Source organism: Phyllostomus hastatus, unplaced genomic scaffold (genome assembly GCF_019186645.2).
Source record: "Phyllostomus hastatus isolate PE091 unplaced genomic scaffold, TTU_PhHast_1.1 phas_contig_34, whole genome shotgun sequence".
Classification (NCBI taxonomy): Eukaryota; Metazoa; Chordata; class Mammalia; order Chiroptera; family Phyllostomidae; genus Phyllostomus; species Phyllostomus hastatus.
In genome coordinates, this window is record NW_025333857.1 from 53,705,784 (window position 1) to 53,849,962 (window position 144,179).

Below are 144,179 nucleotides of genomic sequence, written 5' to 3' on the forward strand. Positions count from 1 at the left end.
CTTCCCCTCTTTCTAAAATAACTAAAATCTTTGAAAAAATAATTGGGAGAAAGAATTGTATATTTTAAGATCAATTGCTACAGGGGGTAAATAGTGAAACTGGAAAGACACCTGCGTTCCAGCTGCCTGTCACTACCAAGTCCAATAAGCAACGATGGCAATTGAATCTTTTTGGGCACTTTATTTGGATGGCCAGCGCTCTGAGAAGATGGTGGGTTCATACCCTAAAAGACCATCTGCTCTTCTCTTTCCTGGCCAGACTTTTTATAATGGGGAATAAACAAGGTGCAGTGAAGGCTTTGAGATCCAGGGAGGACTAGGTGAAAGAAGCTGCAACATTTCTGTCCTGGGCAGTTAGCTGTTCCCAGGGGCGGGTGGTTGTCTGTCCCTCCCTGGAACACGAAGGCCTGGATGCCTCTACTTGTCCCCAGCTGGTAATCTCTAGCAGTGCCCCAGGAGCTGGGCTGTTTTCCCAGGAGCCAAGATGGGCCTTATCTCTCTGTAGTTTCTGAAACAAAAGCTTTAACATATATATTACTTGCTTGGCTTAAAATTTTTTACCTTAAACTTAAATTTTCCAACTCTTGAGCCCCTATCAACAGGAGAGAAGGAAAGAAGAATAGAGTAATATGGGTAACAAGACTAATATGAATTTGGTATGTTGTTTTCTGAACGTGGAAAAGGGGCAACTTCAGAAAACACCTGTGCTCAGTCAGTGCTGACCTTGAGCCCCATAACTAAGTCTTTAGAGGCTAACAATTTGAGAAGGTGGCAATAGTTCTGAAGACAACATATCCACGATTGTGGACTGCAGAAAGCAGGAAGTAGGAACCTGCACCATATTGCCTAGGTTTGAATCCCAGCTCTGCCTCTTACTAGCACCATATATTTAAGCAAGTTTCTGACTATGTCTGCATTTTTCTCATCTACACTAATGATACCTATTTTACAGAGTTACCATGAGAGTTGAGTGCATTAATATATGTAAAGCACTTAGAAAAAAATGTCTGGCATATAGCAAATACTTAATAGCGTTGGTTAGTGTCAGCCCAGCAGATTCCTCAAATGTCTTATAGTGAGGAGAGCGCTTTTTCATTTATAGGAGCCCTGAGACCTCATGCACCGATGCTGAGAAAAGAATGTGTCCACTTTGCTGGTTAAGTTAGAAAAGATACACTGTTACCAGAGACTTCACCTTCTGCCCCACCCCTAGCCCCAACTTTCCCCTCCCCCTTCCTCAGTGAGAATGGCGAGGAGGGCAAGGGAATCTCTCACACTTGGAACTGAGAGGGGCTCCTTAGTCATCTTGGGGAACCACCCACTCAACACTGGGTGCCTATGGCAGCTTGCCTCGTCCTTTGCTTTCAGCATTGGATTCAAATACCTCCAGCAACGGGAAACTCACGCCCGTCACATCCTCAAACAGCCCACAGTCTAGTAGAGGGCACAGCCATAAATGAACTATTCTATACACATACAACAGCATAAGACATGATATAATGGGAGCCAACTTGTTGGTGTTATGGGAATGAAGAAGAAAGGATTAATTTACCTTGGGGTGAGTAGGCAAGGTTTTCCTAAGACAATTACATCCATGATGAATCTTAAAAGATGAAGCTTTATTTTGCTAGGCAGAGAATCTGGGGGCATGCATCTGATGCAGAAGGAACAGCCAACAGAGGCAGAGTCTGGAAGGAGCCCAGCTAGTGTGGAGAATCTTGATAGCTGGAACATAGTTTGAGGAGTGGTAGGGGTGGAGTAATGAGAAGAAGGGACAGAAGTTGTGGCCTGGGAAGTAGGTCGAAAATCCTTCAAAGGAGAGCTAAGGTCTTTATAGCTGTCCTGAAAGCAAGAGGAGACTTTGAAGATTCCTCAGAAGAGAAACATCATCAGATTGGCAGTTTAGGAAATCTCTGTGGTGCTTGTGGATGCAAAGGGGCAGGACTACTGCAGGGCCTCTCGGACAGAATGAGGAAGTAAAGCCTCTTCGAGATATAACATTTAGAGCCCCAGTGATAATGCAAATATGATCTTAATTTTTAACATGCAACATCCAAGATAAAATGCAATTGAATTCTTTCCTCAGGATTGCGCATCTGATCAGGAAACTTTTATTCAGGAATTTTTGGTTTACTTATACAAGGGGGAATCCCCAAAAACTCTGAAATTATCTTCTGGAGGGAGGTTCCCTTATAGTACAGGCTTCCCCCACTAGGTGAGTATTCTTGGAACCCATCTGTATCGATGTGCCAGCTGGTGGTGTTGTGAGAGGCTGCATTCAGCCTCAGTAAAATTTTTTTGAAGACTCATTTTGTTTGCCCATTTCATAGTGATTTACAAGCGCACCTGCCCACACTGCACAGAGTGTTCAGTAGTTTTGACCAAAAACAGCACAACCCCTCTGCCCCATCCTTCCCTATTCACCTGATCTCACTCTGAGTGACTTTTTTGTTTTCCCAGATTAAAAAATGTCTTCCAAGGGAAACATTTCACCAATGTGGAAAAGGTGATACAAAAACTGGTAGAAACTTTAAAAGGCATTAAAACTGATGAGTTCAAAAACTGTTCTGAGCAGTGGAAAAAAGTCTCAATAGGTGTATTGCATCAAGTGGAGAGTACTTTGAAGGTGACTGAAGTTTAAACATACAAGAATAAATGCACATTTTTAATAAATAATTTCTGGGTTTTTTATTTATGTTTATTTTATCCAGAGCACCATTTCATAGACATGAAAGTTCAGAAGACATGTTTACCTTTAAGCCCAAAACCAAGAAGGGAAAAAACCAATCTAGGAAAACGTTTTTTTCCTCTGTGTGTGTATGTGTGTGTATGTGTGTGTGCGTGTGAAGCACTACAAAAGCAAAGTGTATATTGTCTGGAAAGAATTGCTCTGTCAATCTCTACAGATGTTTCTGTTCCTGTGAAAAATCAGTGTGCGTTACGCAATCTGCGTGCCTGTCAGTCTCACCCGGTCTGAGCTGAGGATTTGTCTGGTAACATTTCCCAGTAGGATAATAAGTGCTAACATGTCACTTCCTGAAACTGAGAATTTTATTCCACAAAGGTAAGTTTAAAGCATAAGTTTGGAATTAAAAACAAAATAAAAGCTCTATCACAATGCAATATATTTTGGAAGTAAAACACATTAATAGTGTTTCACAGATTTTTCTCCTGAGCTTATTCTGTATGAAAATAAAATTAAGTGTCCATTAAGGACACCTGGGTTAAGATGAAGGCCAGGAAGTACAAAACTATCATATTACATGGATGCTTAATCTCTTTGTCATATTTGTTGCACAATTGAGAATTTGCAATGCTGATCATAAATATTTGCAACCGGAAATCAAAAACACACAGTTACATCTCTTTATCAGGGAATTCATGAAATATATACCTCATGTAGTACTTAAGAATATAGAGCCCATAACTTACTGTAGCTTATTCAATGTTTAAAAAATTGTAATGTGACTTCATTTCCCAAAAGGTTAGTGTGTAGCTCCTCTTACGAACGTTGGGGACAAAGGCGGTGAGGAAGGAAGGCAGACATGGCAGACTGACTAAGGCATCATCTCCACACCCACAGAAGCCACCAAAGAACACTCTCGAGTATCTCTTGGTTGAAAGAGATGTTGAATATTTTGCTTAATATGCACTAAATTAGGTGGCTAATTTTTAAGATCCATGTTTTACTCTGTTCCCTTCACGTAACAGCGACATTCAGTTTTGACCCCGAGCAAAGCCAAGTCTCCTTAGTTAGGAGATCCGGTCACGCTCCTTGGGAAGACTGGCTGCTCGCTGCAGGGGCAGCACAAAACGCCTACGCTCTTCGGGTGGGTCTGGCGTTCTGCACGCATTGTAACAACAGCAACACAGAAACAGGGAACGGCAGCACGCCGCACACGTGCGCACAGACCAAACCTTGTCACCGGCACAGAAAAGGTGGTGACCTAGGGTTGGCCCAGGAGAAGGGGTCCACGTGGTGTTTTTTGCATAGTTGTGCCTTTGTTCTTCATGTGCAGAGTGGAGAAGGAATTTTTCTTCTTTTTCAAGGCAAGCTGCTGGTGTTATTCCATTTAAATCTTGTTCTGCTGTAAGAACTAACGTTTGCAATAACATTAGTCCTTTCTTCACTTTAGACTCAGTAAAAATGGCAGAATCTGTTGCAAAAAAAATGAGTTTGTTCATCTTTTTCTTAACCTGGCTTCTAGGTTTGCATGGAGTTCACCCTGCAACCCCCCCCGCCCACACACACACACACACCATTTTAGGTGTAAAGAATGCAGTGGAACCACTAACCCCAAACTTCACAGTTGAAGTAAAAGACAACAAGCTGACAGTCAGGCACAAATTGTTCAAACTCACTTCAGTATCCACTGATGCCTTGGTAATTATCCTTTTCTTTCAATAGTGGAAATGGGAAGCCTTCCACAGGAAAGCAAAGGGCCACAGATGGCTTCGAGGCCGAGGGTCACCGGTGCAGACCCACAAACTCCACAGTGTGCCAGCACTGGTCCCAGAGAGGTCTCGGGAGTACAGTCAGCAAGCTAATAGGGGGCAGCGTGGGTGTCCATGGCACATAGCTGTGAAGAGTCAGAGCCTGCCACCGGTCAGTTTTGGAAACTGTGCACAGACACCCTCGAGGTGCTCCTGCTTGAAGCTGAATAAGAATGTGTAGAGTTAGCTGCCTCCTGCACAAATTAAAACAGCAGCATTTGACTCTGTTCCAAAAACACAAATGCATGAGGAGCCTGAGGAATGTGAAATTTGCAAAAACTTGATTTGGAAGTGAACAATTTTGTAAAGAAACTGGCTGATACCAAACTACACTGTTTATTCATTTTTTGGATCTTTGGCAGCAAAAATGTGCACTGGACCGTGGTCACTAGATACACAGACGGAGAAGCATCCTGACAGAAGTTAATGCAATCGGTGTTTACTGCTTGAGATCTCCTTCTTCGTTCCTGGAGTAAATGCCCTGGTGAAATAGCAAATGTTCCCAGGACAGTCCCTTTTTCAGGTTATGGTTCTGTTCCCTACAGGCCGAGGGCAGCATAGCCCAGGACACCCCTGTGTGTGGGAATGTCCATGGGAGGCTCCTCCATGCTGGCCAGGTCCACAGGCTGCACATGACCCTGGTATGTACCCGGGGAAGGCCAGGGAGAAATTGCTATTCTGGTGACATGAGACACAAAGGCCTTTCAGATTTAGCGGGTCTCGAAGACATGCTACTTATGTGTGTGCAAGTGAACACCTTAATTATGGGGTCCAAAACGACCATTATTGTATCTCACGTTAATTTGACCACCTTGACCTTTGTTGAAAATTCTATTCTAATAACAACCTTCTTTTTCAGATCATTCAAGATTATCATTTGATTGGGAGAGCATTTCAGCTTCTTTTATTTTTTTCCACCAACTAAAACAAATTAGTTGCAGCAAAATGCTACTTGGGGATTTTTTTTAAGGTAGGGTTGGACTGCCCCCAGGCGGGAAGTGCGTGCAGACCAGGGAGCCCTTGAACACGCCGTGCACCTGCCTGGCAACGCAACAGGCAGGCAGGGCTGGGTGATTTATTACTCTTGCTTTTACCTTATATGTTAGAAAACAAAATGTTATTGACATTAAATTCTTTTGAAATTAAGATGATTTGGCTTAAGGCAATGTCGATGGGGCTTCCGGCATTGTGTTGGCCTGAAACAGCAGTTGTTTCAGACTACCGAAGAGCATGTTGGGAAGACACGACAGAGGGTGTGTGCCCTACATGACTAAGAAATGCTTTATGTAAAGAAATGTTTTATGTAAAGCATCAGTAATTGGCACACTGTGTCACGAGCTGAGAGACAGACAGCCAATGGAAAGAATAGAAAGTCATGTAAATATAAATAATTTAGAATATAATAAAGGTGTCACTTGCAATCTTTGAGGAGATTTGAATAACTAGTAAACATCAATAATAGAACAACAGGCTAATCATTGCACTAAAATAACTTCTAGATTGCTGAAATATTTTAATATACTTTTTAAAAAGCCAAGGAAGTGTTTTGGAAAGAACTTTGTAAGAAAATTGTGTCATGTAATTCAGAAACAGTACAGAGAAGTGACAGGTTTGACTGGGAAAAGGAACACTCAGAATCAAAATGAATAAAAAAGACAGAGAAAAAATATTTTTGTACTAGTTATAATATATGTAAAAGTTTCTTAAAATCCAGTAAGAGAAGGATAAAAAAATAGAGGAATGAGAATATCACAGAAAAGATACAGGGGTAAACAAAATAGGTTAATAATAATAATGAATAATAAATAATTACACAAAAATAAACTATGTTTTATATATTCACAACTGTAAATCTACACTAGCCCACTCTGAGCATTTACATACAGACACTCTGTCTGTATGTAAATGGTCAAAACTACTTTTTGGAGCACCTGTTGTATGGCAGGCCCTATTTAGGTGCTAGGGCAGGAACAGTAAGGGAAACAGAAATAGTCATTGCTCTCGTGTTAGCATATTCAGATTCACCATAATAGACATAAAACAATCAAATACCTAATGTGTCAGTGGGTGGTAAATGCCATGAAAAAACTAATAAAGCATAGTGAAGAAGGCTAATCTCTGATTAGCTGGCATGTGAAGACAGACCCAGGCGCAGTAAGGATGGGCCAGGCTACGGTCCAGGGGCAGGGAGGAGCACCGCAAGCAGAGATGGCAGAGGGGCCAGTGGCCCTGAGTCAGGCGTGTGCCTGGTGGCCCAGGACCAGCAAAGAGATCAGGGAAGCAGGAAGGGAGTGAGGCAAAGGAAGAATGTAAGAGATCAAATCAGAGAGGTAATTGGAGGCCAGAAAACATAGTGTGATGAGAGTTAGAAAGGAAATTCTTAAATTATGGATCCTGCGTCCGAGTTCTATAAGAAAGCAAGGAGCTCTACAGGTTCTGTACAATTTCGCAGCTAGTCTGAGGGGAAGGGAATCCCCGAAGGCAGTGACTACCAACAGATGAATGAAACCCGCTGAATATCTGAGGTCTATTGACAGGTATGAAAGGTGCATAGAGGCAGCTTGGTGCTAAGAAGGTGGAACTTGACATGCAAAATGATTCAGAAATAATTTACATAATATAGATACTTTAAAATGAAGGTTTATTTTTGAAAATATCAATGGATGTTCTCATTGCATAACCAAGCATAAAGAATAAATATTCTCTAGTTCACTTCAGTGTCTCTGTTTTTCTTTCAAAGAATATGCATATAGAGGCTTGCAATGGCTTGCTATCGAGAAAATGCATAATTTAAATTTTTCTCGTGGACTCAGAAATAATCCACATTATTTGACAACTTGACTTCTTCCAGTTTGCCTTACATTTACATTTTAATATGGTGTCAATGGACATAACTATCTTCTTTGAACATTTTATCTTTCCTTTACAGAGCAGTTACTCTGATCGGATGATAAAATGACAATTTAAAATGAAGTCTGTGATGGATATCAGGCCAACTGATTGAAATAAATTTAAAAAGAAATCTACCTCAAGATGAATGTGTAATAGAGTGAAATGATATACTCTTGCTGTTTCAGAAAAAGATGAATTACTATGAGTGCTGCCTAAACAAGACTTGAAACTTCAAAATATCGGCCTCTGGAGGAACATAGAGCTTACCCAAGGGGAGAAAACCCATGTTATATAGGTGTACTATGTAATTTTAACCATATACCACCTTGAGATGATTGTATATTTATTTGTTAATTCATAAAATACTATTGTGTGTATATTCTATGCTAGGAACTGTGCCTAGCACTAAGTTAACTCAGTCTAGTAGGGAAGAATGGTAAGTGAACTACCTGTATTATCAACATGATGAAAGAAGTGAGCCCACAGGGGTGGGGGGGCTTACTTTGAAAGCACAGAAGACTGGAGGACAGGGAAAATGCTTCTTGGAAAAAATACTGCTTGGGAGCTCTGAAAATTAGGATTTGAAGAACGTCTCAGTAGGAACATCCTTGAAAAGAAGTCAAAGGACCTAGCTTCCAGTAGGTACTCTGCCATTAACTAAACTTAGGGCTTGAAAGGTGATGGGAATTGTGCATGATGGGAAGAGGCGGGAAAAGCAAGGGTGCCGTGGAAGTCCAGAATGCTTGACAGAGCTGGGGAAACGACAGAGCACCTCCCCGAGTGCAGCTGTTGCCCTCTGAACAACGATTCCTGCGGAGCCTCTGATCCTGGAGTTTTTGAACCCAAAGAGGTATTGCTGGTGACTTTAGTATCTTTCCTGTGCATCCTCTATTGTCTGTGGACTTTTCTAACTCCTTCCTAACCATGCCTGAAGACAAAGTGTGATCTCATCCACTGATTTTTCAGTGGGTGGCCCCAGAAACTCCTAAGTAGAAATGCCGACCCCACCCGGAGAAGCCGGCAAACTGGCACCCATGTGTGCACTTCCACACAGGGGCACCGTGGGGCTCCGTCCTGGCTCTCCATGCTCCATCCAATGGGCTCTCCACTCCAGCGTGTGATTCATCCTTTCAGATCCAACAATTTAAACTTAGTTTGTGTTGCCAGAAGTAACATGGAGCAATTCTTCTATGTAGTTGTTAAGAAGCGAAATAGCAACTCAAGTTGTGTATCCTGTAATACTTTGATCTTACCTGTGAGCAAAAATATTCATAAAATGTCAGTCATTTGTGCCTTCAAGAGGTAAGCTTGCTGCTTTAATTCATCTTTCCATTTTACCATAGTTTTCACCCTCTAAAATAAGCCTTTTTTCTTACAGCACATCAAATAAGCCCTTTTTCTAATGAAAAATAATGCGATAACTGAATTCAACCTGGAATAAAATTAAAGTTGAAATTCAAAAGCCATAAGTGACCCTGAAAGAACTTTCAAAGCCCCAGAGGAAACTGTGTTTTCAGGAAGATTTAAGAGTCTTTGTCTGTTCTGGCCTCCCAGATGGTAGAGACATGCTCAGTGAATCCTGACCTCATTTGACATCCAAAAATGTCCTTTGGTCATCAACTTTGCCCTACTTTTCCTGAGAAATTAAGTCCTCAGAAACTCTGACTCAGGAACCCAAGGGGTTTGGAGGGTTGCAGTGTGAAGAGTGAATAAAAATGACAGGGAGTAGTATGCGCTCACTTCTAAAACTCTGTAAATCTTCTCTGTGAAAAATTTTAAAGGCAGGCTTTAAATTCTTGATCCAGGATTTAAAAGTTGATGAGAACAAAAAGAAATTCAGATATTCTTCTCAAATAGGAATAAAGTCAAAATATTAAAGATTTTGATTTTCTTTTAATGACTTTTAATTGTAAATCAAGTGATTTTTTTAATTTTTAAATTTTAAGTAATATTCTCCTATATACACACTTTAGAAAATAAAAACAGATATTAATTATTCATTGTCTTGCTATATAGGAACATTATAGTGTATTTTCCACAGTCCACACTTAGGACCATGATTATCAACTACATATAGTTTGGATTCATATAATTTTTACAATGTTTTAACAAACATGTTTCTCATGTTACAAAGTAGATTTTAGACCAAGACAGATTTTGGTCTTACATCAGACAAAAAAATTCCTGACATTAATCGTCATAGAACTGATCTGTTTAGTTCATGTTATGAGTCTGTTTCAAATTATCTAAAATAGACTTTTGTTCTCATTACACATTTGAATGTTCAAGAGGACTTGCATTCTGTTTTCTATCGTGCTATTATATAATTAATCAAACCTAGGGGAAGTACTGATAAGGAGCAGCGTAAGTTCAAGTCAAAAAACTTACTTTCAGGCCTCATGAAGCTATCTGTCTCATGGATGAAGATTCATATTTTTTAAATTTTACAAATAAATAATATCGATTTCTTAGAAAGAAAACTTACAGTTACTGATGAATTTGACCCAACTTTTGTGAAAGTATTAACCTGAGGGCTCTTCTCACTCCTCTGTCCCATTTTAGAAGCTGCAGCCCCTCATGTCCTGTATAATGCAAGAAAATAGACAGCTATTGGGCTTGAGAATCTTAGGAGATTTGTATTGACCTGAATGTTGGAATATTTCCAGATGGATCTGAACTCTCTGAACATCTGGGTACTAATATATCACCTGGAAACTTCCCTATTTATTCCTTGATAAACCAGATGGTATTCAAAGCTAGACAAGTCCTATGGTTAGAGAAAGAGGAAGGCAAAATATTCTGAGACAAATTACATAGCAGGTAACTAATGGTAGTACATAAGAAAACACTGGGTAATAGAAGACTCTAGTAATGCCTAATCTTGGAGGCCAGAAATAATTGTCCCAGGAAATTTAAGTTCAGTCCCTCTGATCTTTCTGTAGAGAACTTGCTATAGTACCTCTAATTTCAGTTAAAATTCTTGCAGAAAATTCCCTATGCAGTTTTTTTATTAGTATTTCCCTTTTCTTTCTTATAGTGACACACACAATAACTTCCCCACATCAATAACCAAGTAGTTCATAAGATGAAGCTAATTTACAAAACAAGAAGAGCGCAAGGAGCCTCCCTTCCTAACTCCAAGTTCAGTTACATCACACTGATATCTTAAAATCAGCCACAATAAATGTATTGTATCCATGGAAATCAACAAATGTTTGAGTCAGAACTTGCTCCTGCAGCCCTAGAGGGCTTGTGTGATCATATCACCACTGTAGAGCTCCGTGTTTGGCTACAGTGTGGGCATAATCTCATAAGCATGCACTTGGTGGCCTTGACCTTGACATAGATGTCCTTAACTGGCTCTCACTGGCAGTATGACCTAGAGCCTAGACACCACAGCATAAGCAGCTTGAAACAAAAAAAATGAAGGCCAGATTTCCCTTTTAGGAACATCCCAAAGTGACCCAAAGTATAAATCACAGTAAACCTTCTCCCTTCCTTAATTCAAAGGAGAAACCAGAAGACAACAATGAAGAATGAAGAAGAGGAGGAGGTGAAAAAGAAGGGAAAGAGAAAATAAGGAGAATGAAAAAAGGGCTTGTCAAAAATCCTGCTTTGCCCACAGTGTCCAAAATGCATGGCCTTTATTCACCCTTTATTCAGAGGCACTTTTACAGTGGATTTTATTTCTCCTTTCTCCTTCTTTATACCAGTGTTAAGTATCCTGCAACATGCCCTACGATTATAATACAGGAGTATTCTGGACCATGCCTTGCTTCTGCACCTCACAATGCAAGATTTCTGTTCCTTTGAGGACCCTAAACTCCATTAATGAGTCATAATAAAACATGTGTCTCCAAGGCTCAGTGGCACAAATAAGGGATTCTCAGATGCAAAAGAACCAGTCACAGGCAAAACAAAATTAGACAAAAGACATTGAACTTGAATCATTACTTTTGGAGAGGTTGTTTAGATCAGGCTCATTACAAAGCTGCCTTTCAGAAAATTAAAATTCTTTTTAAACTGCTAACATCACTCTTATTTTTAAGACCCTATAATGTAGTTGAGATCAGTTTAGTACTAAAATATTCACATCATTTTAAATATACTCCATTGAGACATTGTGAATACCAGATACACAGCTAAATGAGATGACAAAATTTCTCACCCAGCCAGTTCAGATTAGATGGTTTCATAAAATTACATTAATGGCGTAGCATGTGCTCTGCAGTTTCAAGATATATGATGATTTCTGTAAGACTACGTAGACTTTCAAGTACTGTTGGTGTCCCCATGAATCATAACAAAGAGAAGGTGAAGGTGAAACACAGGTACTATAATTTGCTATTTGTATCATATTTCAGGTGCATTTCTGCTTTGACGTTGTATTCAGACAAGCAACAATAAGTAATTCTCAGTTACCCTTGGTAATGTCACAGGAATTTTTCTAATAAAAAGCAGAAGCAGAAAACATGAAAGGTAAGTCACCAGTCAGGCAGGGTTTTGTTCCAGTTTATTCGCTGATATAATCCTATTGCTTAGACGTACGTAGGAGGTTAGGGACTAAATAAATATTTGTCGACTGAATGAATAAATGAATGAATGGAAATTTCGGATTAGTAACTTGACTCTTTTTCTTTGGGGTTTAGTGCAGATTAGGAGAACCCACCAGAACTGTATTTTCCTTTTTGTTTTCCATGGTAACTGTACACTCTGTATTTCTGCCACAGAGAAGTAAAGGAACTCGTTAGTCACAATTCATGATTTATAATTCTACATATTAACTGCATTTTCATAAAAACCTCTTTTTATCTAAACTAAGTTCATCATGTCAGAAAACCTTTCAGCAAAGAAACATAGCCAACAAAAACTATATTGAGGCCATTTATATTTGCAATCTTGCTCATTAAAAATTTTTAAATCTTACTTCCATCGCTTTGTTTTCTGTTCACAAAATAATGGCCAATCAAAACAAATAACAACAAAGCTGGTGTTCAGTTTGGAAGGGAACAGCTCATCCCTGTTTGCTAACCAAGCACCTGAACTCAACTCCCTCTGGGTTTTCAGCAACCTTGAGCAACTGTGGATTCACCTGGGCACAAAGCAACACTCATTTATTAAGGTTGTTTCTGAAAGACAATGAAAAAATACCATATCGATTTCGGGAAATCCATTAGGAAGTGTTCTATGCTTGAAACAAGTTAATGAATACTTTAGAAACATGCATATTTGAGGAGAATCAACTTAATTACCTGTCAGTCAAAGTTTTAATTGTACAGTTAATTAATGATAATTAGTTGATGAAGTACTTATAATTAACTGTGTGCACTTTCTATTATACACTACTACATCTAGAGATAATTTTTAAACTAAGCCTGCTTATAGGTGTCTATAAATGAAAGTGTATAAAATTGATTGCTCATGTGTATTTTCAGACAGATTAAAATATATAAAAATAAGCCTTTTATTTGAAAGTTAAATTGTGAACTTCCTTTTCTAAATCAAGAAATTAAGACTTTTTCTCACTTTTAAATAAGAATACATGATTTAGAAAATGCCTGAATTTCCAACCCTATGGTAGAAAAATTCATTGGTTTAGGTAATAATTTTTCTTAAAATCTCGTACATGAATTACTATACCGCTGTTTTCCTAATTTGGCTATGTGTCAGAAACCCCTGGGAAGCTTTAAAAAACCTATTTCTCAAGTTTTGTGCCTTGATTTACGTTTGGAGGTAGAGCTAAAGAATATGTTTTTCTTTTTTAATTTTTCCAGGTGATTCTGATGTGCAACCAAGTTTTGTAATCAAATATTTAAAAAAATAAAGTACTGGGTTGGCCAAAAATTCCATTACATTTTTTCCATACGATGCCTCTACTAGTGCTTAGTTTCTTTACCTTCATTGGAAACAATTTTGTTAGACTTTATTGTGACAGCTGTCATATCAGCATACATTTAAAAAAAAACTTACAAAATTGGTGAATTTTTATGCAGCCATTTTAATACTGAAGATGGAAGAAAATAAGTGACATTTTTAGCATATTATGTCTTATTATTTCAAGAAAGGTAAAAATGCAACTGAAATGCAAAAAAAGATTTGTGCAGTGTATGGAGAAGGTGCTGTGACTGATCGAACATGTCAAAAGTGGTTTGCAAAGTTTCTTGGTATTATTGACATGTTGGCCAAATAATTCTTTGCTGTGGGGCTGTCTTGTGCACTGGAAGATGTTTAGCAGCACCCCTGGGCTTCTACCCACCAAAAACCAGTACAATATCAAGAGATAGCTGACATACTCAAAATATCCAAATCAATACAGGTATTGGTAAAAATGCAAAATGTGTCTCTTATTTTATGGAAAAAAGCATTTTTGGACTTTTTGGCCAACCCAATATTTCCCACCATCATTCACTATCCTCCACTCTCATGCTTCCATATACCCCAAGAAAAAAATCTACATAAAAATTAAGCCAATTATCAATTTTTAAAAAGATTTTACTTATTTAATTTTAGAGAGGGGAATGGAGGAAGAAAGAGGAGAGAAACATCAATGTGTGATTGCCTCTTGAGTGCCCCCCACTGGAGACCTGGTCTGCAACCCAGGCATGGGCCCTGATTGGGAATTGAACTGGCGACCCTTTGGTTTGCAAGCTGGTACTTAATCCACTGAGCCACACCAGCCAGAGCTAATTATCAAATATAGAGAGTTTGAATTGGTTTGACTTAACATACAGTTCAGAAAGGACATTCAAAATTCACTCTAAAGGGCTCCAGGGGGAATCCAAAGGCAAGCTCTTTCATCATCCACAGCTACTGCATCCACGCATGGTAGCAGTTCAAAACCATGTGGATTCCAATCAGGGCACACATTCTAGAGAAAATGAGCAGCAAAAATTTTAAATGAGCCCAAAACAACAAGGCTGGATACTCTCAATTGTCAGATTTGATATGCAATCGATTGCTTTTCACACACCAGCAACAATTTTGCCCTAAGCTGTAAAAAGATTTAGGGTTTGACCAGTGAATAAGTCCCTTGAACCAAAATAGGATTCTAGCTGTAAAACCTAAAGAGAACCCAGAAGGTCATTTTGGTAGCCTGGGTTCCTCCCAGAAGTTCGAGTATGGGATAAGGGCTTTGAGTTTATGTAATTAATTTGGGAAGTAATCCCAGGAAACAGAAGCCAGGACTTAAGGAGTGAAATACGGATAGGAGAAAAGCCATTCGAGGAGTTGGTTGCTACTCTGGGCATTGGTGCTACATTCTGTGGGGATCTTCTAAGGAGCAATGTAGAATGTTCCTCGAAACTGCTCATTGGAAGGACAGAAGTGAGGGACATTTATGTGCCTGCTCTCATCTCCCATTGGTCAAGGGTTGTCCCATCAGGAGTTTATTCTCTGGCACTCGAGTTTGCTCATGTGTAAGTGCCACAAGTATCCCATGCCACAATGTCAGAGAAGACCTGGAGCACAAAACAAAAATCTGAAGCTATGCAGACAGGCAAAGGTGAGATGCCCTCAGATTACATATGTGTATGCAGCTGGTTGATGAAACAATGGATAGATGAAAAGCTGTGCCAGATAGCACTGGCTGGTGTGGCTCAGTGGATTGAGCACTGGCCTTTGAACAGAAAGGTCACTGGTTCTATTCCCAGTCAGGGCACAGCCCTGAGTAGCTGGCCAGGTCAACCAGTTGATATATCTCTTGTACATCAACACTTCTCTCCTCCTCTTCCTCCCTTCCTATCTCTCTAAAAATAAATAAATAAAATCTTTAAGAAAAAATGTGTACCAGATAGACCAAAGACAAGGCAGAAAAGTCATCCGATGCAGTTATGAATGTACCAGGAGGCTGATGTTCTACAGTGAGTCTGCAATTTAGAGGTATGAGGTATGAGGCCCCAAGGCCTAGTATTCTTAGTTGTGTATTGAAATGTTTTCAGAATTCTTCTAGTTACTGAAAATAGCACAAAGTTATGCTCTCTACATACTGTTACACTGGAATTCTCTGTACAATGTCAGCTCCCTTGTTCCATATACTGTCAATTTCTTATCCCCAACCAAGGCTTTTCCTTTCTGGTCTTATTAAGCATTGTTTTGTATTGCACCTATGACCAATGGGAAGCTAATTAATCCCCAAATCTATCTGTTTACATTTAGCAAATGAACCAGATATGGAAAGTAGAGTAGGGGTAGCAGGCACCTACATGATGATTGTGGATAGAAGTCTCCTCTATGACTAGTATTACCTCACTATCAAACAATAAGAGACAATAAGAGTACTGCTGGTGCTCTTACACTAGGTTTCTTGACTTTCTAGGGCATACAAGTAAAGTAGTAGGGTGCTGATTTTATTCTGGAGATTCATGGTCAACAACACTTGTGGAAAAACCTACCATAAGATATTTTCCTGACTTGTTATTATCTCCTGTATCTCTGGAAGATCAGCCTTGCTCCTCTTCATCCCTGCTGCCAACCATGTCTCAGAGATGAACCTACTTTGCTTGACTTATTTACCATCATCACTACTATGCAGTTTGGAAGTCAAGTTCCCATGCATTCCCAAGAACTGCATTCCCTGAGAATTAACCTTCATTTCTAATTCCGTGGTTGGACATTGTCTCTGATGGAAGACCACTTTTCTGTGCTCATTGACTCTATGTTTGACCTGTGTCTCTATTACCTCTGTGTTAGTCCTCTTGCCTTTAGCTTGGTTGTCTCTTTGTTTCCAACAGGGCATGAGACTAGCATCTGGAAACACATTGCTTGATCCTTTGCTGGGAGATTTGTTGTTACAGGAAATTGTGCCTTTGCGTATTTCTGTGTGTGAAGGGATTCATATTTCATAGAAACAGAATGATTAGATTCACTTTTACTTTTGAGGTATCACATATCACTGTGCAGGAATTCATCAAATTGAGTCTGATCTAAAATAATAAAAAAGCAGAAAGGGGTTATTCATTCCATCACCCTTCTTTTTGCTGTTCTCATGGATCTCTAATTCCATGCTTTAGTCATATTAATTATGGCTCTATTTCTGCAGCAATAAGCAGAAAAAGATATTAAGATGAGCTTTAAAAAGGAGAATATTTTCATTAATATCACTGAACTACGGGAGTATTTGACTTCAGATATGGTTTTACCAAGTGTTCAATCAGAAGCAAATACACATTTCTATCTCTATTTCTTGGTTTTGATTCCACAATGTTAGATTCATTTTCTACAGCCCCCCACTCCCACAGAGTGGTTTTAAGATGACTGCAGTAGTTCCCATCCCTGCACACTCTCATGCAATGGATGAAAAAGAGTATTTCTGAGGATTAAGTAAAAATTTTATTGAGCATCAGTCCCCCAATATCTGTGAATGTGACCTTAATTAGAAATAGAATCATTGCAGATGTTACTAGTTCAGATGAGGTCAGATGGGAGTAGGGTGGGCTCCTAATCCAATGGTGTCCTTACAAAAGAAGATAAATGTGGAGATCAGCACACAGGAAGAACACCATGTGAAAGTGAAGGCAAAGATCAGGTGATGAAGCAGAACCCAAGAAGCACCAAAGATGGCCAGTAATCTACCAGAAGCTGGGAGAGAGGCATGAAACAGATTCCCCTTCACAGCTTCCAGAAGAATCTGAACTAGCCCTGGTGACACCTTGATCTTGGAACTGTAAGACTGTGAGACATTCACTTTCTGTGTTAAAGTCTCCCAGATTGAGCTACTTTGTTACGGCCGTGCCAGGAAACCAATACATGGGCCAGTCACCATGTTCAGGTGAAAGCAGTCACCTGGCCGGCTTGAGTCACAGGCAGGCCCACCACCCCAGATGTGGAATGGGAGCACTGGGACAGAATGAGGAAAGGGGTGATTTTGGGGGCTAAGTTAGTATTGTCCTCTTCCAGTCCTTCAACTACACTTGATATTTTCTCATCTGCACAAGGCCAGGTGTTTCTCAGACCCCTAGAAACAGTAGAAATGTTCATGATTTCCTTCCCAGGTTGAAGGTGTAAATGGAAACAATGATAACATAAGATCCCTGGTAAATACAATGATATCTCAGTAATCAGAGCAGTTGATCAAAATGTTCTATTTCTGTCCATAATGTGTTGAGAGCGATTTTACTCTAGTAATATATCAAAGTAGTAGGATGAATATATATATATATAGTAATTCTACAAAAATCTAAACTTTGGAATGGCATGTAAAAATACAAAAAAAAGTTATTTTCAGTTTGAGGCAAATTCTGTGCAATACTAACATGTGAGAAGCATGAAATTGTGTTTTAAGGAGAGTTGAAGTCATGCTGGTATCAATGTATATGTTGAGATAATAAAGGTTGAGCTATTAGTATATATATTCATGAAATGGGCTATTAACATCCTGTTTGTTTTATACTTAACTCTGTAGGGTCTACTAATTTACAATTAAATTAAAAAATCCACTAGGACTAATGAGCTAATAATTGCAAAGAACTCTGAGCATGGAAAAAAGGCATCAAGGGAAGACAAACTTCTATTTGTGAAAATCGAAACATCTGAGACTTTAATTACATCCCTTGCTAGAACTGACTTGTAATCAGTTATGGGGACTAGCTCATTAATGCTCTACTATGGTATTCCTAAACAACATATTGAAAGTCTTTTAACTTACCAAATTTGAATATACTTGAGAGCAAGAATTTTCAGTAATTCTGTCTTAATACATCAGGTTCTCTTTTTTTTTCATTGAAATTCAAAAGATTCTAATTAGTCCTACAGTATAATACGCCTCCGCATTGTCAGAATACATGCATTCACTTGTTTATTTTTATTAAATGTATTGGGGTGACATTGTACCCCAATAAAATTATACTGGTTTCAAGTATACATTTCTATGATACATGACATCCATATTGCATTGTGCACCCATTACCTAAAGTCAAATCAGCTTCTGTCACCATGTCTTTGACCCCCTTTACTCTTTCCTACTCTCTTACCCTCCTCTCTGGTAATCTTCATACTGTTGGCTGTGTCTATGAGTTCTTTCGTTTCCCTTGTTTATTTGCTGCTTTTGATTTTATATCCCACAAATGAGTGAAATCATGTTAACTTTTTCTGACTGACTTATTTTGCTTAGCGTGATATTCTCAAGGTCCATCCATATTGTTGCAAATGGCAGTATTTCATCTTTTCTTATGGCTGAATAGTACTCAATTGTATACACATACCACATCTTCTTTAGCCAATCTATCAAAAGGCACTTTGGTTGTTTCCATGTTTTGGCCATGGTGAATAATGCTGTAAAAAACACAGGGGTGCATATGTCTTTGTGAATGAATGTTTTAAAAAATTTGGGGGTAGATACCCAGAAAAGGGGTACTGGGTCATATGGTAAATTTATTCTTAATATTCTGAGGAAACTCCATACTGATTGTACCAGTTTATACTCCTACTAGCAGTGCGTGAGGGCTCCTTTTTATCTACAATCTCTCCAACACTTGTTATTACTTGTTTTTGAACATAGCCATTTTAACAGGTGCCAGGTAATATCTCATTGTGGTCTTGATTTACATTTCCCTAATAGCTAGCACAGTTGGGCATGTTCTTCATAGATGTGTTGGCCATTTGTATGTCTTCTTGGGAGAAGTGTCTGTTCAGGTCCTCTGCCCATTTCTTAATTGGATTGTTTGTTTGGTGTTTACTTGTATGAATTCTTTGGATATTAACCCCTTGTAAAAGCTGCTATTTGCAAATATCTTCTCTGTCCAGTTGGTTACCTTTTTATTTTGTTGGTGTTTTCTTTTTCTATGCAGAAGCCTTTTAGTTATTTGATGTAGTTGAATTCATTTATTTTTGGCTTTACTTCCCTTGCCTTTGGGGTCAAATTCATAAAATCCTCTCTAACACCAAGGTCCATAAGTTTAGTATCTATGTTTTCTTTCATGTAATTTATTGTTTCAGATCTTTTTTTGTTTGCCTGTTTCAGGTCTTATATTTAGGTCTTTGATCCATTTTGAGTTAATTTTTATATAGGGGGGGCCAACAGCAGTCTAGTTTCATTCTTCTGCATGTGGCTTTCCAATTTTCCAAGCACCATATATTGAATAGGCTTTCTTTTCTCCATTGCATGTTTTTGGCACCTTTGTCAAAAATTAGTTGCCCATATATGAAGAAGGACTCAAAAAACTCAAAATTTATTTATAAAAATTGTATATTCTTATATGTTTAAACCTCAGTGCCCTTCAAAGCACTCTCCATTTGATGCAATACACCTAGTGAGATGTTTTTTCCATTGCCCAAAAACAGTTTTTGAACTCACTGATTTTGATGCCTTTTGTGTTTCTGCCATGTTTGTTTCACATCTGCCACCTCAACAAAATATTTCCCTTTGAGGATTTTTTTTCATCCTGGAAAACAAAAATAAATTTGTTTGAGGCAAGATTGAGTGAATAGGGAAGGTGGGGCATGGAGATCATGCTGGCTTTTGTCAAAACTGCTGAACAAGACTTCTGGTCAAGATGGAGGCATGAGTAAACATGCTTTGCCTCCCTGCAAAACTACAGCAAAAATTACAACTAGACTAAAAAACAAATATGACTAAAATTTGTCAGAAAATTGAGCTCTGTGGAAGTTTGACAACTAAGGACTTAAAGAAGCCACATCCATCTCAACAGGTAGGAGGGGTAGAGGCACGGGGAGAGGCATAGACATGGGGAAAGGTGGAGAGGTACAGAGGCGTGGAGAGGGGGTGGAACAGGCAGTCCCACATTCACATGTGGTGGATAAAAATCAGGAGGGATACCTTGTGAGCTATCAATCCCAGTTCCAGACCAAATACCCAGCCCAGAATTCTACCACCAGGAAGATAAGTCCCAATAACTTTTGGCTGTAAAAACCAGTGGGTGTTGGGGCAGCAGAAGAAACTGCAGGATTCTCAGGAGACTTCTCCTAAAGGACCTGCAAAAGTCTCAGGACATTCACAGATGCACCCACTCTGGAATTCAGCACCAGGGTCACGGCTGGAAGGGCACCAGTGGCAAACAGGGAGAAAGTGAGATGCCTGGCAACAGGGCATCTGCTGGAAGACAGTTTCCTCCCAGGCAAATCTCCAGAGGCCAGGCAGCAGCATCGTCCCCTCTCTGAGCATCCCTCACACAGAGCCACAAAATGGTGAAATGGGTTGCTCCACCATGATGATTACCTAAGGCTCTGTCACACACAATTTACAGGTGATTTTTCTACATTAGGCCACACTACTAAGTCAGGGAGTCAAAGCAGGTCTACCTAATACACAGAAGCAAACACAAGGAGGCTGCCAATTGAGAAGACAAAGTAATGTGGCCCAAATGATAGAACAGAACAAAACTCCAGAAAAAGAATGAAACAAAATGGAGATAAGCAACCTATCAGATGCAGAGTTCAAAACACTGGTTATCCATATTCTCAAAGAACTCATTGGGTACTGCAATAGCATAAAAAGACCCAGGCAGAAATGAAGGTTGCATTAAGTGAAATAAACAGAAATCTTCAGGGAACCAACAGTGGAGAGGATGAAGCCAAGAATCAAATCAATGATTTGGAACATAAGGAAGAAAAAAGCATTCAAGCAGAACAGTAAGAAGAAAAAGAATTTAAAAAATGAGGATAGTCTGTTACAACTCCAAATGTACCAACATCTGAATCATAAGCGTGCCAGAAAGAGAAAAGGAAGAGAAAGAAATTAAAAACTTATTTGAAAAAATAATGAAAGAAAACTTCCCTAATTTGGTGAAGGAAATAGAAGTACAAGTCCAGGAAGCACAGAGAATCCCAAATAAGCTGGACCTACAGAGGACCACGCCAAGACACATCATAATTAAAATGCTACAGGCTAAAGGTAAAGATAGAATCTTAAAAGCAGCAAAGAAAAACAGAGAGCTACCTACAAAGGAGTTCCCATAAGACTGTCAGGTGATTTCTCAAAAGAAACTTTGCAGGGTAGAAGGGACTGGCAAGAAGTATTCAAAGTGATGAAAAGCAAGGACCTACAACCTGCTTTACTCCATCCAGCAAAGCCATGATTTAGAATCAAAAGGTAGATAAAGCACTTCCCAGACAAGGTAAAGCTAAAGGAGTTCATCATCACTAAGCCATTATCATGAAGTGTTAAAGGGAACTCTATAAGAAAAAGATCAAAACTATGAACATTAAAATGGCAATAAGTTTACAAGTACCAACAACTGAATTTAAAAAAACAAACTAAGCAAACAAGAAGGACAGGAACAGAACCACACATATGGAGATCATTTGGAGGGTTATCAACTGGGAGGCAGAAAAAGGAGAATGGAGGATAATGTACAGGGATTAAGAAGTACAAATTGTTAGGTACAAAATTGACAGAGGGATGCAAAGAACAATATAGGAAATGGAGTAGCAAAAGAACTTATATGCATGACCCATTTAAGGGGAGGGATGGCTGGAGGGAATGGGGATAGCAGGTGGAAGGGAGCATATGTGGGAAATTGGGGCAACTGTAAAAACGTAATCAATAAAATATTTTTTTAATTGAATACTCAGCATGGTGTGGGCGGGTGCACTTGTAAACCTCCTATCATAAAAAGGGCAAACGTGTTGAAAGAGTCTTAAAAAAAATTCACTGAGGCCAAACTCTGCCTCTCACAACAATGCCAGTGAGCACACTGACACAGATGGGTTCATAGAACACTCACCTAGCAGGGGAAGCCTGTATTACAAGGGGCCTGACTTCCAGAAGATAACTCTGGGTTTTGGGGCAGGGGGGGGCCTCAAACTGTGGGTTTTCCTATGGGCTCTTAGTTGTGTTCCACTGGCTCCTCAGTTTTTAAATTAGGGTAGTGGTTGTATGCATGTGTGAGGGATGTTATTTCTAGAATGGGGGAAAGAAACATGAAAGAGTTTCTTCAGGTCTCTTGTGGAGATAGTTATGGAAGTAGGCTCAATGAAATGAAAGCTCAGATATTGGTTTTCAGGGCTAGAACCTTGAGATCGCCCAAAGAATCATTGAAAGAAAAATCATCTTTCACTCCAGCACATACATTTTGATCCATTTTTATAAAAGTTTGAATGCAATGTTTGTTCATAGCTAATATTTTTGTTGCAATATTAATTGGTTAACTAAGTTAATTAATAATCTTTGAATGGTGGGAATTTAAATAAATTTATTTTCATATCTATTCACCTACATATTCTAACATAATAATCATGATCCTTATATAGATTTTTAAAATACAGTACAACACCCTGAAAAATCATTCTTAGTGAGTTATCTGGAAATTAGTTCATTGGGAAGCTATTAAAATTTCATAAATTTCATATCATGCATTTGAATCTATGTGTAGAGTCAAGATCTGTGATCAGCTGTGATGAACAGTGAAAATTAAGATGCTTATTTTTCTCATACTCCAGGGAGTTTTCAGGTAGGAAGTTCAGGGTTGGTATCTTGGTCCCACACTCATAATACTCAGGTTGCTGCTGTCTTTCTGTCATCCTATCATGTATTCAAGGTCATATGGACCTAAGGAGAGGCAAGTCCCAGAATCATGCCCTCTTTCCAGTGAGGGGGAAAAAAAGACAGAATCTGTCAGCTAAGTTTGTACATTAACGGAGTTTTATTTTTTTCTTTCCTTCTTTTTCAAAATCCCAACCCAATGACTTCTGGTTGTATCTCAATGTTTGGAACTAAGTCACATGGCCATGCCAATCAGTAAGCAAGCCTGGGGGATGCATGCAGTCTTTTGCTGGGAGCAGAGCTTCCTCCAACAGAACGGAGTGTGAAATTCATCATTTTATGTATCACTAAAAAAAGGAGGAAAAAATCTCCTGCCAATGAGCTATGGAATGATTTTCTTTCCACTTAGAATATTTATTTGATAATCATTGAAGGGATACTTTCAGATTTTATTTTACATTTAGAATTTTATCATATATCATGCTGTTCTGTGCCCAGGACATTGCACATATGTGAATTTTTATTTCAATGCTAAATTGTAACAATCTTCTTGAAAACATTGTAAAAAGAAATTAAATTCAGCATGAGGACAACTACACATAATTTAGTTGATGTGACAACAGTGAATGACACTGACCAACTTGACACAAGATCAGGCAATGACAATTATGTCACGATGCCTCTTGGCCAATGGCGATGGCAAGGCACCAACAATGCCAAGAGCATGGAACATACAAGAACAAGCTTATCCTGGAGCAAGTCAGAATGGTACCCATGAATCAATGGCACTGCTTTTGCATAGTCAGTGGTGTCTGCAACATTGCTTAAATTTGTATAGCAGTACTTTATATTTAACCCAAATTCTTTTTTTTTCTTTTTTTCCTTTTTATTGAATGTATTGGGATGACACTGGTTAACAAAATTATATGGATTTCAGGTGCACAATCCTACAATTCAGCATCTGTACACTGTGTTGTGTGTTCACCACCCCAAAAGAAATCTCCTTCCATCACCATTTATTTCCCCTGTACCCGCCACTACCTCTCCCCACCCTGGCAACCACCACACTGTTGTCCATGTCCATGAGTTTTTTTCTCTTTTTTGTTCAACACCTCCAGGCCTCCCAGACCTGACAGCTGTTGGCTAGCTTTATGGTCTGCCTCTATTTCACTTGTTAGTTTGTTTTGTTAATTAGATTCCATGTGTGAGTGACATCGTATGATACCAGTCTTTCTCTGACTGGCTTATTTCACTAGTATAATACTCTCCAGGACCATCCATGCAGTTGCAAAGGGTAAAATGTCCTTCTATTTTACAACTGAATTGTATTGCATTGTGTAAATGTACCTCAGCTTTTATATACACTCATCTATTGAAGGATATTTGGGCTGCTTCCAAACCTTAGCTATTGTAAATAATGCAGTAATGAACATAGGGGTGCATATATATTCTTTCAAATTAGTGTTTCAGGTTTCTTCAGATAGATTCCCAGAAGTGGTATCACTGAATCATAAGGCAGTTCCATGTTTAATATTTTCAGGTAACTTCACACTGCTCTCCACAGTGGCTGCACCAGTCTGCATTCCCACCAGCAGTGCATAAGGTTCCCTTTTCTCCATGTCCTCGCCAACGCTTGTTTGTTGATTTATTGATGATAGCCATTCTGACTAGTGTGAGGTGATATCTCATTGTAGTTTTAAAATTTACATTTCTCAGATGACAAGTGATGTTGAACATTTTTTATACGTCATATTCTTTTTAAGAGGGAGGTGATAATATTCTGCTCTAACTATGTAAGAGTTAAATATAACTACTTTCAAAAGGCAAAAAATCCAGAAACTCAATAAAGCATTTTAGGTTTCATAAGCAGCACTGAGGGAGAAAAGCATGGTGGGTCCTAGGGAACGAAAAGAAGGCTAAACCAGAGGGCAGAGTAGAAGGAGACAGTTGTTCAATGCAACCTCGAAAGAGAGAAAGGCACTGGGAGTACAGTGCATCCAGGCATTGAGATTGCATCCATGGACATTCCAGGGGCACATAATTTAGCTGAGTGTGGGGTGCAAGGAAGCTGATATGATGATAACTAGCTTGATCTTCATCTGTGATCCTGAATTCTCCTTATCAATGTAATTAAGGTCACATAATCTATCATCTACCAGAGTATCCACCATACAGTAGTGCTCAAAATTATTTATTACATTGAATTAGAAAATTTTAAATTTTTATTGGGATAAGGAGTTGAGAAATACTCCCAGAATATTCATAAACATTCTTTCTCAGCTGAGTAGATTAAGTAGAAGTTCTCCCTCAGAGATTTTTATTTCTTCAGTTGGGGGCAATACTCCAGTTCTTCTTTGGTTCTGGAGCCTCGGTGGGAACCAGTAGGTGGAAATCAGACATGTCTGTCAAAACTAAAGAAGCTGACTTAGATTTTACGTGCTGAAAGGATATTGTACTTGTCCGTCTTCTTAGTAGACAAGCATGTGATATAATCAGTAAAACTGGATTTTGAATTTATACTAGATGTCATTCCATCACATCTGTTATGCACCTGTTCCCTGCAGCTCCCTGAACTGGAGACCGTGGGAGGTAACAAAAGTTGGTGAAGTGTAAAGAGAGGCTCGGATTCAACGACTCAGTCTGTGCCCCACTCTCCCTCCACAGTGTCAGTATCTCTGCAGTTTTGATTTGGCATTGGTGATTTTTTTACATCTGCCTGGGTAATTCTGGTGTGCAGCTATGTTTAGAATCCTCTAGACTGAATCATTTCTAGAGTTCCTTTCAGCCCTCAAATTTCATACTTGAACACATTCATCACGTATCCAACAAACCGACTGGTTTTTACTAGCAGCTGGCAGTTCTGCTAGTTCTCATCTCTCCTTAAATACAATACAGAAGACCATGAGAGTCTCCTAAACCTCAGGCAGACTCAGGTTAACAAAGTTCTAGAGCTCACTAAACACCCCAGGCATGGGGAGCCCGAGAAACTCCCAGAAGAGAGGAGAGCAAGAGTGCCCCAGTCTCGTAATGTTAACATTTCCATCTCATACCTTCCTCTGTAACAGCAGGCCTTCGCCACGATCACAAGGGCCTCTCTACCACGGGATGAAGGATGGGATGGTCTGGGGACAACGAACCTACGTCAATGGAGGAACAAGACTGCTGAACCAAAGACCGGGTATCAGGGACAGCTGTCACATTAAAGAAGACAGACTAACCATTTGGAGGTTACCACATATAAGGAAAAGAGTAATATACCAAATAATGTGTTATATTAATAGACCAAATAACATATTAACTATATAGCAGTATTTCGATTTTAAGCCTCCAAGGCCGGCAAGAAAATCTTCTGCTTGAAGAGGTGTAATGGTGGATCTGATGACTCAGAGTCACATTAGGGAACTCAAGAAATAAATATGTCTGCCTTTAAATGTAAGCAAAGTCAGCCATCTCTCTGCCAGTTTTCTGTTTATTTGGCCCACACAACTTCATTTTTAAAAAATCAAGTATGGCATTGTTTCCGAAGTGGGAGCCTTCCACTCTGGAGGCTGTGAGACTGCTTCATGAGCAACAGATATTCACATACGGCTGTGACTATTGTGAAAGTAACGAGAGAGGATTACGCACCTATCAGAAATTTCACATTAAAATATGCCACATAGATTCTTGAAGCTGAAGGAGCCTTAATAGATCTTGTAGTTCCTAAAGAATGAGTAGGCAATTGCTAGGAGGAAAATTAAAACAAGGAATTCTGGCAGATTTAAATTTTCAGATCCACGAGCAAACATGACACATTACGAAACAGCAAGTTGTAAAACACGATGGGGGAGTCCTTTTAGCTGAGAGAGCGATAAAAATAAGCTCCTGAAGGATGTGATGAATTGGATTTTTGCTTTTCCCTTCAGAATCCCTCCCTGCAGGAGGATTTTATTTCATACACCATTGATCTTTTCTTTGTCGGTATCACTTCCTTTAACCAATGAAATGAGATAAAAGTCATGGTCTACTCTATACGAGTATATTTTCTCTTTGTTGCATGCCCAAATTGAGTTTGCACTTCTAGTCTGCTTCCCAGAATAAAAATTATTTGGAGTGGAGCTGCAATCAACCTGCTAATGACACGTAACATGAGCAAGAAATAAATGTTATGTAGATCACTGAGATTTGGGGGTGGTGTGTTTCTATTGTGGAATACCACTTAAATTGACGGAAGCAAACTACTCTATGTGTCAGTCTAGGAGACAGATTTAATACCGAAGTTTGTGAGGACTCACTGAAGCTCTTTAAAGTGAGGAGAAAACTAGATAGATGACTGACTCTGTTAACCGTGGGATGGAATAAAAGATAATGAAGCTGTAGATTGGGAAAAGGCACTTCTATTGTTAGCAAGGCATAAATTAGTGTGCTTGCCCAATACCTGGTGTCGGTCCTCCTATGGCGTGTTTCTAAGCATTCTCATCTACAAATACAGTAAACTACTCAGAGAACAAGTCAGGATATATGTAGGTAAATAATTATTCTCCTGCTTTACCATGCTTCCAACAAACCCACTGCAATTATTAGTAAAGGATAATTTATTCTTTGTTAATTATTGATTTGCTAATATCAAATAATCAGGGTAGATTTTAAATAAGGAAAAAATATTCCTCAAATATTTTTTAAATTCTAATAGCACTGCAAGCTCTGTGTCCTTAAAGGTTCAGGTTAGCCTATCTGCTCCAATGATTGACAGCTATGGCTGTGAGTGGCTAACATAGGCAGCAATCATCTTATGCACCACATTATGATGTTTGTTTGCCCAGGTTCCTGTTGAAAAACCCAGCACAATCATTGTGGTGTAACAATTTCTCAAAAAGAATACATGAATATTTCAACTGTCAGTCATCTATCAAAGAGATTCACTGAAAAAAAACAATCGAGAAACAAACAATTTTTCACAGGAATGTATGTATGGGATACATGTGGATTTGGAAATAATAGAAGATACCTATGAAGAATTGTCTAGATGTTCCCCAAATTTTGGATGTTTAGCAGTTAAGCTGACCAAATATTTGAACCTCGGTTGGGAGTTTTATTTTTCTGAAAATGGAGACACTTTTATTTGGGAGAAAAAATATTTCAAAATTAAGAGGGAAGGCAACTCTAATTCAGTGATTTCCAACCTTTTCATCTCAAGGCGCACAGAAACTAATTACTAAAAATCTGTAGCACACCAAAAAATACATTTTTTGCCACTCTGACAAAAAATAGGTATGATTTTGATTCATTCACACCAGATGGTTATTATTATCTTGGCTGCTGTCATTTTTTAATCTGATTTTTGCTAATCTGAGGGAAAAGAGGTCAGTGCCCCTGACTAAATAGTCAGGCAGCGCATGGTTTGAATTCCTGGGGCATACTAGCTGCTCTAACTAAAGAGAAGCGTGAAAAGAAAAGTTGTTTACAGTCAGATTGATTGTCTGATTTCCTTAACTCCACCAGATGAGTTTGTGATGTCTCCCTTTCCCTTGTTTAACTGCTCTAAAGGGCTTAAAAAAGTTTTTAGCTCAAATCAGAGCCATCCAAGAGGAAATTTTTCAAAATGCAAAATGGATTTTTAGAAATCAAGAAACTTCTACTCTTTGGTGAATACATTCAGAAAAGCAAGAGTCTGAACAAATTTCTGGTGACTACGAAGGCATATTTAAGTTCTTCAGAAACAGCTTATTATGCATCTTTCCAAGCATGTCTTCTAAATAATTTTAAAATGTAAAATAACTTCTGTTTCTTCTCTTCTACTGGCAGACTAGTTTACCAGCTGAGAGACACCATGTTTGACTTATGTCGGGGAAGGATGACCAAACGTCACTTCCCTTGCGGATAGGGGCAATCCACTGTGGGAACTGCTAGGAGCTGCTGAAATTGTTCAGTTAGCAGAAATGATGTTTCTTCTTTATTCCGTTTTTCAAACTTTAGGGCACAGGATTCAAAATAATTCCCAAAGAGGTTTAAAATAGCTCCAGGAAAAATGTCAGGAGGTGGTTGCCACTCAAACTCATTAAGGAACTAACGGAGCCACAAGAGGCTTGTATAAAAACCAATATGTTTAGCAAGACAATAAGGTAGAGAAGCAGACAACATCTCTGAAATCAGTGCAGGAGAAACGATAGCATTCCTAAAGAGAGGAGTAGAGATAATTTGGCAAGTTGGTCAGACACAGAGCTTTGACGGGCCTCGAATGCTCACTGGACAGATACCTTCAGTGAACAAATTCAAGTCATTATTTTAAAAGGCAGAGGCTTTCAGAGATTCAAATACTTTCAGGACCTCTGTACCCAAAGGAACTGTTTGTGTGGTTGAACTCAGCACACAGACTTCGAAGTACATCTAAATCTCTGATAGGGCTCTCTGAGGGAGGGAATATGGGCGGAATGGCAGAGATGCTCCAGGACGACGGTCGTGCATCAAAGCAAACATCTTGGGTGTTTTTTCCCCCTTCACTAAACATTTTTTTATGTTTTGAAAATTACCCTTGTTGATTAAATTATATTCAGTTCATTCACTTCCACTATGCATGAGACTCCATTATGTGAGCTCAAAATAATTTATTAACACCCCATTAATAAATAATTAAGATGAGTCCTATTTTTAATTGCTGTAAACAAGACTGTAAAGAGCCCAAGTATATATCTTAATAGGGAACTTATGAGTCACAGAATATGCATATCTTCAACTTCATTTACCAAAAGGATAGTTTCAACTAATATTCTCACAAATAATGTATGAGAACTCCATTTCTCCATGTTCTACTTACATTTGGTATTGCTTTCTTCTTTTTAAACAGTGTTTTATTCTATAATTCTTAATGATTTATAAGATAAATTTACATATATATGTGTATTTATGTGTGCATGTCCATTTAATCCTTCACTGGTTAAATGCATTGAAAATACTTTCTCCCACTAGTGTAGGTTGCTATATATAGGTTTGTAAAAACAATATGTTTAAATGTAGTTATGTTTGTCCTTTTTGAATCATTTAAGAAATTCCTACTCTTGTATCATGAAGACATTATTCTGTTTTTTTCTAAAAGTTTTATGTAATTTTGCACATTTTATCCATCTAGAAAATGTTTTTATTTTATGGAGAAATATTTAAAAAATACATGGATAAGCAAATCAAATACAGCAATATATCAAAAAGATCATACGCCATGATCAGGTGGGATTTATTCTGGGAATGCAAGGTTGGTACAACATTCACAAATCAATAAATGTGATTCACCACATAAACAAAAAGAAGGATAAGACCACATGATCATATCCATAGATGCAGAAAAAGCATTTGATAAAATCCAGCCCCCCTTTACAATCAAAACTCTCAGTGAAGTGGGCATAAAGGGATCATACCTAAACATAATAAAGGCCATATATGACAAACCCACTGCCAGCATCACACTCAGTGGGCAAAAACTACAAGTGTTCCCTTTAAGATTGGGTACAAGACAGGGATGTCCACTTTCACCCCTCTTGTTCAACATAATATTGCCAGTCCTAGCCACAGCGATCAGATAAGAGGAGGAAATAAAAGACATCCAAATAGAAAAGGAAGAAATAAAACTATCTTTATTTACAGATGACATCATATGATACAGAGAACCCCAAAGATTCCACCAAGAAACTACTAAAACTGATAAGTGAATTCAGCAAAGTAGCAGGATACAAAATTAATACCAGAAGTCTGTTGCATTTTTATATACCAACAATGAACTAACAAAAAGAGAAATTAAGAAAACAATCCCATTTGCAATTGTTTTAAAAAGAATACCTAAAAATAGGCCTAACCAAAGATATAAAAGACCTGTACTTGGAAAAATATAAGACACTGAAGAAATAAATTGAAGAAGAAACAAATAAGTGGAAGCACATAACATATTCATGGATAGAAAGAATGAAGATTATTAAAATGTCCATGCTACCCAAAACAATCTATAGACTCAACACATTCCTAACAGATTCCAATGTTGTATCTCACAGAACTAGAACAAAAATTTCCAAAGTTTTCATGGAACCACAAAAGGCCCACATGCCAACAGCAATCTTGAGAAAGAACAAAATTGGAGGATCATGCTACCTAGTATCAAATTATACTCTAGGTAATCAGAACAGCATGGTACTGGCATAAAAACAGACACACAGATCAACAGAACAGAAGAGAGAGCCCAGAAATACACCCACACCTTTATAGTCAGTTAATATTCAACAGAGGAAACAAGCACATACAATGGGCTAAAGATAGTCTATTCAGTAAATGGTGTTAGGACAATTGGACAGATACATGCAGAAAAAAGAAATTAGAGCACCTTCTTATACTACACACAAGAAGAAATTCAAATGGATCAAAGACTTAAATGTTAGCCTTGAAACCATAAAAATCCTAGAAGAAAACACAGGCAGTAAAATCTCAGACATTGCTTAAGCAACATTTTATCTGCTATATCACCTTAGGCAAAGGAAACAAAAGAAAAAATAAACAAGTGGGACTACATCTAATTAAAACATTTTTGCGGAGCAAAGAAAGCCATCGACAAAATAAAAAGACAACCCACAGAAAGGGAAAACATATTCACCATACATTTGAAACACAGTTAGTAGCCAAAATTTATAAAGAGTGTATCAAACTAAACAGCAACTCCACCCCCACCAAAAAAAAATCTTATTTAAAAATTCAGGGCAGAATAGATACTTCTCCAAAGAGGACATACCAATGCGCATATGAAAAGATGCTCAATGTCACTAATCATCAGAAAAATACAAATTAAAACCACAATGAGATATCACCTCACACCAGTCAGAATGGCCATCATCAATAAGTCAACAAACAACAAGTGCTGGCGAGGATGTGGAGAAAAGGGAATCTTTTTGCACTGTTGGTGGGAATGCAGATTGGTGCAGCCACTGTGGAAAGCAGAATGGAGATAACTCAAAAAATTAAACATGGATCTGCCTTTGACCCACCAATCCCACTTTGGGAAATATTTCTGAAGAAACCCAAAATACTAATTTGAAAGAACATGAGCACCCCTATGTTCATGGCAGTGTCATTTACAGTCACCAAGATATGGAAACATCCCAAGTGTCCATCAATAGATGAGTGGATAAAACAACTATGGGACATTGATGCAATGGAATACTACTCATTTGTATAAAGAATAAAATTTTACCTTTTGCAAAAGCATGGATGGACCTAGAGAACATTATGCTAAGTGAAATAAACCAGTCAGAGAAATACCATATGATTTCACCCATATGTCAAAAGTAATGATGAAATGAACAAACAAGCAAAATAGAGACAGACTCACAGAGAGGGAGCAGGAAGACAGCTATGGGGCTAGGGTTATGGTTTAGGGGATGATGGGATTGAACAAAAAGGAAAAAGGACTCACAGAGGTGGGCAATGGTGTGGTAACTATTGGGGGCCAGTTTAGGGAGATGAATGGTAATGGAAAACAATAGAATAAAACAATACTGTGAAAAAAAAAAAGAAGTGAAGCCACTGTTTTTGTCTGAGGAGATACTCCAGGTCAGAGACCCAGGTGGTGACCTCTTGAACATGGACAACAGTGTGGTGATTTCAGGTGTGGGTATGAGGAGGTTAAATATTAATGGAAAAAAATGTTGGGAACCGCCCTGACTGGTATCAGAGGCTGAAACCCCCACCTAGGCTAAGGCTAAGGGAACGCCCTTGGAACCGTAAGCCAGCAAGGAGACAAAAGCTTATCTCCCTGGCAGGAATGCTGCTTCTGCTGCTGAACCCCAAAAAGCTTGGTCGGTTAGCCAAAGACGGGTAAGATTCCCCACGGGGGAACGACCCTAAGACAGGCACGATCACTTTGGGAGGCCCCCCCCAAAAGAAGGACTTGGGGGCTGCAGCAAAAGGGGGGTGATGGACCCTCGCTCCTCAGCTCTGACATAGCCTGAGTTCTCAGCGTCTGGGAGAAAATCTCCTTATCTCTCAGTTGCCTTAGTTCCCTTGCTCCACCTAAGCCTGAAACAATGACAGGGTGGTGCAGCTCGGTACTGAGAAGTGAGGATTCCCGGGGTGATCAGGCCTAAGAAAGAACATGTAAATTACTGTGAAACCTTCTTTGTTTAGAATGCTCTCAGTTGAATGAGAAGGGTCTTAGGAGGAAGTTAGTTAGTTCCTCAGTCTTACAGCTCTTTGACCCCAACTCAATAGACCGGCAGAGTTCTTTGTTCTCTATGGTTCCTTACTTCCCCTAATGAGTACTGTACTTTACCTGAATTATTATGCAAAATGAGCCCAATAAAAGCAGGTATGGACTGTAAATCAGCGCTCCCCACTAGGGGGGGTGGCCATTTCATCCCTACTTCCCCACAGAAACTAGTCTGTCTCTGTGCATGTGGTGATTTTTCTCGCGTGTTTATCGTCGAGCCATCCACAGCGTTCCGTGGTCACTGCTGGCCGGAGACCCACGCGCAACAAAAAAATACAATAAAAATTTAAAAATACATGGATAGTCACTGGACTATATTTTCCATCAGTTTATACTAGCTTTGGTTCCCATTCTCAGCAGGCGCCATTTTACCCCATATATAACACAAGCTGAATATATCCTTTTTTTCCTCACATATGCCAAGGCATTAACAAGAAAAAGAATTTAAGAAGCAAAGGTAAGCTATATCTTGAAAAAATATATTTAATGAAAATAATTTCCCAGTGTGTACTGTGAGTCCCTCCTACGAGAAGGGAAGGTGCTCACACTTCGACTGAAGCCTCATGATGGTGCCTGGAAGTGGGCACCGAGAGGGATTTACACATGACCACAGCAATCTGGAGGACGTAGTGGACTCTCTCTGACTCCCACTTGAAAAATTTAAAATACAAGAGGCTGCCTGAGCATCAGACATTTAAAATATAAGGGTCTAGCTCATAGCTTCAGAAAGCAAGGATTCAGTTAGGAGGTAGGTATATTCTGCTGACATTAGATCAGAGTAGCAGGTTTCAGCAAACCAGACACCATGTTAGAAACAACCCAAAACAACAAAGTGGAGGGGAGATAAGACTTCTTCTGGAAAGAAACTAAACACAAGAGGTCCCCAGATATTGGTATGCTCAGCAAAGACCACGAATCACATTTCAAAAAAGAAAAAGTAGTCCTTATTCTTTTACCATATAGAGAATTTGAAACAGCTTAGAATACTACTAGTCAAGAAAGACTATTCTGTTCTCTTGGGTTTTCCTTGTTTATCCTCCTCTCCACATGAACCTTGGACAGGTCACACACTGTGGTTACCGGTGTGGGAGAGAAGGGATAACGGATAAGTTACGGAGATGTAGAAGGAATTAAACATAGCCGTTTCCCACTGAAGATAGCCTTCCCAGGTTAGGCCCAGGTAGAAAGGTGAGAACAAATAAAAAGCTTTAAATAGTACAATGAACACCCAAATACCCACCACTTGAGGGAGAAGGAGAATGAGAAATAGCTTGGTAGGGTTGTGTGGGCTGGTCTTGGAAGCAGAGGTGTGAGGGCTGTGCCCCTTTCATTGTTCATGTTCCATTCATGTGGCATGATCTGGGGGCCAGGAAGGCAGAGACATGTGACCCCTGGCCAGCCACTTCCACTTAGCTACAATTCTAGACTGTGAAGTGGGAGCAGAATGTGCGGTGTTCAGCCAGCTGTCTCACCACACTGGTTTTGTTTTCTTAGCAATCAGATCTCACGCATCTAAAATTATTTGTGTTTGCGTGATATAAGTTAGAAATCTAGAGATTTAAAGTCTTGATTGTTTCCCTGAGTCAGATATGTCATTATTGACCTGTGACTCCAAATGGAAGACTAAAGTGACTGATGTTTCTTTGCTAAATGAGAGATTAAAAACAAACAAACAAAAAAAAAAAAACTATGGTATCAACCCAGGATTTAATCTAGGGACAAAGGCAGAATTGACCTCATAAAGAGAGTTTAAACAGGCAATAAGGGAAAGAGAAAAAAATGTTTTTCCTATATCTCTGATAAGTCCCCTTTATCTGTGCCTTGACATTTTAGAAACACATGTAATCTTTGATTTTATATTTAGTATGGGCCTGATTTACCTGTGATTCTACATTCAGAATATTTAAAAGGAACAAATCAGCATGTACCATCTCCACTAATTAAAATACTTTTTAATGCATAGTAATAAAATTCAAGGATAAAAGGCAGATCTAATCAAGTAAAAGTCACAGGCAGAGGGCAGTGATTTCCAAACTTTTTCATCTCATGACTCACATGAGCTAATTACTAAAATTCTGTGGCACACCAAAAATATATTTTTTGCTGATCTACCAAATAGGTATAATTTTGATTCACTCACACCAGACAGTTATTGTTTTGTTGGCTATTGTCATTTTTTATTTGACAATCTAAAGGAAAAGAGGTCAATGACCCTGACTAAATAGGTATCACATGTTTTAAAATTTTGCAGCACACCAGTTGAAAATCGCTGGCACAGGGTGAAGTGCCGTGTTTCTAATTTCAGTGTTTGGTGGTTAGATGTTCAGCTCTTCGTGTTGCTTAAGGTAAGTGATATGGGGATACAGCATCTCCAGCCACAGCTGTTTACTCGGTCCAGTAGAGCATCTCTATCATGTTTAAGACACATCATTTCTCAAAACAGTCTGTGCCTTGAAATCTGTTTGTGTTATAAAACTAGCCAAAAAAATTTTATAACATCCTATGGTGAGAAAATGTTTATTGCAAGTATCAATTTCAATGGGCAAAGGATCTGAATAGATACTTCTCCAGGGACTATATACCAATGGCCCATAGACATATGAAAAGATGCTCAATAGCCATCAGAGAGATACAAATTAAAGCCACATTGAGATATCACTTCACCTGCTAAAATGGCCATCATTAATACATCAACAAGCAACAAGTACTGGTGAGGGTGTGGAAAAAAGGGAACCCTAGTTCACTGTTGGTGGGAATGCAGACTGGCGCAGCCACTGTGGAAAACAGTATGGAATTTCCTTTAAAAATTAAAAATGGAACTTCCTTTTGACCCAGCAATTCTACTGCTGGGAATATATTCTAAGAATCCCAAGTCACCAATTCAAAAGAACCTATACACCCCAATGTTCATAGCAGCGTTATTTTCAATAGCCAAGTGCTAGAAATGGCCTGAGTGCCCATCAGTAAATGAGTGTACCAAAAAACTGTGGTACACTTACACAATGGAATACTATGCAGCAGAAAGAAAGAAGGAACTCCTACCTTTTGCAACAGCATTGAGGGAACTGGCGGATATTATGCTAAGTGAAATAAGCCAGTCGGTAAAAGACAAATACCATATACTCTGACCTATGAGAGGAATGTAATGAACAATAAACTAGTGTACAAAATAGAACCATGGTCATGGAACCAGGGAACAGACTGAAAGTGACCAGACTGGAGGGGACAGGAGAATAATGGTGAAAAGAAGGGAAAGGAACTAGACAAAGAACATGTACGAATGACCCACAGACATGGATAGCTGTGGGAACTGATCGTGGAAGTAGGGGTGGGATGCGTGGAGGAGGGCAAAGGGGGCAAAACTGGGACAACTATAAGAGAATAACAATTAAAAATGATTTAAAAAGATCTAGCTAACATGATACAAAGAATATTTTCTATGCAATATTTAATACATATGTTTATATTTTATTGTAACATTTGTAAAATTCCAACTCTGCTAAAGACAGAGGCAAACTTATATCTAAAGTATACAAGAAAGAATTAAGTTAGGTACTATGGCTGTGATGGTGAATTTTACTTGTCAAGTTGACTGAGCCAAAGAGTGCCCATATATTTAATCAGACATTACTCTGGGTGCTTTAGTGTTTGTGTTTTGGAAGAAAGTCACATTTAAACTGGAAAATTGCCCTGACTGGTGTAGCTCAGTGGATTGAGCATGGGCCTGTGAACCAAAGGATCATGGTTTGATTCCCAGCCAAGACACATGCCTGGGTTGCAGGCCAGTTCCCAGCAGGGGATGCACGAGAGGCAACCATACATTGATATTTCTCTCCCTCTCTCCTTCCCTTCCCCTCTAAAAATAAATAAAAAAAAAATTTTAAAAAATAAAATAAACTGGAAAATTAAATAAAGCACATAACTCTTTCTAATGTGGATAGAGCTCATCCAATCAGTTGAAGCCCTGACCAGAACAAAAAGTCTGGCCTTCCTCTGAATAAGGGGATTCTTGCCTCACCTTCTTCAAGCTGGGATATCAGCTTTTTTCCTGCCTTCAAACTCAAATTGAAAAATGGCTATTTTGGAGCCTGAGTCTGTCAGTCTTTAGACAGGAACTATGCCACTGGCTCTCTAGTTCTCTGGCCTTTGGACTTGAATGGGAATTAGTCACATCCTGGGACTTCAGCTTATACACTCAGCCGGCAGACCTTGGGGTTTGCCCACCTCCATAATCATATGAGCCAATGCCTTATAATAAACTTCTTTATATGTAGTATAAATAAATGTCAAAGAAATTTTTACCAAATTTACAAAGAAAGTTGTGATGCCTCATCTTACAATAGGATATACCCTCTTTTGACACATTCTCTGTGTATCCATTTTAACCTCAGTGAGATAATAGCTTATATTACTACCATAGTCTCCCCTTATCTACAGGGAATAGGTTCCAAGACCCTCCATGGAGGCCTGAAACCTCAGTAGAACTGAACCCTATATATATTTTTTCTACATAAATATAGTTTATGGCTTCTCTTTGGCATATCTGAATTGCCAGCACACTATCCTGTGTTTGGGGGAGATTACATAAAATAAAGGTATCTTGAACAAGCACTGCAATATTGTGACAGTCGATCTGATGGCAAAGAAGGCTACTAAGTGACTAATGGACAGGGAACATATAAGAATAGATGGGCCGGACAAAGGGACAATTCAAGTCTTGGGAGGGATGGAACAACAGAGCTGGACAGTGCAAGACTTCATCATGCTACTCAGAAGGGCATGTGATTTAAAAATTATGAATTGATTGTTTCTGGGGTTTTCCATGTAATACTTTCAAACCTCAGTTGATCACAGAGAACTGAAACCATGGAAACAGAAATAGCTGGTATGGGGGTGGTGGACTACTGTACTTTTCCTTCTGTCACGATTAACTAGTGTGAAGATCTAATTCTCAAAGAATAAAATGGGGGAAACAATCCTATTAAGAATGACCAGTCCAGTAAACATATGAAGGCATAAGCAAGAAGTTAAATTATATGAAAATGGTCATAAGTATGCTGCTTAACAACAGACTCTTAGATTATTTTCATTTCTATCACATGTCATTTTAAACACATGTAGTGGGCTCATCTCCTGCCTGGCTTTGCTAATTTCTTCTTTTCCAGACATAGGCCCTGATATACAAGTTTTGCCTCTGACTGGTAGTCTTGTTTTCTGTTTGATCTTATCCCTCTTTATCCCCTTGATCAAGTGGTAAACAGGTGATCTGAGCATCCGTAATTTTTTTTACCCAAGAATCTGAGACTTGGAATGATGTAAAACAGAGACCATGTGGTAAGCAGCCTCTGCCACAGCTCTCAAACATCCCTCCTCCTGGTGTTCACGTGATCGTGCGATCTCCCGCCCTTCAGTGTGGGCTGGATCTAGTGACTACCTCTAGTCACTAGACAAAATGGGGCAAGCATCATCAAGTGATGAGATGTCACTTCTGTGATTGGGTTTCAAGAAATCTATGACTTCTGTCTTGCAGGTACTATTGCCTTTTCGCTTGTATATGTTGATGAAGCAAGCTATCATGCTAGAGAGGAGGTCCGTGTGGTGAGAAACCAAGGATCACCTCTGGCCAGCAGTTTGCAGCAACAAAATACTTCAGTCTGACAAGGCACAAGGCACTGAGTGCTGCTAACAGTCATAGGAGCAAGCTTTGGAGCAGATTTTTCTTTAGTCTAACATTGAGGTGACTACAGATTCCTGAAGCAGGAGACCTAAGTCAAGCCTAGATTTCTGACCCAAGAATAATGAGAATAAATGTTCTTGTTTTAACCTCTAACTTTGGGGGTATTTGTTATGTAGCAACAGATAGCTACCACACCAGGTTCCTTCGGAGATGAGTCACAGAGGGGGCAGCATTTTAGAGTATGATCTCGTGCTGCTGGGGGCCCCACAGCATCTCTGGTTCTCTTCCTTCTTACATCTTAACTTTTCAACTTTCTGTTCATTCTTTAAGCTATCCCTATGTCCAATACAGGGATTGAACCAGACAGATTTAATTTCTATCGATTATCATCTAAATAGCCTTTATCTATCATTGTTTTATCTTCATATTACACTTTTATTTTTACCATTATTTGTGTTACTATAACTTTTAAATGACTCAATAAAATTGATTATTTTCCACTTTATTACTCCATAAGCACCTAATTTGCTCTTAGCAAGAAACTAAATAAACTTGTGCCAACATAGCTATAAATAATTACAAATATAAACCTACAGATGTAATTCATAGAATCCTGTGACATCTAGACCTTTATCTTATATTTTGTTAATACCACATGTTCAAAAAAATAGAATCCTTCCTTATCTGTGGTTGTTGATGCTATTCAATGTGGTCTAGAAAGAAGTCACAATTAAAGTGACACATGATGGCATCAGTATATGGAAAACAGTGTCCACAGTATCTATCAGTTGGAGGGAGGATCTTCCATTATTTTTATATCAAATCCATAAAAACACAGCTATAGAACTATGCAACGTCCCAAAGATTATAAGTTAATGATTACAAATATCCAAACAAAACGAAATAAGAAAAGTTGGCAGCCCAGATTTTGTGGTTCCTAGTGTTGAGTTTAATCCATGTTCCTCTTCAAAGTTCTATCCTGATTTTTATCAAGTGGCATTAAAATATTGCTTAGAATCATTTTTCACTTGGAGAATTTAATAAACATAACAAGTTATCAACATTCAAGTCATTTTTGACTCTGCTAACAATTTGCCTCTCCTCAAAAACTTGACTACTTCCCTTGATAAAAGGGTCCTACAACTATGGAGTATGTCTATTGACTCAAAAAATAAATTAAACTGAATCTATTGCTTTTCCTTTATTCCATTCCTAGGAAGAGGTAGTTCTGTTGAGAGGGCATTAAGTTCTCTTTGACTAGAATACAGTATCAGAGGGTGCAGCTTTGGGGTTAAGCAGGGAAAGCATTTAACCTCTGGACTGAGTCATGGCAGGTTCTATTCCAGCTCTTAAGGCATATGAAGGTTACATTAAATCATGGTGCACAAGAAAATAGGTGTCTCCTGCATCTGCCTCCTCAGCCCCATTAAGATAAATATTAGAAAGAAGAGAGCAAAGTCTGTCAAAAAGGAGAAAACATAAGACTGCCCAGTCTCAGCCCAAGGGGTCCACAGAGTTCTGCACTCTGTGGTCTACTTCACTGCAACTTAGGCTCCATGCTGGGGCTTGAGAAAACAGCCACAGGAAATAACAAAGTATTCCCTCACACAGGAAGGAATACTTCGGTTATCGGTTACTTGTTATTATACTTGTTATCGGTTCATATAGTGCTCTCTTCATAATTTGGTAATAGGCAGCTACAAAAACTTGAGTGTCTACTAACTCTCCGTAGCATCTTAACAGATGAATACCACATTTGACGTATTTTGCATTTGACGTATTTTGGCAGAACAGGTGAGAATATCCATTAAACTAAGGACAAAGTGTGGAGATGTAAAGTACCAAAATAAAAACAAAGTTTTATTGGGTTTTTACATGACTCTAAACTCTTGGAGTTAGGCCATGGTCAATGCTGGCCTGGATCCAAAGTGGATCTTCTGAATAAGAGCTGTATAGGGAAAACTCCCTTTTTGTATCGCAATATTTGATCATCCTTCACGGCGCCATATTGGCATCACTGCACCCCCCTACCCCACTAATGTGATAGCGCGTGCTTTGAACATTTCCAGGGGATAAAGGTAAACTTGGAACTTCAAGTTTAACCATTAGTTTGTTAGAAATATTTGTCTGAAGATTTTCTCTTGTACTTTTAGCTTCTGAGCTCTCAACATTTTATAATGTTTAATTTTATATTTTTGTGTCCTGCTTGGGCCACTACTACATGTGCAGCATCAATACAGTGAAGAGAGAGAGAGAGAGGGATCATACATAGTAAACTAGGAAAAAGATAAAGGCACTATTTCTACTCCTCCCTCCCAAAATTATCGTGAGTTATCACTTTTAATAGACAAGGAAATAAAAGATGATAAAAAGAGTTCTGGACCCATGCTTTATTTTAGAGGGGTTGTAATTTCAAGACACTGATACTTGAGTTTTGAGTCAGAAAATTTCCTCTGATGCTAAATAAATCCATCTTTCACACAGAAGGAAAAACCTTCTTATATCAATCTTTATTATATTATTCAGGGCAGGCTATCTGCTGAAACAAATAATTTCAACACCTCTACGACTTAGTAAAATAGAATTTTATGTTTGGCTCACACAAAGTCTAACAGGATGGAGGGGAAGGGTGGCTGTTGTGCTCCACATTTTCTCAGAAGCCCAGACTCCTCCCACTGTGCAATCCCCTGTTCCTAAGGCCTTGGAACACTCAGCTGAATCCTGCCTTTGACTGGCAGATAAGCAAAGACAGACAAGCATACATGGAGGGTCGTACTGAAAATTTTTATGAGCCAGGCCCGGATGTGGTACACACCACTTTCACTCATATCCCAAGGGTCAGACTTCAGTAGCTGAAGAGGAAGGAGGCTAGGACACATGATCTAATTATGAGCCCGGGAAGGGGAAAATAGGTTTTCATGATCACATAGTCTCTGCCACTCTTCTGCTTATTGTGGCTCAGGTGTTCACATTCATTTCCAAGATCGTGAAAAATTCACTTCAAAATTGTTCCCCCCATACAGAGGATTTTGACTTTCAGACTGATGGATATTTATACCAGGATCTTTGTGTCTTTTTTCCCCCTCCATCTCAGCCAAGTTCTGAGGGACCCGTGTATGACTAAATCTCTGTAATACCGTGGATTGGGATGCGGGGTGGAGATTGGACCCAGATCCCAGAGTACACATTCCAGCACATCTGGAGTTCATCAATAAAGTTAAAGAGAAATGGAAATCGCTGGTATAGAAAAGCTGTACCATCTCCTTGCATGGAAGAAAAATTAAATGCATTTATCAAAAATTCAATTGCTGAAGGAAACCACACAGTGCCTCTATTATCAGAATTGCTAATAGGTAAACAAATGACTTCAATCAGCAGGTAAGAAAATGAGCAACAGAAACTATCCTTTGCATTTTATAAGAAAACTACCAGTAAGGCAATCCACTTATAAAAGGGTTTGAACTAGCAGATAAAACATGAGTGGCAGTAAATAGTAAGAGAAAGTAAGGAAGATGTTCAAACTCAGCATACACGAGTTTATACAAAGTCAAGGAGAAATGGATCAAATTATGAAGCACACTGAAGTGTTAAAATCTCAACTAGCCTTTTAAAAAGGGCATTGAGAAACACCAGTAAAAAGAAATGGATTTCTAGAATAGGTTTAGTCGGATTTCATTCTATACATAATAAAGTAAAAATGTAAGCAGTATTTCTGCTGCAATTGGAATAGAGAAGGTAAGAAAATTCAAGGAAAAACAATTTCTAGGAGATGGGCAAATACAAATGCTTCTACTGGGCCCAAGAGGTACCCAGCTTTGGAAAGTGGAAGGAGTTCCATCTCCAGTTAGGCCTCCAGGTCATAAGTCCATTTTTCAGCAGACAAATGTCAACTCGGGAAGAAATCTTTCCTGGGAGGGAGGATCCAAGGGCTAAGGAGTTCGGGAGTTGGGAGCTGACGCTGCAGCTACCACTAGTAACATAAATGTCAGTAAATGCCTAAGCCACATATGATAGTTCTTTTGGGGATGGAAAACTTCAGAGAGAAAGCAAGAATTTGGGAGAGAACAATATGCAAGTCCACAAACTATGCTACTCCCTGTTGTAAGTCTGAAATTCTCAGCTCATGAAAGAGTGGAAATTTCAGCCCTAATCATAGGCCACACCCACTTAAACAAGCAACTCTGGTCTAAAGGAAAAATATGAATTACGGTCAATTGACTAATCTGACATAAAAGAGAAAAGGAAGCATTAATAGAAAGTAATCTTTATATACTACCTTATATACATTAAGAAGATAAGGAATATTCACGAACCCCTCCAAAGGAATCTGTGCAGGGCAGTGTTATGTGTTCTTATTTTCCTCTCTTTGTTTTATCGCTGCCCTCCATATAAGAAGCAGAGTGTCACAATTATCTGAGTGAGAGATTTCTCACTTATGAGAGTTAAATTTGCAGGCACTGGACTCAGAAAATTGACAGATGTCCTGGAAAATAGAAATAAACCAAGAAAGCTTTCTCACTTAAACTCTTATTTTTCCTTCTTAGTTCTTCTATCAGTTGTTACAAGGTCTTTGAAGTTATATATTATTTTAATAGAATAAGAATCTGTCTTATGACATTTGCTCATGGGAATATGCTTAGATTTTAGGGGCTGCCAATATCACATGGGTCCTGAGCATCTGTGGATGTAGTGTGGGGCCGGTGCTGTGATGCTCTTACGTGCCTTGGGGTCTCTCTGGAACTTTACAAGAATGTGGGAGGGTTTTCTAGTTGGAAGAAGTCCTTGTGGCGTGCTGCAAGGCCCAACTCCATCCAGTGGAGGGACACAGGCCTTAATGGGGATACTACTGATGAAGAAGAAACCCCTGGTTCTCTACCAAGACACCTCAGTGAGCTCTCCTTGGACTGAGACTATATAACAGAAGAAGAAAATACAAGAGGGAAAGTGTTTTTAGACATGATCTAGGATAGTAATTTATCTGTAAAAAGGAAGACAAGCTTTCATGTCAGCTATTAAATCTCCCTGTGGTAAAAAGAGTTTATACAACACAAAGGGTTAATATTTTTTCCATTAAAATACTTTATTGTTATTCTTTTTTTTAATTTATTTTAATCATTGTTCAAGTACAGTTGTCTTTTACTCCCATCCCAGCCCACCCACCCATCCCTCCCCACCTCCCTCCCATTACCACCCGCCCCCTAGTTTTTGTCCATGTGTCCTTTATATTTGTTCCTGTAAACCCTTCCCATTCTCCCCTGAAATTCCCTCGCCTCTCCCCTCTGGTCACTGTCGGTCTGTTCTCTATTTCAGTGTCTTTGACTATATTTTGCTTGTTTGTTTGTTTTGTTGTTTAGCTTCCTGTTAAAGGTGAGATCATATGGTATTTGTCTTTCACTGCCTGGCTTATTTTGCTTAGCATAACAAAGGGTTAATACTGTTAAAATGAACAGGCTTAGTGGCAAATTTAGGGCATTTTAAATTGGTGGCCTTCTGTGTTTTGGGCTCTGCTGTTAGCTGACAGATCTTGTATGAATTTATCTAGTGAATAGGAAGGAAAAGGGAAATAGAAACTTGGATAATTTATCTTAATATATAGTATACCCTTGGGGTCACTCAATTACTTCCTGCACTGACCCATTTTGGGGACAGTATGTAAAGGGATTTTCATGATGGCCTAAGGGGATGATCTGCCAGTACAACTGGTCCCTACAAGATTACAAACTCTGAGGAAATCAAAATTAGGAAATTTTAATTACGCTGACACACTTTAGTTATAAAATGTGGGTTAAATAATATTTATGGACATATGCACTTAAAGAATGGAAATATTCTGTTGAAAATTTCTTGCTCAGCAAGACAAGAAATTGAAGGAACGAGAATATATATTTCTTACAACCACAGGCATATAAATGAAGATGCTAGCCAGACGGAAAATGACTTTTTGAAAGATGAATTGTGCATGCTTTGTTTCTTGTCAATGTTGATTAAGAGCCCTTTTCCATATTTATCAATAATTATTATAACAAAATAAGACTTTCTAAGAAGGAAGAATGTCTGACAACATATCTTCTAAATGCAAGAATATAAACACTTCATTTTGTCAAGCATGTCTGTGATAGGAACTTCTATATTTTTTCACTTAAATTACATATCTGTATTAAAATTTGATTTTCCTCTCTCACTTGTAAATGATCTTGTTAATCTTGCTTTCATTAATTCATTACTATTTATTCTGTGGTAAAATCTCTTTTTGCACTGAGACAGTGTTGTTCTTCTACAGCATTTGCTTTTAAGTCAGGTCTTTCTGACTGATTTGATCCCAGCACGATATAACTTGTAATTTACACAGTTGTGCTCTGAGAGCTGAAAGAACTCTCACCTGCTTTGTCCTTATCACTGCATTCCCATTGCCTCGCATAAATTAGGTGTGCGGACTTTGAAAGCACATGACTACATATGACTTGTTAAAAATCAGAAATGTGGCCCTATGAAGCTGTAGGAGGTGTTTTCTGATAACCCACCAATCTGTTTCCTTTCCTAAGTGGGTCAGGGATGTTTCCAACTGGCCAATGAACTGACGCTCATCAGGTTAATACAAAAAAGAATCAAAACTAGGAGAAAGTTGACCTCTGAAGGCTTCTCAGGCTGCCCTCTGTACCCCAGTGTCACTGGTTCCCTAAGAATGAGATAGGATCAAGGATACACATTGGACCACAGTGTTAGGGTCACAGGCTTCTGTATCTGTGCCGTGTCCCCCTTCCTTCTTCCAAGCTGAAAAAGTAAGAATGCCATTTCCCTACCCTGAGGAAGCCTGGGTTGGTGGCACAGGCATTGGCTGTCAGGGGAATATAGACACTCTCCTCTTTAGTCATCATGGTAAATAATTTCTAGATGGCTTATGTTTACCTCTATCATGTATCTAATCTTGGGTGTGTTTTTTTTTTTACCATAGTGAAAGGGTCCTTTGCCTTACCATTTACTATGTTGGAGGTCATTGAAGCTTACAATAAGAATCATCCAAAAAGATCCATCCCAACTCAACAAACATTAGAGTATGTGGCAAAAACCTGACAGCAACAGTAGGCAAAGCCACCTAAAATATCACTTGTATCAAGGAAAGTTCCCTGAATCACTCATTCAGAATTAGCCAGGTCTTACCTGGAAGCATACTGCCAACTTTGCATCTCTATATCATTTATTTTATTCAATACACTCTTATATCCTACTTACTACATACAAGACACTGTTCTGAGAGCTTTACAAATATAAACACATTCAATTCTAAAATTTTTAATGCTGTTATTCCTCCCAATTTGAAGATGGCAGAATTGAAATTCAGAGACAACAGGCAATTTTTCATGGTCACAAAGCTAATAATGGACAGATCATGTGACTCCCCCACCTGTGCTCCTAACCACTAAGCTCTGCTCCCTCATACTTGTCTTACTGTTCTAGTTGCAGTATCTACCCTCGTGCATTTTTTCTTGAATTTCCTGATTTTTTTTCCAAAGAAAATCAAGTGGTATATCCCTTCCCACTTCTCAGAAATTCTGGGTTTAACTACAACACAGAAAATTATTCTGTTAGTCATGTTGATTTTTCTGTTAATGGCTAATAATTGAAGTGATAACAATCAAAGTATATTGAAATTTATGATATCCTTGGTCTAAGATTTTAATATATAAGAATATGTTATTATATTCTTATATATTACAAGAGATACACCATACAAAAGGTCCTGGATCCAATTCCACCATGGGGGAAGTTCCCCCCATTCCAACAAGACATTCTCAGGCACCAGCTGAGTATCCCACAATCCACCTCAGTTCCAACAATATCCCTATTTGTGTGAATGCTTCCCCACCCCCTGACACGCAAGGGTCAGGGACTGGCCTCATTCAGTTCTCTATGCCCAACACCTAGTTATTATCTGATACATAAAAAGTGCTAATAAATGTTTGATGAAAGAACAAATAGAAACAAAGAAACCATAATTATGAGCCAATAAACCTTTACCAAAGCCAATTCAGTGGCAGAAAATTGTCAGATTATGTAAAGCTATGTGGGGAGTAGTAACTCCAAGCTTAGGTTTAATCTCCTGATGTTTAACATTGACTACTCTCTTGAAGGTAAGATTTTGGCAGCTGTCATATCAGACTTTCGATTTATCCAAGCCTCATTTATTAGGTGTGATAAAACTCAGGATTTAAGACCCTGGCTAAATAACCAAGTGTGCCTTCCATTTCAATCTCTGTTAACTACAAATATTTAAGTTGGTATTTAATGTTTATTTTGAGCATTCAGTGCTATTCCTGGGCTTTTGCAACTCAATTAGAAATACATTCCATTTCCTTCTAGTGTTCCCAAAGGAGAGGCATGGACTCTCATCAGAGGAGAGGTATTGCAGGTCAAAGAGTCTGTAACCAGAATTAACACAAATATAAATTCATTCCTACATGACTCGTATCTCCCAGTAAACATTTATCATCCACTGCCTCTGACCTCCCCCCACTACATGCCACAATGAGGCCAAATTATTGCATTAGCCTTTTAAAATAATTTCCTCTCTTGTATTATTCTCCACTTCTTGATATCATATGCTATCCAAGTTAGCTTTGTAATAATAAAGAACTTAATTATAAATTCTGGACTCTACCTAGAAAGCTTTGCTTTGTATTTAGCTGTATTGTAGATTAACTGTTGAACTTCATTGTGCCTTGAAATCATCTGGAGAGCTTATTAAAGCAGAGATTTTGGCCCTGACTGGTGTGGCTCAGTTGGTTGGGTGTTGCACAAAGCCAAGGGCCGCTGGTTCAATTCCCAGTCCAGGCAAATGCCTGGGTTGCAGGTTCAGTCCCCAGTCAGGGTGCATGCAAGAGGCAACTGTCTAAAGTTTCTCTCTCTTTTCCCCTCCCTTCCCCTCTCTCTAAAAAATAAATAAATAAAATCTTTTTTAAGAAAACAGATTATGATTCAACAGGTCTGTGATGGGGTCTGAGACTGCATTCTTTTTTTTTAATTTTATTTATTTATTTTGAGAGAGGGAGAGAGACACACACACACACACACACACACACACACACACACACACACATCAATGTGCGGTTGCTGGGGGCTGTGGCCTGCAACCCAGGCAAATGCCCTGACTGGGAATCGAACCTATGACACTTTGGTTCACAGCCCACGCTCAATCCACTGAGCTATGCCAGCCAGGGCTGTGACTGCATTTTAATGTGCTCCTAATGTTGATGAGGTCCTAGGGACTGCATGGTTAGTAGTAAGTTTCTGGGTAATATCAATTCATCATAATTATTTGCACTTGCTCCTCTGCATGTCTTAATTTTTTTAACCTTATGACATCTATTCATTTATCCCCTGGACTCATGCTTAAGAATATTTCTCAGGTGTAGACCTTGGGCCATCTAGTCAGCTGCAGTTTGTATTGTTTGTTTCAGCTCCATAGTGAGCCTGGAATTCCCACATCTATCAGCCTTACAAAGACCACCTGTAAGTACAATCACTAAACACAGCAGGTAGACCTTCAGTCACAGTGAATGCAGAAACAAATCAATTAGTTTGAGTAACAGATTTTCTATGTGTTTCCTTTGAAGCAAGTCAAACTTTTAGAAACATTCTCCGAGTCCTTGAAAAAAAATCCCTTATGTTTTCAAATTTACTAATTTTACTATTCAAATTATTTATGTATCTCTCACTTCAATTGTATTTCTAACAATGTATGTCTTGCATTCAAACATTTATATATTCAAGTTTTTATGTCTACCACTTTAATTGTTTGAAGTCATATTTTTATTTTAACACTGTTCACTTAATATTTTTTATATTTTGTTATTTAAATTTTTAACAAAATGAGCCACTTGACGGTATGTTCTTTTTACGGGTATTGGAATTATTATATTCTGATAATTGTAGGAAGGAGTAATCAGAGTCAGTTATCTTTGGAACAAGCAGTTCCTAAGATGAGAGATCAGGAAGATAAAAGGAAATGATGAATTATCAAGGCAAAACTTGGGTGAGAGGCATAACTCCTATTGGATATCTCTTTGTCTTGATCTAGTGAATCTAAGCTTCTAATATAAATATGCTTTGATATTTTTGTACAGTCTAACAATTTACATGGTATTTGCTGTGTTCCCATTTATTGTTACTAAAGTTTCATCTTTAATAAGTCCTTATTTTAAAAAAACTTAAGATTGGTTTTAGATATACAATGGGGAATTAATAGTGAGGAAATGGGAAAGTAATTGAGGCATGAAGCGTTGTTGAAGGGAATACAGACCTGGTAGACTTCAAGGTCTGAGACTTTAGCTATGACCACAGATTCCAACAGCAGGTGCAAGAACCAAGAACCTGACAAGCAGAGTAACTTGCCCTGTGCCTTGGCAAGTGACGGACACATACAAGGAGGCTTGTGAAGGCTCATAGGACATCCATCATTCTTTATCCCTAACATCTCAGATTGTATACACGCTACCCCAAAATTTAAGTCTCCCCATCCCCATACCATATACATGTAGAAAACAGCAGAGGGAAAAAGGAAGAATTGATCCAACTTATGGCCATGGATAAGTATCTCAAAGAGGCTGACTCAACTTGAAAGAGGCTGTTTCAAACTGGAAGAAATGAAACTACAGTGGACAATTTATTTTCTTTCATGACCATGCAAGAGTAGAAGCTCAAGAGCTGGATGAGAGCAGTTACAGAAATACAATTTTCTTTGTTTTCACATCTGAGACAGAGAGTGTATATACCAACCTGGTGCATCTACTTTCATCCCAGTTAACATTAAACACATTGCCTTTATTTTAGTGCATCAGTCACCAAAAAGTTCAATATTGCAAAACACTACTGCTTTTCAGTCCTCAACTTAAGTCTGAGCAGCAGCATTTAACATGTTTGATAACATTTTTCCACTTAGAGAAACACTCCCTTCTCTCGGCTTTGATGACAGCACCTTCTTCTGGTTGATCCTCCTGTTTCCACTGCCGAATAACCCTGGAGCTAAAATCTGAATCTACTTCTGAATCTACTCGTACCCTTCACCCCCTTATGAGGTCAAGGGTCCTCAACACTGGGTGTACATCTAAATCACCTGGGGAATTCATCAACTACTGATATCTGGGTCCAAATGCCAGAGATTCTGATTTAGTTCACAGGTGGCAAACACAAGGCCCAAGGGCAGAATCTGACCCTCTAGCTTGTTTTATCTGGCCCGGCACCTTGTTTCTATCTGGCAGCAGCTCCTTGCCCCTAGTTAAGGAGTAGTTACATTTATACAGTCTTAAAATGACATTTGGCCCTTTGAAGGCAACCATGAGGCTGATGTGGCCCCTGGTGAAAATGAGTTTCAAAAACTTAGTTGGTTTTGGATAGGCTGGTCAAATAGATTAAAATTTTTGTCAGGTGATTCCAATGTGAAAGCAATAATGAGAAGCACTGTCCTGGATTGTTTCTCCCATGGGTAAATATCCATGTTTATATTTCTGCTACAGAATTCTTTCCTGAAACAGAATTCATCCATTCAACCACCAGAATTCTGGCAACAGTGTGGCAGAATAGTCTATATTGGACCAAATCTCCTACCAATAACAATGATAAACTCTGGACAAACATACCCCTGTCTCTTTCTGCTTCTGCACTGAGTAAATGCAGACAGAAACTGGAGCTAATGCTGGCCTTTCAAGAATAGAAGCACATGGGGTGAGACTGACATTTAACTGGCTTTTCTCCTAGCATTCCCCAGTTTGCTCTGTGACAGGAGATAGAGTTAAGAAGTCTGAGGTTAGAGTTCAGGGCTGCTAGAAATTGGTGAAAATAGGTAAATGCATGAGAAGATGAAACCACGGAAGGGGCAGCCTCCAACTCTGCATGTGAATATGTATAGAATGATGCTCTAATGAAGTTCATACAAAGAACGGAACAGAAAAGAAAAAAGATAAAAGAGTTGGAGGGCTAAAATAATGAACAGGAATTTCAGTATCTGCCTGGTAGCTGTCCCCAAACTGGGAGACACAGTTTGGAGTACAAGTCCTACCTAATAAGAGAACTTAAATCTGGGGTTTGTCACTGATACGGCCAGAAAGGCCACATCTTACATCAGGCAGAACCACTCCCGGGACTAAAGTCTTGCCCTGGAGCTGAGAGAAAAACTGAAATAAATACAGCCACTCTAACAAAACCAGAAACAAAGCCTCCACAGCATCAAGTTATGTGCATTAGCAATTTAAATGCATGTGATAGCTAAATTAACATTTTTTAGAGGAAAGTTACAGAATCCAAAGCCTCTACAAAATATCATTCAACGTACAGTCAAAACTACTGGTGTGTGATGAGGTAGGAAATTGTGGCCTCTACTCAGAATAACCACCAGTCAGAATAAAATCAGACAGATATTAGAATGAGCAAACAAGGAGTTTAAAACAACTGTAATTAATACATTAAATATTTACTAGGAAAAAATGGATCTGATAAGTAAAGGTATAAGAAATTTCAAAAAATATATGAAAACTAAAAATGAGCCAAATGAATATCCTGGAACTGAAACATATCATATCTGAAAATAAGAAGGGCTTTCAGAAGAAAGGAATCAGTGACAACAGAAACTTCCAAACTTAAATACAGATTTCAAAAATAAAAATAAATTTAATGAGCAGGGCCTCAACAGCTTGTGGAATAATATCAAGAAGTCTAACATATCTCAGTAATGGGAGTCCCAGAAATAAGAAAAAAAGAGATAATGAAACAAAATAAATATTGAAGCAAAACAAATATTGAATATTTCCCTAACTTGATGAAAAACAACAATCAATAGATCCAAGAAAGTCAGCCAATATCCAAGTAGAATAGATTCAACAGCCAACTAATCTTTTCAATTTGAGTTACTCATAGGTCTTTAGGCCAACAAGTTCGAAAATGATCTTCTGATATTTCTTTGACACTTCCCACCTTCAAACCCGCCTGATCTTTCCCCAGGACATCTCATTTTAGTAAATGTACCACACTTCTGTATTGCTTTCCTGTGACGCCTAGAACAAGTTACCACAAACTTGGTGGCTTAAAACAACACAAATTAATTTTCTCACAGTTTTAGAAGCCAGAAGTCCACAAGGGATCTCACTAGGCCACAGTCAGGTGGCAGGGGTCTGCACTTCCTCCAGAGGCTCTCAGAGACCATCGGTTGCCCTGCCTTTTCACCTTCTGGGGCCTGCCTTTACTCTTTAGATGGCGACCCCCTGCCTCTCAGCTTCAGAGCCAGTGCCTAGCATCCTCGCCCCTGACGCTGCCCAACCCCCCATAGGTCATGTTTCCTTCTCTTCCGTGTCCAATCGCCCTCCAAAAAGGGCACAGGTGATTCCATTTAGGAATTACTCAGACAATACAGGGTAATCCTCCCTGCCTCAAGATCCTTGATCATATCTGCAAAGCCTCTTTTTGCCAAATAAGGTAACATTTGCTGCTTCCAAGGATGACCACCTGTGTGTCCGGGTGGCCCTTGTTCAGCCAAGCACATCCTCTTGTATTGCTCCCCCCCTCTCCAACTTTTATTTTTCATAAACAATTCTTTTTAATTCTACCCGGACATACATCTTGACTCCATCCACTTTATCTCCACTGCCAACCTTCTAATTCAAGATACCACTAATTATCATCCAAAGAATATCTGCTCTGGCTGAAACACACTTCCCCCAGATCTCCACATTATTATCTTCTTTTTAGTCTGCAGCTCAAATAGCTTCATTTTTAAAAAAATATTTTGTTGAGAACCGCCCTGACTGGTATCAGAGGCTGAAACCCCCGCCTAGCTAAGGCTAAGGGAACGCCCTTGGAACTGTAAGCCAGCAAGGAGACAAAAGCTTATCTTCCTGGCAGGAATGCTGCTTCTGCTGCTTTATTCATAACTGAACCCCAAAAAAGCTTGGTCGGGTTAGCCAAAGACGGGTAAGATTCCCCACGGGGGAACGACCTAAGACAGGCACGATCACTTTGGGAGGCCCCCCAAAAGAAGGACTTTGGGGGGCTGCAGCAAAAGGGGGTGATGGACCCTCACTCCTCGGCTTTGACATAGCCTGAGTTCTCAGCGTCTGGGAGAAAATCTCCTTATCTCTCGGTTGCCTTAGTTCCCTTGCTCCACCTAAGCCTGAAACAATGACAGGGTGGTACAGCTCGGTACTGAGAAGTGCGGATTTCCCGGGGTGATCAGGCCTAAGAAAGAACATGTAAATTACTGTGAAACCTCCTTTGTTTAGAATGCTCTCAGTTGAATGAGAAGGGTCTTAGGAGGAAGTTAGTTTGTTCCTCAGTCTTACAGCTCTTTGACCCCCAACTCAATAGACCGGCAGAGTTCTTTGTTTTCTATAGTTCCTTACTTCCCCTAATGAATACTGTACTTTACCTGAATTATTATGCAAAATGAGCCCAATAAAAGCAGGTATGGACGGTAAATCGGCGCGCTCCCCACTAGGGGGGGTGGCCATTTCGTCCCTACTTCCCCACAGAAACTAGTCTGTCTCTGTGCATGTGTTGTTTTTTCTCGCGTGTGTTTCGGCGAGCCATCCACAGCGTTCCGTGGTCACTGCTGGCCGGTGACCCACGCGCAACAATATTTTTTAATTTAATCATCCCCAGAGGATACATTTTACTGATTTCAGAGAGAGAGAGGAAGGTGGGGGTTGAGGGGCAGAGAAAGAGAGAGAGAACATCAATTGGTTGCCTCCCATATGTGTGTGCCTGGGGATCAAACCTGCAACCTAGGTATGTGCCCTGAGTGGGGATTGAACCCACAACACTTTGGAGAACAGGACAACACTCCAACCATCTGAGCCATCAGGCCAGGGTATCAAATAACTTCACTTTTTAAGAAGCCTTTAAAAAAATATCTTAAGAACTCCATTTTACCCTTTCATCTCCTTCAAAGCACTTGCCACCCTTTAAAATCAACATATTCATTTGTTTCTTCTATCAATTAGGTTCAATCAGGAAAATAGAAATCCTTTTCTGATTTCTAACAGAAGGACCTGGTTACAGTAGTATTAGAAAGCTGCAAGAGTGAAAATGAGGAAGGGCTGTAAAGAAACAAGGCAAAGGAGGAAACGTTGCCAGGAGATCAATGCTGCAGAAAGCAGAGACCTCCCCTAGGGTGAGAGAACACAGAGGAAGTGTCCTCACCAGAATTCAAGCGCACACTCATCTCAGGGGATGTCGTCCATCAAGGTCTGCAGCCGTTCATGGAAATAGCCTAGGAACAGAGAGAGAGGAAGAAAAAGAGTATCATGCTTCCTCATTTTGTTTCTCTATAGAACAGACATGCAAGTTTGCTACCTGCCAATGAATCGTGGGTGGGCCATATCTCATGAATGAATAGGGAACAATGTAAACATGGTCTGCCCACAATAGCAAGTGAACATTGTTCAAAAGCTCTTGATCCGCAACAATCAGCAGATTTGGAAAACTTTCTGAAAGCATCAGATATTCTCTGTTTTTCACTCTCTGAATCTATCCATAACAATGGATTCCTCTGTTCTTAACACCATTTCAGATTGACATTTCCTGAGAACTCGTGCAAACAAATGCGGAGGTTTAAGCAGCATGAATACACTGGGGTGAATTTATCTTGTTTCCCAATAAACAAAAATTATGGATGGCAAAACCACTCTGTAATGCTGCAGGGAGGGATCGGAATGAATCCTTCCCACCACCAGAGGCTGTGCTCATTATAGCAGGAGCCCTATGCCTGGTCTCCATCGGGATCTTGACCTTTATGAGAAGATGTTAAATAATTAGCATTACCATAGCAATGGGAGCTGAAAAGAGGCTGCCTTGGCAGATCCGCCTCCTGCACAAAGCAAGCAGCGAGCACAAGCCGTGTAAGGACTTGTAGGATCAGCATTTTTGAAATACCTAATATATGCCAAGAATTCTAAAAATATATGTATTTATTTGACTGAAAGAACGTAAGATTAAAGAGCAGAACACCTCTAAGATACCAACTCCACCTTTTAAAAATCATGTGATTCTGGTAAATGTATTTAACCTCTCAGTTTTGGTTTTCCTAGGTGTAAAATAAAAGAAGAATAATCTCATATAAAAGTTGTGAGGATGACTTAAGTAAACATGTGGAAAGTTGTTTGTAAAGTTGCTATATAAATATTTCTGTTGAAAAATATAAACTGCTAGTTAAATATTTCTTTTTATAATGATTATTATAAGCACATTAGGTGTTTGGCCAAACAAAATGGCAGTTGTTAGAAATTAAGAGGGAATTTTGAAGGTGTCTGCAAAACCATGGCAATGACTGAACCCTCTCCTGCTACTCACAGCTCATCCCTGAAAATTCTACAGGGAGCTAGACATGGGCAAAAAGCCAATGGGAAGCAAATATGACTTTTTATTACTTGTGTGAGTACCTAATTAGTGCAAATGCAAAATGTTGGCAAAGCTGAGTTGGAGGTCTGCAGTTCTTCACTTCCATTTGGTTAGTTGCAAACTTGGAATATTACTACCCACTGTCCAGCCACAGGATACGGGGGCCTGACACACAGACCAGGATGCTTAGGTTATATTGTGGAATAAATGAGAAGTGACAGACATCTTCCCAAAAGTACTACAGAAGGGAAGAAGTGAAAGAAAACTAATGCCGATTCCTGATATTTATGACAGATTATTCCTGCCCATTTGCAAATAGTAAATGTATGGACCAGAATTTGATGAGTAAGATCAGCAATTTCTTCTTTATGGGAATATAAGGGAGCTAGGACACAAGCAGAGGGAAAGAAAGTGAAATCCCCCCTGCCTGCGACAGCCAGCATCCCTAGATGGCCCTTCCTGAGAGCCAGCCTGACTGTTACACCTACTGGGTCTTTTGGATAATTCACAGGGAATGATTCCACACTGATACACCTCAAAGAGAAACTAGGTTAGCCATGTGACACGTCATTTTAGTGCCTCTGAGCTACAAATCTCTTCTTCATTGCCTGATCTGTGAAATGGACTCTTCAATTATTTGAAGAGCCTGATCTGGGCTTTTCAATTATTTCTATTTTGCCACGTGAGACAATGCCAAGCTTTGTCAACAGAGAGTTCTGGAGAGACAATCAATGGAGGAAAGGGATCTTTTTCCCTGATGCTAGCAAGCTCCACTCCACAGTGTGCTGAGTGAGTGCAGCTTCCTCAGCACCTGGTTTCTGCAGTGCACATGTCTTCAGTCCTTGCTCCTGCAGCTCACATGGCACCTCCAGCACCCAGTTCCTGCATCACTGTGGTTGTTTCTCTGACTATAGGATTCTACAGCCCAGCTGTCTTCTCTGACACCTCACTCCTGCAGTGCACAGTGGCCAAGAGCACCTGGTGTGACCAACAGCTTTCTCTGGCACTCTGGAACACCTCTGGCAAGATACTTCCCAGTGAATAGCTTTCCCAGCAATTATAGAGGAAAAGTTTCCAGCAACTTGTGCTGGGGCAGCACCATAGCAATTTCTCTGCTATCAGTGACCATGACTTCTTCAACAAGGTCTGGGTCTCAGCCACTGCAGTGAGGGATGTCAGGGGTGAGACGCCCTGCTCTGTCATACCCTTAGAGGTCGTGAATCTGCCTTTTATCTGCCACTTCTATATCCTTACAGCTCTCTTTAATTCTTACTGGCTAATCCCTTGTTCCTCCAATCCCCTGTTATTGTTAATATTCTTTCTATTAAATTTATTAAAATCACTGTGTGGTGTCGGTCTCCTGATTGGACCCTGACTGATACAGCTTGGTTGGGTGGGCTAGGAACTACTCCAGAGAGCAGGGAATGAGTGTTTACTAAGCATCTTCTCTACACAAGGCCCGTGCTGAGTGCTTCATCCCCATTAACTCAATTTATCTTCACAACCACTCTTTCTTGCAGGATGCTGATATTGGCATCGTTTTACAACCGAGGACACTGAGGTTTAGAAAAATAGGTGACTTGTCAAGGTCCCTCAGGTATTAAGTCACAGGGTTTTGGAACTAACCTCTTATTTATCTGGGAGAAAGGCTATGAAGCACACGCAGCAAAAAAATTTCCAAAATTCACTTGAAATACTCTTTTAGTTTACTTCCTTAGCACTAGATAATATCCTAGATACTTATTTATGGAACAATGGCCTTTCTCATTCTCATTGAAGTGGAAATTACATTCTTTAGTGCCAAGAGGAAGTTGGTCTCTATTAGAGTTGAAGCTCTGTTTCCCACTAACCTTTACCATCCCCTCTTGGCATGTCTCGAAGGACCCATTAGGGACAGCGTGAGTTGGGCTATCAATAGCTAACCTTCAGAGCTACCACAGCTCTGTTTCCCTTCTCGACCGATCTTCTTTTAACTCCAATTGATTTTTCAACATTTTCAGTTTCTGCGTGAGTCCCTGTTTCCTTGCACTCCTGTCTTCCTTTATAACATCACAAACTACTTTATATGCTTTGGCCCAGTGGGGTGATTTCTCAGAAAAAATAGCTTGTTTTCTTTCTCTAGTTCTCAAATCATCAGAGGAACCTAGTAGCAGGAAAGGGAATTGTGCAAAGTATTTTGAGAGTCATAAATTACTCATTGGAAGGAAAATGATGGATCTGTTTTTCTATTCTCCACATGTATTATGTGTTTTCTCAAGACCCAGCTCAAATATTTTATCCTATAAAGTTTCCCCTAAACATTCCCAACATAGTTGGGTGGTCACTAATTTATAATTTCTTCATGTATCCTTTCTCACCAACCAGTATAGGACCTTTATGGAACATACCACCACTAAATGCTTGCCAAATGAATATTAAAGCTTGGTCTCCATTTATCTGGATGAAAATTAAATTCATAATGTCATAAATGTAATGGACTTGAAGGAGACGTTAGATATCATTCTTCCCATTGCACAGACAAGCAAGTGAGGGGAAGAAGGGAAGTGTCCTGTCCAAAGACCTGCACTTCTGAGACTTCAGACTTACTGTCTTCTTTCCATGGTGCAACCTGTCTTTTTTTGATAACCAACAGCTGGAAATGGTTCATTGATCCTATCCTAAAGTGAGAATAAGTAGCTTACTTTTCTTATTTTTACCTATTATACTTTTCCTTGGATACCGATATTTATCAAGGTAATAAAAATAACCTAAAAGTCAATTAGTTACAGGGCTCATACATGGGGATATATACACACCATTTATATTATTTAAATTACTTACAGCCTTATTTCACATCTGATTTTTTGATATATAGCTACTGAAACAGGTTTCTTAAACTCTTTTATTCTAATAGCAATTTTGTCAATTTTCTTAAACATCTAATGTATTTTATACACTATTTTTCTTCTTTTGTTATTGTAATAAAATGTTTCCTTTAAACAGTAAAGAGTATTAAAATACATTTTTCCTCTTCATTGATGGATTTCCCATATAAATCCTACAATTTTTAAAGTACTTTGAGTGAATACTTATTTCCCTACTTGAAGTCTGCTTTTCTACATCTCCTACTTTGAGCGAATACTTATTATTTCCCCACTTGAAGTCTGTTTTTCTACATCTCCTAATTCTATAAGTTCTTGGCTTGTTCAAAAATCCCCCATCCCATGAACCTTGAGGACATTATGCTAAGGAAGAAAAACCAGACACAAAAAGACAAATACTGTTTGATTTCACCTACATGAGGCACCTGGAACAGCCAGCTCCATAGAGACAGAACGCAGAGCGGTGGTTGGGAGACACCAGAGATGGGGGAGGGGGAGTGGAGAGTTGTTTAATGGGTATAAAGTTTCAGTTTTGCAAAATGAAGAGTTCTGGAGATTGGATGCACAATATTATATTTAACTATATTTAACATGACTGAACAATACACTTAAAAGTGGTTAAGTTGGTAAATTTTGGGTTATATGTATTTTACCACAATTTTTGAAATAAGCAACTTCCCCATTTCAGTGTCTCTTCTCATGACTCCTCCATCCTGACTGCTCTCTTTCTCGTCTCTGGACCCCAAGCAATCATACCTCATTGCCCACTCCATTACAGATGGTCAGACCTCAGTTCCTTTCACAAAGGATGGTAGCATCTAAAGACAAGTGAAAACGATCTTTTTTTCTTATATCCACCATAATCATAAGTCGGCATGGGAGTCTGAATAAATAATTGCTGACAGAGATTAAACAAAACCAAACGAGATGTTAAAATTCTTAGCGTCACAATAGAATTTGTATTCCACTTTACATTTTTTTTATCACTGAGGCATAATTCACATATAACACTATATTAGTTTCAGGGTTTAGGAGAAGACATTTTCATTAATGCCATCTGGCCAGCTGTTGGTGGAAAATGGCTTCAGCCAAACTAATTGTGTCTCCTGTCCAGTGCAGTATATGTATAATCATATACCTACATAGTTTATATATGTAAGTATGCAAACAGTCCATTTCGAGATGCTGAATTGGATGATTCCTATTACTCCTTGGGAAGCTGCAATAAACTTCAGGTCTATGCAGGTGTCTGCCCTCAGTGGTCCCAGGGAGTAATGGCTTCTCCTCCTCATCCACTTTACAAATCACATGTGAGTGGTTTTCACAGCACACTTTACATTTGAACTATATGGGGAAGAGCGTTCTAGGCAATGAATATGCTGCTTGTCCTCTACTGTCATTAAAAAAGAACACATCTGAAGGGGCTAGTGGTGATGCATACTTGATAAAGGACAATTTAATCCAGTCGCACAGAACAAACACATTAAACAGCCTAAAATTTATCCTTTGCTTTGCAGCATCTCCCCCTTGTACCACTATACTTAACCCAGAGGGTTTGTTGTTTGTTTGTTTGTTTTGCAAACACACAGGTACCTTATTATCCGGAGCTTCAGAAATACCAGTTCTGTCCCCAGTCACTGATGCAGCCACTTGGAATGTTTTCTCGACAGTTCTTTCCATTGCCCACCCTTACCTCGAGCATTAAAGAAGCCCGAAATCTTTCAAGACCCAGGGCACTGACACAGGCAGCGGCACGTGTCCAGGAGTCTCCCGAAGCTGTAACTGTGGCAGACACACTGGAACATCGCCACAGCACTGCAGGCCTTCTGGCCCTTTTGATCCACTGTAGTGGTACTGAGTCCCTCAGCATCTAATGGTGGAAACACAATTGACAGTTCCCAAATTACTTTTGCAAGCCCACTGGACACTGACACACTCTCTCAGTGAGGCAAACAGGCCCACTACGTGCCCAAAGGCAACCAGAATCATCCCAAAAGAAGGCTAAAACTACACATTCCCCACCCAGTGCTTTAGACAAACCAGTCTCATCCCTCACAATGACGCAGGGAGATAGAGCCCCTTCCGAGATGCGAGATGCACGGTGGCCTTGGTCATCCTACACTGCAGATTTGCAGTCTCCTCCACGGTTTAGTTCTTGAGAAACCCTCTACTCTGGGCTATTTCTGACACATTTGAACCATCCCATTCTGCTACTACTTTGTTCAGAAACACTCGCCTGTGTGACCTGTTGGTTGTTGAAACTTACCAGCCTCTCTCCAATAAAGTCCATGCACTGTCTCCCACCACTAGATTTATCAGCCATTCCTGTTCAGGTGAAAATATACCCAGACCTGTCTAGGGAATGGCTCATGATTGGTCTAGGAGAGTCACAGAAACCTCGTACATTTCCCTAGCAGCTGGACTAGAGAAGGTACAAGTTCTGCCCAAAGACATGTGAGGATAGTGAGCTAGGAGATATCCCAAAAGGTTATCCTCCCTGAAAAAAGACCCCCTTGCCTTTTCTTCCTTCCAGCTCTGGATTCTGTTACATGAGAACACAATGGCTGGACAGTCTAGGGGAGCTTGTTAAATGAAGGAATGAATGGTCCTTTGGAGATACCACATGATTCCCATTGATTTGGTTGGTTTAATAATAATTTCCAACAACATTTGGTTGTAGGTAGTCAAGAGAAGATTCAGTTTCAAAATAATCCTTTTGCTTTCTCTCTGAAGAAACCAGTTAGAACTAGATTGAGATGGAATTTAAGGTCAATAAGTGCAGAAAGCATGAGGGAGAGTTGTCACTTGAACCCAAGTTTTCTATCATAAAACAGCCAAGTATGTCCTTAAATAAATCACAGAAATCTGCGGCTTTTGTTTCTTCATCACCAATATTTACTTAATTAAAAGAATGAATACTCAGAGTATCCACATTTTAGTTCTCTCTTGCTCTCTCATTTTTAATATCGCTCTTAGAAAGATCTGAAAATTGGGGGAGGGGGAGAGAAGGCCGTTGTTAGGGCATAGAGAGATGCTGAAATAAAACGGCATTTCTGGACCCATCAGAGCTAAAAGTATTTGAAGAATAAAAAGATACAAATTCAAAGATCAAGAGGTTTTTAAAACATTGAAACTAATCTGTTTCATTTCTCAATTTTTTAGTCATTTAGCATTAGTAGTTTATGAAGTCATAGAAAACAAAGAAATCTTAAAAGACCTAGGTACTATCTCTAAGGGCTTTAGACCAAACTACTTAGCAATAACATCAATTCCCAGATGTTGGGTATAGCTTCTTTCCAGTACCCTGCTATGGCTACGTGAATAAATTCAAACAAAACAGCCCCATGAAAGTACTGATCTAGAATTTGTTCCTATTTCAAAGGAAAATTTCACAGTATCACTTTCCTAAGTTACTGAGCTGCAGAGCATTTCATGTTGCCCGGTTGTTAACCTGTCTCCAGTTCTGTCATTTTCTGTCCAAACACGTGAATTTTGCAGGTGCTTTTTGTAGCTCTGTTCCATGGGAGAGGAACTGGGCAGTTCTCAGTCACAGTTAGGCGGTTTGTTTGTGTATAGACAGCAATACCTGGAAAGAGAAGGAAGAGCAGAGCCTTAACTTCTGACATCTTTATCTGTATCTGTAGCTATACTCATGTCTTCATTCTGGAATTCCAAAGCTATGGGGTTAGGGGGAAGAAGAAAAGGGAGGAGAATAACAAAATGCTATATAAAAGCACTGCAATTATCTTAACATTTCCATATGCAGAGCTTTATGGACTCCGATGGCTTAAAATAAATTCTTTATTGATTCTGCTATAATAATATACAGCCTCAAGATGATAAAATTGGTGGATAACTTGCTATAGTCATAGATATATGCAACAAGAAACAAGTGCAGAAATGTATTTGCATTAGGAATATCAATCTCAGAGTTCTTAAAGCAGATATGCTTTTTTCTTGACAAGTATCTGCAGAGATAACATTCATTCCAGGTACTAATACCAAGACCACTAGGGAAAGATTCTTGGGACCAGAAGATGGAGAGTAAAATGTAGAGCTACTGCCATCTAGTGGTTAGTAATGGAAACATCAGGCACCTTTTCTCAGGTCTAACAGTAGTAATTGTTTTTACAAAGTAAATATTTTGCGATCTTATTTCACTGCTCCGTGTATGTATGGTTGGATTAAAACATTTTAAAAGAACTAATGTATGCTTATTTTATATAAGAACAAACTAAACTTCTAGTCATATCGAAATTTTCATTTTTTCATCAAACATTTATTGACTATAGAGCCACGCTTTATGCAAGGGATATAGAAATGCACCATCCTCAGAGCCCTGCTCCAAGTTGTGGTTTAAACATTATTCTGGGTCTCACGTGTGAAATCCAAGGGAATTTTTGGATCTCTCTCTCCCTTTACATGTGTGTGTGTATGTACATATATATAGGCACATACATAATATACACACATGTAATACAGTACTAGGTAATGTGCACACTACAAACAATTTACCAAAACAGACATTGCACAAAGAATATACTAAAAATAAATTAGACATTTTAACTGTTTTAGTTATGTTTATAAAATAAAACAAAAAAAATCTGTATTCAGGCTCTTGCTAAATTATTAATAACTTTTTTTAGCATTGTGTTGTGATGGAATACGCTTCATCCCTTAAATAAAATGTTGGCCTAATGCTTTATGTTTCAGAAATGAAAGGTCTAGTCATGTTCACTTTATTTTGATTATTGGTTTTGACAACTGTCTTGGCTGCAGATATTTCTCAGAAGATCTGTGGATCTAGCAGAGGAGTTATATCATCACCAGCACTTCCTGCATTAGATTAATTTCTTAGTCCCATTTCACAAAATCTCTTGTTCACTGGTATAGTTAAAATTTAATAAAGTCTCCCTTCCCCAGATAGTTTTAAAGTAAGTCAGAAGAAATCTTACTTTAATATTTTAACCAAATGATTTTGAAATCACTGAAACTTTATTGGAAAGATCTTAAAATAGGTTAGAGAATTCTGTTGCAATTTTTTTTAGTGTAAGATATGAGAAGTTTATGTCTGAGACATATCATTTTTGACTCCATTTTGGTAAACATTTCCCAACATCTATTTTTCAACATTCTATCTGCATAGCAGGATTAAAAATACAATGAAACAAAGCAGAAAGAGCCACTCTCTCGCTCATTGTTAGAATGTCTAACAATGCGTCTATCAGCGTCTGTCTTTCCTGAGGATCCTTTAGGTGGCGTTCCACTGCCAGGGACTCGCCATCCCAGGGAAGGTCAGCCAATCTGGAGCCCCTGTCATTTAATGGAAAGAAAACTGTTCCTCTTTCAGGTTCTTTGCCAAAAGACAACAAGGGAACTGTGTTGTACAAAACAAAAAATAAAAGGAACACATAAAAGAGATTTATATTGTCACAACTTGTCATTACCAGTTTCAGTAGCATGAAGATTCTACTCTTTGGGATACCGAACTCCCGGAAGGACACGGCAAGCACACCCGAGCCACCCTGTGCGGCAAATGCGCTCGAACAAACGTGTGCGCTGCCGCTGTCAGCCCCACTGAGTTGTGGGATTTATACTCTCCCCTCCGGAAATAACTCACCCCTTAACTGACTCATGAACCAAGTGGGGAGGCCTCTGCCAATCCTACATGCCTGTTGTTGAAGCTTTGTAGCCTGCGAGATAAAAATGAATGGAGGTGAAAGTTGTAAGGTTTTCTTGCCACATATCACTTTGGAGACCCTTGGGGTGGGGGAGGCTGTGAAACCTTTTCAGGTTTTGATACTCCATCCTCAGCCCTGAGGGACAAGGAACTGTCAGGGGCCTTAATGTTGGTGGCAGTGGCAAAGGAGAAGCTGTTTTCTCTGGGGAAGTAGCTGCATTTGGGCCAGTCCCAAGGATGGCTGGTTGGTCGTTTGTGCTCCTTGGGAGCACATTCAAATCTTCCTGAGCTACTGGAAGCTGTTGTTGGTTGACGACTGGTGCAGGAGAGCACAGCCCCTCTCCAGGGCAGCGCCACTTACAGAGCAGGCAGTCCTTCAGGGTCCACCCCAGGCCTCTCTGGGGTGCCGCTTAGACTCCCCGCAGCTGGAGCTTCCTCATCTGGGCCTGCTTGGTGTTAGACAGCTGGACTGGAAGAGGGGTCTGTGCTGGTTCAGGCTTCTGGGCCTGCTGAGCTGAGGTTCTACGGCAGAATTTGAAAGAGGCCAGCACCTCAGGAGCATGAGAGAGTCTGACAGCTCAGGGTGTCCAGAAGAAAAAGAATCTGAGAGCGCTGAGGGCTGACCCTGCCATCCCAGAGCACCGGCAGGACTTGGGGAGAGGGTTTGGAGCAAAAGCTGCTCACCGGGGCTCTTGTCTGAATGTGGAAGGGAAATTCAGCCCTCGAACTCTGATGAGGATCCAGGCTAGGTTTTATTTCGTCTGCTTCTATGGTGGTGGATCAAAGCCAGCCAGATTATCTGCCTTAAGCAGGTTTAGTGGATAGGGGACTGTAGTTTCATTCCGTGTCTGTTCCTAGTAGTGCTTTCCCTGGAACGAATGCAAGCAGAAACATTTCACTCAGGTTTTTTTTTAAAGAGGCTTATAGAATCAAATATCGGACAACTTTGTTTATGGTAAAATAGTTGGTTATTGATTCAAATTATTAATGTACCCTCACAAAAGCATGACGTTTGTTCGATGTGAAAAGGACTAAAATGTCATGTTTTGATTTCTGATAACTTTGACTGTGTAAAAAAGAGAAGTTGGAGAATCCTGGTACAGGATGGAGAATGCCTCTCATGTATGTTGCCACTTCTCCCTTCTGTGCCCGTGGCAGGCATTGCTTTAAGTTGCGCTCCCTAAGCTCTTTCCAGCATGGCCAAGAAGAACCTTATTCTACAATATATAAGTATATATGTTGTTACCTTGTTGACTTTTAAAAATATTTCACTATGAAAAATTTCTAACATACAGAAACAGAATAATATTATAAGCCCCCACGAACCCATCAGTCAATGTTAAAAATTATCCACATATTTCAAGTTGTTTCAACAATCCAGCTCCACCCCACACACATGCATGTATATGCTCTATTGTTGTGAAATAAAATTAAATCTGACTTCAAGTTTCCAGCTAGTAGCTGTCTAGAAAAGCAATTTTTTTGAGAATCCTCCTTCTGTCCCTGCCTCCGTACAAAGGTGGTGATGGAGCTTCTGCAAAACCTGTTCACAAAGCTTCTCCCGCCTCTGGGACATCCGGGAAGACCTGATGAACCTATCATCTGTCCCACACCAAACTTCAAAGTCCTGTGGCTCTGGAGTCAGGCACCTGAATGTTTGTCTATGATCCAGCACTAGTATCTAAGGTCCAGCCTAGTGAGCTTTTATGAAATAGTCATTCCCTCTTGAGGTTTCTTCCTGCTTTCATGAATATTTCAGTGGATCATATGCTACATCTCCAATACACCACAAATTAGAAGGTTGCCATCCCCTTTAAAACTGATGGGATGGCCTGACTCTCTTGCTGCTTTTATCTACTTCTCACCCCGCTGGGGATTGGCTTCTCTCACTTCTGCCTCATGATACCCACAGTGAACTTAAGCTTCCAGAAAGGCCTTAAAAAGGATTTTTTTTTAGTCAGTAACTTTGTTGTGCTTAGAAATTACAGCCAAGGGAGGGGAATGACAAGTACTGGTTGCCTTTTTGGAATGAGGGAAGGAAAATACAAAGTATAAAACATAAATACAGCTCATTCTTTTTTTTAATAGCTGGAAAAGCAAAACACAATTTAATATTTCAAAACATTATCTGTCATACCAGCTTTCCATGATTAAAAACAATGCTTCTGTAAACGTACTTGTACTTGACCGCTGTGTCTGATGTATGTCTTATTTCTAGCCAGCCAATAATCAGCTCTTGCAGTCACATTGGTGACTTTTTGAAGATATCCATCATTCTGGAGGAACCAGCCAAGGAAAAGCTAGACCGATCGTGGGCAGCCTCTGAGGCTCTGAGGTAGAGTAGGAAGATTTACAATCAGAAGAGAGTCCAGCCAGCCGCTAACTGTGTGAGTTGGCAAGCCACTTTTTAACTCTGAGCCTCAGGTTCCTTATAATATAACAATAATTACAGTGGTGATAATAAGAATCAATTCCGTAGTGTCATTGTAAGTATCAAATGAATGGATGTGTAAAAGTCACCTTTAAAAGAAAATCAGAATTCTAATGAATTTGGTGAACTTTAATGTTGTACTTCTTTAAATAGTCCCTAAAGTGTACTAAATAAACCTTTGGAAACCTCAGAGATGGTGGGATTTCTAATTCTAAATAGAGTCTTCTTATATTTCAGGGTATATTTAAAATGCACTGGGTTTTGGTGAGCACACACACATGGTCAGTATGCATAAGGAAGAGTGTTTGAACTGGTTGGGTTCCTGAGAGAGATAAGCTTTAAGATTCAAGCATTTATTCCTAGGACATTGTAATGGACTGAATGCTTGTTTTCCCCAAAATTCATGTATTGAACTCTACTGGTTAGAGTTCAGTGTGATAGTATTTGGAGGCAGGACCTTAGGGAGGTCATCAGATCATGTGGATGGAGCCCACATGAGTGAGATTAGTGCCCTTACAAGGAGAGGTCAGAGAGCTCACTCACTCTCTTCCTGCCATGTGAAATATGATGAGAAGTCAGCCGTCTGCAACCTGAAAGAGATTTCTCACCAGAACCCAACTAGTCTCGTACCTTGATCTCAAGCTTTCAGCCCCCAAAACTGTGAGAAATAAATTTCTGTTGTTTATAAGCCACCCAGGGTGTGGCACTACTGTAACAGCCCAAGCCGACTAAGCACACACTCTGTCATTGCCAAGTAATGACATGAGCTTATGAAGAAAGACCTTCCGTCATAATATTTACTGCATCAAAGCACTGCATAGAAATAATATCTTCCTTATAATGCTACCTCCTGAAATTACTCTCTGTTAGACTCCAAGCTTCTAACAGTCAAAGGAAGGTCTTCAAGGGTGCTGATGACAAAGTTGAAATCAGAGAGACCTGGATTCAAATTTGACCTCTGACTCTTCCTAATTTGGGGCAAGTTATTTAAATTCTCTGAGCCTTGATTTATAAAATGGAGATTATAAATAATAGTCCCTAAGTGAAGGTTGCTATGAAAATTAAATGATAAAATATATGTAAAGCCTTACACATACTTAATACTCAGTAAAAAAAGAAAGCCATTATCATTATTAGCACCTTAAACTACACATGCAGATTTACTCGCTTAGCTCTCCAATTAGACTGAAAATCTGAAGGCAGAGGCCATGGCCTAGACCTTCTGAAGACCACTGAGACTCTTCCTTCCTGTGACAAAAAGAATATTCTACCCTACCTAGATCCTGAACAATGTGAGAAATAAACAATAAAATCAAAGGCCAACCTGACTGGTCTGGTTCAGTAGATTGAATGCCAGCTTGTGAATCAAAGAGTCACTGGTTCTATTCCCAGTCAGGACACATTCCTGGGGTGTGGGCTGGGTCCCAGTAGGGGGCGCTCGAGAGGCAACCACACATTGATGTTTCCCTATCTTTCTCCCTCCCTTCCCCTCTCTCTAAAAATAAATAAATAAAATCTTTTGTTTTAAAAAGCATTCAGCAATTATTATAAAAAATTAGAGGTCAACATATTACCTATAATATCAATGAAACCAAGTTGAAAAATGCAGTTGGTGGAAGAGCCAACTGAACACAGCTACCAAGACAACTCCAGAATGGGAAAAATGTATCTACCAAACTCCAGGCAGCACTGGACTAGGGCAGCAGCAAAGCCCGACCACATCACATGAGAGTGAAAGGACAATTCCACTGCCTGCAGGCAGGCTCACTTCCCAAGCCCAGCAGAGAAGTGGCTTACAGAATTTGGAGGTGAGATGGGAGGCACAAAAAAGCTGGGTGTCAGTCCTGTGGAAGACAGTGGGGTGTGCATGTTTTAAATAATAAAAAATCTAGAGCACTAACTAAAATGGGAGTAAATTTTCCATAGCAAGTGTTGGGATGTCTGTCAGATGCAGGACCTGAGCAGAAAATACTACATGTCTAGCTAGAAGAACTACTGGTAAGAGGGCCCAGCAAGTCTCCAAGAAACCAAAAAAAGGGCTCAATTAGAAGGAGAGTAAGCATTTGGACATCTGCCAATGTCAGAGGGTATCAGTGCCAGATTGTGGCCATGACCTACGGGCAAACCTTTCCCGTCCTTGCCTGTCTTTGTCCCCCTAGTCTCAGGATTCAAAGGAAGCAGGGTGAGTAAAAGAGGAGGTGAAGGAGAGCAGGGACAGAAAGCGGTCCGGAAACCAGCATCAGCTGTCTTTCCCATTGCAGAGTGTCGAGCCTGCAGAAGGGCCAAGCTGGGGAGTGGAAGAGGCATTCACGTGGATGAGACATTGAAGCTTTAGCATTAGCCTGGATCTCCTAACACAGGGAAATAAAACTGTGTGCCATTAACTAAACAATATGGGATATGCCTGACATTTTATCCAAGAATAAGAAGAAATGTTTCTAGACAGAAGGTTGAAAGGGTCAGTTAACTATAGAGACTGGTTTTTCCCATAAGCCACTTCCATGTACTTATTTTACATGGGAATTTAGAAAGCTGCCGTGAGAGGGTGTCTCTCGTTTTTGAGATTGTGATAGTTAAGAACTATGAGGGCAGAATGACCAAAAGCCATTTTTTCCTGGAAATAAAGCCAAATTTGGGAAAGCGGAACCAAGAGATTGAAAAGAGAGAGGAAAAAAAGAGATTCATTTATTGTTGCTAACATTGTATGAATTCTTAATTCAGCCAGGCTTCATGTGGAATCTCCTCAAGGATTTCCTGTTTATGTGAAACAATGTACTTCTTTCTCTATTTAAGAAACGTCCAAGATTGTTTCCCTTTAATTAATGTCAGAATAATTCTGACTAATAAAACATAATTATTTAGAAAAGTAATTAAAATCACAAGTACTACATATACTAAACAGATAAAATCACTGATATTTAAGTAAGTTCTTCAATCTTGTGCTATTCATACATAATAATGGATAACTTGTTCTGAACATGTATGATGTGTCAATAACTGACCATTTAATTACCACTATGGCTGATGGAATTGTTACTATTTAGTGTGACCCTCAGTTTATCAATACAGAAACTGAGAGGTTAAGTAAGTTGTTGGTGGTCACACAGCTAGAAAGTAGTGGAGCTGGGATTCAAACCCAGCTAGTGTGGCCCCAGAGTTCACTCTTCTCAATTCAGGGTCAAAAGAAAAGAGGGTAACTGTGCATATGATCAAATCATGCATGTCCCTCAATATGCTATGCAAAGAAAAGGCTTTATGCACATAAGAATGCAGATTGTTATAAAAGTATGCAAATGAGTGAAGTGAGACATTTGATGAAACATTTCTAATAATGCCAGATCAAGAGTATAAATGATTTACTTAAATTGTGTTTCTCACTGAAACAGGCAGAATCTTGAACAGTCTGAATCCAGGACACCATGCTAAAATGTCACGAATTTTCAAGTTAAGGATAAAGTATTAAAGTTTCCAAAGAAAATTAAACCATGTTGCAGATTGCCTGATGACTTTCACAATTTCACAATACCTGCTGGAGAATGAAATTGTTGGTATATAGTATTAGACATGATTAATCCAAACCTGAAGGAATGCTTTACAGAGATGAGTGGAACAGAGAGTAGACAGACACCCATTTATCATTATCTCCCCTGATGAGACATTTGACTTTGCGGCTTTTGAGATGATATTACATGTAGTCACTGAAAAATCTGTCTATAAATTTTAGGTCCATTTTGAATCTGATTCTCCAAAAACAATCAAACAGGTGTAGTGAAGACTATTGCCCACTCCTGATGACTAAAATTTAAATGAGAACATTCTACTTTGATTGAAAAAAGAATTAAAAAATACAGCAACTGAATATGACCCCAACTGGCAACTATAGCCATTTACTATTATACCAGATATAGAAACGTCAGTGAAAGATTTCAAATAATTTAATCTCTGTCAGTGACCTAAAATAATCATTGGAATGGTCAATGTATAAGTATATTGTTTCATTTGTATTATTGTTACCAGTTGACAGTCTGTCTGGAGTGCTGGGGAGTCTCCCCTGTCAGCCAAGATGGTGGCAGCGGGAGGTTCTTAGGCTTAGTGTGAGAAAAGCTAGCAAGACGTTGGATAGGAGAAAGCCTCTTTCCTCTTCCAGTACCAGACTGGGGGTGGGATCCGGGGAAGGCAGGCACATGTGCCACAGCAGTAAAGTGGCACAGGGGGAGGCTCTAGACCAGAGAGGCCTGTCAGGCTAGCCTGGGGAAGGAAGGGATTGGTTTGGAGGTGGGCCCACATAAAGCATGTGAAAATTTGGGAAGTTGATTGGTCCTATTGAGAAAGCACCTGATTTGTCTCACATCCAAGGTAATATCATCCCAGGGGAACAGAGTCTGGCTTTCTCTTGATTGTGGTTCACTTGCTTGTGACCTGCACTCACAAGGCACACTCACCTGCTAAGGCCATGTGACCCATGGCCTCCAGGAGGGAGTGTCTCACTCTCTCTGGCCCACTGGGTGATGCACTTGCCTGTGCATTCACATGCTCTTTTGGCCAGAAGCCTGTGACTATGTGGTCCCAGCAGCTGCATGGTCCATGGCCATGTGGGCTCCATACACAGGCTCCAGGAAGGACCTGAATTGGACAGCAACTGGGAGCAAGCCAAGTTACCTGGACCACTTAACAGCTGCCTGTGGACTCCAAAGGACTGTACTTTAAAGTGGGGCAGGAGCTCTGGACATTGGCTTTTGTGTCAGCCTTGCTGAGGAGACGGGCTTTGAGGCGGGGGGTCCACCATCCTCCCCGATTGTGCTGCACCTGAAAAAACCACTTTTCTTTAGAACCTGCACCAGTTTGGCTTTTGTGGCAACAGGCAGCTGCACCTGTTTTTTGTTCTTTTGATTTGGTTACATTATTGTTTTAAATTTTGATAATCTTTTAAAAATGCACTTTAAACGGGTGGCCAAAAGGTTGAGAAATGTTGTTGCATATAATTGCAGAAATTCCTGTGATTTTGAACAGCACACATGGTGGCATCTCCTGGCATTTTAGTGGAAGTTATGGTCAAAGTCAGGAGAGACTACTTTCTCCCTCCCAAGGGGCCCCATTGTATAAAAGATTCTCTTTATAATCAGTGAGTGAAGATGTTCAGAACTTGGAGACAGACATCAGTCTGAGTGGTTTCTCAACAAAGTCCCTATTTTCTACTCAACATGAAGTAGCAATCAGCTATCACCTACTCTGATTTCTCTGCATTCAGATAATGATTTTCTACTTTAAGTTTCAAAAGTCTGAGCAGAACTGGAGGACGTGCTTCCTGATCAATCACACAGCTCCCGGCTGTCCTGTGAGGAGGTGGATAAACAAGGTTCCTGGGCAGTCAAGTTACAAAAACACAAACTTGTCATTCCTTTCTTTCACGGGGTGACCCTCCTTCATTTATACTCAGTAACTGCAATGACATCATTCAGGATGCAGAGGTGGCTAATTCTTTCACTAATGAAGCTATTACAAAATAGCAATCATGCAAAAATGTTCATGACATAATGAAAGGAAACTTAAACATGCTCTCATTTTATTTCTTACATCTTTAATAAATGATCCCCAAGGAAGGAGACAAACTAAGCCTCGCTGTGCAAGGCACTCAACTAATAGGTTAACCAGGTTCGTTTGCTCTCAGATGGAGGGTGCACCGCCACGCAGCAAACAACCAAAAAACATTTTGACCCGCACAGGCAGGTTTCAACCAGAGTCCCTGTGCAGCAAGGCACCTAAATCCCAGTGCCTGCTTTACGGCACAGAAGTTTCATTATTTATATCAAACTTAGTGTGTCTCAAGCAGAACACTTGATACATACACATTCTGGAGAGTTGGTAGTGATATGTTTCTTCCATTCCTTATACAGTGATTTCAATTTTCTCTTTCTTCCCTTTGACAGTATTGGCAGAGGTTTGCCAATAATATTGAAGTCCAAAGAACCAGCTCTTTGCTTTGTTAATATGTCTATTTTTTTTCTTCTTCAGGTTTATTGATTTCTGCTCTTATCTTTATTACTTCCTCCTATTGCTTGCTCTGGGTTTATTTTGCTCTTCTTCTAGATTATTAAAGTGGGTTACATTTTTGGAAACATTTCCTCTTTTCTAATGTGTGCATTTAATGCTATAAATTTCTCTCTCACTATTGCTCTAGCTAGGTTCCACAATTTTTTATCCTAAAATATACATATTATCAAATTTACCACATTAACTGCTTTTAGGAGCACAGTTCCATATCATTATTCACATTGTTCTGCAGCCATTGCCACCATCCATCACCAGAACTTTTCCATTTTCCTCAAACTGAAGTTCTGTTTCCATTAAACAGATAAATCCTCATTCCTCTCTCCCCTCCGCCCATGAAAACCATCATTCTACTTTCTGTGTTCATGAATTTCACGATTCCTGGTGCCTCATATAAGTGGAATCACACAATATTCGTCCTTTTGTGACTGGCTTATGTGACCTCATATAATGTCAAGGTCCCTGTTGTCGCAAGTGTCAGACCTTCTTTTTTAAGGCTAAATCACATTCCATCATATGTATGTACTGCATTTTGTTCAGCCATTCACCTGATGGACGCGTGGACTGCTTCCGCATTTTGGCTATTGTGAATAATGCTGCTATGAACATGGATATAAAAATATCTGTTGGAATCTCTGCTTTTACTTCTTTTGCCAGAATTTCTGGCTTATATGGTAATTCTATATTTAATTTCTTGAGGAATAGCTTTCCACATCAGCTTCACCATTTTACATTCCCACCACCAAGGCACAAGAGTTCTAATTCCTTCACATCCTTGCCAGACTTATTTTTAATGTGTCTGATAATAGCCATCGATCGTAGTGGGTGTGGGCAGTATCTGACTGTGGTTTTGCTCTGCATTTCCCTAATGGTTAGTGATGTTGAGCACTTTTTCCTGTGCTTGTTGGCTATTTGTATGTCTTCTTTGACAAATGTCTATTTGAGTATTGATGGCCCATTCTTAAACTGAGTTGTTTAGCTTTTGTTTGGTGTTTGTTATACAAATTTTACTCTAGTGTATTTTCACTTTAATTTTGTTTAATGTAACTTTTTATCTATCTTGAGTTTCTCTCTTTCACTCATGGATTATTTCAAAAGATATTGTTCAGTTTCCAACTGTTTGGAGATCCTCCTGTTATCTGTCTATAATGGATTTCTAGTTTGCTTCTGTGTAGTCAGTGAGCACACTCTGTGGTTTTAATTATTTTAAGTAATCAATACAATTTTAATTAACTAATTTTAATTATTTTAATTAAATTCTTACTTCTAGATTCCCTGGATAATCAGATGTTTACTCACTTAGGAAATACTTGTCTCATTCAAATTTTGGGGTAAACTTTGTAAGAAATTTGGGGTTTTCTTTTCCATATTTTGCTTTCTGATGAATAGAAATACTGGCTGCGACATGACCATACTGTTGTCTGTGATAATGATGGGGTATACTTAATTCAAATTAAAATCAGTAATAGAAATCTTATAACTTATGGGAGATGGTCACAGAGGCTTTGTCTCTATATTTGAGTCATATCATTACCTCATTTTTGGGTCATTAGAATGTTAGCTTCTGCTCAAGTAAAAGCATTGTTTGATTGAATCATCTAGTTTATTAATCCACAACTCATTTTATTCCAAGCTTTCATCAGAGTTCTATAATTTAAATGTTAATATATTTCCTTCATAGTGACACTATCAGCTTGATAATATAATGAAATAAAATATTTTATACACAATAAAAATAAAAAAGCAAGAAATGTGTAGGAAGTCTATGTAAGAAATGTCAGAATTCCCATTAAAGTTATAAAGTATTTCAGGGAGTCCTTCATGTGAATAAATTTCATAAAGGTAGCAATTCTTCCCTAAGTAATTTTTGGTTTCATCACAATATCAACATCCAAAATTGCATATAGTTACATTTGAGAATAGCTAAAATAATTCTGAGAGGAAAAGCATACTTGAATAGGCAAATCAACATTTTTGAAGGCATAATAAGAGAGACTGGCACTACCAAATATTTTAAAACATTATAAATATACAACGCTAAAAAATGGGCCGACAGAAAAAAATCAACAGTCAGAATAATGGAAGAGAAGTCAACTTAAAAATGGTATATAAAATAAATTAAAAACAAAAATAATACTAATAAAATAATGGAAATAATAATCAAGGTTATAAATACCAGGCAGTGTGAAGAATTAAATATAAAAGTTAAATGCACATTAAATTCACAAAAATTGAATTTACTTTGACATAAATTAAATTTTCTTAATTTTAGTATATTAATCTGACATAAAATATCTGTGGCTTTTTCCCCAATAAACAAAGTATAAGAATCCTATAATCTTCTGCATTATTTTATAGCAATATTATTTCTGCCTCTCTCTGCATATACATGACTGCATGTAAGTGAAAAGACACATCAAGAAATATAGTACACTGTTAGTCTTCTCCTTCTTTAGCCTGCCATATCATTCCCTGAGGGTTTGTTTCTTTGAATGGATGAAAAAGGAGAGGTATTGATGGGGGATAAGGGTGACATGTGGCCCTGGTTCTAACTGTAAAAATAAATATATACCCACGGGGTGAATCTGCAGTTGCTCAGGTTGTTTTATCCAAAGTCTTCAATTTAGAGAGAATAAAAAAACTATATTGGTAGTGATTTCCTATCATCCTTAATCACCACTTCCTCCCACTGGGATTCAATACATTGGTCATAATTTATTTCTCAGTCCTGTTTTATCTTCTTCTGGTGGTCCATGGAAATTCCTCTGGGTCTCTTATTAATGATGGACACATAACCTTAGTTCTCAGAACGACTTTTAGGTGTTATCAACTGTCTCCATGAGCATTTTAATGGAAAAGACACGGATATCCTTAAAATACAAACTACAGTTCCAATTCTGTTTAAAACTCTTATTAGCATGTTTAAATAAAAGGAAAATTCTCACATGACCTAGCCTCCCTCATTCATTATTCCTATCCTCAGGCAGACCAACACCAGCCCCCTAATTTGCATCGCTGTATTGTTCAGTTTTGAACTTATCCTCATGCCAGTCACTATGCAATGGTCCCCTGCGATTCAATTCACAGGATGGAATAGTGACCGTGCAACCATTTCTGACTTTGCTCACACTCTTTGAATTGTCCAACAGTCTTTCAGAACTATGTACCCTTGACACACTTTAATGTCAAGCTAAATTTTAATGAGAAATTCATCATTTTTGTTCAACTCTTCATTTGCCCTGCACGTTAACTTTATGTTAAGAATCTGTTCACAGTATCTCCATTTAAAAACCTCATATTTCTTCTCTGTTTCATTATTTTTGGCCTTGATCAAAATCTAAGGTTAAAATATAGTCAAATAGTTGAGATATCCCATTCTAGAAAAGCAAAGAACACATACGCAAAAAACCCTTCATTTAAGGCTTGGCTAGTCTAATATCACACTGCTAGCAATAATCTTTTCCTTCTAAGTGGTTCATTTTTACTTTTTAAACTAAATTCAACGAACCAGACAGTTTGACGTTTGCGATATAGTAGCAAAAAAGTGCAGTACAGCCACATACATGAGTTGAAATTTTGCCTTTGTCACTTCATTTAAACCTCTGTTATCTCCAAACTTCATTTTCTTCATCTAATATGGAATTGTGTGAGAATAAACTTAACTGTGTGTGCCAAGTACCTAAGCTGGTACTGCCTCTTTTTCCTTTTCACTGACTTAGTTTGTACATATGATGTACTTTGGGAAGGTAACTATTAATGTGCCTGCTCTGTCTGTGTCTACATTAGAAATTATATATAATTGCTAATCGAATTGTTATAAATAAGATGAGACTAGATACAAGGCTTGCAGGAACTCTATCCCCATGAACAGATGGAAAGAAAAATAAAACAAGAACCAGAAAGAACCTAGAGGCTGGGACATTCAAAAGGTCATAGTGGTTAATTTATTTAAAGTCCAATTATGCTATGTACCATATTTCGCCATGTACAATGCACACCCATGTTTTGTGAACATTTTACATGGGATCATTGTGGCCATTATTATACCCATGGTATGTAAGCATTATGCCCATGTATAATGTGCATCCTTATTTTTTCCTCAAAAATTTGGGGGAAGTACACATTATACATGGCAAAATACAGTAGATGCAGAGATGTTCAGGATTAAGGACAATGTTGGCATTTAAAGTATCCAGACCAGCAGATGGAATGGATAATCATTAATGTTTATTGTACGCTCTCTAAGTATGCGCCAAGCACAAAGGCCATTTAAATAGAAATCACTAATTAAATCACAGCAAGCCACAGATACAGGCTTCTTGCTAAAGTCCCTTCAAAGCAGGAAGCTAACTAGAGAGTTGATGCAAGAGAGACCTTTCAGTACCCGAGGGCGAGTGCTAGCAAGAATACAGCAGGGTATGATGTGTGTTGGGTCACAGACCAGATCTGTCTCCACACGTAAGAGGAGGCAGGAGGATAGCCAAGATAAAGGAAATGTAGGTTCACCCAGAATGTAGACACTGAATCCACGACACCAGGCTTAACTCCAATCCTCCTCCATAAGAGGACTACCATTTAAAGTCCTCATCAATGAATGAACTGTTATACATGCATTGTTGCTCTGCTCAATACTGAGAACTGAATAGCAGTAAGTAAGCAAATGGCCTCAGTCTTTTCCCAGAGAGTGGATAAGGAACATAGCGTCCCATAAATGTAGGCAATTAAAAAAATGACTAATGGGGGTCAGATTTCTGACCCACACATATCATAAAATTTAGTCCATTCCATTTTGACCAGAGGCTGGACAATCAACTGCAGTATATTCCTGATTTGCCCCATATTTCATATTTGTGGGGCAAACAACATAACCATGTTAGTGGGTTGTAATACTATGGCTATGGCTATAATCTTTTAAATCACCTATGGCCCCGTCACAGTGCCCCAAACGGTTAACTGCTTATGACCTGCCATAGAATCACTTAGGAATGTTTCATTAGCATATAAATTCTGAAGGTCCTCTTTCAAGTCATTTGAATACAAATCTTTTAGGGTGGGCCTGGGAATGTGAATTTTTAAATATTTCAGGTGATTCATTTACAAATTAAGTTTGAAAATCACTGTTTGATCACCTCTGTGAATCAAATTCTTTTTATTTTCACTGTCCTTTTACAGACCTGTTCCCCAAATACATATCATTTTTATAGCACTTTAACCAGAGTGTACATATATATTCATACTCTGCTTAAATGATTCATAAGAATATTTTTGTTGCTACAGTCTTTATAACAGTCCTTTAAAATGGTTATATATTATTTTATTGTCATAATTATGTTACTCAATTAATCATTTATAATTATTTTAGTCCAGATAAAATCTCCTTTTAGATTATTTAAGTATGATAAAGTTCCAGGAAAGAGGCTTACTGGGCCAAAGATTTGGCCCCAATTTTTTTAACAACCAGAATCAAATATAGACCTAATACCCATAAAAGCCAACAGTTTTAATTTCACAATCATAAAATGAAGCATAAAATCTAAAGCACTTTAGCTTGAAAGACATTTGGCTAAAAATACAGAGGGTTGGAGCAGGCGGAACGTGTGTGACATTCCTAACTTGAAACCTGTATCACAAAAGACTAGGTTTTTGTATATGTCTGTATATGGGGAGAACAGAGCTGCTTTCTGGATGTCGATGAAGCATAAATGAAACTTCAGGGGTAGCACAACTTCCAGAAGTCATTTGTAATAGTATCCCTTATTCCATGAAGAAATTGTGTCCCACATTTTTAGAACTTTTTAAAATAATCTGGTTGCTGCAAGAGTCTAACCAGTATTTTTGCTTCTGGTTTTGCCCACACTGGACCACTCCATACACTGTAGCGTGATTGTTGCTCCTAGTCATGTGATCATATTTGGCCATCATCCCATTGTCCCTCAGATAAAATTCACACATTTTAATGTATCACTTCTTGGCTAGGCCACTCCTGTTTCAACCTTCCAATACTTGTTTGCAGTTTATTATATGGTTGGCTTTGTGCCTGGATCCTTCCTCCTGTATACTTACTCTTTAGATTTATTAAACATCTGTAATTTAACCTTGATAAATATGAAATAGCAATCTTTGTTAAAAAATTATATTGTTAATTTTTCCCTTGTGTCATTGGTATTTTTAAGCTAGTTACATTTTAGTGTTAAGGTTTCTTAACACTATATTCATAGTCAAATATTTCAGTTTTCTCCATTGATTTGTTCCTTTAACATATTTTTAATTTTCATTTTTTTGTTCCTTTAATATTTTTAAGATTAGAGAAACATTCTTCAAATAAAAATAAATATTTACCTACATTGTATTCTTTTATATTGGTTCTCAGTGTTTTTTCCCCCCAGTAAATAATATATTCTTTCTGGAACTTTTTTGACTGTATGATACGGGAAACTAATCTAAATTGTATCTCCAAAAGTTTAATGAAATGAGTCAACACATTTCTTATATAGGCTCTTTCTTTTTCATATTTTAAACTGCCACTTCTATGTCCTCCCAGTTGCTATGGCAAAATTCAAATTTCATTCCAGATTACTTCTTTTCACCCTGCATCTTTCCAAAAGCCCTCACCCAAGCCATATCCAAACCCTCCTGTTTGTACATGACTTTATCTCCTCCAATGCCAACTGCCCTAAGTCACCATTATTTGTCATCCGACAGTTACCAAATTCTCACATCTGGTTTCCTATCACCTTCTTGCAGTTTTCTAGTGAGCTCTCCACAGCTCTGTCAAGGTGATCTTTTAAAAATGTTAGTCAAGTCATGCTACCTCTCCTCCCCACTTAAAACTCTTTAGTAGCTTCAAGTATATCTTGGAATCAGTATCCAGATTCAGTATCAGGGTACATAAGGACCGTGTGCATCATGACCTAACTGTCCAAACTCGCTTTTAAATATATTTTCTACTTTTCCCTCTGTATTTCCTGTTTACTCATTTCCTTTCCATTCCAAAAACATGTGAAGTCTTTTCTAAACTCTTGACTTTAGCATTTGTTCTTCCTTCTGTCTGAAATGCTTATCCATGAGTTCTTTGCATGACTGGCTCATGAGCTAACTGAACTCCAAAAGACTCTCTGTAATTGTCCCATTTAAGGTGGCCACCCCTCCCTGTTCCATTGCCTAGTTTATTCCCTTTATATTATTAATCACAGCCTGTTATCTTGTTTGTATAATGATTCATTTATTTATTACCTACATCCAAAGTCCAGGTATTTGCCTTATTTTGTCTTGTATCGCAACTAGTTCTATTTTGCTGAGTTTATTTTTATGTGGTTTCTTGGTTTTTATCTAATTATGTTTTGATATCTACTGGGTTGATCCTATAACTTATTTCTTATATAATCTGTTAATCATGTTAACCAATTTTCTAGTATGTAACTAAGAATGAATTACTGGAATAAACTGTTTCATCGGGATATATCAACTTTCTTTCATTTATAGATATGCTTTATTAACACTTTGTAAATTTTTTCTATGTCTGTAACTAAGATTGAACTGTGGTATTCTTTGTCATTCAAAGAATGAATGCCCTTTTCTTTGCCCTTTTCAGTTTTTTAAAAGATTTTATATATTTATTTTTAGAAAGAGGGGAAGGTGGGGACAAAGCAAAGGAGAGAAACATTGATGTGAGACAGAAACATTGATTGGTTGACTCTTGCATGCTCCCTGACCAGGGACTGAATCCACAACTTGGGCATATGCTGTGACTGGGAATTGAACCAGCGACCTTTTGCTTTGTGGAACAAAGCCCAATCAACTGAGCCACACCAGTCAGGGTTGTCTATTCAATTTTTGATAAACAAATTATTATAGCTTTATAAAATGAGGGGGGTTGAAAGAGTTATTTCCTTCATAATAATAAGCAGTAAGTGGGATAAAAGACATTTTTGTATATTTGGTAGAAATCATGAATTGAAATTTGGGCCTCAAGGGTTCTATTTGTGTGTGCAGAAAGATTATATACATATTTTAAGTCAAAATATTATCCTGACTTTTTAAAATATGTATATAATTCTAGTTATGATGAAAGAGCCTAAAAGAGATCAATACTCCTATTGAGAATGGCTAAATCACTTAGATAAAAAGAAAAACATCTGAATACTGAATACACTGGTGGGCTACTGAGGCAGTTCAGAATTAATGGCTCAAGCTTATGGAGAGAAGTTTGTTATGTTGAACTCAACATACAAAATGTATATTTCTTCTCAAAAAGAATTTGCCCATTCTTGGCCAGGTGGTGGTGGGGAGAAAGTGTGAAGCTAATTGTTAAATAGAATCCAACAAAAGTTTCTAAAATCAAACGAAACCAGAGAGTAAAAAAGTCTGAATATAGAACTTCCAAAGAAGCCAAGATTTAAGAGGCAAACATCTCCAAAAGAAGTAAAATACAGAGAACTAGAACATGAAGTTAGCACTTTGTAAGATAATTTCCAAATTCCTTACTTATGCCTAAAGGCCTGAGGCTAAGAATCAAAAGAAGAAAGAATCTGAAACCCAAACCAGAGTTTTCTACCCACTTAAAACACCAAGGATAAAAAATTGATGTTTAGGAATCTTCAAAAGGGAGGCCACCTGGTATAGACCCTGGAAGTCTACACCCTGAGAGCAGGAAGGGTAAAGCAGAAGTAGAACAAGCTTTACACAGTCCTACATCTGACATCAAGTCAACTCAGTCCCGTATTGGACTGTGGTGACCCACTAACTCTGTCCATTAGTGAATAAGGTGCATCCTGTTGGGAGGAAAATTACATAGTCTGTAAATTTTCATACATATGTATGGCATTTAATAAAAATTAGGCATAATAAGAACTAAGAAACATGACAAAAATATTAAACACAGACATATGTAACCCAGATATTGGAATTACAAAAACAGAATTATATAGAATATTAACAAAATTTGCACTATGAACAATTTTCAAGATATTTTAAAGAATTGAAAACATACTGAGTACAGTTTCTGACAAACGTGCCATTCAAAAGTGAATAAAAGTTGATAATAAAGAATCCCAAATATTTGAAAGTTAAACAGTAAATGTCTATGGGTCAAAATGACATATAAACATGAGAAAAATAGCAGTTAGTAATATGATAGATATAAATTGAAGTAATCAACAGCTATATTAAATGTAATGTGTCAGGTCTCATTAAAATATAAAGTTTGTCATACTGGATATAAAGTAAAATCTACCATACAGTGCTTATAAGAGATATACATAGAAAATTTAGGAATTAAAGGAAGAAATAGGTATAGCATGCAAATGCTAACCAAAAGAAAGTTGATGTAGCGATAGTAATAACATAAAATCGCAAGTCAAATGAAATTTCATAAGAAAACAAGAGTCAAAAAAAAATCATAATGTAAGTAGAAAATACTTTGGACTAAATAATAAATAAAGGAAATGAGTAGAAAACAATTAACCAAGTTTAGAACAACATGTTAGAGAAAAGAAAGGCTGAAATCCAAGATCTAAGTATTTATAATAAGTTCAAATATAAGCAATATCTTAGGAAGGAAGGAAGGAGGGAAGGAAAGAAGGAAGGGAAGGAGGAAAAGAGGGGTAAAATAAATTAAATAGAAAGCAAACCTACAATAGATAAAAGCAACAAAGCCAAAAGTTGATTTTCTGAAAAGGTTAATAATATTGATAACTCCTAAGTAGCTGATGAAGAAAACAATGCATGCACATGTGAGTATGAATTTTCAATATTAGAATGATAATAGAAACATCACTTAAGTTATTAAAGAAATCAATAATAAACCATAAGGCTAAATGCCAGTAAATTCAGAAAAATTAAATGAAATGGTCAAATTCTTCAGAATCTATCACTTACCAAAACTGGCCTAAGAAGAAATAAAAAGATCTGATTAGTATTATACCTATGAAAGAAATTAAATTTGTAATTAAAATCCTCCCACAAAGAACTCTACAGGTCCTTTTGGTTTCAGCAGTAAGATTTTTCCAAAAATATACAGAAGAACTAACTCCAACCTTATGTCAACTTTAATTTTTTTTATGAGGCCAGTATCAACTAAATACCAAAATTGATAAAAATATCACAAAAAGAAAGATTACGGTCATTGTTTTCAAAAAAACATATATAAAAAACTGTAAGTAAAATATTAGCAAATTGAATGTAGTAATTTTTAAAAGATTATATTTACAGGGGAAAAGAGAGAGAGAAACATCACTGTGAGGGAGAAACATCCATCTGTTGCCTTGTACATGCCCAGACCAGGGACCACACCTGGACAAACTTGCAACCCAGGCACGTGCTCAGACCAGGAATCAAACTGGTGACCTTTCAGTTTGTAGGACAATGCCCAACTAACTGAGCCACATGAGTCAGGCCAATAATAAATTTGTTTAAAGTTAATGTATTGAAGCCATTTGGCTTTCTTTAAAAAAATGCAAGGTTGGTTTACCATTAGAAAATCCATCAATGCAACTCACCACATTATTGAAATAAATTAGAAAATATTTATAATTTTCTCAATACAGGAAGGAAAAGCACTTGATAAAATTAAACCCTCATGTATGATAAAAAAATTTTAGCAGACTAAGAATAGGAAGAAACATTTTTAATTTGATAAAGGGCACTTAAAAGATGACACTTAAAAGCTTTCCCAGGGATTTGGGAATGAGGTAAGTGTGCCGGGTATCACGATTTTTATTCAGCATTCTGTGGGTTTGCCAGCTCGTGCCAGAAGGCAAGAAACATAAATGAAAGTTGTTATGAAAGAAAGAGGACAAAAAACAGTCCTTGTTTCCGCATGACATGATTCTGCCACCTGGTTTCCAGTCAGATTTTGAGAAGAGAGATCATGATGGAGGTAAAAATATAAACTTATGAAGCCACCTTCTGTGAGGTAGCATTAATTTGTCATGTATTGTTGAAAAATGTATATACTTTATTTTTAATGTTATTTTTATTGTTGACATTATTACAGATGTCCTGTTTTCCCCCTTCCCCTCAGGCCGTCAACACACTGTTGTCTGTATCTATGAGTTATGCATATGTAAATTATTTGGCTAATCCCTTCACCTTCCTTCATCCAGTGCCCCCCTCCCCCCAACAGCTGTCAGTCTGTTCCATGTGTCCATGCCTCTGTTTCCATTTTGTTCATCTGTTTATTTTGTTCATTAGTTGTACACATAGGTGAGATCATATGGTATTTGACTTTCTCTGATTGACTTATTTTATTCCAGATCCATCCATGCTATCACAAAAGATAAGATTTCCTTCTTTTTTATGGCCTTGTAGTATTTCATTGATTAAATGTACCACAGCTTTTTTATCCACTCATCTACTGATGGACACTTGGGCTGTTTCCAGACACTGCTCCAAAGAGGATATATAGATGGCCAATACACATATGAAAAAAAATACTCAACATCACTAATTATCAGACAGATGCAAATTATAACCACAATGAGGTATCACTTCACACCTGTCAGAATGGCTGCCATCAGTAAATCAACAAACAAGAAGTGCTGGTGAGGATGTGGAGGAAGGGGAACCCTAGTGCACCGTTGGTGGAAATGCAGACTGGTGCAGCCACTGTGAGAAGCAGTGTGGGATTTACTCAGAAAACTAAAATGGAATTCCCTCGACCCAGTGATCCCACTTCTGAGAATACAGCCTAAAAATCATGGAACACCAATTTGAAAGAATATATGCACCCCTATGTTCTTAGCAGCATTATTGCCAATAGCCAAAATCTGGAAAAATGTATATACTTTAAAGTAAAATACTTTTTCATACTCTGAGAGTAAGTAAACTCAAACCAAGATTTTATTGGTAAGTTCTATCATGTCTTAAAAATAAACTTTGAATTAAAATTTAGCTTATATATATTATGATCATTTATTTTTTTTAATTTTATTGACTGTTTTGGGGTGACATTGGCTAATAAAATTATACAGGTTTAAAGTATACCGTTCTGTATAAGGTGTATATCACCTGTATATTATACTGTGTGTTCACCACCCAAAGTCAAGTCTCCTTCTGTAACCATTGATCCATTTTTCACCCTTTTACCCTGTTCTACTTCCCCTACCTATCTTGATAATTTCTTCTTTGAATGGTTACATTAAAACATTTTAAAATTTAGAGACTATTATTTATTTCCATTACACTTTGCTGAGGTAGCAAACTGGGAGTTACTCTCACTCTCTTCCTCTCCATCCACTCCACATTCTTTCGGTGGCATAGTTGTGATTTTTCTCATCTACCTGACATAAAAATCTTGCTAAAATATTAGATCATAAAATCAGAGCATTACCTCCTTGTTGCTTAAAACTTTTCAAAGTATCCATATTCCCTATCTCACAGTATATAAAGCCTAAGTAAACCTCACTTACCTTCCCAGGCTCTTTTCTCTCCCTTCTCCCCACAATCTCCCTACATTCCAGTGTCTCTGAATTGAAAGTTATACAACATACTTTTCTGTGCTGTAATTTTATACCTATAAACTTACTGTTTCCTGTGATTAGGGCCCCTCTCTAGCACTCTGCCTATACTTAAGAAAGAGTTATCATTCATAACACAGTAGACACATCATTTACTTTCTTATCCCCAGGTGTATTTACTATGTCTCTCTTTCATTTTCCTATATCACTCTGAACATTGCATTAACATCTCCATTTACATTTAAAAAATTTTTATTGTTGTTCAGTTACAGTTGTCCCCATTTTCCTCCATTGATTTTCCCTGTCCTGCCCACCCCCTCACCGACATTTGATCCCCCCCATTGTCCTTGTCCATGGGTCCTTTGTACGTGTTCCTTGACTTGACCCTTCTCCTTCTTTCTCCATTACCTCCTTTCTTCCTCCCCCCTGGTCACTGGCAGTTTGTTCTTTATTTCCATGTCTCTGGTTCTATTTTGCTCACTTATTTGTTTTGTCGATTAGGTTCTACTTATTGGTGAGATCATATGGTATTTGTCTTTCACCGCCTGGCTTATTTCACTCAGCATAATGTTCTCTCTCCAGTTCCATCCATGTTGTCACTATCAGTTTACTTTTCTTTCTCCTGCAACAAACTGTGCATTATCTTAAGGGAAGAGGAATAGTTACTATCATCATCATTATTATCAGTATTATTACTATCACCTAAGCCAGTGCTTGATATTTAGCAGGCAATGCAAAAACAATGACTAAGAAACCAAAAGTTGCCTTTCCTATGTCTAAAATAATATTGCCAGTGTCTTTATTAGCACAGTCTAATTGAAAGATGTTGGAGGTTGAAGCTAGAGTTTGGTGTTCAAATCAAGTTGCTAACTGCTTTTGTCCTCAAGATTCTGACTGATGAATTACACGCAGGAAGATATGAGCTAATTTGGGTAAAGTAACTGTTTTATAGTCACAAGTTCGTGACTCCCTAGTAAAATCAGATTGAATAATGTAGTGAGAACCAAAAGCCATTTCCTAAGCTGGCTTCCACTTTTGGATGTTCCAGTCTCTTCCTAAATGCTCCTTAATTTTGAGCATCTCCCCAAGAGCTCAGGCATCTCTCAAGAAATTCTCTGATATCCAGAAGAAAGGGTTATTATCTATGGATTTAACTCTCTTCATCACACATTTCTCCTAGTCACTTTCTTTCAAGAAGTGTATTTCTATTTCTGCTCATATATAAGTAGAAAATATTCTAGTGGCAAAACACTTAAATCTGTGAAAAATATGTCAGCACTTTTTACAGATATGTTATGATGGACTTAAGTTACTGTGTGTATGTGTGTCTAAGACAATCTTCTTTAATTGTTTTGTACTCAGAGAACTATTTAGCCAAGAAAGGTCAGTTCTAGTCCTGAACTCATCCTTAAAGTGCTAAGCTTAATTATTTTATAATTGTGTGGGAAACCCAAGCAGAGTTTATCGTTTGCTCTTGAAGAAACAGCAGGATGATGCTAAGTCTCTGCTGGGTGCCCTGCAGATCACAAATTTTCTTCAAATTGCTTGGCAAATTGCGGTGGGGGAAAGACAACTATACTGTGAACTGCAATTTAAAATGTTTATAGTTTTCCCTTGTTTTATGCATATAAGTATGCATTGTCTTATTTTTATTGTCATAGGCATTTTAATAAAAGAACACCATTAAAGCAATGCAGCAAATGATCTTGGGGTTTTAGAGGAATTTGTCTGTGGGCAAAATCCCAGGGAGCCATAGGAAATTGGCTTTCTCATTTAATTTAGATTTAAAAACATGGCTTATGGGGAAACTCACTAAGACAAAACATCTCATTAACTGGGCATCCAATGAGACTGAATTATGGCTTCCTAATATGGATATAAATACAGATGAATTCAATTGTCAGTTTGAAGATTCATGGCGCTATTATTTCTACTGTTATGTTTAACTGAAGTCGGACAGGTTCCAAAAGTTGTATCCCAAAGAGAACAGGTATGCTCAGCTATGAAAGCCTTATTTTTAATTCCATTTAGAAACATAGTTTATACGCCTTTCCAATGACTCAGGAATCTGGCTGTGTTCTGTGAGGGGCACACATCATGTTCCTTTTCACCTGTTTTAATTTACACCATTCACCACCTTGTTATCAGCCTTTTAGGTATGACTATGCTGCACCTTCCACTTCTTGACCACGTAATATTTATTTTTTTAATTTCATTTTTCAAATGTAGTTTATATTCAACATTATTTTTGTATTTGTCTCAGGTATACAGCATAGTGGTTAGATAGTCATATACTTAACAAAATTTCCCCCGAATGTTTCAGGTATGTTTCAGGAATGTCCCCACCAGGGACCATACATAGTTGTTACATTATTATTGACTACATTCCCTGTGTTGTACTTCACATCTCTGTGACTACTTGTAAGTACTTCTTTGTACTTTTTAGTCCCTTCACCGTTTTCACCCAGTCACCCAACACTCTTCCTCTGGCAAGAGAACCATCAGTCTGTTCTCTGTATCTAAAAGTCTCCTTCTCTTTTGTTTGTTTGTTTGTTTGTTAATCTTGCTCTTTAGATTCTATATATAAGTAAAATCATATGGTATTTGTCTTTCTCTGTCTTATTTCACTAAACATAATATCCTCTAGGTCCATCCATGCTGGCTCATGCAATGTTTATTAAGTGCATAATAAATACTAATGCTCCAAAACCTTCATTTTCTCATTTAATAATTACCAACAACCAATAGATACTATTATCCCCATTTTTAAAATGAGAAAACTGAGACTCAAAAGCTTGAGACTGAGGGTCATAAGTAGGAAGAGAGACATATATCTATGTTCCTCCAGAAATCTTCCAATCTTACCATATACTCAGCTCCTTGACATGTTTCCTTAATTTGGATACTATAACTCTCTGACAAAAAAACTGTTCTTTGAATACATTCTCCTGACACTTAAATCAGTTCATTATCATTACATTTTAATTTTTGATCACCTATCTCTTCCTTTAATACCTTTAACTATAAGACAAAATTAAATCCATCATAACAATCTGCTCAGATCCACTCTATTTCCTGCTTTTCTGAAGTATGTGACATTTTGGGTAACTTTAATTAGGAAAATGTTTTATTTTTCCAAAATATTTGTCTTGTAATATATATTTATAATATATATTACACACATAATATATATTATATCTAATATGTGTCATATATAATACATATATAATAAATATCCTGAACCAGGTGTGGATAATATGTGGAGTAGATTACATTTAATGTGAAAAGAATTTTGTATTTTGTATTACATTACCCAAATATCTCCTCTGCTGCTACTTTAGTCTAGGTATTTATAATATACCTAGATTACTGCAATACTGTTCTGATTGATCTCTACTGCTTCCAGTGTTTCTCACTACCAAGCCAGACCACTTGAGACTAGCAGAGTAATTTTCATGAAATGCAACCCTGATAGCATAACTAGTTCATATAATTTTGATGCTTCCAAACTGGTTATTGGACAAATTACAAAATCAGCATCTTGCCTTTTAATAATCTATTTGTTCAGGCTCCAACTATTTTTTTAAACTTCATTTTTATACCACTTTTCTTGATATACTCTTATGCTCTAACTACACAGATATAGTTGATTTCTCCATAAATGCAAAATAAATACTAAACAGATTAATGTCACTCACATTTTAGAAATATCCTTAATACTTTCCCATTGATAAATTTCTCACATCTTGATCATACATCTTATGTAGCTAAATCACCAAACTCTCAGTGGAATCTATTCTTCCTATCTAGAAAAGACCTTTCCCACCTCTACATTTCCATAATATTGTCTGTACTGCTTTTACAAAATTTGTGACCTTCTGACTTGTGTTGTTGACATCTTATTTTCAAATTAGAAAGAGAAAAAATGCATGTCTCATTTTTTTACTTCCAAAATTCTATCAAAGTTCCATGTTCTTTAACATCTATCTTCCTAAAAAATGTATATGCAAACTGTAGTCACAATAAGGTTTTGCCCTGTTAGATAGAAAACAATACTGAAGCTCCCAAATTGTGAAATCTTTGAGGAAAGGAACTATAATAATTCACATGCACATACTCCCTGTGACATATACTATATGTTTTCATAACACTCTGACTCTTCCTTATACTATACTACTTATTACATTGCACTATAATTATTTTAATGTCTTTCCCTCTAGTTATCTATCCTATGAACTCGACAAAAGTAGAAACCATATATAATTTAGCTCTATGTCTCCATATTTAAAAATAGCCAGCTCCTATTTTCTGCTTAAATAAGCACTTGGATTAGAAATTTGTTAAAGAAATTATTAAAGGCATTTTTGTCAAATGCAACTAGATATTCAGAGGTCATCAAAAATAATATTAAAATTACTAATTAAAATCTCAGAGACATAGACTTAAGTCATATGCTTAGCTTTAAATAACCTCAAATAAAAACCTGAAAATAACCAAAATAATATCACTGACCATTTTAACCTCTCCAAATACTTATTCTACAAAATAGAGATGATCATTTTTGTGAAAAATCATTCTTTTATAGAATGAAGATATGTTTCAGTAGTGTAACCCCAATTATGACCAAAACATTCCAATAGCTGACAGAATAGAAGCCTCTTGAAATACTGCAATACAATTTTGGAAACTATTTCCAAGACCCCTGAATTTAAGGTTATGAAGTCTAGATCAGAGTCTGCCTCTTGCAACAGCAAACTCTTTAACCTTAGAAAACCACTTTTCTTTTCTGAGACTAGTTTCTAGTCTATAAAATGAGGCAATTTACTTACATCATCTTTTTAATTTACACATTTCTATTATCTTAAGCATGGATATCATAATCCTCAATGAAGGACTGTGTATTAATTTACAACTGGAAAGCTACTATAAGGTCATTCTTGGAGCCAACTGACTTATTCATGAAATGCTCCTTAAGATTAATCATTTAATCTGTTTCCTTCTATTGACTGACTAATTTTTTCTACTCTCAGTTTTATTGGATTTTGTTTGCTTATTTGTTTGGAAGGGATATAAATGCAAGTAAATAGCACAATGTAAAATACTTTTTGCTTTTTGAGGTCTTAGTATGGTTTTCATCTGAAATCATGAAAAGTACATAGAAAGAAGGGAAGTTTTGTTTTGTTTTTTTTTTTGCCAACACAAGCTAATGAATTTCCTGTTTAGTGAGAGCAGCCATGGAAGTTTACTGTAAGAATGTTTCTGCCTTTGAGTCCAGTGGCTAATGAACTTCACTGTGACATTGACCCTGAAATGTTGTTTGTTTGAGTGAAGTGAGAGTTATAGATACCATACAAAACATAGGCATTTTGTCAATGCTCTATATTAGTAGCATTTTTACAGGGCTGAGATTTGTCTCTGTTTACACAGTCGGCCCTTCATATCCATGGTTTCCATATCCATGGATTTAACCAACCTCAGATCAAAAATACTCAAAAACGTTTACTTTGTTGTTAACATATATCATGTAGTTAGGCCAATGATGTTTGCCTCTGTGCTAAACGTGCACAGTACTGACTTTTTCCTTGTCATTACTTCCTAAATAATACTGTATACTTATATAGCATCTACATTATATTAAGTATTATAAGTAATCTAGAGATGATTACAGTAGAATATGTGCTAGAGGATATGTACTGGTTATATGCAAATACTACATAAGGGACTTAACCAACTGCGTACTTTGGTCTCTGCAGGTCTTCTGATGAATACTCCCACAGATACCCAGGAATGACTGTATTATGGAATTCTACCCCTCACTGAGGGGCAGGTTCCTAACAGATGTAGTGCCAATCAGTAGCTCTCTACCAAGAATTTGGAACCAACGTGTTAAACGAGAGTCAATAAAGCTGTCAGTACCTGCCCTGAAAGAGAGTTCATGGATACTAACTGTTGGAGGCTCCTAGAGCTTCCCTGATTTCTGCCAAGTCCATGTGGACTATTGTGAAAATAAATAAAGTTAGCCTCATTTGCAATGGAGTTGGGAAGCCCTGAAGGGGGAGATTTCATGCACGTACATATCACTAGTTGCAGCCTTCATCACCAGCAGGAGGAAGGAAGATAAGAATTATTATGAAAAGTGAGGATATTTTTCACATAGAAATTTTACCTCCTGCTTTTGAGAAAAGGAAGAAAGATTTCTTCCTGTCCTGACAACGATGCATTAACCACCACTTGCAGCCAATGAGAAATCACCACTACTTCAAACTTTTGTTCTTTTCCAATGAACTTTTGTTCAAAACAACCCTCCCCAATTTCTTCCCAAAACCTAATAAAAGCTAACCTCCCTTTGTTGCTTCAGAATTGCCTGTGATTCACCAGAACTTTTTTGTCCTGATTGCAATTCTTTGCTATTCCCCAAAAAGTGCTAGTAAGATAATCAGCTACTTTTTTTGAGGTTGACACTACTTAACCTTTTTTTAGATCTACTAACACCCCAACATTTTATTTTTAAATTCTGCTTCTTTGAGTAAGCAAATCCTTATAGTCAAAAATACTTTAATTACTTTAATGGATAAAACTAAACAGACTAAAGCAATGGTTGTAAAAGTAGTTTGATTTCTCATCAGCTGAAAACAAACCTTAATATTTTATATCAATCGGATTTTAGACATGGTTTAATTTAATATTGCTGTCTGTTAAGAAAGAACCACTTATGATAATTTTATCTCATGTATTTGATTTACCCACTCAGCTAACCATAACTACTAAATGTGCCCACTTGGTTCAAGGAAACATGTAGATTCCTTCACTGAGATCCATAGATAGCATCAACAAAGTGTTTCCTGTTCCAGGTGATAGATAATACAAGATAGTACACACAGTTTGTTTTTCCCACCTCCAACAATTACATTGGAATAACTGTAAAAGTAGGTTTTAACACATATGCAAATTCAGGCAAAATAAATTTTCATGAATAAAATAAATTTTTAAGAATTTCTAGAGGATAGAAGTTGCCCAATCTCCATCCTCTATTCATATGCATGGAGAAGACTATTCTTTATATTTTATTTGTTTATTTTTAGAGAGAGGAGAAAGGAAGGAAAAAGAGAAGGCAACATCAATCCATTGACTCTTGCTCACCCCCAACCAGGGATGGCTGCAACCGAGGCATGTGCCCTCATTGGGAATCAAACCATTAACCTTTTGGTTTGCAGGCTGACACTCAGTCCACTGAGTCACACCAGCCAAGGCACATAGAAAAGATTCTTGCTTTGAATATACCTTGGGAGAGGCTGTGATGGAGATATACCTGCTATTCCAGGATAACATTGGAGATTCTTAAAATATGGAGTTGGTTGTGGGGCAACAGGTCAGTCAATCATGACAGTCTAAAAGTTCATCTAGCGGAAAGATGATAAAAAAAGGGGACATCCATTGCGGAAGGTACCTGACTTCTCATCAACATCAGATACAAGAAGATGAAACAGTTGGGAGCAATGTCTTCAAAATTAGAAAATTCAGTTAATTTGGCCTTTAATTCTCTACCTGGTCAAACTGGCAAATTAATGTGAAGACTAACTGAAGATACTATTTCAGAAACATAAAGGTTTAGAAATTTATCTTCTCTGTCCCAAAAATTTATTCAGGTTGCATTCCAGCAGAAAAAAAAAATTGGAATCCAACAAACAATGAAACTAACCCAGGAGGGCAATGAACAACAAGCTGTGCAGGAGACACAGAAAATAAATGGTTTAAATTAGAATAGGAAGTCAGAATCTTTAATAAGTAAGTGGATACACAAAATATATAATTAATATATAGGTAAGAACTTGGAAAATTCTAATATATGATATTGCTAATATGCATCTCATCTATCAACAAGGACAAAAAAGATACATAGAAATTACAGAAAAGACAGAAAGCTATACAAAAATGAAAATTAAAATGTGGCATAATTGTGAATAATTAATAAAGTATGTGAAAATAGAATGTATTCACTTTAATGCTTGATTCTTCTTGATCTGAAAAGTTATTTGTTATTTATCATTACATTTCTTTTCTATGAGTAATACTGTTTGGTTCTACAATGATTAATATTTTTATGGTCATAACAAGTGTTATATGTATATATGTTTTAATTTTTAGTAAATCCATAGGCTAAAAGGAAAATGTTTTTATACTTCAGAACTCATTGAATATGTTACAAATCATGGCAATTTATAAGTTCACCTTATAGAAAATTGACAAAGCAGTGATCAAAAGTTTAAAAAAAGTAAAAATAAAAATATACTACTTATCTTATAATTGCCTCACCTTGTAAAGTCAATCAACTTAAGCTTACATGTATAATTTCAAGTTCGATTACTGACAGCACAAGCACACAGATGCATCATTTATTTTATAAATGAGATAAGAACTGGGAAAGGACATAAGAGGTGGTGCAAGTGCACTAAATTGTTCTCAACAATGGAGACTTCCTAGGCATTGTCTTAAGTATTTAAAAGTGTCTACTTCCAGGAAAGAAGACCAAGAATGGAGGATGTTGCATTTCTGTCTGCTTCTTTGTTCTTTTGGGGTGCTTGTTATTTTTTCTCAAGCATATGAAGTAATTTTATTATCCAAATATTTTGAATTAAAATAACAAAAGGCCTAAAGATGAAGAATGAGTCTCAATATTCTGACATGTAATATAATTAGTTTAGTAAAGATAAGAATATGAGAAAAACAAAAGAGAAGTGGACTTACAGATACAGAGAACAAACTGGTGGTTGCCAGAGGGGGTGTTGATAAGGAAATGGTGAAAAGGGTAAAGAAGAATAAGAGGTACAAACTTCCAGTTATAAAATAAATAAGTCACAGGGATGTAATGTTCAGCACAAGGAATACAGTCAATAATATTGTAATAACTTTGCATAGTGATAAGTGGTTACTGGACTTATAGCGGTCATATCACAAGGTATACAGGTGTTGAGTCATAGTTATACACGTGAAGCTAATATAATATCGCATGCCAATTATGCTTTAGTAAAATATGCATAAGAAATCCTGTAGTTTGGTGTCTTTTCTATTTCCTGAGGTAATTTGGGCAAGGAAGGGAAATGTTTTGTTTCTGAATAGGCAATTGGCATCCTATAGGCAGTTGTTGAGCAAAGACTGTGCATTACAGGAGTAAAGGTTGAGCAGAAATTCTAAGCCCTAGTCCCCACACTGTGCTCAGTCATCGACTGGGAACTTCCCAGAAGAATATGGCCTTGGCTTGAATGCTGAATGTGGCTGTGGTTCTAAGTTCTGTACTGAAGGCTCATACTCTTTACAGCCGACAACACATTCTTTCTTCAAGGGAGACCTGAGCAGAGTACTCCATCATTGCCAAATTACTAAATAGAAGAGGAAAGAAGCCCCCTATTCATCTCTAGGGCAAAATGAATTACCAGAGAGAGAGAGAGAGATATGATATTAGGCAAATCTGATTTCAAATACTTCTAGTATACAGTTGTTCCATTACACCATGTATGTTTTCTAATATCTGTTATTTTCCTGATCTATAATGCAAAAATAATAATAATTTTCTTATGGTTACTTGTTAAATAAATCATCAAGGCTGTAGTGAAGATTAAATACTATTTGAGAAGTGCCTAATAGACTCTTTAACACATGATGAATGTCCAATGGACACATTAAAGTAGCAAATTGCCTTGACTTTTGGTTTGCATGAGTTAAGAGACTCGAGTTGCTAGTTTTGATAGAACATATTAAAGAATTACTTTTTTTCTGGACATTTTATGCACAATAACGGGACTGTGATACAAATTAACTCTTCTACTTGAAATGACTAGATTTCTCCTCTTTGCCGCTCTGCAAGGTCTGCTGTCCATTCTGATGTGTTAAATGACTAGCACAGTAGGTCAGGCCAGGAAGTCCTGGCATCTTGGCAAGTGTATCCCTTGGCCACAAGTCAATATCTTGGCGTTATTAGGATTTCTGGTGCCAGGACAACCATTGATAATTTTCTCTGGAAGAATTTCCTTAGTTAAGCAATTTGATTAGAATCCTATTCAACCAGCTCTATTCCCTTAAAATCTGCCATTTCCGCAGCCATTCACACAAGCATGGCAGACTTCTCTCGCACTGATTTATCAACATAAAACCATTTCGGTTCATTATTATAATTTTCATTTCAACTACAATCGATCTTTGATTTAGAGCCATTAAACTTACTACGGCAATTATTTTTTATTCTTAGCACCTATTATTCTATAGTAGTTAAAGTTTAATACTACTAATATTTAAAGCTATGGTAATGAGAATAGTGATAATACATTTATAATAGTTCATTCCATATCACCTTTGCTTGACACATATTAGTTGATTATAGCTTTAAGTGCTCAGATAATTTTGCTGTGTAAATATCTGTTGCTCATAAATTTTAAAATTATTTCTTTGGAAGTTTCCCTAGGTTGGGATTACTGGGTCAGAAAATACTAACATTTTCAAGATGGCTGTTTATTGCCAAGCCAGTTTCCAAATATATTATTTTAATCATCAGTGCTGACAGCAATGAATATGTGTATTAATTTCATGAAGTGCTGCCAATATTGTGTTTTCCTGAAGCCTAGAGAGGTAAGCAGCAGTACGAACACTGACATCCATGTTTCCTGATTTTGCTATGTAATGTTTTCAGTGGGGAAGAGCATACAAGCAAAAAGTGTTAATGTAGTAGCTAAACTTTACCATGTGGTCTAACTTCCAATGATGTTTTCTAATTATATATACATACAACGCCTTAGCACAGATTAAAATTTTAGTATTGGTTTTCTCTTAATTTTCTGGATAAAGCGGTTTTCAGGCACATCTTTACACAGATTCAGTTTTGGTCAGTGGTGGTTAATTGCATAGGCTCAGGAGATAGAATCAACCCATTCTCATTCACTGGGAGTGTATCAATACACAGTTTACATGATCTTTCTGGGCCTCAGTTTCCTTTCTGTAAAATGGATGTGACAATAGTATCTACTTAAGAGTATTATAAAATTTAAATTAGTTAATATAAAGAATGTACTTATATAGTGCCAAATATATATCAACTATTAATAAATGCTAGCTATATTGTTAAAGTTTAATGCCTAATTAAACAGGCACATATTTAAGACATTTCTTTAGAAATGGTTGATTATGCCATTTGTGTTGCATTTTTAATAGATGCTTTACACTACTGCATCACGAACAGCAAATAGATCATGTACCAATGTGATCTATTGTTTCACATACCAAAGTGGATCAATTGGTAATAGCTGCCTGGAACATCATGCTGAGGAGGATTTTGTGTCTGTGCCTGAGACTAGAAAGAAAGAGGGTAATTGTTGATTAGCAGTGTCCTTCATAAATGCATAAGAAATAATGGGAAGTGTGCATGTCAGATGTTTGATATATTTGGTACAGTCCAAGTAAAAATAATCAAATAAATATTTATATCTAAATTTTTGTATTGGTTTATGTAGACACAATGAAAATCATTTTATTGGATTTATATATATACATCAGCTAATAATTATTTAGCATCTGTCAATTATTACAGGAAAATATCTGAGGCAACTATTGACTTTGTGCTGAAGGGCCTTATCTAGATAGCCTTGATTATATAGGTATTTCTTATGGAAGTATATGTTTTCAACTATTTATATTCCACTACAGAGAAGCCAAAGAAAAATTACTCTGGTTTTAAAAGATTAAACCTCATTGAAATAATACATATATGGCTTTTAATATACCTTTGCTTTGTATCTAGTAGACTATGTTATTATAGGAAGAATAATCAGTTCCCTAAAGTGCTGTCATCTGTCTCCCCGATTCGTCAAAGAAGAGTTCATATAGAAGAATCCAGTTTTACTTAATCTTGTGTTCCCGATTCTTAGACTAGAGTCAATGGTCAATAAATGTTTGTTAAGTAAATGAACATCTCCTATATTTCAGGCACTGTGGTAGTAGGATTCAAGTTGAATGAGAAGATGCTGGGTAATGGCAGAGATTTTCCTTGCCAGGACACAGCAATGCTCTCAGTGGCTATCATAGCTAATGGGAATTTTTCATGCTCCACAAACAGAACACAGTAGCATAATGGCTAGATATTGCCTTTGCCCATTTGCAAAAAACAGCCCTAGCAGCTGTGACCTGGGCAAGAATTTTAATTTTGGTACACATTGGTAAAATTCTTGAAATGTACTTGCTAAGATTTCCAAATTACTTTCAATTTTCTAAACCCAATAGATGATCTCTCTTTTCTTTTCATTTTTCTTTTCATTTCTTACTTTATGAAAACACTCTGAGGTCTACGACAGTAATCATCACTTCCTGCTGCTAGAGACAGTTTCCTTCCTGGGTTTCCATCATGACACACTGTCATAATGCTTTCTCTCTCCCCTCATGCTTCTTTATAGTCTACTCTACTTATCTTTCAACACGCTGCTGCTCCCTAGGGGTCTATTACTGGCTCTCTACTCTTTTCCATATACACACTCTTATTATGAAATCATCTACTCACATAAACTCAACAATCACCTCTGTCATCTACATGTTGGTGATTCCTTAAGTGACATTTTATGCTCTAACTCATGAACTTCAGTTTTAAATGTCACACTCCCTGCAGACATCTTTTCCTAGGCTACCTCCAGGCTCCTCAATGTCAACCTTCATAAAACAATAACTATTACTTCCCCAAGCAGAAGTGTCCTTATCTATTTTATTTCTCATAGAAATGACTAATTGTACATCTTTGTAAGCAAAAAATCTAAAAACTTATGGGAAATCCTATGACAAAGCTCTGCCCTTCCTCAGTCTTTACATCTAATTATTTGTTCTTTTTCACCTTTTTCAACAAAGTGCCCACCCTATCCTTTCTATTCCTATGAGCATTGGTCTGGATGAAGCCCTTGTTGTTACCTGCATTATTGTAGTAGTGTTATTATTTATTTCCCTACTTATAAGGCAAAAATTAGGCAATAACTACCATTCCTGAAAAAAGAAAAACTTTAGATTCCCATTTCACACAGAGAAAAATCCACTGCCCTTTGTTTACATGGGGTTTTCTAACCTAATTTTCTTTAATATACCAAAATACGTCAATGAGTTTTTGAGTGTAAGTGGACTAAATGCTTCACTTAAAAAAAACAGATTGTCAGGCTGAATAAAAACATAAAACCTAGACACAAAAGACACATCTAAAATGTAAAAGTACAAAATGATTGTAAGTACAAAAAATGGAAAAGAAATACCAGCACCAAAAAAAGAGGACAAAGCAAGTGAAATGAAACAAATACCCAAGAAGTAAAATCTACACTGTGGCTGGTATTTTGTTAAGAACACAATAAATATTAGTTTTATGAATAAACTTGTCCAATAGTACAAAATGAGGAGGACAGGATTACAACCCAGGCAGTCTGAATTCCACATGCTCTTAACCAGTATACAGAGCCACACAGGCACAGATCAAACACTGTAAACAAGAAAGGGAATAAAAAGGAAAATACTGTCAGACTTGAATACAGCAAAATGTAAAATGTCTGTATACGAAAAGGTACACTAAAAAAGTTAAAAGAAAAGTTATATTTGTAAAGATATTACACTTGAATCTGCTCCAGTTTCTCTATGTAACTACCAGTTTATAGGTATTATAAACTCTGAAGAATATATTGACAGCAGTGATGCAGTCAGAAAACTACAAATCTGCTGGGGTTTGAAACCCATCTCTTACAAATCTGCTGGGTTTTGAAATCCATCTCTTCTTTTACTTCAAGGCCATAACACCCATGGGCTGCTCTCCACTAATTACAAAGCAAGCCATCTTCCTAAGAGACAAAAACTCGTCTGCAAACATTGGTGCTGGGTACCCTTGGAAGCTTTAATGCAATTTCCTTAGACTGAATATAATTCTAGATGCTTCCACCCAATTGATATTATGGTCTGAAAGTTCTCCCAGCTTTTCCTGATTTCTTCCTACTTTCTTTCACACATTTACTCCCCCTAATAAAATTCTGTCTCAGCATCTGCTTCTTGGAGGATCCGGACTAATACATTTTACTTAGGAGACCCAGTATGGCTTGGCCTCTTCCTACTTCTCCATCTGTATCTCGTACTACACATCCTCTGATACACTCTTCCCTAACACTAGCCCTCTGTTATTTCATCTTGAAGTGATTCCCTCCCTTCTGTTCTTATTTAATATCTATCCATGTTTCAGCTGTCATCTTAAGACTATCATTAACAGGGAAGCTTTCCTCCTATTACTCAATATATGTTATAAAAGCATCTTGTATCTATTATAACACTGTTGGACTCGAACTTTTATACATATGTTGTAATTATTTTGTTAGTTATTCTCTACCCCACCAAAGTGCAAGCTAAGTGAATAAGTAATTGCATAAATAAACAGCCACAGTAGAAACTATTTCCTCACTGTTGTATTTGTAGCATATTATTAAGTGTCTGGTATGTAAGTGCTCAATAAATCTGTGTTGAATGAAATAATGAAAATCAGCAGCATAGAAATTCCCCCTTTTTATTGTTGGCAAATCACACTGCAGTCTAAAAAATCTTTGTCCTCGAGTGGCGTTCTCTACCCCATTCCTCCTGTCACCTCTCCTTTTCTACTAAACTCACATTCATCCTTTTAATCTCAGTACAAACATTTGTTCCTGAGACAAGCCTTTACTGAAGACCACCATCGCTAGATGGAAGGCCCTACATTATAACATCTTAGAGTTCTAAGAGGTTTTTTCTCATTTAGGTTTTCACGTTAGAGTTTTTACACTAAGTTACATAGTTATTTAATTGCATACTAATACATTTATTAATTAATCTCTCTCTTCCCTCTAGTTGACTCTAAGTCGAAGTCAAAGTCTAAGGCCAGGAATACAACAAATACTGTAATGAATGAATGAGAGGATTGTCCTTTCAGGTACGAATACAGCTTTAGGAGAGAACATTTGGACAACTAAAAGATCAAGTGGGAAACTGCTAGACAGGCAGATTATCTGAACCAGTCCTAGGGCAAAAACAGGGGTGACAGAGATGGCAGTCAGGTTACTATTATATTCACAAAGATGAAAATAGTACAAAGTACATTCAAAGAAATAAGTTGTGGGCCAACTAATGTAAAATATGAGTCCCAAAATGATAAAGCAAATATTAGCCAAGCCCAGAAAAATAAATTTTTCAATATTAGATCCATAATATACTAATAACCAGCCAGAAACAAGTCCTATTCCAGCACATTATGAAGAAGACTGTCCTTGAAGCATCACAGTTTTGATTTCAACTTGTTTGTGCCTTTCTCTATTACAATATTTTGAAGAGTAATTTAAAAAACATTTCTCCCAAAATTATAAACAATATACATTGAATGACATAATAATAATGATGACAATCAGCATCATGTATGGAACACTATCATTTGTTTGATTCAATAAGAATGTAACTGGGGTACTCACTCAGCCGTCTCCCAAAAGCAAGTTCCTCCCTCACCTTTACCAAGGAGAGAGAGCCTACATCACTTCCTGAGTTCATGGGGAATCGCTGGACATTGTATATATGTTTGTGGGGTATCCACATAGCTTAAGACAGATGGGGGTGTGACAAAATCTCAGGGCATAGTCAAGATTAATCATTGCTGGGACACCTCTAGGCTAGATTCTAGTTACCGGTGAACATAAGTTCACATCAAAATTTACACAGCCAACATCTCAGACCCTGGGTATAGGTGTGGTGAAGGCTGGGTAATCAGCTGTGGATGACTCAGTTTCCATGCAGCTGTTGGGCACTCGAACAATGCCTCACACAGGGGCCCTTGGCTCCTTCGCTACTTCAGTTTCATGCTAAGGGCATGGGACCCTTTTCCGCAAGATTCTGTATGGTCCACCTGACAACATATATACATTCATTTCTATCTCAGATCTTGCCACATTCCTAACACATTCACTTTCCCTCTTTCTGAGATTCCTTCAATCTACTTTGTCTCTTATATTATCCTTCCCAATCTTTTGCCCAGGGAAATATATTTTAGGTTTGGGAAAGTAGTTATCAAAAGCACTTGAAATAATCTTTTTAATAAACATAAGCACTCAGAATTTTCCCCTAGAAGTAAATGACTCTGGGTGCTGATGGTATTTTTAGATAAATTTTTTGATTTTTATATTCAAAGGCTAGAGAGTTTCAGAGGGTGGCAAATGATCATAGGATTTTTATTCCCTATTGTCTTGGAAACTTTTAAGACAACTTTTCATTTGTTTTCATTTTTGTTTAGTTAAACCTATTAGTTCCAAACTACCCTATTTCTCATTGTCACACCACATCTTTGTGACATTTTAAATGCATATGATCAACAGCACAACCTTGGACTGGCTCTTTGCCAAGTTAATGGCACCTTTTCCTTGAAAAGAAATGAAAATATTTCTTATTCATTCTCTGTCCCTTTCACAGACCCCTTGAATTGTTCCAACCCCCCTTTTCTGACCATTATTTCTCTAGGCAAGTGATCCAATATGCTAAACCATTGCTTTTACAGTGTGAAAATTGGAAAATGACTCTTTAATAACACACAATTTTTTTATTTTGACCTTTGCCATGCTAACCTCTAATTCTATCTCCTTTGGAATTATTATTTTACCCTAGACTTCCCTAGGCCTACATTGGTTATGCAGATCTTTTTGTTAATGATTGATACATACCTGGTACAGATTAAGAAAGTAAATTGTACATCCTAAAGCCTCATTAGTTCTATGTGGCCCCAGAGTACACCCTTATTTGCTTTCCATAATCAATATTCCCAAATGCAATCAGTGAATATTTTAAACAAATTTTGGAAATGTGGTAGAATATTGGTTTAAATACTTAGGAGCAAGACTTCTAACAATTTGGAATAAATCAATTCACATAAAACATTACAAGTTATCTTTTAGGAGAGTCTGGATAGGAGACCTGGTTACTATGAGGGACCCTCAAACAAAGTTGTATCTGAGAAGGATAGCCAGCATTCGAAAGCACAGCTAGTGTGTATCTGTCATCAGTCACTTCTGAGGAGTGTGCACGGAGATCCTCACCACAGGCAAGGCAAGAGTTCAGCAGCTTGGAGAAGAAAGAAGGCAGGCGAGAACAAGTGCTCAAACAGCAAGCAAAAGAGAAGGACTTCAATTATAAACTGCACTGTCTTGTCTAGAGCTGTCTACTTTTGGGTGCTGGCTGCCTGGCATCTAGGTGATGTGTAAAAAGCATAGGCTTGGTTTGAAAACAAAAGGATTGTAAATATTGTCCCTTAAAGCCATATATAAACTATAGCTATAATAACTGAATTTTGCTGGCTGGTTTCAATTACTGTAGTTAAAGGAAATTGAGTTGAAATACACATGTCTATACACATGCATAGTCACACTTACATAATTCAGAATTACCTGTATGACATAATACTGCATTAGCAGCATGGTTACAACCATTTTTAAAAACATTTCCTTCCTTGCTGTCCTCCATATGGCATTTCTTTCTGCCCACTGCCTTCCCAATTACTTGGCTATTGTATGAGATTACTCCTTCCCAATCAGTGAGTGATTCACTCTTCCACCTCTTCCCAGGGATGGTTGAGAATGAAATATATTATGATATTGACCACTAATAGCAAGAGGTAAAGGAGGATGAGTAGATTAGTAATATTTCAGAGTCTGGGCAAAAACACAGGCAACTTAAGGCTCATTTACCTCCAAATTTCAAGTTCCCAGGGGCTCTGCTCCAGTTCAGGGCCACAGCCCCCATTTCCAGGGGTATAGGTAGGATGGGACCTATGTGATATTCTCTGGTGGAAGGTGGAGCTCAGCCCTCTACAGGCACTCATCAGGGCACTAAGTATTTCACAAACCAGAGTGCAGCTTCCTTCGTTTCAAATTTAGAATCTTGGCAATGGCATGGCAGCTGGTATACCTGGATCATAAATTTAGCACACATCAATGCCAACTGTGTGTTCCATGGATCAACTTTCCACCTTTTACTCAGAAAAGCAGCAGATGTTTGGTTATTAAATGTTCAGTTACAAGGGAAGGGGGTAACATTAGACATATTTATGGAAGCATACACTCACATAAAAGCACAGACTGATGTGAGCATTGTAATTAAATAAATCATTCCAAGCAATTATTTAACTCTTTACCATTTAACTTTTACTTCTTGCACATGTTGGAAAAATATAATTAAAAATAAATTTTCTTCCTAACCCAGAAAACTTCTCCATACAGGCAGAAGACAAAGGAAAAAATGTTACCGTTGAATAAGCATTAAACCAGAATGTGAAGTACATCACAGGCAATTTGCTAAGGGAGTGTAAAAACACAAATAAATCTCACCCTTTTATATAGCCGAGCAGATACAATCCATTACATACATATTCTCAAGATAAACAATAACTTGTCCTCAAGTAAGGGCACTTGGCAGCTCCATTTGTCATATAGTTCATCCTAAATTCACTTGGTAATTGGGGTGACCATCTGTGTTAGTAATTGGCTTTATCCAGAGGAATATAAATTTCTAATAGAGCAAGACAGTCACTGAAGGTAGGATCTTACCCTAGCACAGAAATGGGAAGATAAGAGACACTATCTTCCTTGATAATTACATTTCAAAGAGATGGTCCCCAGGTCCTTAAAAAGGACCTCCTTCAGAGGCTTATTTAGTTTTTAAAATACATATGTATGTCTCAGAAAGAGAGAGAAAGAACTCAATTACAAATTTTCTCAAAAAATATATCAAAACATCGCGTTGTTGTGCAACTAAAATATATCCATTTTTTAAAACCCTCACCCGAGGGCTAGCTCACTGGTTTTACAGAAAGGGGAAGAGAGGGAGAGGGAGAGAAACGCTGATGTGGGGCAGACACATCAGTGGGCTGTGTGTCCTGACTGGCGACTGAACCCACAACCTAGGCATATGCCCTGACCGTGAATCGAACCCACGACCTTTCGGTTGATGGGATGACACTCCCGCCACGTGAGCCACACTGGCCAGGGCAATTTTTATTCAAAAAATTCAAACAACTCATACCTAAGGGGAAAAAAAGGGGAGAACTTTGTTTGAAGGGGTATTGGGAGAGAAACATGCACATTTCTAATCTGAATGAGACTAAATCTATTTTCAAGGGGGAAAAAAGTTAACAAATAAAGGAAGAAGTCTCTTCCCTTATTTCCAACAAGGAGAATCAAGGACTCACTTTTCTTCTGTCCCCTGTCTCACGTTTGCTCCCCCTGAGGACCGAAGTGCCTGGCCGCCTGCTTGGCCGTCCTTGCCATGGGCTTGCATTCTGGGTATGTCTCTTTCCTGCTGCGGGTTTGAGGTTGGTGCTCTCTCCCCGTCTGGGCTCTACTTCTGGGACCTAATGCCCCATATCCGAGGCCTCATTTTTAATTTGTATCTGCTGTTACACACAAAACCTGCTACATAATAAGTGCTCAATAAATATGTATTATAAAAATCCTATTGTCAAAAAAAACAAGATGAGTAATTTCCAAACTGATGGAGAGAATATAAGCAAAAGAACCATAATCAAAGAACAAAGCACATAAAAGTAATAGTACACCAAGAAAGCATACACAGACAATAGACAAAAAGATGACAGAGTACAAGGTGTTATAGTTATAAGAGCAATGAACTGGGCAGTGCCGCACTGCAGCAGTTAGGAACTCCTGTCAAAGGAGCCAGGGACAAAATTTTTACAGAGACAAGGTGAAAGCAACGCAAGGGAATTATTTGATTGGCTAGTTTCAGTGGTTGCCTCATTTGTTTGGAAAAGCCTAACTGGCTGTTTGTGATTGGTTTGCCTTAGGTCTTGATTTCTTAACCCGTAGGTATTTACAGGCTTAGGTTCCGGTTGCCTGCATCAGCTGCTAAGGTATTAGAACTACCTCAGTCTGATGACCTCCTTGTTTAATTCATTTAACCCTCCTCAGCTGGATCACTGTCATCCGTGGTTGCACAAGACCCCAGAATTGTAACTGATTTATTCTATCTTTAAGTGTATTTTTATTGCATTTATTCCTATTACTATTTATCCCCCCTTACTCCCTCCCCTTCACAATCACCACACTGTGGTCCATGCCCATGAGTGTTGATTTATTCTCTTTATCCCTTTTCTCTTTTTTAAAATCTGTCCATGTTGCATTATGTACATGCCATCTATTGCCTCTCACTGGTAGCGAGAAACCTGTGGTCCATTCCCACCATATTACTCATTTTCTTAGATCCCTTTCACTTTTTTCTGTCACAATAATTTTGTCATGGATATTTTGAACAGGTCTCCTTAGAGATTAATGTATGTATTTATCTGTGATATTTACTCAGGACTCTCACTGGGTCATGGGGTCCGTATACACTGAATTTCACCCAAACACTACCAGCCTTCTTCACAGAATGGCTGCACGATCCATGTTTTCACTAGCAGTGCCTGAAGCTTCCTGCGCCCTCGCTTCCGCAACAGTTGGGATCGGCCAACGTTCCAGGGTTTGCTTGCTTGAGAGGGACAAGCGACATACGATTTTATATGATAACCCTGCATTTGCTAAAAACCTCAACTTCTAATCTGTCCTTTACCTTGTAACTATTTTTGCTCATGAAGTTGCCCTTCAGATGATAGGCTTTTGATGTAAAAGTTTTGGGTTGATATCTAAATGCCTTTCAATACCTTTTGAATTTTATGGAGTCGAATTGTCCAAATCAATCAATCTATTCTTCCACATTGTTGTCTTCAGTGTCATAGACTTAGAAAGACCTCCTCCATCTACTAAATTAGAGAAAAAGAGTGCTAAATATGATGCTAATAAATTTACAAACAGTAAAATTTTCACCTCTTAATAATTAAGAATCTGCAACACAAACAGCTTTCCGTCACTCACCTTATATTCCTTACATCACTGCCAGGGTTTTGGAGTAACAAAAATGCAGGGAAACCACAAGGAACCGGGCAAGGTTCAGAAATGCAGCAATGTCTGTTGCACACATTCTTTTATGACAAAGTAACCGACCTTTTACACTTTCAGAATGCTGCTTTGAAAGAACTACATCTTCAGCCATGTCAGAATGCCATCCCTCACATTTTCTGTAGGTGAAAGTCACAACCCAAAATAATAAATTCAATAGTTATAAGCCACTATGAGTTGAAGCAATCCTATTCATCCCTTCTCTACCTCTTATAACCATAAATATGAACCCAAATGGTTGTTCATTATTTGTTATGTGATGGAAAGCCATACCAAAAATTAGTTGTACTAATACATACTTTTCACCTATAACATTGCATTTTTTCTGTGTAGCAAGGAATCTCGCATATATCTATAAACTGTTATTCTTTATTCATTTCAGTCTGTCGGTTTCCTTCTGAACTAGTATATACAGTAATTTTCTTTCTCCTATTATCGAAGAGCTTTTTGCAGACAAAAAGTTGTACTCTGAGTACTCTTTTGAGTACTGTATTGGCATTTTATGGAGGAAAATCACAAAGTAGAGATGCATAAAAGCGATCTGAAGGCTGCCAAAGTTTGCTTATGATTCCAAGAATTTAATGACCCACTGAAGAAAGCATATAACACAAAATAAAAATTATTGTTTAGCCTTGATGAAATTCTTGTCACTTTAGTCAAATGGAACACTCTAAGTAGCCATGGGAGATACAGCTTATAATAGCATAGACTAATGACTATTTATAGTTATTCTTGTAGTAAAGATTGAAATTTAGATGGAAATAAACCAATTAAAATCCCATTTCTATCATTTTTTAAGCTTCTTAAATATTTAAAACTTTAGCATTGACATTTTGGAGTATTTTCCTTCTATGAATTCTTTGGGGCAGAAAATGAAATTATACTAGAAATTATGAAGCTTTAAGCTCAGTTTTAAAAAATAAACATTTTCTCAAAAACATATATAATGAACTCTTGAATATTTCATAATTTTTTTCTTTAGTCACCTCCTGATTCGACCTTCCTGCAACATAATGTATCACTTCTCATACTAATTACTTAAGCTGCTCTAAAGAAAGACTAAAATAAAAAGGTTTTGGCCTTTCTTTTTATAGTACTTTCTTATATTCCACATTATTTTCCTTGTAGTAATTTTAACTTTTGATCATTGTTAACTAGTATGGATGCCTCTGGTCAGTGCTGGCATCTTGGAACACAATAATATACTGGTTAATACATAGCCTCACTTAATATCCAATAGTCACAGGCACAAATTAAAAAGCCTAAGTCATATTTAGCAAATAGAACAAAAATGAAATGCACTTTGAAAGACAGTAATGTCTCATCCCATCTCATGATCCCTAATCTGAAGGGAGGTTACAACTCTCCCTCCATTCCTAAACCACAACGGAATGCCCCCTGACTCCACGATTTTCTCCTTGAATGAAAACATGTATTACTGAGATGTCTTCCAACCAGAAGAATGATTAAGAGTGAGAAAAGACTAACCCAGATAGATTTAAAATTCCCCCACCGATAATCACAAATGACTCCTTCCCTTTCACTGGTTTAGGCTTTCCCAGGATGAGGTTAAAGCTTTCAAAGCCATAAAGCTGAAATACTATTTATTTTTTTTGTAGTCTGTATCAAAATGCATATAGCAACTGTAAACCATAGACAAGGAACTTTCCCCAGCAGAAGTAATGAAATTGCTTAATTAAATTTCAGCGTAATAGTTGCACTGGGAATGAAATCCATTAGTGAATAGCCTGAGCTTTCAAACACTGCGATTACAAATAAACTCAAAGTTCATTGTTGAGTCACAGATCTGTTCGCTAGCTCTAACTTTGTGTTGTAATTGATCATTGAAATCTATTTTATTTTTGTAGCAAAAGCACTGTTTTTCATGAATGGTTAGGCACAGAATTAACTATGGCTTTTTAAGAATCAATAATGTGCTTGCCTATTTTCAATCAGGTGAGTACTTAATCAGTGAGGAAAATTGTTAATTCACCCAGGGGTAAGTAAGGTGGAAACAAATTGCAGCACTAATTGGAAGAGCCATCACTTAACTTACCTGGAAGAATGCAGTTTTTACATTTTGGAGACATTTTTGTGAGACAGCCTAGACTTTTTCTCCTTAATCACCCCACAAACTCAATAAATCACTAAATCCTATATATTTCACATTCTAAAATCTCTCAGAATCTTGCCTTTTTCGCCACCACCACAGCTACAGCCTTCAGGCCATTATTATCTATTCCCTGAACCATTGTAACCATCTTTCTTTTAACTGCTTTTCTGGCTGCCAGTTTCTCCCTGTTCAAATGAATGTCTACACTTTGTCCAATTCTAATTTGACTACGTGACTTCTCTGATTAGAATTCTCCTTTTCAGTGCTGTAGTCTGGATCAAGTCCAAACCTCTGTATGTGCTATAGAGGGCTCTACATTATCTAACCTTTGTCTGTCTTCCAACTTCATCTCCCTCCCAGATGACACACCCACCTTTAACTAGAGGTTTAGGCCAATCACAAGGCTAAGTCACCCTGAGTATCTCTTTCATGGCAATTTTTCTTTCATGATGTTCTTCCATCTGTCCAGAATGTCTTCCTAGATTGAAAATTTTCCTTTTACCAATCTTTGAGTCATCTCAGACAGAGGTAACTTCTTATAGGAAACCTGTCCAGATGTCTGGAGCTAATGAGAACATCTCTTATTATTGCCAGGAACTTTAGATATATTAATTCATTTAGCAATTACAACAAGCCTAGGAGGCAGGATCTTTTGTTACTTCATTTTTCAGATGAGAAAACTGTGGTTACGTTTTCTCAGGGTTCACAGGGAGTAAGAATTGTGCGTAATGTCACACAGGCAGTAAGAGATAACACCACAATATGACCTCTGGCTGTCTGAGTTCAGAACACCCACATGCTTTATTGCTGCTGCATACACCTTTCTGATTTTCACCACAACATACAGGAGAGTCTTGGAGCACTACAGTTTTTGAATCTATTCCCTACTTTGCTCTAATTCTCCAGCACAGGGACAATGTCTCTTATCCTCCCTGTATTCTCAACACCTAGTCTGGTCCTGAATTAGTAGCTTGAATAAATGAAAAATAAAAAAGGCTCGTGAATTACCCAATGTTTCCTTTTCCTTTATTTTTATTCATTAATTATCTCACAAGTATGGCCACGTAAAATACAAGCTAAATAATGAAGTAAATTTAGTCCAATTCAGTCCAAGTAACTGGTTGATGTTCTTTTCACATCAACTAGTTATTTTCTTTAGTGTGAAGAAAATTGAAAACAAATGGTTTAAGTGAAGCATCTGTATGCCTTTTTGGAAGTCTCCTCTTTTGTTATCACAGATGTCTATGTAAATTTTGTCTCTGCATGCATTGTCTTCCCAATTAGATCAGAAATTTCTGAAGAGGAGAGTGTGTCTGTATTCCTCTGTGCCTCTCGCACTGCTTAGTGATTTGCTCTACACATAGAATGTTCAGGAAACACTTGTTGAATAAATGAACAAATTATTTAATTAATTGCAGTTTTTTAATATAATAACATGATTCAGTTAGGCTATTTATAGTATTTGAATAAGGAAATGTGTATTAGTATAAGGAAGTTATTCTGATCTCCCTTTCTTGGAGATCTCTTCTTTTAAATTGAATTTTGGGGGGCGACATTGGTTAATAAAATTATGTAGATTTCAGGTATACAATTCTATAGTACATCATCTGTATATTGTATTGTGTGTCCACCACCCCAAGTCAAGTCTCCTTTCCTCACCATTTATCCCCCTCTACCCACTTCTACCTCCCCCAATCCTTTTCCCTCTTATAATCATCAAACTGTGTCTATAAGGGTCTTTTTTTCTTTGCTTAATCCCTTCAATTTTTTCACCAGCCTTCAACACCTTTCCCCTCTGACTGCTATCAGTCTGCTCTCTGTATCTATGAGTTTGTTTCTATTTTGTTTGTTAATTTATATTGTCCATTAGATTCCACATATAAGTGAAATCATATGGTACTTGTCTTTCTCTGACTGGTTTATTTCACTTAGCATAATACTCTCCAGGTCCATCCATACTGTTGCATAAGGTAAGATTTCCTTTTTCACACTTGAGTAGTATTTTATTGTGTAAATATACCACAGCTTTTTTATCCACTCATTTATTAATGGCCACTGGGCTGCTTCCAAATCTCAGCTATTGTAAATAATGTTGCATTGAACACGGGTGCATATATTCTTTTGCATTAGTGTTTTGGGATTTTTTTCTGATATATTCCCAGGAGTGGAATTACTGGGTCATAAGGCAGTTCCATTTTCAATTTTTTGAGGTAACTCTATACTACTTTCCACTGTGATTATGCCAATCTGCATCACCACCAACAGTGCACAAGTTCCCTTTTCTCCACTACCTCACAAATACTTGTTTGTTGATTTATTGATGACAGCCATTCTGACAAGTGCAAGCTGGTATTTCATTGTGGTTTTAATTTGCATTTCTCTGATGATAGTGGCATTGAGCATCTTTTCATATGTCTATATTCCATTTGTATGTCCTCTTTGAAAAAGTGTTTATTCATCTCCTTTGCCTACTTTTTAATTGGATTGTTTGTTTTTCTGGTATTGAGTTTTATAAGTTCCATATAAATTTTGGACATTAAGCCCTTATCAACTGAATTGGTGAATATGTTCTACCATTCAGAAAGTTGTCTTTTTTTTGCTTGATTGTTTCCATAGATGTGCAAAACCTTTTTAGTTTGATGTAATCCCATTTGTTTATTTTTTTTCCTTTTGTTTCCCTTGCCCAAGGTGATAAGTCAGAAAAAAATATTACTACAAGAAATGTCCAGATTGTACTGCCTATGTTGTCTTCTAGGATTTTTATGGTTTCAAGTTTAATGTTCTTTCCTATGTTTTTTAACTTTATTTTTATTGTTGACGCTATTATTGATGTCCCCATTTCCCTTTCCTCATTGCCCACCTCCACCTAGGCCCTGCTCCCCTTTTGTCTGGCCATCACCACACTGTTGTCTGTGTCTATGGCTTATGCACATATGTTCATTGGCCAATCCCTTCACCCTCTTCCATGCAGTTCCCCCACCACCCTCTCTTGAGACTAACCTTTTAAGTCTTTAATCCATTTTGAATTTATTTTCTTGTATGGTATAAGGAAATGGTCTGTTTCATTTTTTTTGCACATATATGTCCAATTTTCCCCATATCATTTATTGAACAGACTAACTCTATCCAATTGTATGTTCTTGCCTTTTTAATCAAATATTAATTGACTATATAGTTGCAGGTTTATTTCTGGGGTCTCTGTTCTGTTCAATCTATCTATATATCTGAATTTATGCCGGTACCATGCTGTTTCAATTACTATAGGCTTGTAGTGTGGTTTGATATCAGGTAGTGTGATTCCTCCAACTATATTTATCTTTCTCAAATTACTGTACCTATTTGGGGTCTTTTGTGGTTCCATGTACATTTTTGGAACATTTGTTCTAGTTCTGAGAGGTATACCATTGGCATCTTAATAGAAATTGCATTGAATATATAGATTACTTTGGGTAGCATGAATATTTTAATGATGTTAATTCTTCCTATCTATGAACACGGTATATGTTTCAACTTATTTGCATCTTCTTCAATTTCTTTCTTCAGTGTCTTATAATTTTCTAAGTACAAGTCTTTTACATCCTTGGTTAAATTTATTCTAGGTATTTTATTTTTTTCTGAAGTAATTATGAATAAAATTGTTTTCTTAGTTTCCCTTCCTTATAGTTTATTATTGGTGTATAAAAATGCAACTGATTTCTAGATACTTATTTCAAATCCTGCTACTTTATTGAATTCATTCATCAGTTCTAGTAGTTTTTGCTGAAATCTTTAAGGTTCTTTATATACAATGTCATCTGCCAATAGTGACAGTTTTACTTCTTCCTTTCCAATTTGAATGCCTTTTATTTCTTCTTGTCTGATATTTCTTCTTGCTGTGGCTAGAACTTCTAGTACTATGTTGAATAAGAGTGTTGAAAGTGGATTTCCCTGTCTTGTTCCTGATCTTCAGGCAAACACTTGTAGTTTTGCCCATTGAGTATGATATCACCTGTGGGTCTATCATATGTGGTCTTTACTATGTTGAGATATGTTCCATCTATGCCCACTTTGCTGAGAGTATTTATTATAAGTATGTGCTGGATTTCATCAAATGCTTTTTCTGCATTTATTGATACGATTATGTGTGGGGGACTCCGGCCAGCAGAGTTTGCCTGTTGTGACTGAAGACAAGAATAAATGCATAAGAGACAGCAATCCTGTGGAGGAAAAGGGAACGGCATGGCTACTCTCTCAAGAGGAGAGCTCCCCGACCCTTGCCTAGACAAGCTTTTATTGTTTTTCTTGGTTCTTACATCAAAGAAGGTTTTATTATCTATTACATAGAATATTATTGTCTACATTTTAGGTATATTCAAGGAAATAAAAATAACATGCAGAGGGGAATGGCAGCTAGCTGATTAGCTCTCTCCTTGGGAAAATTCACACAGGCTTTGGAAATTACCTTGAAGACAGAAAATACACATTTGTTGTTTTAGACCAGGGTGATGGAGTTTTAGTAAGAGCAAGCCATAACAGTCTGTATGCATTTTCTAGGCCTGATTCCCACGGGAAAACTCAGTTTGAAGGTCTGGCTCCTGCCCACCACTTCACTTCTGTAGGTTTTCCTACCGAGCTGAGTCACTTTTGCCAGACTGAAACAAACCAGTCCCCTACAATTATGTGGATTTTATTTTTAATTTTGTTTATGTGGTGTATCACATTAATTAATTGCAAATATTGTACCATACTTGCAGCCCAGGAATAAATACCACTTGATCATGGTGTATGACATTTTTAATGTATTGTTGGATGCAGTGTACTAATATTTTTGAGAATTTTAGCATCTATATTCATCATGGATGTTAGCCTATAATTTTCTTTCTTTATAGTGTCTTCATCTGGTTTTAAAATTAGGATAATGTTGACCTTGTAAAATGAGCTTGGGAGTCCTCCCTCTTTGTAAAGTTTTGGAATAGTTTGAAAAGGGTAGGTGTTAGTTCTTTGGATGTTCAGTAAAATTCACCTGTGAAACCATCTGGTCCAGGACTTTTGTTTTTTGGAAGTATTTTTGATTGCTGATTCAATTTCATTAGTTGCAATCTGTCTTACAGATTCTCTGATTCTTCCTGATTTAGTTTTGAAGATTATACTTTTCTAGAAATTTATTCATTTCTTCTAGATTGTCCAATTTGTTGACTTAAAGTTATTCATAATATTGTCCTACAATCCTTAGTATCAATCCTTTGGGGTCAGTTGTTAATTCTCCTCTTTCATTTCTGATTTCATTCATTTGGGTCCTCTCACTTCTTTCCTGATGAGTCTGGTTAAAGGTTTGTCAATCTTGTCCATCCTTTCAAGGAACCAGCTCTTGGTTTCATTGGTGTTTTGCATTATTTTCTTAGGTTCCATTTTATTTATTTTTTCTTGGGTCATTATTAAGTCCTTTCTTCTATTCAGTTTGGGCTTTGTTTGTTGTTCTTCTTCAAGTTCCTTTAAGTCTAAAGTTAGACTATTTGAGATTTTTCTTGTTTCTTGAGGTAGGCCTATAATGCTTTGAGTTTCCCTCTTAGGACTGCTTTCCCTGTGTCCCATACATTTTGGACTCTTCTCATTTTCATTTGTCTCAAGAAATCTCATGATTCCTTCCCTGATCACATTGTTAACCCATTCATTGTTTAGGAACATGTTACTTAGCCTCCATGTCTTTGTTTGTTTTTCAGTTTTTTTCCTGTGATTGATTTCCAATTTCATATCATTATGGTCAGAGGAGATGTTTTATATGATTTCAATCTTCTTAAATTTATTGAGACTTGCTTTGTGTCCTATCATGTGGTCTATTTCAGAAAATGTTCCATGTGCACTTGAAAATAATTTATAGTCTGCTGTTTTGAGGGGAAATGTTCTGAGGATATCAATTAAGTCTGATCTAGTGTATCACTGAAGGCCACTGTTTCTTTGTTGATTTTCTGTCTGGAAGATCTATACATTGATGTCAACAGGGTGTTAAAATTCCTTACCATGACTCTGTTACTGCCAATCTCTCCCTTTACATCTATCAAGATTTACATTACATATTTAGGTGCTTCTATGTTGGGTGTATAAATGTTTATAAGGGTTATATCTTCTTGATGGATTGTACCCTTTATTATTATGTAGTATCCTTCTTTGTCTCTTACTATAGCCTTTGTTTTAAAGTCCATTTGTCAGATATAACTGTTACAATCCCAGGTTTTTTTCCCTTTCCATTTGTAGAAAAAAGAAAAGAAAAACAGAATACAATGTTAAAGAAAGGTGTTAACATATCTGAAGGGGATAGGAATTCACCTTAGGTTTTTAAGAAATAGAATGTAAATTTTAAAGGCTTTATAAGCGTCTTAAAATTCACTCAATTAGGAGATATAAACGAGGCCATCATTCCTCCCTCACATTCCCTTACATTACGTATAAATACATTCGTTTAACATGAATGTATTAAAAAGTCAGAATTTTTATCTTTAATTTTTTCTCTTTAATAAAGAATAAAAATTCACATTTAAATTACAAAAAGTAATTGCAATAAAAATACAGGAAGAATTTCATTTAGCTGTGCTGTCACATCACTAAGATTGAAGCAATAGACCTATAAGGTACTTTCTCTGAGATTTCCAGCATTTAGTTTTACAAGTCAGCCATGACATACTGAATTTTAATATTTTTTACAAGTCAGCCATGACATACTGAAAGCATTTGCCCAGAATTTTGTGAAATGCTTGAGTCTGAAACTAGCAAAGAAACAAGAGAATTAAATAAGAGGAAAATCATATGTTTGTCTGATTCATTCTTGGCAGATTCCTTCCTGTTTGATTTTTCATATCCTCAGCAATAACTCATTTCTTGACAATAACTAAGAATAGACCAAGCTTAGTTATTAAGATCAGAATTTATAAATGAGCTAGAGTATTTTTCCTTTGTTGTTCCAGTTTCCCTAAATCACATGTCAGTATGTATACATTAGCAATAAGAATGTCAGCCTTGATATTTAACACTCAGTAGCTCTTTGCATGTCAACATCCAAGAAGCTGGAAATGTCTCCCACATAATTATAAACACCATACATTTACCCAAGGCTCTTTTACTCATCAAGCAATGGGAGGCCCTTAAAGAGTCTGACTAAAATCCAGTGCCAATGGATGAGTTCTGAAAGATCAAATCAGAAAGGACCATCACCAGGTATATCAAGTCCTTATCAAACCACACCAAGTTCAAAAGCCAGGAGGACAAGCAGAAACAGAGCAGCAACTGAGAGTGAGACTGAGCAGCAGACAGAGGGGTACGGGAAAGTGCAGTCACTGCTGAGAAAGTCTAATGGCAGCCACTGCTAACATTATTATAGACAGATAGATATACAGTAGTTTCAACAGGGATTTGGACTGGCTTTTAGCATACACTGTCTTTTAGACATGAGCATGTGTATCTCCACATGATATAAAAATCATTCTACATGTTTTGCATAGATGAGAAGGACCTTGAGGCCTTCAACCTTGATGCTAAAATGTCTTCATTGGCTTTAAAAAAAACTTGGGTTTCTTCTAACACATATACACATTTACTCACATATCCTCTATTCCTAAATTACTGTTCTGTGCAATTCTTTCAAAAGGCACTTATAGCTTTGCACAAGAGCTTTAGTTTATCATACAGTTCTAAGAAAATAAGCTGGGGAAAACTGAGGATATTTTTTAAATATTAGATAGTTCTTACAGCAAGAGACTTTCTAAATGTATTATTAGGTTCCTAAGCTACTCTTACATTTACTTACTTACTTACTTGCTTATTAATAGTTCAATCTTTTACTGGAAGAGTTCACTAACAAACCTTCACAGTTTCCAAGGCTCTATTCTGAACTTTTTTTTTAAAGTTCTTTTATTTTTTTATAAGTTTAGGACATTGTATTATTATTTTTTATTGTTTATTTATTTTATTTATTTTATTTATTTTTAAAGAGAGGGGAAGGGAAGGAGAAAGAGAGAAAGAGAAATATCATGTGTGGTTGCCTCTGACATGGCCCCCACTGGGGACCTGGCCCAAAACCCAGGCATGTGCCCTGACTGGGAATTGAACAGATGACCTTTTGGTTCACAGCCCACATTCAATCCACTGAACTACACCAGCCAGGGCTATTCTGAACTTTTTAATGTATTTATTTTATTGTTGTTCAGTTACAGTTGTCCCACCTTTTTCCCCATTGCTCTCCTTTGTCCCCTCCTTCCCCGCTCCCACAGTCAATCCCCACAGTGTCCATGACCATGAGTCCTTTGTACAGGTTCCTTGGCTTGCCCCTTTCTTTTCTTCTCCCATTATCCCCCTCCCCTCTGGTTACTGTCAGTTTTTTATTTCCATGTCTCTGATTCTATTTTGCTCATTTGCTTGCTTTGTAAATTAGGTTCCACTTATAGTTGAGATCATATGGTATTTGTCTTTCACTGCCTGGTTTATTTCACTTAGCATAATGCTCTCCAGTTCCATCCATGCTGTCACGAAGGGTAGGAGTTCCTTCTTTCTTTCTACTGAATAGTATTCCATTGTGTAAATGTACCACAGTTTTTTGATCCATTTATTGACTGATGGGCACTTAGGCTGTTTCTGGCACTTAGCTATTGTAAAAAGTGCTGCTATGAACATTGGGGTGCATAGGTTCTTTTGGATTGGTGATTCAGGATTCTTAGGGTATAATCCCAGCAGTGGGAAAGCTAGATTGAAGGACAGTTCTATCTTTAGATTTTTGAGGAAATTCCAAGCTGTCTTCCACAGTCTGCATTCCCACCAACAGTGTGCTAGGGTTCTCTTTTCTCCACACTCTCACCAGCATTTGTTGCTTGTTGATTTATTAATGATAACAATTCTGACTGGTGTAAAGTGGTATTTCATTGTGGTTTTAATTTGCAACTCTATAATGGCTAGTGACGTCGAGCATTTTTTTTTTTCATGTGTCTATGGGTTCTCTGTATGTCCTCCTTGGAGAAGTGTCTGTTCTGGTCCTTTGAATTTTTAAAATTTTGTTATTTAAATTCAATGCTCTTTTCATAATTGTTTCTATTATCAACATATTAGTATCCACATTGTGATGACATGTTATGCAATATTTTTCCTTATTTTTAATCTATCTACTACTTCTGTAGTTTCAGACTCTTCTAGTAGAAATGGAAAGAACATTGAACTTGGAGTAAAAGCATCTGTGTATAGATATTAACCCTTTTATTTTATATTATGTGACCTTGAGAAATAAGTTTAATACTTCAGTGCCTTACATTCAGTTTTGTCATCTCCACAATAAGAATATGAACACACACATCTCACAGAGTTGTTGTGAAATTAAATAAGATAATAAAAGATTCAGGCATATATTGGGTGCACAATAAACACTTGTTACTACTTGGTTGTGTGCTCTCATTTCCCTTAACATTGTTTCCAAAATGTTCAGAACCATTATCAAGTTACATACTCAGATAAGGTTGAGCTGAGCTATAAATTCACAAAGGTGTTCATATTTCCTCAAGGAACATGAGGAAATATAAACTCATCTTCAAAATTCTAACTATTCATGGATATAATAACTTCTTAGGATAATGGTGAAAGACAAAATTCCTCCAAAGGAGATGGTATCCTTACAAGGGACAGGAAAAGGCAAGTCGCTACCCTGAAAATCATCCAGCTGCCATCTGTTCACCAGCCCTTCCTCTTCTTTCCCATCACAACCCCCCTCACCTCTTTCCTTCTACCCCCACTCCACCACTCATATTTTTTCTATGACTGCACCTCCTAGATTCCCACACAGAGCCCCAGGGATTTTAAAATCCAAGGTCTCAGCAAATACTACAGCAAGTGCAGGCAGTCCATGGAACACCAGCATTATCATCACTCCGAGGCTTGTTAGATATGCCGAAGCTCAGAGCCCACCCTAGATATAAGGCATCGGATCTGTAGTTTAACAAGATTCCCAAGTGATTCTTTTTACATTAAACTTTGGGAAGCACTGGTATAGTCAATAGTGCTCAACTCTGGCTGCACATTAAAACTATTTAAAGAACTATTACAAAATTATGTGTCCAATCTCTGCCCTCACAAAAGATTCTGATCTAATTGGTATGACATGGAGCTGAGCATTACTATTTTTTGAAAGCTTCCAGGTGATTTTGATGTGCTGCCATGTTTGAGAGTCTTTCTCCCACCCCATCACACTTTAACACAATAGTACTTTAAAATCTTCAGCTCCCTAATCAGTAAACATTCATACACTCAAAGCATCTCTGTGCTATTTCTTGCAACAGCATGTGAACATACAATTATCTCAAAATTTAAAATTCAAGTTTAAAAAATTTAAATGCACATGGGCACACACATTTTGTTTTGTATGTTTATATAATAAAAACATGGCCTTAAAACACAGTCCACATATCTTCTGTTGACATTTATTTTAAAAATAAATAAAAGTTGCATTATAGGACACAAAGGATTCCAAATGAAAAGTGAAAACAACTCTTCTCCAACCAATCTTCCCAAAGGTAATAACTACCACTATTTATTTTTATTTTCTAGGAAAAAAATCTTAATACCACCCAGATAGATTCATTTTTATTTTCACAGACCAGAATCACACTATATACTGTGTTCTCCATATTGCCCTTTTCATTTAATATATTTTAGAAATTCTTCCTTTTTAGCACACCTTATTCTTTTCAATAACATGTTTTTCAGTTCTCTGGTTGAAGCCCTGGCTATATCCAAATCTTTCTGGATATCCTTTTGTTTCTTTGTGACTATTGATTATTTTTCTATACCACAACATTAAATGAATATCCTCATACATAGAGCTTGGGAACAATTTGGTGAGGTTACCTGTGAGGTATATTTCAGTGGTGTCATTCCTAGAATAAAATGTGTGGGCAGTCTTCATTTGTATGTGTGTCACCAGACTGACACTGATGAGGTACACACCTACTCTCGCAGTTTGTCCTCACCAGGTCAAGATATTATCAAACCTTGTCATTTCTGCCAACATGATATATATAAAAAATAAGATCCTATAGTTGTTTTAATGCATTGTATTTCTTCATGTATGAAAAAAGTCCAACATCTTTTTTTATGTTTATTGGTTGTCTTCTCTTCTTGTTAACTATATCCCTTTCTGAATTTTGTATTCAACTTAGATTAATTAAGTTCAGAAATCATATGTTTAGGAGCAATGCTTGTTCTCCTTGGCTGCTGTATTAGAAATGAACACTAGAGGAAAGAATAGGGCAGAAAAAGAGGCCATTGGCAGGTACCACCTCAACGTAATAGAAGCATGTAGAAGATTCCATGATTCACTAAGGTAGTTCTTTCGGCTCTCTGATAATTGGTTGATTATGAGCAATGTGTGAAGCACAAGCTAGAGAAAGTCTGCTAGGGGAGGGAAGGGGCTTATGAGGCTGGCCAAATCCAAGTCTATTGTCTTTAAACCAACGATTTACCATCAGTTCCTAAATCACACTAGATAGGAGACAGCCTTCTAGCCATCATGGTCATCCTCCCTGAGAAAATGGCAAGCATGCCTAAGAGAAAGCTCAGAGATGGGTGGAAAAAGCCTAATTAGAGGTTGAGATTTCCAAGACAAAGCCAAAGAAATATGACTAGTGCCAAAACTCAGACAGATCTAAGTTGAGGATTTCATTCCCCTTTCAGCAATACTGGCAAGTGCTGCCTTTATCTCTAACAGCTGCCCAAGGAGAAGAGCACTGGTGACTCTATTAAAAAAATATTTCTATGCCTCACCCCCCCACCCCCACCATCCAGAATGGATTATTGGATATTAGTAAGGACTGCTTCGTTCACATAATGTTCATGACTTAACTGAAGAAAAAGTAAGGAAAGTACCAGTTCAAACGTAAACACAATCTTTTCTTAAAAGTATATATGTACAGAGAAGTAATTATAAAGGTAGAAAAAAATCCAGGCACAAAGAGGTTGACTTAATAACAAAGCCACAGTCATTGAAGAAACAGAATGATTCCAAGTAGAACATGTTGTCCATTCTAAATGTATTTGCTAGCTCAGTTCCTATTGGCTGGATATCTAAATCCCATGGGGGAACAATATATAAAAGCTGAAAGACCTAGTTTATTAAAACCCCTATAGATAATTAGGACACGTGTTGCATTCCTTTTTAGACCTAAAATGTTATTTTTAGAAAGGAGAGAAAGCTTTTCTTTTCTCTCCCTCACTCCTTTTGGGGACAAGGGTTGCTCCAAAGTATCTAAAGCTCTTTATCACCCTGACCTTGTCACAGTAACAGAGGCACCCAGGAAAGACTTGAGGTGCAGCAGGCAGGAGGCAGTGACTATAGTGTCCTTCCAGAAGAGGTGGCACACGGTGGAAATTCAGAGCCAGAAGAAAATCAACAAAAAACGAGGTGGTACTCAGCATTAGTATGGTGCCAGGGGGATGCAGTTCACCTGTGAGCATAGGGGGGTAAGATGGCAATTAGTATGGCTTCATGGGCAGAGGCAGGACCACTAGAGTCCAGGCAAGCGAGGAAACAAGGAAAGGGACAGATTCCATGTGACAGCAGGCCAGACTTGGTGATAAACACACCTGATGTATATAAATCTAGGAGGCTACAGAAATGACAGTGGAACAAAGGGAAGGTGGGATTCTGCACTACCAGGTGGAACTTGAACTAGTGAAATAAAACCTATTACTTATTGCCATATTACCATGGTATACTAAGGAAATACATGTATATGTGCTTATTTGCAACCAGAATGTGTAACGCTTCAAAAAAAATATAACTCATGATACAATACATGTAGCCATTTAAAATAATGTTCTTAGGGACTACCGGTCAAGATTTCAACATAGGCAGACATGGCTCACCCCTTCACACAACCACATCAAGGTTACAACTAAACATAGAACAACCATCACTCAGGAATGTCAGAAGTCCAGTTGAATGGAAGTCTGACAACTACAGAATTGAAGAAACCACATCCATCCAGACTGGTAGGAGGGTGTGGATGTCAAACAGGCTGGCCCCACATCCATGTGGATAAAAATTTGGGAGGGATGTCTTGGGAGCAAGGAGTTTCAGACCCATGCCAGGCCCTCCAATCCAGGATTCCAGTGCCAGGAAGGTAAGTCCCCACAACTTCTGGCTGTGAAAACCAGCAGGAATTGAGTCAGTAGAGGAGGCTGCTGGAGCCCTAAGCAGTTCCTCTTGGGGGACCCACACACAGACTCATCTACTTAAACTTGCTCCCTCTGAGCTCTAGCACTGGGGTGGCTGCTTGAAGGGCATCAGTGGTATACAGGGAGAGACTGAAGTGTCTGGCATCCAGACAAGCAAAGGCCATTGTCCCTTTGCTGAACCCTTCCTGCACAGAGCCAGAAGGATGGTGCCCTATAAACCTAACACTATGTGACTAACACTATGTGGCTAACACTATGTGCCTCACCTCAGAGGTCCCCAGGGACTCTACCCCACCCAATTTACAGACCCACCCAAGCTGATTTTCCATAAGAATGGTTGGTCCTGGCTCCTAAATCCTACCAAACAAGCAACAGCTGGCTTCAGTGAGCCCTAGCAGCAGCCAGATTAGAGTCACAGTTTAGCTTCACCTGGGAATCTCCAAGCCCAGCACAGGTAGCAGCCATCTCATATCACTTTATCGCTCAGGCAGGATGTCCCAGGTGAAAACCAACTGGGGGCTGACCTGGGCCTGTACCACCCAGGTAATCCCAGGGTTAGCACACCCAGTGGACAGCTAGAGACCACATTGGAGCACCAACACCCTGCCCCTACACAGCCACTCCTCCACGGATGGCGGAGATTGATGGTCAGTGGTCACAGACAATCCTCGCAGCTAACTGGCCTGGGTAAATCCTACCCATTGATCTGCCATTAGCAACTAAAGCTCAGCTACAAGAGGAGCGTGTACTCAGTCCACACAAAGGGTGCACCTTGAGTACCCAGCTCTGGTGATGGAGGGGGCGGGCAAGTCAAATGTTGATTTTTTTATTTATTTACAGTCAACTCACATTGTCTGTAAGTCTTCTTTATTGTCCTTTTAATATCTTTCATATCCATTCTCATCTCTCTCATTGTCATTTGCCCAAATTAACACAATATTTTCTCAGACAGAATTGCATTACCGTACCTTAGTCATCATTTATAATTTGATCAGAATGGCAGAAGGGGCTTTCAAATATGAAAATCCAGTCTTTTCACTTTGGTCCTAAAAGTCCTTAGTAGTTATTTGTTAACAGGGTAAAAATTACATTTCTTGTTTTACCAAACAAAACTGTTGTGATCTGCCACTTTGCATCTTTTGCGCTCCTTTCACATGACTATTACTCTGGGTATACTCAGTTATTATATTTATCTGGTATTAATTAAATATATACAAAAGTATTTAAAGTGATATATTCAAATACTTGTGGTTATTCCATCTGTTTCATAACCTTGAACTGATCTGACTGAGATATGCTCTTATGGAAACTTCACCCCCCCACCCAAGTTAACTTTTCAATGATTTTTCAAGATTTGCCATAAGCATAATTTGCTCTGAGACATTCTCCTCTTCAATTTGGGTTCAAGCTCCCACTAACTATTGCCATCCTCCATCTCTTCATGTCTCTGTCTCAGTGTCCTTTATTATATTTTCTTGGTTGCTGATGTGTCTCTACAATTAGAATGTAAGGTAAATATAATTTCGATTGTTTGATTAATCCTTTATTGGCAACAGGAATTACATTGGATGATACTTAATGGGATCCTGAAAAAACCACTTATTGAATAAATGCACAATTAACCAACATCAACTCTTCAAAAAAATACCTCATTGCTTAATATTCTGATAAAATTTCTACTTTCTGTGAGTGTGAAAGGAGATAAAATCAAAGTGATGGTTTGCCCTCTTAAAACCCAGAGCCTTTTCCTTATTGCCTGGTATAGTAGGTGACATAAACTAGGGGGTAGCTATTCTTAGTTAGACCTTTATTTGCATCTGAATCACCTTTTCTTCTCCCTCAGAAAATCTCAGTCATTAGGGTTGGTGTCTGGTTGGGGCCTTTGCATTTTAAAAGGAAATCCTAATGCACCCAGCAATCTAAGAACCAGTTCTAAAGTGTACCTTTCACATTTTCTATTCGTTTTACAACATTTTAGAGGTCTTAAATAGAAATAAAACGCTGCTCCATTTTTTCTTCCATATTTTACTCTATCCTCTGGAACTATCATATTGTCTACATGCTTTGTCTTTGAAGTCAATAAATTCTTGCCTTGATAACTCTTAAAAAAAAAAACCTCCCTTAGCTTGATACTCTTAAAAAAAAAACCTCCCTTAACACATCCTTACATCCACTTTAATTAAATCACAGATCCTTTGAAGTCTTCTCAGGTCCTATATTAGACTGAGCCATCCCTCTAGTGACGTCAGCCAGGGGCTGAAACCTCTCTCAGATGACCCTCTGGGACTCTGCTGCTCACACGCAGGGGCAACTGCACACAGCAGTCCTCAAGAGGATTTCGATTTCAGAATAAGCTGAGCACTCAGAGTGTCTGGCTGAAAGGGAACCTGCAACATACAATATCTTCAAAGGCATGTTTCTCCGCATAAGCGAGATCTTAATTAATTTCTACAAGTCATGGAGGAGTACTTGATTTGATACAACAACATAATGCCCTAAGGGAAAGTACTTTCAGAAATAAAAACAATAGTATTCTGCTTTGACTACCTCTGTGAACTTAGAAGATTTTAAAAGAAGCTCTAATATGTTTTTTTTATTTTAACCTTTGTGGCAATGAATGATTTGGAATTTTGCTATCACTCATTACAGTACTGCAGACTACTTAATAAATGTAGTATGCAGAAAGTAGTTCTCATATTTCATTCAGAAGAATTGATGCTTTTCTTTACCATGGAAGAAAAGACATTAAGGAATGAACCATTCTTATTGCCAAAGAACATTCAGATGTTATCTGTGTTTTGCTATGAGTTTGTGCATTGGGTGCTTGTTAATATACAAATGCCAAGTATCAACACCAACTCTTTATAATAGTACAGCTGTCTTCTTAGAGCCAAGAGAATATCATATTTGCATTAAAAATACCTTTGGATTAAAGTCCATGTGCTGCTTTCTAAGAAAAGCATATAATTAACTTGAATGGGACTGGAAACATGTAACCTGGTTTGAAAAGAATTAAGAAGGCCATCTGCTTTCTGATGATTCACTGTTATAAATGGAAAAAGTTCTGGCACATTTTCTTAAAATACAAACCCCTGATGTCAGGCTCAGTGCTAGCCACTCGTTTCTCAACTGGGAACTCAGGAATCCTAGGCATCATCAGGGAGCATACTATATAAAAGTTTCCCAGACAACAAAAATATTAGGAACACCACTTACTAAGTCTTCATGTGCCTAGCACTGTGCTAGGTGTGATTTGTACAAGCTAAATTAACCTGTACCATACGACACAGGCATTTTATTATTCTCATTTTATTAATAGAAAACAAATACTCAGAGAACTAAATAGTTTGCCTAAAGTCAAGAGTTGGAAAACAGGGATGCCTTATATCAAGATGCAATCTTGATACAACTCCAGTTTCTAAGCTCCTGACCTCTGTGCTCAAAGATGAGTTCAAGCATTGATCTGGAACAGCGAGATACGGTCCCGTAATTGCATGCAGTGAACCTGTCTTCTCACTAAAATGCAAGCGTAGCCATGGTCCTTGTCTAGGTTATTCTTCTATTTAGAATTTAGACTATTATCCTTTAGCTAATTTTGGTAATAAAACATATATGTCTGCTGCCTAACTCTGAAATTTCTTAAGACCTTAAATGTACTGGCAATTTTAAAAATAACCTGTTCCCTTACTGAAGAAAAGCAAACATCTTTTCTCCACAGATAGCCACCCAGTAACCTTGAGCATTTTTTCTTAGATAAACCACTGAAGAAGAGACTGCTGTAAAAATGCAGTGAAGTCATACATGTAAAAGGTAAATCATGGTGCCTGGCAGACAGATGTTCTGTGAGTGCCACTGCACACCACACTAAAACCTCCCTCTTCACAGACTGGTCTAGCAAGCCCTTAGCTTCTCCAACCCTATGGCATGTCTTGCTTGAGTTATTTCTGAGCAAAAAGAACATAGATATTGAGATTCTCCATGCCAGTTTTATTATCTTCTTTTTAGAGACCGAAAGGGAGGGAGAAAGAGAGGGAGAGGAACATCAACATGTGGTTGCCTCTCACCTGTCCCCCACTGGGGACCTGGCCTGAAACCAGGCATGCGCCCTGACCAGGAATCCAACCAGCAACCCTTTGGTTTGCAGCCTGGCACTCAATCCACTGAGCCACACCAGCCAGGGTGAAAAGCAGAGAAATATGCTCTTAGTACCTACCAGGAAACTCTGGAACTGTCCCTTAACATTACTTAAATGATCAAGCTATATTTTTCTTTTTACTGCCGAGTTATTTTGCAATAAAAGGGTAAGTAAAAGGATCCCCAAATCTTGGGCATTTTGTTGCCAAATATTCAGGTCCATGTAATAATATTAAAACAAATGTTAAATAATACTTAAATTCCAAAGGAATTATCATTTTCTGGAATTCAACTTAAATCCCAGTATGAACTCATACCTAGAATGAAGTTACCATTTGTGTATACATTCCAAAAAGTCATGAAGGTAAGAAAAATGCAATTTTGTGTTTTTAGTAGTCACTGGTAAATAATTTTATAGTTCTATTTTGAGACAAATGCATCCAGAACATTTGGAATAAGATCCAAATTTCCAAGAAATTCCATGAGATATACATAATTCCTGTTTGGGGATAAGAAATCCGAGACCTGAAGAATTAATTGTCAAAGGGCACAAAGCAAATACTGCCAATGCTTTGTGCTCCTCTACCTGGGTTTCCCAGACAACAGGAAGGCTGAGAAACTGGTAAGGGCTCCCAATAAAAGAAGCTCAAGCAGGCTGAGCATCCTAGGTGTTAAGCTTCCTTCCCCAGAGAATTACCATATTGCACTGGTCTCAAAGCCTTCAGATACTGGGCTGTGAGCATCCCAGATGACTCCTATAAAGAGCTAGTACCCCAAATCCAAATGACCAGTTTATTCTTCCTTGATAAGGCCACTTTCTCACATTTATCCTTTAAAAGGAAGACTTACAACTTCATCAATGGAAGCCTGGGATGTAGTGTGCCACTGTGTGCATTGGTGAGAGGTCAGCAGACTATATGTATCTCTGTGTTGCTGACATTGCATTGTGATATTTCTTTTTATCCAATAAAGCCTATTCCTTATCTCCTACCACATACTGATGTGAAATTCATTTCAATTCTTTGCCTGACAAGGAATCCACTTAAAGGAGTCCACTCAGTACCAGGCTGCCTTTTGACCTTGAATGGACATGTTATTAGAAGTTGTTTTAAACTTTCAGTAAAGAAAGAATGCCTAAATTGATTATGAGCTAAAGAAGAATCCCCATTTTTTCAGAAACATGGTCACTATGCCTCTGGCATAAGACCGTGAAAATATTCCACTCTTACTTCCTCTACTTCTTTACTTTTCACAGTAAGCTAAAACTTACATACACGCATAATAATATCAATTATTTTTTGTCTATTTTAATCTATTACAAATATGTTATCTTTTAAGGAATTTTAATGATTATCATATTTACTCTTCAGGGAATCACCAGAATCTTCTCCTGCTCCATCTCTCATCTTATTGCTGTTTCATTCTTCCTCATACTTAACTTTAAGTTGCTTTCCTTTCCTGCCTGGGTTGCTCAGATCTTAATGGCTTATACACTTCCAGAGCTTGGAAAGGTATTAAATTCTCAGCCTTCCTTATTTATTGAACAAATATTCATTGAGAGAGTCTATAATATATCAGCACTGTGATAGTTGCTGGGAAAATATTTGAAGTAAAACCAACATAGTCCCTGCACTCCTGGAACTGACAGTCTGCTGGAGGAGAGAGATAATGACCAGTAAACAAGTATTTTATAAAACATTGAATTATAAAATTTTCTATGAAAAAATAAAGACAGTAAAAAGTGAAAAAAATCATTTCAACCTGGCTGCCTCTCCATCTCCTCTTTCTCTCACTTTTGGGGACCTCTAATCAGACCCTCTCCGGCTGTGTCACTCTGTGCCAGTACCTGCACCTCCCATCCTCCTTCTCCCCCCCTCAGGAGGCTTATCTCCGTCTCCTAACACCTTCCAAAAATATGCTTCATATTAATTCATCCAATTAATTTTAATGGAACTGAAGTTATTTTCAAGAAATTACATGTTGTCATATTGGCAGCAATTCACAAAGGACAGGAATTTGATTTGTGAAATGTCATGGTACAATCACCGGACCTCTAAGCTTATAAAGCGCTAAAAAATTCACACGCACAATTCCATCTGCACAGGGAACTATCAGCCAAACAGAGCCAGATTTACACATCCTCTTTAGGAATGGAACTGAAAAAAAGTAATTTCAAATATTTAAACTCAGCATTACTTATTAAAACTCGAAGTCAGCAAGTGCAATTAGAGTGCACTAATGCCCTTCAGTGTAGCTTTAACTTACATTGATAACAAGGTTCTTATTGTTTGTAGATGGACTTTATAGAAACAGCCTTGCAAGATTTTTGCTTACCTATTCTGACAGTTGGAAGCAGCATAATTTTTTACGAAGCATCCTTTATGCAAACTATATCCATTCCCCAAATGTTCCCTAGAATTAAGTAAGGCAGGAGGGTAAGACAGAATAAATTAAAGAAAATCCAGGCATGCAAATATTATAGAAGGAATTGATTAAAAGCCACATGGAATTTGGCCAGAAAAAGGATGGGAGAAACTAGTAAATATATTCAAGAACAAGAAAAATAACTTCAGATGATATTTGGAGGAAATTGAATGTTGAAAGTGATAGAGAGCAGCTGAAACTGACATTATTATGAAGGAGAAATAGACTATTTTACCAGAAACAGAATAAACAGAATTCAGAGTTAAACGTGACTTCAAAGTTAGGTAAGTCTGTAGTTAAATATAGAACAGGATTTTCTTCTAAGAAATTACCAGAAGTTACATTCAGCAAAGATATAGTTGTAATATATCTGATAGAATTTTAATAAAGTAGGTTTTTAGGTCTCCTGTGATATATTTAACTTCATTTCAGAAGATGTAATCGCATTAATGAAATAAGAAAAAATACATTGGACTACTAAACACATCTGAGTAAAGTCAAATGGTTCTACAATAATGCTACATGTTCTACTAAGATGATTAAGGAATTGGGTCTATGGGATATTAGATCATCTGGCTAACTGGTTTTGAAATGGTCCTTTCTATATCAAGCCTAGGTAAAAAAAATTATTTTAAATGTCAAGTACGGAATAAATTCATGGTCTAGTGGTGATGTTCAAGTAAATAACTAATTATAGCACAGAGTGATAAGAGGCACAAGAGACTTTTGCAAATTTGTTGGAGAGCAGAGAAGAATTCCTAACTTAGCCTGGGAGGAGTCAGGGAAGATTGTATAATTGGTATTATACTTGCAACAGTTCTTTAAAAATGACCAAGAATAGCCCTGGCTGGTGTAGCTCAGTGGGTTGGGTGTCATCTCACAAAACGAAAGGTCACAGGTTCGATTTCTGGTAACAGGTTTGATTCCCAGTCACAACACATGTTTGAGTCTCGGGCCAGATTCCCCATTGTAGTCGTGCAAGAGGCAACCTATTGATGTTTCTCTCATACATTGGTGTTTCTCTCTTTCTCCCTCCCTCTCTTCTTTTTCTATAAAAATAAATAAATAAAATCTTTTTTAAAATGACCAAGGATATAAAGCTTACCAAGAATATAAAGCTTTGACATAAGGGAGAGCATGTGAGTATGTACAAAGACACAAAGGTGTGAAGGTCTGCCCAACCACATTCTGATATTTGGCAATGCTTGAGCATGAGGAGAGCTGGACAAAGAGCAGGAGTGAAACTGGAAGGCATGTAGTGGCCAGATGTGGGGTGGCCTTGCTTCAGGAAGACAGGACAAGTTCTATTGCCCAAGTAAGACCCCAGCCTGGAACAGACTGGATGAGGTATATGCTGAACTAGAGATGCTGGATTTTTTTCCAAAGGATGTGATCCCTAACTAGTTACAGCTGTATATTGCATTATGTGACTGCAATGTTTTGTATAAAATACCGCTGTTTAGATTAGAAGTTAATGTGAGTTCTTAGAATTAGAGCTAGGCCCAAACACACACTTCCATGGGCAAATTCTAGTTGAATGGGCTTTCATTTTGTAGCTTCCACTATAATGTATGTAAGAATAACACATATACTAAGTTAATCCTTACCCATGTTATATACAGTCTTCTAGATCTACAAGCCAGCCTTGTAATTCTGTGCTAATGCTACCAATATATTGCAATTTCTTTTTTGTTAAAGTGAAGATAATGTTTGAGTTACATGAGTTTCAGTTAACCAATGTAACTGTATGTTGTTAAATTTTATCCTATGGGACAAGTGTATCTACATTTAATATATGTAACAGAATCTTACAGAATGTTCATTCAATATTTAGATTCTTGGCATTAAGTTAAATCAATAATATTAAAATTCTAAGACCCAGGAATCCACCTTTTCAGCAAGCTCTTCAGATTTTTCTGATATAATGGTTTCATAACCACACATTGAAAATCTCTTATCTAAAGAATGCTCAGGGTTTGTTTTGTTTTTTTTTTTATGCTGAATTCCTTCACCTTTTTCACCTGGCCCCATAGCTCCTCTCTCCTCTGACAGCTGTCAGTGAACACAAAATACAATATACAAATGATGGATTCTAGAATTGTACACCTGAAACCTATATGTTTACTAACCAATGTCACCCCTGTAAATTCAATAAAAAATATAAATAATGCCCAGTGTGAATGAAAATATTCATCCTTTTTCCACTGCATATACTGAACATGGCCAGAAGCAAAGGCTGATTAAAGTCCTGGAGGCTGAGATAACCAGACATTACAGTTAGACCTACCTGATGGTGGAGAACTTCAGTCTGTCTTGCCGAGTCTCCTTCTGTAGATCAGAACCATTCATCAAGGGCGAAAACCTGTAAGCAACAAAGTCAGGCACTTCAGCACACCCAGCATCACGATCTAGGTCTGGTTTACAAGTTACCTATTTTAACTTCTAGTCAGTGCGCTCACAATTACAAAAACAAGTTTAAACAAATCCTACATTGCATTTCTTATTATTCTACGGTCTTATAGAACTTTTTCATATGTGAATGCCTTTGTACAACCTGGGTCCACTGTCTGAAAAGCCCTTTCCCCTATTCACCTCACAAATACCCATCCAACCCTACTTGAGCCAAATGCTGCCTCCTCGTGGTAATGATCTCCCACAAGCCAAGGTGATTCACTGTTCTTAATCTTTAGTTCCCAGAGCAATTTGTTCAGATAGTTCTAACAACCCGTTTCATTTCATATTTATTTTATCTTTCTTATTAGACCACTTGATCTATTGAGAAAATTCAGCTAAATAGTGCATTTAGTAGCCTTTTACTTACACCAGGTAATGGACTCAACTTTAAACGTATTTGTACAATGTCTGCCAACACAGAAGCCACTGGAGCAGTTAAACCACAGACAATCAACCCAGCCCAACCATGGCTGAGCTAATTAATAGTTTAAAATCTTTAATTAAATGGAAGTCTACTTAGAAATTTTCTTTTTCTTTTTAAAAGATATATTTTACTGATTATACTATTACAGTTGTCCCATTTCCCCCCATTATTCCCCTCTGCCCTGCACTCCGACTCCTACCCAAATTCCCCCACCTTAGTTCATGCCCATGAGTCATACATATAAGTTCTTTGGCTTCTCCATTTCCTATACTATACTTAGTCTCCCCCTGTCTATTTTATACCTACCAAGTATGCTTCTTATTCCCTGTACCTTTTCCTCCATCCTCCTCACTCCTCTCCACTACTGATAACCCTCCATGTGATCTCCATTTTTGTGATTCTGTTCCTGTTCTAGCTGTTTGCTTAGTTTGTTTTTGTTTTTTTAGGTTCACTTATTGATACTTGTGATTTCATTGTCATTTTACAGTTCGTATTTTTTATCTTCTTTTTCTTAGATAAATCCCCTCAACATTTCATATAATAAGGGCTTGGTGATGATGAACTCCTTTAACCTGACCTTATTTGGGAAGCACTTTATCTGCCCTCCCATTCTAAATAATTGCTAGTGTAATCTTGAATGTATGTCCTTGCCTTTCATGACTTTGAATACTTCTTTCCAGCCCCTTCTTGCCTTCAAGATTTCTTTTGAGAAATCAGCTGATAGTCTTATGGGAACTCCTTTGTAGGTAACTCTCTCCTTTTGTCTTGCTGCTTTTAAGATTCTCCTCTTATCTTTAATCTTGGGTAATGTAATTATCATGTGCCTTGGTATGTGCTTCCTTGGGTTCAACATCTTTGGGACTCTCTGATCTTCCTGGACTTCCTGGAAGTCTATTTCTTTTGACAGATTAGGGAAGTTCTCTTGTTTTGTTTTGTTTTTCAAATAAGTTTTCCATTTCTTGTTCTTCCTCTTCTCCTTCTGGCACCCCTATGATTCAGATATTGCAATGTTTAAAGATGTCCCAGAGGTTCCTAAGCCTCTCCTCATTTTTTTGAATTCTCATTTTTTCATTCTGTTCTGGTTGAATGCTTATTTCTTCCTTCTGTTCCAAATCATTGATTTGAGTCCCAGTTTCCTTCCCTTCACTGTTGGTTCCCTGTACATTTCTTTTCATTTCATTTTGCATAGCCTTCACTTTTTCCTCCATTTTGTGACGATACTCAACCATTTCTGTGAGTATCCTGATTACCAGCATTTTGAACTTTGCATCTGATAGGTTGACTATCTCTTCATCACTTAGTTCAACTTTTGGAGCTTTGATAAGTTCTTTCATTTGGACCATATTTTTTTTTGTCGGCACACCTGTTACTTAGTAAGGGGCAGAGCCTTAGGTATTCACTAGGGTGGGGCAACCCACAGTCACTGCATTGTGATGCTGTATGTGGAGGAGTGGTCTGAAAGGGAACAGTGTAGCTTGTTTGGCTCTCTGCCAGTTGTCAGTCACTTCCCCCACTACCCACAAGCAACTCGGGCCCTTCTGGTGCTGATTCCCAAGTGGGTGGGTTTGGTACTTTTTGAACCCTGTGGGTTTCCCCATCAAACTCTCCTGTGAGACTAGGAGTTTCTCCCGCTGCCGCCGCAACTCCCATAGGTTTTTTACAGTCAGAGGTTTTAAGGCTTTATTTCCCCCTGCACTGGAATCCTGGGTTACATGGTTTGTCTCACTTCCCAGTTGTTCTTTTCGGTTTATCGCACACAAATGCAGCACCACCCAGTTCACCAGCTGCCTCCTTGCCACGAGTCCTCTCCACCCAGCTGCCCATCTCTACCCCTACTACCGGTCTGGATGAATGTTTAACTCCTTGGTTGTCATACTTCCATACAGTTCGTTTTTCTGGCAGATCTGGTTATATTTTGTTTTTAAATTTCTTGTTGTCCTTCTTTTGGTTGTATGAGGAGGCAAAGTGTATCTACCTATGCCTCCATCTTGGCTGGAAGTTTTCTACTAAGAAATTTTAAATCAACTCAATTATTAAATATTACATTTTGTATTCCATTGTCCTAATTTGTGAGATGTGCTTCACTGTAACATCTAGGTTTTTTGAAATGTAGAAATTTCCTTACCAGACAGTTATTGTACCAGTAAAGAACATGATCTTTATTAAAATTCATTTAATAAATCAGAGAGATAAAGCAGGTAATACCATAAAGAACATGGATTTTGAAGTCAGATAAGCCTAGGTTCAAACCATAACTCTCCCACTGTATGATTTCAAGTTACTTTATTATTCTGCGCCTCTATTACTTCACCTATAAAATGGAAATTGTTTCACAGGGCAAAGAGCTAATTAGATAATTAAATATATGAGAATGTACCCGGCATATTGGCTAACTCATAATAATCACTCACAAATGTGTTACTGCTGTTATAACAAACAGTTGCATCAGGGACAAGTCTGTTCTGTTACAAAGCTTGGAAGAGCTGAAGCATCAAGACAAGCAGTTAGGTGACTGATCCCAGCTTTACACCAAGAACCACAGCTGAAGAATTAACTGGCATGCTAGGATGCATGATATCAACATGTTTCTCATAAACTAGAAGAATTTATAAACCACACTTTACCTCATCTATGCACTTTAAAGATATGTCTACTTTACAGATTTTTTTTTAATCTGTGTTTAAGAAAATTTGGGTGTATAAACTCACATACTAATCAACAGATGGTCATAATCAGCACATGCTGACTTTGAAAGAGCACAGATATCAGAGAAGAGACAGGAGATAGTAAGTGGGCCCTAGCAGGGCCTCAGAGCCTCCCCCAGAGCCTGTTGAGCTTACAGGGCCTAGAAGCTGGCCCTTGATTTTGTTTTTCTTTTTTCTTTTAAATGGCTTTATAGAGGTATAACTGACACACAAGAAACTGCAAATATTTAAAGCAAACAACTTGTTAAGTTTTGACATATGTTACAACTATATCCACCACCTTCAAAAGTTTCCTCCTTTTTAGTTCCAGGCATTTGAATTTGTCAGTGTGCCAGGAATTAATAGTCTCTTAGGGACTGGTGCATAACAAAATTCTCAAGCAATAGAAGGTAAAGCAGACACTAGCAGATTTGTTTATTTGCAGTGGAAGAATAAATGCTTCCCAAAAACAAAGGGTACTCTTTTCCTGATATTAGATACCAGATACATCAGTAGTTTGGAAAAGGACCTGTCATCAGACAGAAGATTGCTCAGTAAGAAAGAATCAGTAAAGCAACTGGATGCTCTTGGGGAATATTTCAACAGAGATATAGAGAAGCAGTGGTGTCTCCCTATTCCCCAAACCTGCTCACTTTCCTAGTGGTCAGATTTTGTGCTTTTTTGGATAAAGTGTTCCTGTCTTGAGGAAAATTCTCCTATTCTAAACTCAGGCTGGGAAGATTCTTTTGTTCACAGGAACAGCACACCGCAGAAGATTCAGTGACAATTTTCTCTTGTCGTGACCACTTAATAAGGCTTGGACACTGTCCATATCTCAGTCATTTATCTTTGTCCCTGTTTGTAAACTGTATGATTATGCTGGCAGATGATTAGATTCTTGGATATTATATTCTGAGTCCTATGAGACACCAACCAAAAGCATTATTTACCTACAGGCATTGAAGTCACCTTGCCATGTCTCCTACAGAAATGAAAGTAGCAATACTCACTAGACCTGCCAAGACATATAAAACATTTTATATGTCTGGCAACTTTGACTCTGTGGCTTTATAGTGAAGGCTGCAGTCATTTCTCATACGTGGTATTATGGGCAGTCTTCTCTTCACCTTTGGTAGATGATTTACAGAAATATTTAAATGTGTTTCAGCAAGTTAAACATGTCAGCATGTGTCAAAACACTTATTATAGTGAGAGTCTATGACCTTAGCACAAACATGATGTCAATATCAAAAGACCTCTTGCTATAATTAATGTCCTCCCTGAACTGAGCCTCTTTGAAATGACTTTTTACCAAGCTCTTGAACAAGTTAACAGCTGCACATATTTCCTACCTAAAACTTTCCTGGCATTAATTTTCATGGAGTTAAAGAATTTTAAGGGCAAGAAATTATTTGATCTTTCTCACGTTGGGAAGAATTCTGTTTCTAATAAGAGCCCAAGGAAAGAGGCTTTTTGTCTCAATTTAATTTTGTTATCAAAATGTAAGAAAACTTGTTATTTTTGAAGAACGAGTAATGTTCTGAGAGGAAGTTGCACCATAAATCTGGATGTTTGGTTCATAGTAGAAACTCAAGTAATGGTATCTGACAGCTTTAAACCTGTCATTATGAAGTAAAGTCTCGATTACAGAAGACTTTTCATTGCTTTTGATTTGAGATTACTACTTTTTGGAGATTTCTCCTTCATTTTCAAATTAATATATGGTTACTGAGCACTGGCTAGGGGAGCAAATATCATGCACTAGTCAGGAATGTTATGTTAGGCATTATGATGAATTAATAAGAAGTGAGGGTTGCAGAGATTTAAACTTATTCAATAATACACAACTCTTCTGGCTTATTGATTTACAAATTTGTAAGGTTGATTTGATTTGGTTTTGTAAGTTCATACTTCAATTATGTGTGTCAATTTCTAAATTATTTGTTCTTAAAAATATTAAAGTCAATAGTAAAAACATCTGACTTATAGTCTCTGGTTACTTGCCTGAAAATCACTTGTCAAATAAATTGTTGATTCTTCAGAGAGTTTTTAACAGGGCCTCCAGTTCCAAAACTACTGGGTTAACTGTTTTTGGCCTGTCCTGTGAATATATATTTATGTTGTCTCAAGTCTGGAAACACATTGTGAATGAAAACAAATGAATTGCCACCTTTACTCTGTGTGACTCCTTGAAGACTTGGACTGTATCTTGTATTAGTATGTAGACCTCCGTTTTGCACTAGGTCCGACTACAAGGGCTTTCACTGCTATTTTTTGAAATATATGTTTTGTCCGAGTTCCTCTCCCAGGTCTTCATTTATGTTCTTTTACCATAGTGGATCTCACAATTACTCCATTGGCAGAACACCTGATAAACACAGTGTTCTGCGAAAGGATATGGTCGATCTGGCATACAAATTAGGAAGATTTTTTTTAATTTCTTAAAAAATATTTTATTTATTTATTTTTAGAGAGAGGGAAAGGTAAGGAGAGAGAGAGAGAGAAACATCAATGTGTGGTTGCCTCTTGCATGCCCCCACTGGGAACCTGGCCTGCAACCCAGGCATGTGCCCTGACTGGGAATCAAACTGGTGACCTTTTGGTTTGCAGGCTGATGCTCAGTCTACTGAGCCACACCAGCCAGGACCAAATTAGGATGATTTTTTGTGTGTCAAAATATGACTCTATTGCATGACTAAATTATATAATTATAATCAGGAGTATATTTATTTCATGGAGTAAAAAGCTGCTGAATGAAGCGAAACTGAGTTTTGAAAATAAATTTAAGCTAGTGGAAGAAGAGTTAGTATTTAAATAATATTAATTGAGAATGCTGATGGATTAAGACTTAATAAGCACATTAAGGTTAATAGAGGATGTTCAAGAGTTGACCTTCTTTGGGGAAGGGGACACTAATAATGAAGACAACCATACTCAGCAAATATGTTCAGATATATCCAGGAGGTATTCTCCAAGTGTTCTGTCCACCATTAACTGCCTGAGCTATAAACATGGCCAGCACAATGGTCAACGTGTTGACCACTGAGAGAAGAGGCAATGGCAAGAATACAAGAATTACCCTCATGCTGGCACAGAATCTCCACCATCCACTTGCAGAGTTTCTCGTACTTGTCCTGGGTTTTGGCCATGTTCACAGTGGATATTCAGGTCATTCTTCATGCTACTTTAATGTGCTTGCATGTATCTGGGTTGTTGAATAAGCCTAACTGCATGGGGTCATTCTTCCAAAGACAGAAATCAAGCTTTGCTGAAAACTGAGCCTTCACAGGGAAAGTGTTCAAACGTGATTGACTAATGTACTGGCTAGAGCAGTCCCTCACCAACAGCCTGTTTTCAAGCATTCTTCCTCATGATCAGTTTTGTTGCTACAGGCAAACAGAATACAAAATGATGTTACTAGGAGCACCTTGCCTTGCCTGTGAAGTAAGCAGCTAGTGTGACTTTCAGGACTAAAACATTTAATTAATTAAAAAATAAGAACAATTAGGTCCATTTGGCCAAAAGACCTTAGAATATCTGTTATAGAAAACTTAGTCATTCATTGCTTAACAAGGCTCAGCCTTTGTTTAAAATGTGTAGTTTGAGTGCTAATATTTTGATAAATTATGAATTTCTCCCATCCTTTCCTACCTTTATGCCCCTCATATTTTCTACTGATTCAGTGTTTCCTAGTCATGTACCAGACATAATCTCAGCATCATTGTTTGAAAAAAATAGTAATTAGGAAGAAAGAAAGGAAGGGAGGGAGGGAGGGAAGAAAGATAAGGGGGTGAAATAAACATAATTATAATTTCTTTTTAACATAAATATTCTACAATACATTTTATACATTTCTACACAGGGGAATGTTGGCAATCTTATGAAATTAACTCTGAACACATATACACACAAAAAAGAAATCAATCAGAAGATACCTATAGTACCCACTTGGACCTAGTTTTAAAACCTTTTGTTAAGAGTTGAATTGTATTCCCTAAATACACATAGTATGTCAAATCTCTGACCCCTGTATTTCAGAACGTGATTTTTGGATACAGGGTAAAAATGAGGTCATTCTGGAGTATAGTGGGCCCCTAATCTAACAAGACTGTGTCCATATGAAAAGGAAAAACTTGGATACAGAAAAGGACACAAGAAGATCACCATGCAGCCATGTAGGAAGAGATTGGGGTGATGTCAAGGAATGCCAAGCTACGAAATGCCACAGACTGCCAGCAATCCACCAGAAGCTAGGCGACAGACAAGAGATTCCCCCTCTACTGTCTCTCACAGCCTTCAGAAGGAACCAGACCTGCTGACACTTTCATCTTGGACTTGTAGACTCCAGAACTGTGAGATAACACACTTTGTGTTTTTAAGCTGCCCAGTATGTGATATTTTGTTACAGCAGCCCTAGCAAACTAATATAATTTTGTTGAAGTTATTGATGGGCACCAATAGTATGTGTCTGATGAAGACAAGCCACTACCACACTCTCACCCTCACTGAAAACATATTATGGGATGACTTTGAGTTCTGCTTTGGCAAAAGCTCCAAAAATCACTTACCATCAAAACCAATGTTGTATCTTATCTTGGGCTCTTGTGAGCACATAAAATGGAAGCAGGAATAGCACTAGAGCCACAGATGCTCCTCATGTTACTTTCCTAGAGTTTACCCTAAGCATGGGCAAGACAAAGAGCTATTGACTGACAGCTGGATATAAGAGATACAGATGAGTTCAAGGGCACAGATGAAGCCTTCCCCTTGTTTCTATTCCTTGTAGCCTCCAGCTCAATGCTAAGCACAGAACTATTACTTAACATTTAATCTTTGATATAAGACACTATCAACTCTCTTCAATAGTTTGTTTTAAAATAATTTGAATAAAAATATGTGTAAAAGAATTTTTTTCACTACTTGTAAATATCAGTAACAAGAGGGGAAAAAAACAGTGAATTTGTTTTCTCTCTGAGAGGGCTTTTCAAAAGACAAGCTGGTCTCTGCTGCCATCTAGTGAAAATAGAGGATTATAATAGTATAGAGCTTAAATTTAAACTCAATTATTTTGAAGAGATACATAGTTAAAACTATACTAAGAAAAATACAGGAGCATAGGGTTCAAACTACTTCCTGATTGTACTCAGGGTAGGCCAGTGTAGCTTTTCCTTGTTTGTTACCTTGTGCCAGTCTGCCAGAGCATGGCTTTCGTGGTGAACTATTTATTCATTCTATTCAGCGACTGTATATATCAGGCACTGTAACAGCAATCAAAAGTGGTATAAGACACCTTATGAACAAAACAGGCAATCATATGATATAAGAGAGTCAGACTGAAATGTCTGTTTAATTTATTCTGCTCCCACCACACCACCAGAAATACTCAAAGCCCCACCCATGTGTGGTTGCTCTGCTCACTGACAGCCCTCCCTCTGCCCACTTGGATCCATTATTGCTTCCTTTCTTCTCTGGACTTTCTGACTCTTAGGCTTTGCCCTCATGTTCCTGATTCAGGCTGAAAACCACATTTTTTAAATGATATTTTTTGGCCACTTCTTTAACTTTTCTTCTCAGAATTATTTTGTAAGCATGATTTTTTAAAAATCTAGCTTCTATGCCAGACTGAGAAAACCCTAAAAAATCAAAAATTATACTGGCAAGCAGAAATGACACTACATTGAAGTCCTCTGGCCTTGAGGTTCCTGTCCACTGGAGACAAGGCCTGTTTTGCTTTCTAGGAATTGCAGCATGAACACAGTTCTGTGCACTCAGCTGTCAACAATGACCACTGCATCCGCTAGTGTTCCAGTTCAAGCAAGGTGCCAGGAAGTGCATTAGGTGGGTACGTGACCTGCCATCAAGAAAGAAAACTCACTACTACTTAGCTGATCAGTGTGGATTTAGGTGGGCAGATTATTTCACTGGACCACCCACCCCCCAATTTTTCCCACATCCAGGTACAAGCCTTAATAATAGGCTCTGATTATATTTCTCAAGAAGCATAAAATAGCCAGGTGTCAAGTGACCAAACCTGGTATGGACTGAATTTTCTCTCCCAATTCTCTCCCAAATTTATATGTTGAAGTCCTAACTTCCAGTATCTCAGAATGTGACCATATTTTAGAGGTAAGGTTTTTAAAGAGATATTAAAGTTAAAATGAGTTCATTAGGGTGGGCCCAACTCCAATATGAACAGTGTCCTTATAGGAAAAGGGAATTCAGACACACCGAGATACCAGGTAGGTGCATTCTGAGGGAGGGCCATGGGAACACACACAAAGAAGGCAGCCATTTGCAAAGCTAGGGGAGAGGGCAGGCCTCCTCAGGGGGGGAAAGCAACCCTGCCAACATCTTGATCTTGGACATACAGGCTCCAGCCCTGGGGCAAAATACATTTCTGCTGTTTAAGCCACCCAGTCTGGGCTATTTTGTTACATCCACCTACCAAACTAACACGTTCCTCTGTGCAATAACCCTATTGGTTCAATACTTTCCCCTTTGGAAAATGTGGCTCTAGGGAGTCTTCAACTCTAGTAACAGCCTGGCTTCTTAAAAGATGAGGTTGGCTTTCCCTTGATCTTGACTTCTCTTTGGGCAGGTGTAATGATTTTCAGCCAGGCTTATGTTTAGTCAGGAATTACCTTCTTTAGGGGAGATGATTAAAGCATCAGAGAAACTCCTTCAGCCCCACATATTCATCAAGTTACTTCCCTCTTAATGTACCCACGTACTTAGATCCCCTCAAGACCACTGAAAGGGGGCATCCCGCCCCCCCGATACCCTTTAACAGTATATCCACTCCCAGCAACTCCTACATCAAAATAAAATATTAATTAAGCACCTGCAAGGCCATATTATCATGTCAGCTGAGAGCCCATTCTTCTCATTTACAAATGTTTTGAAATTATGTTCAAGATGTTTTAACTCCCTGAATCAAGTTATACTGTACACCAAACATTAGATGATGTTGTAGCCCAAGTAACACATATCTCAGGATTCAAACTCCTCTCACCCATTTTCACTGACATAGCTTTAATCTCAGTCTTATTTCTAATACCTTCTCTCCAATCTCATCATAGTGATTGTTTTTAAAAAACTGAAGCCATGTTTATATTCCCTTTCTCCTGGTTTAAAAAAAAATCCTTCTTTAGTACCTAAAATGTGAGCTATAGACCTTCTATGTTGGCACAGACTACCTCATGTGACAAGTCTAGCTTTATCTCCTGCTATTCCCTCTTTCACATTTAATGATTGATCACACTGCTCTGCTTACCTTTCCCAACAACTCCAAGTTTATGTACATGTTATTATTCTTGCCCATAAGGTGTTTCTTTTAACACTCATTTGGCTGCCCTTAACAACCTTCCAAATTCAACTCTGGTATCAACTCTCCCAGCAAGTCCTTTGCATCCCATAGAGCAAAGCTTACTCACTCACTCCTATGTCTGACACATGATTCTATCCATACCCTAATTTCCTTAATTACACTGAAAAGATGCTCAGAGGAAGGTTTACACCTTTATCATCATCTGATCACCAGCACCTAACACAGTAATTGAAAATTGGTGAGTGTTAATTAAATAATTTAGTCAAGATCATAATAGAGCAGAAGAAACATGGTGTTTGCTCGCTTGCTGGTTTAGGGTGGGAGGAAATGCTGATTTTGCAATACTTGTGTCATCTAATTAAAAGGAACCCCTTGATCCAAAAAGTCTGGTGCCCATGTATTGTTCAGGATGCCGAGAAGCTGGAACTCTTGTGCACCATTGCTAAGAATGTAATGGCCATTATGGAAAACATGATGGAGATTCCTCAAAAATTTTTAAAATAGAACTATCATATGTTCTGCTATGCTGCTTCTGGGTATATATCTAAAAGAACTCAAAACAAGATCTTGAAGAAATATCTGTACACTCATATTTAAAGTAACACTTAACAATAATAGCCAAGAAGAGGAAGCAACCCAAATGCCCATCAACAATTGGAAGGATAGAAGAAATGTAGTATATACATGTAATGGAATATTATGCAGCATTAAAAGAGAAAAAAAATCCTCATGTGCTACAACATGAAAAACCTCAAGAACATTGTGCTAAGTGAAATAAGCCAGTCACAAAAAGACAAACACTGTATAATTTCCACTCACATGAAGCAGTCAAAATCATAGAAATATATAATAGAAAGTTGATTGCTAAGGGAGTATGGGAATTAATATACAGTGGGTACAGAGTTTCAGTTGTGCAAGACAAAAAAGTTCTAGAGATCTGTCACACAATAATGTGAACATACGTAAAACAATAGAAATGTACACTTAAAGATGGTTAAGATGGTAAATCTTACCAATTTTGCTACAATTAAAAATCAAAAGATGATCTATTTCAATCTCCTCCGTTTAAAAACAAGAAAAAAAGAGGCTGAATGTTGGGATATGTTCAAGGCGAAACAACAGGATAAAGTCACTTAAAAGACTGAAAGTTCTCTTGCTGAGATCATGGGAAAGGCAAGAATTTCCACTGTTACCACTTCTGTATAACGTTGCATTGGGTGTCTCAGGCAGTGCAATAAGGCAAGAAAAATAAATAAAATGCATGACAACTGGACAGAAATAAGGAAACTGTTTTTATGCATAGACTGTATATGTAAACTAGAAAAAATCCCAAAGAATCCAAAAGGTAAGTAATACAATAAATAAGAGAATTTACCAAGATCTCAGGATGTGTCAGATCACACAAACCAACTGCATTTCTGTTTACCAACAACAACTGCAAAATACATTTTTTTAAAAAAAATTCCAATGTTCATAGTAGTGCAATTGACAATAGCCACATGCTGGAAATGGCCTACGTGCCCATCAGTCAATGAATGGATCAAAAAACTGTGGTACATTTACACAATGGAATACTACCCAGCAGAAAGAAAGAAGGAGCTCCTACCCCTGGCAACAGCATGGATGGAACTGGACAGCAACTGGAAATAAGCCAGGCAGTGAAAGACAAATACCATATGATCTCACCTCTAAGTGGAACCTAATCAACAAACAAGCAAGCAAATAAAACCAGAGACATTGAAATTAAGAACAAACTGACAGTAACCTGAGGGCAGAGTGGGGAAGGGATAACGGGGAAAGAATGGGAAGGCTCATCAAAGAACTGGTATAAAGGACACATGGACACAGACAATGGCGGGGGTGGTTGACTGTGGGAGGTTAGGGTGGGTAGGGCAGCAGAGAGTAATAGGGGGAAAATGGGGACAAATGTAATTGAACAACAATAAAAAATACTTGTAATAAATTAAAAGTATAAAATAACAGAGAAAATTGACAAATGTTCAAGACTTTTATACTGAAAGCTAAAAAGCTTACAGAGCAATTAGGAAAGACCTATTACAGAGATAGCATGTCACAGATTGGAAGATTCAATATTAAGATGTCAATTCTTCCCAAATTGCTTTATAGATTAATGCTATCTCATTCAAAATTCAGGGAGAGCTTTAGGAGAAATTCATGAGATGATTCTAAAACTGATATGGAAATAAGAAGGATCTAGAATAGCCAAAACAGTCTTGAAAAAGAATAAAGTTGGAGAATTTATAATACCATATTATTAAAAATTATTATAAACCTTTAATAATGAAGCCACTATGGTGTTGACATAAAGATAAATCAATGAAACCGAACAAAGGTGTACAGAAAGAAGCCTACACATATGATCAATTGATTTTCAACAATGATGCCAGGTTAATTCAATAAGAAAAGGATTATTGTTCAAATAAATAATGCTGGCATGGCTATATATCCATATCTCATACCATTCACAACAATTTATTTGAAGACCACAGACCTAAACACAAACATTCAATTTATAAAACCTTTTGTTTATTGAGGAAGCCTAAGCTTTGTGGAGAGAGAGAAGCTAGTGGCAGAACACTGAAGGCCAGAATGTCAAAGAACAGAACATGAGCAGAGCCTTTGTGAGTTTTCTAGGCCTGCCCAGCCACTAGCTGGAAGAAGCTGAGTGAATGGATCCAACCAACACCACAGGGAGCAGAATTGCCAGCCAGGCCCTGCCCAGATTCCTGGCCTCAGATCCCAACTTCTTGTGGAGCACATAGAATATCTTTTTTTTCCTTGGAAGGGGCAAAGATTTCTTAGCTAGGATCTAAAAATATCACCATCTATTTAAAAACTTCACCAATGTTATCATTTTTTAAATTAAAAACTTCGGCTATCTTTCATTATGTTTAATGTTACTTGAAGTTTTATACAGATTTCCTTTATCATGTCTTGGAAGTATGCTTCCTTTGTTATGTGGCTAGGTGCTATTTTAATTTTTTTTCCAGTTTTATATAGGTACCACTGACAAATAAAAAGTGCATATATTTATGGTATCCCAAAATGAAAATGATGTTTTGAAATGCATATACATGGTGAAGTCGTTATCACAATCAAGCTAATTAACATATCACTTCATATAGTTATTTTTTGTGTATGCAGATGGAGTAAACATTTCAGATCCACTCTCTTACCAAACTTCAAGTATAAAATACAGTGTTGTTAACTATACTCACCATGCTGTATATTGGATCTCAAGAATTTACTTATCCTGCATAACTGAAACTTCACACCACATGACCAACCTCTTCACTGTAGGGAACTGGTCTGCTTGGCAATGGCGGATGTGGCTCAGCCCTGCATGGGAAAGCCAACAGGAGATACATGGCGGGCAGGAACCAGACCCTCAGACTGGTCTTCCCGTGGGAACCAGGCCCAGAAAATGCATCCAGACTGTTATGACTTGCTTTTGTGAAAACTCCCTTACCCTGGTCTGAAACAGTAGATGTGTATTGCCTATCTTCAAGGTAATTTCCAAAGACCGTGTGAATTTTCTCAAGGACAGAGCTAATCAATTCACCACCTTTCCCTTCTGCATTTATTTTCATTTCTTTGAGTGTACCTAAAATGTAGACAACAACATCTATGTAATAGATAATAAATCCTTCTTCAATGTAAGACCTGAGAGAAATAATAAAAGCCTGTCCAGGCAAGGGTTGGGACACTCTCCCCTTGAGAGAAGCAGCCATAGGACTCTCATTTTGAGAGAGTCCTATGTACCATCCCTTTTTCTCCACAGGACTGTTGGGAACCGCCCTGCCTGGTATCAGAAGCTGTAACCCCCGCCTAGGCTAAGGCTAAGGGA

At 37.8% G+C, this 144,179-nt stretch overlaps 1 pseudogene; it reads right to left on the reverse strand.

Moving 5' to 3' along the window:
- Positions 1-4,677: 4,677 nt before the first annotated feature.
- On the reverse strand, positions 4,678-60,279 carry LOC123819606 (annotated as a pseudogene).
- Positions 60,280-144,179: the final 83,900 nt, after the last annotated feature.